General features: G+C 40.9%; 2 protein-coding genes across 15 annotated transcripts in view; one reads left to right on the top strand and one right to left on the bottom strand.

The window, feature by feature from the left end:
• klc1.S (kinesin light chain 1 S homeolog) overlaps positions 1-37261 on the top strand; it is a 54896-nt gene extending 17635 nt beyond the window's left edge. The window contains exons 6-17 of one of the 6 annotated variants that reach the window (XM_018231871.2): positions 1-16; positions 2879-2980; positions 3903-4076; positions 4189-4288; positions 5133-5182; positions 6787-6851; positions 9329-9437; positions 10590-10745; positions 28281-28411; positions 33299-33365; positions 36322-36371; positions 36846-37261. The exon at positions 1-16 is cut by the window's left edge and continues 72 nt beyond it. In XM_018231871.2, coding sequence (XP_018087360.1) covers positions 1-16; positions 2879-2980; positions 3903-4076; positions 4189-4288; positions 5133-5182; positions 6787-6851; positions 9329-9437; positions 10590-10745; positions 28281-28411; positions 33299-33365; positions 36322-36351 — 1000 coding nt within the window. In that variant the 3' untranslated portion in view covers positions 36352-36371; positions 36846-37261. Of the gene's footprint in view, positions 17-2878; positions 2981-3902; positions 4077-4188; positions 4289-5132; positions 5183-6786; positions 6852-9328; positions 9438-10589; positions 10746-18631; positions 19251-28280; positions 28412-33298; positions 33366-36321; positions 36372-36845 lie in introns of those variants that run through there. The other 5 variants (XM_018231870.2, XM_018231869.2, XR_005963745.1 and 2 more) reach the window with 5 other exon arrangements.
• A 9888-nt stretch (positions 37262-47149) lies between these two features.
• Positions 47150-129576, bottom strand: MGC83480 (protein). 9 transcript variants are annotated; one of them, XM_041574247.1, is made up of 18 exons: positions 128616-129576; positions 104639-104786; positions 91323-91442; positions 88222-88283; positions 75202-75303; positions 73005-73179; positions 70779-70975; positions 66741-66905; positions 65629-65809; positions 64645-64827; positions 61811-61971; positions 59237-59723; positions 56963-57711; positions 55355-55495; positions 55137-55270; positions 52560-52726; positions 52138-52337; positions 48812-49419 (listed from the first exon to the last, which is right to left on the bottom strand). In XM_041574247.1, the coding sequence occupies exons 1-18, from the start codon at positions 128622-128624 to the stop codon at positions 49378-49380; spliced, it is 3423 nt and encodes a 1140-aa protein (XP_041430181.1). In that variant the 5' UTR covers positions 128625-129576; the 3' UTR covers positions 48812-49377.
• Positions 129577-144179: the final 14603 nt, after the last annotated feature.

Here is a 144179-nt window from a genome sequence, read left to right as displayed (position 1 = left end):
CAAAGACCACCCAGCGGTAAATGGATATTATTTTTTTGTGTTTTCTTTCTGCAATTGTTGTGCTATTTCTTTAAATTATGTCAGCAAAGGTAGTAGATAAAAGTACAGAGGTGTTTGAAAGTTTAGGAACCATTTAAAATGTTCTATATTTTTATATGAATGTGACCTAAAACATGATCTGATTTTCAAACAAGTCCTAAAAGTAGATGAAGAAAACCTAGTTAAAAAAAAATTTAACAAAAATTGTTATATTTGGTCATATATTTATTGAAGAATTTTTATTAAAGATTTAATAACAAATCTATATGTGGCATAAGTAAGTGAATCTGTATTCACTTACTTTTGCTCAGTATTTTTTGTGACCCCCTTGTGCAGCAATAACTGCAACTAGACATTTGCAGTAAATGTTGATCAGTCCCTGCACATCGACTCAGAGGAATTTTAGCCCATTCCTCTATATGGAACAGCATCAAATCTTGGATGTTGGTGGGTTTCCTCACATGACCTGCTTGCTTTATTTCAATTGGATTAAGGTCAGGACATTCACTTTTATTTGGATTAATCTTAGAACATTCACTTTTATTCTTCTTTAACCATTCTTTGGTAGAATGACTTGTGTGTTTTGGATCCGTTGTATTGCTGGATGGCCCACTGTCTCTTAAGATTCCATTCACAAACATCTGTCTTGACATTTTCCTTTGGTATAGTTTAGAATTCATTGTTCCATCAATGATGACAAGCTGTTCAGGCACAGATGCAACAAAACAGGCCCAAACCAGAACACTCCCGCCACCACCATGTTTCACAGATGGTATATGGTTCTTATGCTGGAATGCAGTGTTTTTATTTTTCCAAAAAGTTGTATTTTGGCTTCATCCGTCCACAAAAAATTCTTCCAGTATCCTGGTTTGTCCATATGATCTTTAGCAAACTGTAGACTGTCAACAATATGTTTGGGGAGAACAGTGGCTTTCTCCTTGCTACCCTTCCATACACACCATTGCTGTTCAGTGTTCTCCTGATCGTGGACTCATGAACATAAACATTCGCCAATGTGAGACAGTCCTTAAGTTGCCTGGGTTCCTTTGTAACTTCTTGGACTATTGGATGACTTGCACTTGGAGTAATCTTGAAAGGTCGAACATTTCTAGGTAGGGTAACAACGGTCTTAAGTTTGTACACAATCTGTCTGACTGTTGATTGGTGGAGTCCAAACTTTTTATAGAGATTCTTGTGACCTTTACAGCTTTATGGGCATCAGCAACTTTTTTGTTTTTTGAGATCTTCAGACATCTCTGTTGTTCAAGCCATGATACATGTCCAGAAATGGGTTGTATGTGTGATCAGGCTTTGCTGGATCCCCATTCTTTAAATAAAACAGGGTCTCTCACTCACAACTGATTGTCATCCCATTGACTGAAAAACACCAGATTCCGATTTCACCTTCAAATTATATGATAATCCTAAGGATTCACTTACTTTTGCCACACACATTTGGATCATTTTTGTTTTTAATAAATACATGACTAACTATAATAATTATTGTTTCATTTGTTTAACTAGGTTTTCTTCATCAACTTTTTAGGACTTCACAAACTTTCAAGCACCACTGTATATATTAATGTTCACGCTGGTTACTGATCAACACTACTGAACAGCAGCAGCAGTCCTACTGAGATACCATTCTAAACTGATGGACACAATTTTTTATGTGTCTATTAGTCTTTACCATATGTGATAGGCTCTACTTGCACTTTCCCTCTAGCCATTCTTCTCTTACTACTGCCTGAAACTGTTTTACCATTTATCATCTCCTAACTCACATTTAGCTCATGTATCTTCATTTTCTTTTCTTTCAAAAGAAAAATTAAAAGTAATTTATATGGTGTTACTGAAGAAAAAAGTACTATTGCTCCTGTAGTGTCTTTTTTTTATTTTTTATTCATATAGAAGTAGCGACGCTGCAACTTGGCCTTTACTTATTAAGGGGGCAAGGTTGAAAACTACCAATTGCTGTCATATATATATTTTTTTAAATATATTTAAATTAGGTTTCCACATAAATGGGACAATTACAAATGTAATCTTTTTTTGTTGCTAAATTGACTTTACAGTTTAAAACCTCCTCCAGTTCAATAGCATGCTTGCCTAGGCAATCTGAAAAAATATTTGTAATAGGTATCTGATATAACTCAAACTGGTCAGTAATCTTATATTTGTTTTCGTTATAATACCTTGTTTGAATCTATTTCAAGGAAAACATACAGAATAATAAAAAAGTAGATAGAGGGCTGCTTCTTTAATGTAACTGCTAAAAATAATGCCTTGCATTTTATTTTAATTCATTTAATGAATACATCCTTAGAATGAAAATGGAAGATAAGTTGTGCTTTTGTGTTTTGCATAGCAAATTGCTAGAGAATCTTGACATTGGGAAATACCATGTGATGGGGATTTTTGTATCAGAATTTTTTTAAAATCTGTACATGAGCTTATTTTAGCCCTGACAGTATAAATTATTGACAGGAACAATTTTAGAATAGCTTGATCTTACCTGAAATGTTTTTTCCTCTTGTGTTATGATTTTCAGAATTCTACAAGACTGATCTTGTACAAAATTCGTATAATTGCTGTGAGCAATCATTCATACAGAAACAATTAACTACAGCTACACCCATTGAAGTCACAGTGAAAAACTAAATTCTTATAACAATGTTGTAATGAATAATATTACAGGCTAGTGTCCACATAAGCATTGCTTGATATTCGATATTTCGTTTATTTGGTTATATATAACAATACTATATATTATATTAAAATATATAACAAAAATATATTTTTTTAATGCCTTACATTGCAATATTTTTACACTTGACAGGTTGCAGCCACGCTCAACAACCTTGCAGTTCTTTATGGGAAACGAGGAAAATACCGGGAGGCGGAACCATTGTGCAAAAGGGCTCTTGAAATCCGGGAAAAGGTATGGGGATTAATGAGCACCCGAAGTTTGGCTGCTATATGTTTCCACAAAATACAAATACAATTTTGAACAAAATCAAATGCAAGAAAATCTATGTTATGACATCTGTTCAAAGGGCAATTTCAGCATATTCTGGCTTGCCAAGTTGTAGTTTGTCATAGCAGATGGGTTATAGATCTGACATATATTATAGAATTTTATTTTTGTAAAGAAAAGTTATTGATTTTGTATTTAGATATATGTGTTGGTGATGAAGTAACTGCATAAAACTATAAAACAGGACGAGACTGACAGCTTTCCTATTTACCAAAAACTCAGTCCATGTACCAACATTGTGGATACACCCATATAGCCATTTCTTAGTTGAAATGCTTAGTCATTAGTGTTAGAACATTTTGGGGCACATTTACTTAGGGTCGAATATCGAGGGTTAATTAACCCTCGATATTCGACTGCCGAATTAAAATCCTTCGACTTCGAATATCAAAGTCGAAGGATTTTACGCAATTCGTTCGATCGAACGATCAAAGGAATAATCGTTCGAATCAAAGGATTTTAATCCATCGATCGAAGGATTATCCTTCGATCAGAAAATTGTTAGCAAGCCTATGGGGACCTTCCCCATAGGCTAACATTGGCCTCAGTAGGTTTTAGGTGGCGAACTAGGGGGTCGAAGAAATTTTTAAAGAGACAGTACTTCGATTATCGAATGGTCGAATATTCGAACGATTTTTAGTTCGAATCGTTCGATTCGAAGGTCGTAGTAGCCAATTCGATGGTTGAAGTAGCCAAAAAAAACATTTGAAAATCTAATTTATTTTCCTCTATTCCTTCACTCGCCCCTTCATGTTATGGTGCTTATTTGTTATTGGGGAAATCTATAAAAATTCACAATTTTTTATTTTATATCTTATATGACCAGGTGCTCGGGAAGGACCACCCAGACGTAGCCAAGCAGTTAAACAATTTGGCCTTGTTGTGCCAAAACCAGGGCAAGTATGAAGAGGTGGAATATTACTATCAGAGAGCACTGGAGATTTATCAAACCAAACTAGGACCCGATGATCCAAATGTGGCTAAAACAAAGAACAACTTGGTAAGTAATATGTGTGTGTGTGAGGGCAGTTTTTTTGCCAGTGAGACAGCACTATTTGTATGTTGTAAATATATAACTGTCACTTATATGCAAATAAAATGTATACTTTCAGGCTTCTTGCTATCTAAAACAAGGCAAGTTTAAGCAAGCTGAGACCCTGTACAAGGAAATTCTTACACGGGCACACGAAAGGGAGTTTGGTTCCGTTGATGGTAAGAGTCGAAAATACATAGAATTGTAGTTGTTTAAAGCTCTATTGCATTTATTTTAGAAACTGACAACAAGAGAATTGGTGAGGTTGGGCGATCAGTTCTGGCTCACAGTGGGCACATGCACAAGTAGGGTTGAGGTCAGGGCTCTGTGCAGTTCATTGAAGTTTTGCCATTCAATTGTAGGGCCCTCTGAGCCTCTTTTTACTCTGTAACCTTTGTTTATGTTTTTTTAAGATCCTTGTTTGTTATAAATGAATGATCTGTGTAACTTGCTGGCATGATATAAATAAAGGATGACGATGATTTCCTAGTTATTTAGACACTTGGCATTGTACAGCTAAACATTAAAGGCTTCTCCCAAATTGTTGCCACGTTGTAGAAATAATGTTGTATTCTGTAGCATTTCACTGGAATAAGAACTACCGAGCTATGAAAAAAATTGCTCTAAACCATTCTTCTCTGCCAATCTTTACAGTCACTTTTATGCATTTAGGCATTTCTTGTCCATCTGACATTTGCCAAAGCCAGATAAGACTGATCAAGCGTGATTCATCAAGTACCATTGTTTCCAGTAGCTTTCGAAATTTATATTTTAACAAAATAACAATCATTTGCAACTGATTATCAAATTACTGCAGAGTTGGGAATTACAGGGGGTTATAGTTTTTTTAACAGTACTTGTCCCAAATAGGATTTATGAGAAACCTTACTAGAAATTTTAGTTGTAGCTGTCTTACATTGTAAATGTGATTAAACTAACCATTACAAGATGTTGTCCTAAGAAGAAATATAGCATCCACTGCCTCCCCCACCCTAATTTCTGTGCTTTTGTTTATTTCTGTAGATGAAAACAAGCCAATCTGGATGCATGCTGAAGAACGAGAAAAATTCAAAGTAAGCTATCGTAAGAAATAAAATGGCTCTTAATTTCAATCTTTCCTGGACCGGGATTGCCATTGTTTTGTTCTATTTTTGTTTTTTATTATCTAAATCTGTTGGGGTTTTTACCTTGCACTAATTGTGGTATAGTATCAAGATACTGTGGCTGGATGCAAATCAATTGTTTACTTTAGGGGTTTTTATGTGCAGGTTGACCACATTTTAGCTTTTAAAAAGCTTTTCAATTAAATGTCTTAAATTAATGTTCTCAGATTCTTATCACCTTAACAATAAATGTAAATTTGTAAAAATAAAATGAGCAAATCCGTGGTCCTTCCTATATCCATATATTCAGTACTTTGGCTGCATGCAATAGGCTGGTACTTTGTATCACACTAAAATCTTTAGGGGGAATTGTTAAGTAGAAGACTGCTTTAGGGCTTCATATAACTGTCCAGATTGTTTTTTTTTTTTTTGCGTTCAGACCCTACTGAGCCTTAACCATATGTATTAATTTTTTAAAATTTAGATTCAGAGAAGGTCTGTGAATGGTTCCAGACAAATTTGGTTTTTGGATGGAAAAATGCTGCTCCTAATTGGAGCCCCATTGATTTTCTTAAAGGGATACTGTCATGGGAAAACATGTTTTTTTCAAAACGCATCAGTTAATAGTGCTGCTCCTGCAGAATTTTGCACTGAAATCCATTTTTCAAAAGAGCAAACTGATTTTTTTTTATTCAATTTTGAAATCTGACATGGGGCTAGACATTTTGTCAGTTTCCCAGCTGCCCCAGTCATGTGACTGGGGCAGCCTTCCAATTCACCAGAGGAAGGACCGTTGTGGTCTGAAACATGTAGTGCTTCAATAAAGAAATTCGGATTACATTGGAAGGCTCTCCAGTCCCTACTTTTCGTCTATGATACTATGTGGAGGTGGCTACTCCAACAACTGTCAACGAGCCTTAAAGATTGAAAGAATTTAAACAAGTGGATAATTAAGGAATACGTTGCTTACATTATTGCCATACCTATTATCAACTCATGCATTGGTGGTGCAGATCTCCTGGACAACTGCCACTCTTTAAAAAAAATAATTGAAAGTTACAAAAGGAGCCTTAAGGGCAGAGACACATGGTCAGATTCTGGGAGATTAGTCGCCCGGCGTCAAATCTCCTCCTCTTCTGGGCAACTAATCTCCCCGAACTGCCTCCCCTGCCTTCCCGCTGGCTACAATGTAAATCGCCGGCAGGATGGCACTCAGATCGCTTCGTTTTCTGAAGTCGACCGAAGTTTTCTCGCGAGGCACCATAAATCCAACTAGTTGTAAGTGCATCTTACAGTGTGCAATATTAATCCCTAGTTTTACAAATTTTATATATATATATATATATATATATATATATATATATATATATATATATATATATATATATATATATACACACATGCAATACTTGCATGATCATAAGGTGTTTATTTGTAGAAACAATTAGTTTATCCTTTTAACTATTGATTTTAAGGACAAAGGGATTCAAAAAAAGTAAGAACTTAACTGAATGCAATGTGGTGTGCTGTACAATTAAGAAAATGTAATTGCTGATGTTTGTTCTTCTGTTTAGGGAAAGCAAAAGGATGGCACGTTTGGAGAGTATGGAAGCTGGTATAAAGCATGCAAAGTGGATAGGTAAGCACATTTTTATTGAATGGTGCTGATGAAAGTGGCAAAAAAGTTTTATTCTTTTGGGAAAGGAATGTTTCTTTGTCACCCTTATATACTGTTCCCTATTATGCATTCTACGTCTGGTTAGTGGGGATGACATGATCACATTGACAGTTATTTTAATTACAATTCTAGAACTTTCCTTTAGAACTATATGAGACTTGAAGTAAGTGCGGCAATAGTGATATTTTTTTGGCTGATGCAATGGCACCAAAGTCAGCCAGCCAAGAAGGAAATCTGGCCACTTTGGAATAACATGGGCATGAACACCAACTTCGCAAATCAATTGAATTGTCCATGTAAAAATAAAGGATTATTAGTGCAGCCCCATCTGTTTATTAGTATATATAGTTTATTCAGTGCCTTGCAAAGTTATTTAGACTAGAGATGCAGAAAGTTTCTGACCCAACCCTGCCATTGCCCATTTCCAACCTGGTCCCAACCTGGCTGACTGATCTAATAATTTTGTAAGAGGGAGTGCTTTCTGTATTATGTGGCTTCAACAGCTTCAGGAGCACTTTTTTTTCTCAGATGTATTCACATACTGTATATCCATCAGCATATGCAGCAATGCAGACATATTTTAAAACCTGCAACAGACCAGTTTTTTATCCTGAACCTGCCTGATTCACAGGTCCCATATGTTTTGGCCTGGCCTGCCCCTTTCTTATTCAGACCATTTAGTAGTTCTCTCTTTTTACTGCCTAAAATGCTACACCAAGATTTCAAAGCACTTAAACTCAAGGATATTGCTTTATGTTAGAGATCTAATTCAGCTTGTATTTTTGAAACATATAGTTAAGAAATCGGCCAAAAAGCTGTGTCTTAGTCTCACATCACAACTGGTTAACTTTCATCACAATTCACATCAAGTGGAGCCTGGTGCAAATCTGGGTATAATTTGTTTTTTGCTCTTATAGATACACCAAGACGTCCTGCTTGAGGAGGTCGGTTACAATGATATTTAGGGGTGAAACCTTGTTTACTGTCCCAGCTATTCTATATAAATATAGCTAAAATTTAAAGGGGAACTATCGCGAAAATGAAAATTTAATATAGGTTTCCTCATACTGAAGGAACTTTCTAAATACAATCAATTAAAAATGCTGCATTGTTTCTGAAATAATAAAGTTCATATTCACTATTCCTCTATCTGTTTCTCTCAATTCTGTCTTCATGCAGCAGTTGGGTATCAGATGAATGATCCAATATATCTTATATGGGGGCTCCCTTTCCTAGCAGATGTATTAGAGCTCTGATTCCACTACAAACAAAATATCTGCCTTTTGCACAAATCCTGCATGTAGAGACACAAGATTTCTGGTGATTTTAATAGTGAGCTCTTAATACATATCGTAGGCAAAGGAAGCCCCCCTATAAGATATATTGGATGTAACTGTTAATGAATATCTGACACCCAACTGCTGCATGAAATCAGAATGAGGAGAAACAGATGTTTAGAGAGGAATCGTGAAGATAAACTTGATTATTTCAGAAACGGTACAGAATTTTCAATTGATTGTATTTAGAAAGTTTCTTATTTCAGTATGCTGAAGCTAATATTACATGGCATGCAAGGAAAGCTTGAACTGAAAGATTTTAACTACTATTTTAGAGTAAAGCACTCTCCTATGTGAGTGATTTGCTGAGATCTTAATCTACTTGACCCATTCTTACAGAGTATGGTGATCGCAGCAGGGTATATTGTAGAAATAGAAGGAAGAATAACCTACAATAACCTACACAGTTTGGGCAAAAGGCTAATCTTTCAGACAACAATTCCAAACGCAACAAACAAAAGTTGATTGAGAATCTGAGACACTGATTAAAATGGTGACCCCACTAAGTGCTGGTATTGAATACTTGAACTCAGACACAGCCGCTTATTTTTGTTTTTATTTGTTTTAATATTTTTTCTAGCACTAAACCATAGATTACGAAATAGAAAACTAATTCTGTATCATTAAAAATGTTTGAGTGTTGTGCATTCAAATAAAAATATCACATAGAAGAGAATTTAAATATAGTTTTTGTAGTGTAGTTACAGAATTGGTCCATGGCTTAAATCATTTTGCAAACTCACTGTATATACAGATGGGGCCATACAGTGCTTAAATAGATAGAACTTAAATTATATAAAACATTTCAATAAATAAAAACTTTGTTCATTCCTACTGGATTTTTAGAACCATATTTATCAATTAATGAGTTCTAATGTTCACCCTTTGATAGATACAATTCTAAAAATCCCAAAGGAATGAATAGTTGGCGAGTTTTTTTTTTTTTATCAAGCTCTAAACATTTTGATAAATCTGCCCCTTTGTTTTAGGTCAAAAATCTCTCATGTAGTATCAGTAAGCGAACTGACTAATAAACTTGAATAATTTGGAGATATGTTACAGACAAGTGCAACTTAGTTGTAAATAAACTGATGTTTCCAGCCCAACAGTGACGACAACCCTGAAAAACCTTGGAGCACTTTATAGACGTCAAGGCAAGTTTGAAGCTGCAGACACCTTGGAAGAAGCAGCAATGAGGTCCCGAAAGCAGGTAAGTTTGATCTGAAATCTTCGTTATATATTTGTTGCTTGTCTAGAAATATGGTGAAACAGAATGCTTTTATGTTTTGAGGTAGACAAAGCCCATGCAACATCAATTGAATAAAGAACCGGGTTTTATACAGTGTCTTAGGGCAGGGGCACACAAAGCTACTGGGGGAGATTAGTCGCCCACGACAAATCACTTCTTCGGGCGAATAATTTCCCCCTGAACTGCCTCCCCGCCGGCTAGAATCTAAATCACCGGCAGGATGACATTTGGATCGCTTCGTTTCCAAAGTTGCCTCATGAGGAAACTTCGGGCGACTTCAGAAAACGAATCGATCCGATTGCCATCCCGCCAGCAATTTTAGATTTTAGCCGGCGGGAGGCAGTTTGGGGAGATTAGTCGCCCAAAGGAGAAGCGATTTGTCGATGTGCGACTAATCTCTCCCAGTAGCTTTGTGTGCCCCTGCCCTTAAAGGAATTGTTCACTGTAAGAATAAAAACTGGGTAAATAGCTAAAAAAAAAATTCCAATATAGTTAGTTAGGCAAAAATGTAATGTATAAAGGCTGGAGTGACTTGGATGTGTAACATAATAGCCAGAACACTACTTCCTGCTTTGCAGCTCTCTTGGTTTCCACTGATTGGTTACCAGTCGGTAACCAATCGGTGACTTAATGGGGGCCACATGGCTGATAACTGTTGCTTTTGAAATTTGAATCTGAGCTGAATGCTGAGGATCAATTGCAAACTCACTGAACAGTTGTGTCCCATGTGGTCCCCCTTATAGTCGCTAACTAACTCAGAGTTAGAGAGCTGAAAAGCAAGAAGTAGTGTTCTATTATGTTAGACATCCAGTCACTCCAGCCTTTATATATTACATTTTTGGCTAACTATATTAGAAACACATTTTATTTAGCACAGCCTATCTATTTACCCAGTTTTTATTTTTACACTGAACTGTTCCTTTAAGATATTTTTTAGTAATAGTTTTACTTTAGTTTGCGTTTGATTCCTATCAGTATGCAGTCTGTTATTACCTCGCTATTAAGTCCATAAAGATTTTTACAATTTTATTCTTTTCAACATTTACTCTTAGAAACGTATAGAATGCATTCATTCCTTTGTTTTATATGTAACTTAGAAGTCCTATCTCGCAGGCACTAGACAATGCCCACAAACAGAGGGTGGCAGAAGTATTAAATGACCCAGAGAGCATTGAAAAGAGGAGAAGCCGAGAAAGCCTGGATGTGGTAAAGTACGAGAGTGGTCCTGACGGAGGGGACGAAGTGAGTATGAGCGTAGAATGGAATGGGGTAAGTGCAGTACACAGTCTGGGTAACTGATATATTTGTTTTTGCAAAAATATCATAAGATGCAGTATTAACATGCTCTGCATGCTGGTTTAATCAGTATATTCCAACAATTCCTCTGAATCTCTGTTTTAATAAGCACGATCTGGTCTTTACGCCTGGTATTTAATGGTGCTGATTGATTGGACTGTGGGTTCCTCGTTTACACAATGTTTCCCAGAGCTCTTGTGTCTTTCTGGCATTAGAACTTACGTCTCATATAGTGTCTTATTATTTCCTGGAGTTGGGGTACATTTCTGCAAGGAACAGTCATTCCAAAATGCATTTATAAGCAGTGTTGGACTGGGACACCAGGGCCTACCCAAATAACTTAGAACAGGGGCCTTCTCTCAGTACAGGTATTGGATCTGTTATCCCGAAACCCGTTCATCCAGAAAGCTCCGAATTACGGAAAGGCCCATAGACTCCATATTATCCAAATAATCCAAATCTTTAAAAGTTATTTCCTTTTTCTCTGTAATAATAAAACAGTACCTTTTACTTGATCCAAACGATGATACAATTAGTCCTTATTGGAAGCAAAACCAGCCTATTGAGTTTATGTAATGTTTCCATGATTTTCTAGTAGACTTAATGTATGAAAATTCAGATTACAGAAAGATCCGTTACAAATTACAGAAATCCTCTGGTCCCGAGCATTCTTGATAACCAGTCCCATACCTGTACTATTATTCTTCCTCTCCTCACTCAACCTCTATTCTCCTAGTCCAGGGGTGCCCAAAAGGTAGATTGGGATCTACCAGTAGACCTTTAGCTGGTGATCAGTAGATCTCAAGGCACTGTCAACAACCAGCTTATCTAAATCACCCTCCTGTTTCATTCTTTTCATTCAGATATTTATTATGTTAAGGTTATGTTAGATACTGTATTTGTTTGTTAAATATTCATTTTCTCATAAATCAAAGGTATGAATCAATATTTAAGTAATATTTTCAATGGAGCAGAATGCTAACAAAGCTTGGATGGATGTAGATCATAATGGGAAATAGTGTCTAAAAGTAGACCTCACATTAGTATGGGCACTCCTGTCCTAGTCTCTTTTGTTTACATGTTCTAATCTATTATTCCATCTATTTAGCCTCATTGTTCACTGACACCTAGGCCCACCAGAGTTCTCCTGGTATCCCGGTGGGCCAGTCCGACACTGTTTACCAGTATTGTAGTGGAATGCTGGGAAATGTAACTTTTCAGTTGGAATTCTAAAGGAATTTTTGCTAGAACCATGACATAGACTATACTTGTTTATATAGTTACCCAAATTTACATTTTAGATTTAATTTGCTCAGTACACTCCAGAAGTTATACTTCTGAGCTTGCTTCACATTGGTATTTTATTGAACTAAATTAACTAAATGAGTTATCTAAATAATTGTCTTGAGTTTTAAAATGTTGTGTGCACGCTTGACTAACATTTCTGAAAAAGGTATAGGAAAACTGAGTTTGTGCAGAAATGACCCAACTTAAGGGATACTGACAATGTAACACTGTAGGATATCCAAGTTGGTTACAAGTACAGCATTTTGGGAAAATATTTTTTTAAATGTCCCTCTCACTAGCTATATTTCAGTAGCTATTTGACTCCATCGCAGATGATTGTGAGCTTTGCTTTGCATGCAGAATCTAACTTGTCCTTTAATAAAATGTGTTCTTTAACACTTTGCCAGACTTTTGCAAGTGCCGCTTAACTAATAACTTTTAAAGTAAGCTGTTTTGCTAACCAGTACTTAGAGAAATGTCATGTACATTTAACTTTTTAGTATGAAATACTGGGAGAGTCTATGGGAGATGGCCATTCCATAATTCAAAGTTTTCTGGATAATGGGTTTCTGGATAACGGATCCCATACGTGTGTGTGTGTGTGTGTGTGTATTTTTTTTTTTTATTAAAATGGTTCTATATTTTGCTTAATTTGTTTTTTGATTGACGTGACTGATATAGTACAATTCACCAGATTAAAGAATAGTAATTATTAGACCTAGCTTTCATTTGTTGTCCAAATAAGTTCCAAATTGATTAGTTCACAGCAAAATATAGAATTTTAAAGCAGTGTGATACCTTTTTAAATCTATAGTAGGTATCATACTTTTTTATTTTAATAGAAATGAACATTGCAATCGTTTTTACATTGTTGGTTTCCCTTTAAATACTTGGCTCAGAGTGGATGATGTGTTAACTTTTAGTATTATAGAAGCTTGATGTTTTGTTTGGACAGTCAATCAGCACCTGTTATTTCTTCATGCAGATTCTATATCATAATGAAAAGCATGGGAATCTAATATTCTTCTGATTTTTAAACTGTGTACTGTACTCTTCCCTTCATTTCTGCTGCACTCTGCATGCTTTGATAACTTAAATTGTTTTCTGTGCATATTAAAACTGTTCATCTCATTATTAATATGTATTAATATTATAATATAATCCCAAGGGTGTCACAGAGGTCCGTTGAGTCGATGTAATATCATAGAGACCTTTTTGCTACCCACGGAATACAAATACGTAAATAACAGGCTGTAATGACAGTATTTCTGGGTCCAAGAATGTTGTGTTTGATTTAGGGATTTTTTTTTATTACATTTCTTAGTTTCATGATTGTAGTGTTTAGACTGCCAACATACAAACTGAAAACGTAGTTGTCCCCAAACACCTTCCAAGTGACAGTTAGCTCATGATTTTCATTTTATTTTCACACTTTATTTGTAAATATGTTGTTAATTGTATTCAAAACATCACTCTTTGGTTCCCTCATCATACAACAGCATGTCATCTTGCATGGGTCTTGCTATTATTATTGCTTTTTACATTTGGATTGACTTTTTAGTAGTGACAATAATTAATAATAAGTATTCCAGATACAGACTTTCCTCAGTATAGTTGGAAAAGAGGAGGTGGGACAAGTAATAAAAATTGGGTGATTAATCATTAGTAAAGTGGAGTGGAGACATGTTATTATTGCCTAGTACATCCATCTAGGGGGCAATTGATCAAATGTCGAATTTTAGCTTATTTTACAATTCAAGGAAAAAATGCAGGGAAAGAACGTTAATGCAGCAGTTGGGTGTCGGATAAATGATCCAATATATGATATAGGGGGGCTCCCTTTCCTAGCATATGTAGTAGAGCTCACTCAAATAACTAATTCCAGTACAAACAAAATCTAAAGGTGGCCATACACCAGCCGATAAAAGCTGCCGACAGACCGAGTCGGCAACTTATTGGCCCGTTTATATGGGGCCCCCCGACGGGCGGGCCAGATCTCGATCGGATGGGACAAAAAATGCCGTCGGATCGCGGCCGCATCTGTTCATTGATGCGGTGGCGCGATCCGACCACCCGTTCCCTTTCGTTAGGATCCGATCGTTGGGCCCTAGGGCCCACGATCGGATCAGACCGATATTGCCCACCTCAAGGTGGGCATATCGGAGAGAGATCCGCTCGTTTGGTGACATCGCCAAACGAGCGGATCTCTCCGTGTATGGCCACCTTAACAAAATAACTGCCTTTTGCTCTAATTCTGCATGTAGAGAGACAGGATTTCTGGTGATTTTAATAGAGTGAGCTCTAATACATCTTCTAGGCAAATGGAGCCCCCCTATAAGATATATTGGATCCTTCATCTGACACAAAGAGGCAAGCTTCCAAAATATTGAGTTGCTTCAGTGAAATAATTAATACTCATGGGGGGATACGGTCGCACTAGCATCAATGTTCCCATTCCTCAGTGTACCATTTCTTTGGCACGATGGAGGTAAGGGGTGCAGCCAGGAAATACTGCCTGATGCATTGGATTGCCCTTCCCTAACTGGACCAGAGCCTCAAACTATTCTTTAAGCTATAATAATAATGTGAATCACTGGTGGTAAAACCCCTGAATCTCTTCAGCTTCCCAAAATTGCTTGAAGTTGCTTCAAGACTTGAACCATTTTTTTTAAAACGTTATGTAAAACATTTGGTTTTAAAGCCAGATAACTTAAATAGCTACAAACAATAGTCATTAATTCTAGCTCTTTAAAGGATAAGTAAACCTTTAAAATAAGGGAGTGTAAAATTTATCAGGGTGCTATTTTAGGAACTTTTGCAATGTTACGTTCATTATTTATTTTTCTTTAATTCCAAGATATTAAAGCATGTACTGTTAATATGAATGAATTTTGTGACAACAGCGCCACCTGCTGGTCCGTTTCCCACCAGTCTGACCACCAAGTAGACAAGGAAGTTGTCAGGAGAAAGAAAGAGGCTGCTCTGATGTTCTTCTGCTTAGGAAATAAATAGAAACCTTTCTCACATCTTTCCTAAGCAGAGGAACATCAGAGCAGCCTCTTTCTTTCTCCTGACAACTTTCTTGTCTACTTGGTGGTCAGACTGGTGGGAAACTAACCAGAATGAAACAAAATTCATTCATATTAACAGTACATGTATCCCTTAATATCTTGGAATTAAAGAAAAATAAATAATACATGTACATTGCAAAAGTTCTTAGAATAGCCCCTCATCAATTTTACATTCACTTATTTTAAAGCTTTACTTATCCTTTAAAATCTTAAAATCGTCACTTTTACACAAACAATAATGATTTAATGGACATTGCATATAGTATATTCTTGATAGTATCTTTATCCCTTCTGACAACCTCTCAGAATGGAGCTCAGAGTCATTAGGAAACTGGGCCTGCTGAGCCAGTAGTACAGGGACCATCCAAAAAATGGCGTTACCTTGTGCTATAGCATACCTCCCAACTGTCCCTTTTTCGGAGGGACAGTCCCTCTTTTGACAGCTCAACCCGCAGTCCCTCATATGTACTGGAAAGTCCCTATTTTCTCTGCACTGAACAGCCAGAAAAAGAATCAAAGTTTCTCACTTAATTGGCTTTTAGCAGACAGCCCAGAACAGCTAACAGGTGCAAATAAGATGCTTTGTAACAATTTTGAGACACAAAAACACAGTTTAGATAAGGAGAATTATTTTCAAACTTTCATAACCTGCCAGATTTTGTAAAACGAACATGGTAATTAGGGGGTGTGGCCAAAAATGTGCTGCGCTACGTGCGGAAAAAATTTTTTTGTCCCTCTTTTTACTTCCAAAATGTTGGGAGGTATGCTATAGTACTTCTATTACAAGCAATGGGAAGGGGAAACTCAGGACACTTATATTCACTATGATAGTATGCAAAAGGTTTGGGATACATTTTAATTTCTGCTTTTATTATTTATGTTTTATCTGTTAATAGAAAGGTGTTAGTCCGTTAAAAGGAATTGTTCAGTGTAAAAATAAAAACTGGGTAAATAGATAGGCTGTGCAAAATAAAAAATGTTTCTAATATAGTTAGTTATCCAAAAATGTAATGTATAAAGGCTGGAGTGACTGGATGTCTAACATAATAGCCAGAACACTACTTCCTGCTTTTCTGTTGTTTCCACTGACTGGTTACCTGGCAGTAACCAATCAGAGACTTGAGGGGGGCACATGGGTCATATCTGTTGCTTTTGAATCTGAGCTGAATGCTGAGGATCAATTGCAAACTCACCGAACAGTTATGTACCATGTGGCCCCCCTTTCAAGTCACTGACTAACTCAGAGTTAGAGAGCTGCAAAGCAGGAAGTAGTGTTCTGGCTATTATGTTACACATCCAGTAACTCCAGTCTTTATACATTACAGTTTTGCCTAACTAACAATATTAGAAACATTTTTTATTTTGCACAGCCTATCTATTTACCCAGTTTTTATTTTTACACTGAACTGTTCCTTTAATGAAAGCATGTTATCCTTTCTGTTATTCTTTTATTGCTGCATGTTTTTATCTCATTAAAAGGAAGTGCATGTCATCTTTGTTACACCATTGTAGTTGTCCTTTCATACTGCTTCCGTTTGTTGAACCTGTGCCACTTATAACAGCAGAAACAAAGTCATTTCCATGGCCCAACAAAATATTTGCTAGGAAAAGTGGAAAACTTTTATTTACTTTTATGTTTACACATAGCAACCAATGAAACGTTTGCTTTTGGGCAAGTGACTAGTAAATTCTACTTGCTGAATGGATGCTATGGGTCACTTCTTAGGATGGTGGCAGATGGGGAGAATAGTCGCCCAGCAACAAATCTTCTCTACTGCGGGTGACTAATCTCCCCAAATGCCTTCCCACCGGCAAGAATATGGCATTTCCCAAGTCGCTTTATGAGTTTTTTGACTCACGATAGACTCCTGCGCGGAACCAGTTTCTAAGACCCGCAGCCCCCTACCTGAAGTGCAACCCGCATATTTACCCACTTTGATCCGCTACCCGACCCGGGCCCGCAACTGCTTTATTCGCAACCAGACCCGCAACCCACCGACCACCATCAAACCGGAAATGCTGTTGCTGCAAACCGGAAGTGATGTCATCAAAAGTGGGCGGGACAAAAACAAGTTTTGTAAAACTTTAAAAGGAGTAAAATATAGACAATATTACATAAGATAAGAAATTTAGATCAGACCTGCGGGTATACCTGCACCTGAAAATTCTCTCCTCATTCCGCATGGTGCCCACTTTTTTTGTGGGTAACCTGCGGGTACTCAACCTGCTCCAGGACTCTACCTCACGAGGCAACTTCGGGCGACTTCGGAAATCCGAAGCGATTTGTATGGCATCCCGTCGGGGATTTATATTCTTGTTGGCAGGAAGGCATTTCGGGGAGATAAGGTGCCTGCAGTAAAGAAGATTTATTGCTGGCTGACTAATCTCCCCATCTGGGCAAACTTAGTGCTATTTATTACATTAATATTACATTAATAATTAACAGTTCTAATAGGGAGGTGGGTGAATAATACTACTGGGTTTTTTGCATTGGCCAGCTACTGCTTTTTTAATATTCCTCGTATCCACCAGTCTAATCTTTGTTTACTGCTATGATAAAGCTGTTTATAAGTGGCTTGCATGGTTTGTATCTGTTGTTTAATCTGCCCCATGTCTACAATTCACATTCAGTTTTTCCTGTTTTTTCTTTTCCAAATAACTTAGTGATTTTAAGTTAGATAGAGCCCCGTTTAAAGTAGTCTTGTCTGTGCCTTTTCTGATCAATGTCAGGACAGAAGTTAAAGCAATTCGAATCAATTTTAAAGGGATACCGTCATGGGAAAACATGTTTTTTTCAAAACACATCAGTTAAAAGTGCTGCTCCAGCAGACTTCTGAAATGAAATCCATTATTCAAAAAAGCAAACCGATTTTTTTTATATTCAATTTTAAAATCTGACATGGAGCTAGACATGTTGTCAGTTTTCCCAGCTGCCCCCAGTCATGTGACTTGTACTCTGATAAACTTCAGTCACTCTTTACTGCTGTACTGCAAGTTGGAGTGATATCACCCCCCTCCCTTTCCCCCCAGCAGCCTAACAAGAGAACAATGGGAAGGTAACCAGATAGCAGCTCCCTAACACAAGATAACAGCTGCCTGGTAGATCTAGGAACAACACTCAATAGTAAAAGCCAAGTCCCACTGAGACTGATTCAGTTACATTAAGTAGTAGAAATAACAGCCTGCCAGAAAGTAGTTCCATCCTAAAGCGCTGGCACAAGTCACAATATTGGGGGCCACTGGGAAACTCACAATATGTCTAGCCCCATGTCAGATTTCAAAATTGAATATACAAAAATCTGTTTGCTCTTTTGACAACTGGATTTCAGTGCAGAATTCTGCTGGAGCAGCACTATTAACTGATGCGTTTTGTCCTTCAACCGCTCCCAAACGAAGGACCTAGAAATACTGTAGATCAAAGCTACTTTGAGCTGAGAGCTGTTGATTATTGATCTAACAGTTTCATGGAGATTTCTCTCTCTCTCTATTTCTGTCTGACAGGCCTAGATGCCTTGTGTGATTCTAATTCTGTCTCCTGCATGACGGGTGTACATCATCTTCAAGCTTTAACCTCTTTCTCCAGTACTGACTGCTGTGCCCTAACTATAGTCTGTTTTAGGATTTTTGCTCAAGCTGCCATGCACTTCCTTGTAAATTGCTCATTTCTGCCGTAAAGGCAACTCTTACTTTTTTTCCTGAATCCTGTACATCTGTAGCTTTGCCAGACTGGAATCTAGCTGTAAGAAACTGTCATTTGGTTAAAAAGCAATGTGCTATTATAATGTAGTATGCCATAACATTGTAGGAAAGCCTATGTAAGCTGTTTGCTCTCTAAAGAAGGTAAATAAATACTATGAGGTCCAATTACGGCATGGTCAGGACCACTCTATAGAAGTCTGAGCTGTAGAATAAAGGCATGCGCTGCAGCGTGTGGAATCTCATGGAGACCCACGTTATGGTTACCAGCAGTTTGGCTTATGGGTCTTCACAATTTAATTTGTAATATATTCTGAGCTGTTTCAGTCTTAGTGTGACTTTTTCCAATTGTGCTTCTTCTACTAACCTTTGTGTGCAATTGTGTGTATATCTTTCTAACTTCTAATAAACTCTATGAAACCCATGACTCATAAGTGTGTCTTTTATCTGTTGAGTGATATTTTCACATTGTAAAATATAAGGATATTATAAGTTACCGAGGAGTTTCATGACAAAATAATAACACAAGGTAGAGTGTTTTTATACAGGTCATGGAACTACCAGATAACTTCTAATATCCTCATTTTGCAACTGGGGGTACTTTATTTATTATAATCCACAAGTTTCAGTGAGTCATGTGACAGAAATTACATCAGAACTCATCGTTTATAACTGATGTCACCATTTATAAGGATATAATTTACAAGATATATCATGGCTTTTGTGTGTGTGTGAGTATATATATATATATATATATATAGATATATAGATATATAGATATATAGATATATAGATATATAGATATATATATATAGATATATATATATAGATTCCAATGGTTCCAGCACGCCGACGCTGAGGTATAATATACCCAGGTGCTATTCCATGCCAAATATTCAGTAATCCACAGAATCAGGAATGCACACTGGGAATTTAAAATATCTTCATATCTATCTATCTATCTATATATATATATATAATTTTTATTTTTTTGTTAGGATACCTTTATTCTCTGACATTTTTTTCTTGATCACAAGACAAAAAAAATCTGAAATATAGCCAACTTCTTTTTACCGGTTATTAACATACACTTCATTTCACTTCTGTCATGAGAGTTAAAGGACAAGGCCAGTTAAACTAAGGAAGTAGCTAGAAACGTTGTACATGATGTTTTGAGCTTCTGTACCAGCCCAAGGCAACTACAGCCCTTTAGCAGTAAAGATCTGTGTCTCCGGGGGCGTGGCTATGTAGGGCGAGCGGGAAGACGTGTTCGGCTAGAGCTCTGTGTGGAACCCATCCTGATTGCATACCCTGCCACATCCTAGAGCTGCATCTCACCCTCCAGACCCTGGGGGATACTATCAGGACAGTCATATGAGTGCCCGCAGCCGCAACCGACGCTCAAGGTCCCTCCATACTGCCCCTAAACAACACCGCCGGGGCGAGGGCGACGCCATCTTATCGAGGCCTGCGGCCTGCACCAGCACAGACACGCGCACAGGTATGTCTGATCCCTCCGGCACTGACCCGGAACGGCCGGCCGATATCTCCCCTGAATCCAGCATGCTGCTGGGGGCCATTAAAGAGTCCCAGACAGCGATATCGGCCAAGATGGATGATCTGCGTGTTGAGATCCAAACGGAGATCGCTCTGTTCCGGGCCGACTTGGCGAAAATTCGCAGCCGGGTGACGGAGACGGAACATCGCATCAGCGAGGCGGAGGACACGCTGCGCCAACAACAGCCGGCTATAGCGGAGCTGCAGCGCCAAGTCAAGCTTTTATCGCAGAGAGCAGAGGACGCTGAAAACAGAACGCGTCGCAACAACGTGCGCATCATAGGCCTGCCAGAAGGCTCCGAAGGCCTAAGCCCGGCTGACTTTATTGAACAACTGATTAAAGACCTCCTGGCACCGCTTGCCCTGTCTACGGCCTACACGGTGGAACGGGCCCATAGGATCCCAACGAGGCAAGTTCCAGGGGCTCCACCTAGGCCTTTCATCCTCCGTCTACTGAATTACCGCGACAGAGACGCCATCCTGCTGGCAGCGCGGAAGAAAGGGGAAGTTAAATACCTCAACGCTACTCTACAATTTTATCCCGACTTCTCTGCAGAAGTCCAACGGCAACGCCGCACGTTCCAGGATGTCAAGAAGCGGCTCCGTGACAAAGGCATCAAATACGGTATGCTGTACCCTAGCAGGCTCCGGGTCGTTGATGGCCAGCAGGTCCGATTTTTCACAGACCCTGAAGAAGTGGGGCTGTGGCTTGACAAGCGCTGAGACAGTTATCATGGTGGGGCACGGCAAAGTCCCTGGATGCAGGCATCGGCCTGGGCGGCCCTCGCCAGGCAATCCAAGCGCCTACGACACTTCTTTCCAGAAGGGTAAAATTGCTTATTTGGCTCTAGCCGTTCACTGTTATTAAGTTACGAACTACCTTTCCAGATAGTTACGGGGTGCCTCCCGCTTAGGCAGTCAGTTTAGGGTATCGGGACTCTTCGTGTTCCAGAAGGGTCAGGGTGGGGGGATTCTTGGTAGCAGCCAAGAACATTGGGACTCACAGGACACGGGATAATCTCGACTGTTTCGATACGTGTACCTGTAATATTTTATGTGCTTTGAAATGTCTATCACTGTCACTACATGTTTCTTCTTCTACTCTTTTCCCTTTCTTTTTCAATTCTCTTCTTTCTATGCTCTCTTGAGGGGGGGACCGAACTCCAGGCAGGGGAGTGGCACTGTGCGGCTCCAACCATATATTCATCACACACATGGCGGACCTACGGATCATTAGCTGGAACGTTAGGGGGTTAGGTGACAAATTGAAACGTACCCTTGTTTTTGATTTTGTCAAGAGGTATAAACCTGACGTACTCCTCTTGCAGGAGACCCACTTAACTGGGCAGAAAATTTTGGCACTAAAACGGGCATGGGTAGGCAGAACCTTTCAGTCCACATACTCGTCCTACTCAAGGGGGGTGGCTATCCTAGTGCACAAAAAACTTAACTTCCAGGTAAGGCAAGTCAAACAGGACCCCAACGGACGCTATGTCATAGTGCAAGCACAGATTAATGGGCTCCTCCTTACGTTAGCCTCCATTTATCTTCCCCCTGCAGCTGATGACCAGCTACTGACACTAATCACTACTTCCTTAGCGAGTTTCACCCCTGCTCCAACTCTGCTCTTTGGGGACTTCAATGCGGTGCTGCAACCGGCAACCGATACACTGACGGGTACTCACTATAGCAAGCTTCCCTTGGGCACCTGGGCCTGCACTAACAGCCTCACGGAGCTTTGGAGGTGGAAACACCCCCTAAAAAGAGAGTTTTCATGTTACTCGGCCTCTCATAAAACCCACTCCCGCATTGATTTGGTCTTTGCCCTACCTGAGTCCTTGCCGCTCATACAAGAGATAGAATACCTGCCGAGAGGCATATCGGACCATGCCCCGCTTACGCTAACACTTAGATTGCACCCTGATCCGCCCGATAGGATATGGAGGCTTCCCCCTCACTGGGTGGGACACACAACAGTGGAAGCCATAGTACACCCCGCAGTCTCTCACTACTGGCAAATAAACCCCCACACAGCAGATCTTTTCACTGTATGGGATGCCTTCAAGGCCACAACACGGGGAGCCTATATTTCGGGGATCAGCAAGGCCAAACAATCTCTTGCTCAAAAGATTGATTCACTAGAGGCAGAGACCGCCGAAAAAGAACAGGCTTACCTAGGGGACCCCACGGACGAGATGAGGAATGAGTGGCTCCAGGCAGCCCGTCTCCTTTCATTAGCCTCCATAGAACGTGCACAGGCACACATACTCAGACAGCAATACACGATTTTTGAGTCTGGGGACAAGGCGGGGAAACTCCTAGCAATGTTAGCCAGGGAAGACAGACCCACGGCCACGATCCCCCTTATCAGAGATGCCACTGACACCCTGGTCACGCACCCCCGCCGTGTCTTAGATGCCTTCAAACAGTTTTACCAGGATTTATATTCTGCCAAATCAGTGCAAACTGATGAGGACATTCTCACATATTTGGGAGCCGCTCAGCTGCCATACCTCTCTGACAACAGCCAGATACTCTTGGAAGCGCCCATAACACTTGAGGAGGTGGAAGAGGCAGTGAAAGCTTCCCCCACAGGCAAGGCCCCGGGCCCAGACGGGCTCCCAGCCGAGTTCTACAAACACCACTTACAATTGCTGGGACCCCACCTAACTGGTCTAATGAACGAAATAGCCAGCAGGGGTACCACACCTCTGTCCATGTCGCAGGCCTTCATATCCTTAATACCCAAAAAAGGGAAGGACGCACTTCAGTGCTCCGCTTATCGCCCGATATCCCTTATAAATTTTGACGCCAAATTGCTAGCTAAGATCCTGGCGAACAGGCTCAAGCCTTTTATGAAAGATCTAGTACACTCTGATCAGACTGGGTTCATACCCACTAGAGCTACTGATGTGAACATCAGGAGGCTCTTTACTCACCTCCAACTGCAACATGATAACATGGGTACTCGGGCGATAGCGGCTCTGGACGCGGAGAAGGCCTTCGACTCGGTCGAATGGCCCTTCCTCTGGCAGACCCTAAAGCGCTTCGGCTTTGGTCCCCGGTACCTCTGCTGGCTTCAGGCACTGTATAATTCTCCCACGGCCCAAATTAGAGCGAATAATATGCTATCCCCCACCTTTGCACTACAGAGGGGCACCAGGCAAGGCTGCCCGCTTTCACCCTTCCTGTTTTGCCTAGCTATGGAACCCTTGGCCGAGATAATCAGAAATAAGCCGGACATTGGCGGTTTAATTAGGGGTAACCTAGTGGAAAAAATTGCCCTTTACGCAGACGATTTACTTCTATTCCTAGACAGCCCCAACCGCTCCTTGACCAATCTCCTTAGTGTTATTGATGAGAACGGTAAGTTCTCGGGCTTGAAAGTGAACTGGGGAAAATCCACCCTATTCGCGATAGATGTTGAGGCCAAAAACCACCTACCCCCCGACTCCCCACTCCAATGGGTGGACAAATTCACATATCTTGGGATTCAGGTTACACGAGATGTCACTCAGTATAGGAAACTCAATATTGACCCCATCCTCACTGACATGAAAACTAAATTTTCACTTTGGGCTTCGCTTCCTCTTTCGCTGTATGGCAGACTCAACCTGGTCAAAATGAAATTTCTCCCTAAATTTTTGTATGTTTTCAGAAATACACCGATCTGCTTGCCTAAATGTTTTTTTTCTCATGTGGACTCACAACTCCGCTCTTTCATTTGGGACAACAAAAACCCGAGGATAAGCTTCTCCACTTTACAACGCTCAACTCAGGCAGGTGGCCTGGCATTGCCCAACCTATACCACTATTACTTGGCGGCAATTCTGGTGACAAGTAGATGGTGGTTTGAGTCAGACTGCTCGAACTCGGCAGTGACCCTGGAAGCTGCCGTTTTGGGGTCAAGGGAGGCCCTGCGGCTCTTGGTATACAGGGGAAGGGAGGCACACCCAATGGTCACCAGGTCCATGATCACCACTATCACAGCCTGGAAAGTCACACAATCTATTTTCACCCCCAAGGGCCTGACTGTGTACTCCCCTCATGCTCCACTATGGCGCAATGTGAATCTCCCTCTTATGCTGGACATCCCCGACTATCATATTTGGGCAACAGCCGGCCTGAGATTTGTGAAAGATTTGTTCCCCCAGGACCAATTCCTCAGTAGAGACCAACTGCAAACCTCGTTTCCAGTTACCCAGGCGGCATATTTTAGGAGCTGCCTACTCCATCATGCAGCAAAAAAGCAACTCGTTGGTCCTCTGACACTTATCCAAGCTTCCGAATTGGAAACCAAACTACAACTGCAGGATGTACCCAAACCTCTCTCCACTATCTACCAAACTATTCAATCATGGCAAGACAGACAGCAGCTCCGCACTTATGACAAATGGCTTTTAGACATAGTGGACTTAGATCCCGATAAGTGGTCGGAAATTCTCCGGTTACTGACTCAACCCTTGATTGCCAGCAGAGACAAGCTGATTCAGGTGAAATTCCTACATCGCTCCTACTTAACTCCTGAGCGCCTCCACCACATCACTCCCACCAGAGACGCCAATTGTACTCGAGGGTGTGGCCACCCGGGGACTTGGCTACATATGATATGGGCCTGCCCCAAACTAGTGACCTACTGGACACAATTAACCGCCTTTATATCTAAAATAATGGTCCTCGAGTTACCTCTGGACCCAGCACTGGCGCTCTTGGGTTTGACGAAGGGATTTGTTGACAAGGGTTCCGACAGAATATTGCTTCAATTGTTAATGTACTATGCACGTAAACAGATAATTTTGAAATGGAACAGGCCTGATCCTCCAACACTTGCTACCTGGAAAGAATTAGTTAATAAGGCACTGCCATGCTACAAAGCTGCCTATTTTGCTAGAGGCTGTATGGACAAGTTCATAGACATTTGGATGATCTGGGTGCTTAACCCTGCAACTAACAGCCCACATGTTTTTTGAGGTCTAGAATGTTGGCATTGTGTTATTGTGTATGATTACTCTGTACGTTCGACTCCGCCCTCCTCTACTTTACTTTCCTTTTCCTCTACCTTTCCTTTCTCTTTTTCTTTTTTCCTTTTTTTTTTTTTTTTTTTTCTGTGATTTGTGTCTCTTCGTGTGGATGCATTGTTGTTAAAATCAATAAAAAGAAGTTTAAAAAAAAAAAAAAGATCTGTGTCTCCAAAGATGCCCCAGTAGCTCCCCATCTTCTTTTCTGCTGATTCACTGCACATGCTCTGTCACTTACTGAGTTTAGGGACCCACTCACAATATACAGTACACATAGAATAGAAATGTCACAATATAAGGCTGATTAGTAATTAATACAGATAATTACTACATGGCAGCACAGAAACCAGTGCAATTAGCATCAGAATTTAATAATCAGCAAACCTGTAGCATCAGCTGATATTACAGCCAGGGAAGCTCATTTTCTGCTGGATAATTAGTGACGAGCCCTAAGCTTAGCTTCTCAACAGCCAATCAGAGCCCACTGAGCATGTGAGTGTCACAGACACTTTCCAAGATGGTGACCCCCTGTGACAAGTTTGAAGTCCTGGATCATTGCTGCTATTGACAAGCTGAAACTTTAGCCTCGTGCAATAAGTTCACTACATAAAATATGCCATTTTTAGGGTTTAGTTCTCCTTTAAGGAAATTTCAACAATTAAGAATCGTTATTGCTGATATATCTCTCCACTGATCTTTGGCATCTTTCTTATCCAAATAATGACCGTTTTATTAAATACAACTTCTTAGAAAGTGTATTGTTATGTGCAGTGTTTATGTAGGTGATTGATTATTTATCTATAAATCTAAAATCTAAATCACAAATAGCTATGTACTAGTGAAATGTATCACGTGACATTACTAGAGCATTTCATTTGAATAAATGCACTTTATTGATTGAATGAATCCCTGTGCCTACATGCTGGGCCAAAAAAGGTTTAGTGGCAAATGTTTTCTTGCTCACGATGAAGCAAAATGATGAGCCAACTGAAGCCTGCACAGTTTAGTGGCTGGGGTTTGTAGTAGAGTTGGGTAAGCATTTGCACTGCTTTGATTAAAAACTTTCTTTTAAAGGAACAGTTCAGTGTGGAAAATAAAAACTGGGTAAATAAATAGGCTGTGCAAAATAAATAACGTTTCTAATATAGTTAGTTAGTCAAAAATGTAATGTATAAAGGCTGGAGTGACTGGATGTGTAACATAATAGCCAGAACACTACTTCCTGCTTTTCAGCTCTCTAACTCTGAGTTAGTCAGTGACTTGAAAGGGGGTGGGGCCACATGGAACACAACTGTTCAGTGAGTGAATACCTCGTTTTTATTTTTACACTGAACAATTCCTTTAAGGAAACTGCAGACTTGGGCCTTTAAATATGTGTAGGAAATCACCAATTCTATCTTTTTTTTTTTTTTTTTACTATGCAAGCCAATTTACAACTCTCGCCATAGTTGATTCTAGAGACTCACCCACCTGAACAATCTCTTCCAAAATAAGTGACATCTGCATATATTTGCAAAAATTATTCTTAAGGTAGCCGTGCACTGGCCCATCCTGTAAAGCATCCAACCAATTTGCCCATGGGTCAGTCTGATACCGTACAACTCGCTGCTTGCCCAGGACAACCCATGCAATCAGATATGAGGATTCTCTTAGGTAGAGACATATGGGGAGATTAATCGTCCAGTGACTAATCTCTTCTTCAGGCGACTAACCTCCCGGAACTGCCTCCCGTCAGCTAGAATGTAAATCGCCGGTGGGAAGGTAATCGGTGCACTTTGATAAGTTTTTCAGCTAAATTCTTGTGAACTACTTGTGGAAAATGTTGAATACATCTTTAATGCATATATCTTTTTACACTGCCTTCAACTTTTCAAGGGTACAAGAAAAACATACGCCTATATTATACATCATAGCTGCCTTCAAGTAGCATTCACTTTCAATTTATTCTGCATGCATTACTTTTTTTTTTTTTTTACTAACTCCCTTTTGTCAGCCCTTCTTGTACTGACAAAACATACGCTTGTCAGAAAATTAAAGGATAAGTAAACCTTAAAAATAAGTGAATGTAAAATTGATGAGGGAGCTATTCTAAGCACTTTTGCAATGTACATTCATTATTTATTTGTTTTTAATTCCAAGATATTAAAGGATATATGTACTGTTAACATGAATTAATTTTGTTACAACAGCTCCACCTGCTGGTCAGTATCCTAACAGTCTGACCACTTAGTAGTCAAGGAAGTTGTCAGGAGAAAGAAAGAGGCTGCTCTGATGTTCTTCTGATTAGGAAGAAAATTAGAAACCTTTCTCAAATCTTTCCTAAGCAGAAGAACATCAGAGCAGCCTCTTTCTTTCTCCTGACAACTTCCTTGACTACTTCGTGGTCAGACTGGTTGGAAAATGGCGCTGTTGTAACAAAATAAATTCATGTTAACAGTACATGTATCCTTAAATATCTAGGAATTAAAAATAAATAAATAATGAATGTACATTGCAAAAGTGCTTAGAATAGCCCCCTCGTCAATTTTACACATACTTATTTTTAAGGTTTACTTATCCTTTAATTCCTTACTTGGAATACGCACACTTTTAGTCCCCTTTAAACCAGACATTGTCATACTGGAGTGTACAGGCAATCTCTTAATACGCCATGTACCTATTGCCTTGATTTCAATGGCAAACGGCTGGCTAGTCACTTATAAAATCTTATATGTGACAGTCGGCACTCCCGACAGTTACCTGATCGCTGGTCAACTCTACACGTCAGTCATTCAGCTTATTACTTGCACGTAAAGTTTAAATTACCCCCCGTTTGGCCCCCATTTTGTCTGATGTTCTAAGCAATTTAATGGCATTTAAATGTCTCTTTTTATTTTCAGGATGGCACTGGATCTCTAAAGCGCAGTGGTTCCTTTAGTAAACTTCGAGCTTCTATTCGGCGAAGCAGTGAGAAACTGGTTAGAAAGCTAAAAGGAGGAAGTACACGCGAGGGTGAAGCAAAGAATCCTGGGTAATTATCAATGCTTAGCATGTGATAATGTGATTGGTGGAGTAGGCTCCTGAGCAAATTATGTACAAAGTTAAAGACCTAAAAGACTTGAATGTGCTGCGTGTGAAAGAAATATATGATAGAGTTTGGAGGGATTGCAGAGAACCCAAGCAAAAAACAGTTTTACTGGGTTTTTAAAAAAATAAATAAAAGCCATGAAATGTATTTATTGTAAAGTTGGAAAGTGATATTTTTAAAACCATTGTCTATGCAGATGCTGGAGCTTCAGTTATTTCTACTGTCCATAGCTGGCAGTGAGAGAAATACCCTTCAAGATAAAAAAATATCCATATCTGTGACCCCTGAAGCAAAAGTGATTTGTTCCATAAAAATTAAAAGCTGTGATTGGATTTTCCCTTCCTTTATAAATGGGATCACATTACCCCAGGGTCTGAGGAAGGTAGGGTTGCCTACCGGCCTTCAGATATTTTTATCTTTTTTCCTTATTAATAACATTGGGATCAGTCATCTTTTTTACCGGCCAATTTTAAAATGCAGTTGCAGTTGCCTCGGTAATGCCATAGGTAGAGGTGTGTGTTGAATGTTCCACCTGTGCAGCGGGACCTGGGCTTTTCTGGATAACGGATATTTCAGTATTTTGGATCTTCATACTTTAAGGGGTTATTTATCAAAGTCCGAATTTATCTCAATATTTTCTGCTACAAACTCCGATCAAATCCAATCAGGGTTTTTACGCTTATTTATTATTACATTTTCCCGAAAATGAGCTTTGTGGGATTTTTTTCATCTGATTTTCACGATTTTTTCAGAATTTTCACCCGAAAACCTTGGGGTATCGCACGAAACCCCAGCGCACATCAAAAAATCATTGGGACTTCTCCCACTGACTTATATGAAACCCGACAGGTCTGAGATGCCAGATTTTAAGATTCGGACTTTTCCATTCTCAGGGTTTAATAAATTCTGAAAGTCCGATCTTATGAAAAAAAAAAATCACAAATTTTTCGTGATTTTTGTATTCGGAGTTTATCTGCGAGTGCGGGTGCGTTCATTTCTGCCTAGCGAAACTTCGCTAGGGATCTTTTGCTCAGTTCAATTTGCATAGGGCGAGAAATTTTATAACTTTGTTAAATGTTGGTGCAAATACTTACAAATTACACATGTATGGGGACAACCGATTACCCAAAAAAGTTTCTTAGCTTTCTTAGGACTTTTGCAGGCAATCAGGCTGAAAAAAGGAAAAGACGCCGGCATTTTTGATGCATTTTCAGATATAATGTAAGTGACAGAAGATTGAGGAAGATTTCGCTGCTTTATAACACTTCGTCTGGTCTGAGGTGGCAAAGGCAACTCTGGCGAAAGAGGAAACGTTCAGTGAAATCCGCACTTTACTGAATTTGTGGAGTAACGTCCATTCGCTAAAGTGAAAAGTCGCCTGGCGATAGAGTGTGAATGATCACTAGCGTCTATCTTTTTCACTAGTGAATTGGCGCCTGCGCCCGTTAGTAAATCGGTGATGTCCTTGCGGTCTGTAGCGAATTGTCTGTAGCGTTAGCCACTTCACCCGTTAGTAAATCTGCCCCCATGGGTGAAGGGTTGTTGGCCAGTTGCAGACAGTTCTGTACTAGTTACCCATAACAACCACTTTAGCTGGGATGATTTTCTGGTCATCTGTTTCAAAACGGACACCTTGCTAAAGCATTCACATAGAATAAATATTTCTTAAAATGAACTCGTGAGAAGCACCGAATAGCTACGAGCTCTTGTTTTCTCTTCCTAGTTTTCCATTTGTTCCCCCAAATGTCATTGGCTGTGGCTGAGCAAAAAGACTGGTTACACTAAAAATGTATTTATTTACAGTCGCTTGTCTATAATTTTTGCAGAACTTGTTTGTAAATAAATCGACTAAGCGGTTTTAAACATGGTTCATCGTTTTTTTTTATTTTGCAATTAATTATCTACTAAACTTCATGTAATGTCTGTGACGTCAGCTTTAAGAATGTTGATGTTTATAGCCCTAGAAAGTGTTTTTATTAAGTTTAATAACCTAATGGACATGTTGTTAACCAATCTTTGTGTCCGTTCAATGCTCCGTTTCTTCCTGCATGGGCTTCCACTAATGCTAAGTGTTTTTATCTGCACTCTAATTCTGCCATATTGGTTTTCTATAAACCTAAACGGTATTGAAAATATCTAAGTATATCCTCTGCTCTCACAATGTAGATTTGGGAATGAATGTGCTTGAAATGTTTTACATAGAGTCCATAGCAGTTGCCAATACCTGACTGAGCTGCTGTTATAAAGCCAACAATATTTTTACATTTATAAAGGATGATCATGTCGTGTGTGTGACTCTGTCCAGTTAATTGTCAGTGGTAAAGTCACTGGAACAGAGGAAAAGGCTTCAGTAAACATGGTGATGAACTATGTCTGGGTTAAAGGAGAACTAAAGCTTAAAGTAGCTAGAAATGTTGTACATTATGTTTTGGGCTTCTGTACCAGCTCAAGGCAACCACAGCCCTTTAGCAGTAAAGATCTGTGTCTCCAAAGATGCCCCAGTAGCTCCCCATCTTTTCTGCTGATTCACTGCACATGCTCTGTGCTGCTGTCACTTGAGCTTAGGGACCCACTCACAATATACAGTACACATAGAATAGAAATGTCACAATATAAGGCTGATTAGTAATTAATACAGATAATTACTACATGGCAGCACAGAAACCAGTGCAATTAGCATCAGAATTTAATAATCAGCAAACCTGTAGCATCAGCTTATATTACAGCCAGGGAAGCTCATTTTCTGCTGGATAATTAGTGACGACCCCTAAGCTTAGCTTCTCAACAGCCAATCAGAGCCCACTGAGCATGTGAGTGTCACAGACACTTTCCAAGATGGTGACCCCCTGTGACAAGTTTGAAGTCCTGGATCATTGCTGCTATTGACAAGCTGAAACAATAAGTTCACTATATTAAATATGTTCAATAAGTTCACTATATTAAATATGGCATTTTTAGCCATATTCATTGTTAGGGTTTAGTTCTCCTTTAAAGGATAAGCAAAGCCTGTTTCACTGGTTGGCCAATTAATTAGGCACACCCTTTCCCTCATGGAAAGGAATTGCCAACTTTTTCCCCAGGGCTAGTGCTTCTCTTTGGTAAAAATTGCACTAGCCTGGAACTTTATCTAAGTACCATGCCATCTCAAACTCATTACCCCCCCCCCCCTTTTTTTTAACAGGGGTCCCTTGCATCTATGTTAGCTATGAGCACACACAGAACAATATGTTTTCTGCCTTTATAAAACTGCACATGCACAAATCTAGTCGTGAAAAAAAAAATGGTAAGATGGCAGCACACACTAAGTGGGTTATTTACTAAACTCAGAAAAATCATGAAATTTTTTTTTTTTTAAATAAAATCAGACTTTTAAAAAAATCACAATTTTTTTGGAATTTATTATACCCCAAAGATGGAAAAGTCCAAATCAGAAAATCAGGCGTCTCAGACCTGTCGAGGTTGCATATAAGTCAATGGGAGAAGTCCCAATGATTATTTGCTGTGCACTGGGTTTTGTGCAATACCCCAACGTTTTCAGGCAAAAGCAAAATTTCAGGGAAAATGTAATAATAAATAAGCGCAAAAAACCAGAGCAGATTTGATCGGAGTATGTCTCAGAAAATATTGAGATAAATTTGGACTTTGATAAATGACCCCCTTAGATAAATAGAGCATGGGCCCAGGTGAAAAAGTTATCAATTTGCTGACACATCTCCGTATAATAGGCTTTCCTTGTCATTACTTGTAACATATAAAAGATTAAATGATACTGTAACCTTCTCTAAACATTACAGAATAATACAGGTATGGGACCTGTTATTCAGAACACTTGGGACCTGGGGTCAGTGGCGTAACTATATGTCACTGGGCCCCACAGCAGATTCAATTTAGGGCCCCAAAATATTGATAAGGTGGCCTGTTCTACCCAGACATATTAAAATTGGCTATTAATTAGGGCCTACTGGGCCCCCTATTCTACTGGGCCCCCCTGCAAGCGCAGGGTCTGCTTCCTCTGTAGTTACGCCCCTGCCTGGGGTGTTCCGGATAACAGATCTTTCCATAATTTGGATCTTCATACCTTAAGTCTACTATAAAATCACATAAATATGAAATAAACCCAATAAGCTGGTTCTGCTTCCAATAAGGATTAATTATATCTCAGTTGGGATCAAGTACAAGCTACTGTTTTATTATTACAAATTTTTAAAAACTTGGATTATTTGATTATAATGGAGTCTATGGGGCAAATTCACTAACCTCTGAAAATTCGCCAGCGACGGATTCGCTCACAGTGCAACACTTCGCCAGGCGTAGATTCGCCAAGCCAATGCTAATTCACTAAAATCCGAAGTTGTGTCCAGGGCGCTGAACGCCGGTGAATTTGCGCAAGCATTGGCTAAGTTGCATGCGGCGGGAAGTTAAATTTCAATGGACGTATATGTTGCAGCAAATACATTACATTACACAAACCCAGGGAACCTAAATAAAATAAAATAAAGTTGTTATATTGCCCTACACATGAGCCCAGTGTATAGTTTATCTGCCATATGTTAGGAAATGTAGGGGGGAAGCTGCTTACCCCCAAAAAAAATTACGCTCTTTTGCAGCCTATCACCCTGAAAAAGGAAAAGACGCCAGCGTTCACTTTCATACATCCATTCTAGAAAGTATAAGAGTTACGAGATACAACATTAATTCAATAGTATTCGCTGGTGCAGATAAAAGCAACACATTTTAGTGTGTCCTTGATGAAGTCTTGTGTATGTGTGTGTTCATAAGGTTGTTGATTCTTATTGGTTTATCCTTGCATGGTCACTGTCCTGGTTGCAGCATGAAGCGTGCCAGTTCTCTGAATGTTCTTAACACGGGCGGCAATGCTGCTGAAGATCACATGCAAGTAAGAAGCCTGTAACCTGTTATGTCATCATGATGTAGACTTAGTACTTACCAGGCTGCTAGATATTCATTTAGGGTCAGGGCACACAGGCAGATTCAGGGAGATTAGTCTCCTCTTCTTTGGGGCGACTAATCTCCCCGAACTGCCTTCCGCTGGCTAGAATGGTAATCGCTGGCGGGATGGCAATCGGTGCGCATCGTTTCCCAAAGTTGCACGAAGTTGCCTCACAAGGAAACTTCGGGCGACTTTGGAAAAAAATCGATCTGAGTCCCATCCCGCTGTCGATTTACATTTTAGCCGGCGGGGAGGCAGTTTGGGGAGATTAGCCGCCCGAAGAAGAGGAGATTTGTCGCCGGGCGACTAATCTCCCTGAATCTGCCAGTGTGTCCTGACCCTTACCTAACAGTTAGTAGAAAATATGACACTTTGGTTATATATATATATATATATATATATATATATATATATATATATATATATATATATATATATATATATATATATATATGTATATATGTATATATATGTATATATGTATATGTATATATATGTATATATATATGTATATATATGTATATGGTATTGTACAGGGCAACTCACAAATCTAATGACATTATACACAGCAGTGTATTTCTTTACCAAAAACAAATACTGTGTATAATGTCATTAAAAGAAAACTATACCCCCCAAACAACGTAGGTCTCTATAAAAAGATATTGCATAAAACAGCTCATATGTAAAATCCTGCTTCATGTAAATAAACCATTTTAATAATAATATACTTTATTAGTAGTATGTGCCATTGGGTAATCATAAATAGAAAACTGCCATTAAAAAAAAAAAAAAAAAAAAAAGGGGCTGCCCCTTCAGATCGTATGATTCACGGTGCACACAAACAAACCAACAAACTACACTTGTTAGGTCACATGAGCCAATTAAAAGACAGAGTTGTGTCTTTTGCTTCCACACTTCTTCCTGTTACAGTTAGAGCTGCAGTATTTCTGGTCAGGTGATCTCTGAGGCAGCACACAGACCATCACAAAATGGTGGCTCAAGGCAAGAGATGTAAAAGGGCAATATTTACTTAAATATATAGACCAGTTTGATGAGATTTTTTTAAATGCCACTTAATATGATATAAACTATCTGTTGCTTAAGTATTCATTTTGGGGGTATAGTTTTCCTTTAAATCTTGTTGCTAAACAAGGCTGTAATGCAGGAATTTAAAGGGGTTGTTCACCTTTAAGTTAACTTTTAGTATGTTATAGAATGGTCAATTATAAGCAACTTTTCAATTGGTCTTCAATTATAGTTTAATTATTTGCCTTTTTCTTCTCAGTCATTCCAGCTTTCAAATGGGGGTCACTGACCCCACCTAAAAAACAAATACTCTGTAAGGCTACACGTTTGTTTTATTTTATAACTTTTTTTTCTCTTCAGGACTAATCAGTGCATGGTTGCTAGGGTAATTTGGACCCTAGCAACCAGATTGATGAAATTGCAAACTGGAGAGCTGCTGAATAAAAAGCTAAATAACTCAAAAACCACAAATGATAAAAAATGAAAACCTATTGCAAATTGTCTCAGAATATCCCTCTCTACGTCATACTTAAGTCAACTCAAAGGTGACCTTTAATTCAGTGGATACACAGATGCTAAGCTGTTACAACCTCTAAAGTCATTAAATGGTCACTAGAAGAAATGAGTCCTGCACATTAGTTCCCAGCTTTTCTACTGTATAATTAAGGGATGCACCGAATCCAGGATTCGGTTCAGGATTTGGCTTTTTCAGCAGGCTATAAGATACAGCATTTATAGCTCTATTCTTATAGACTGGAAAAAAGGCACTAAGTTTGCCCAAGAGCAGTAACCCATAACAACCAATGGGATGTTTGCTTTTAAACAGATGATCTGTTAATGCTACCTGCTGATTGGTTGCTATGGATTTCTGCTCCTGGGCAAACTTAGTGCTGTTTATTATAGGGATAACAAACAAGGGAAAGTTGTGCTCACCACTAATTTTTAAAACCATTAGGCGGGGGTGCAATGAGGCTGTGACCACAAAATACATATAGTCAAATACAAGAGTCCTCTGCACTCAACCCATTATCAATATATTTAAGACAGAGACATTTTGTGCTACTGCTACTGAAAAATGCCTTACCCTTTAAACAAAACAGGGATTGTTTGTCCATATATTGCAGCCAAGTTGCAGGTAAAACTTAGTCCCTTTGTAAAATGTATAATGAAGCAATAGAATTCTTAATGAATCAGATAAAATTGAGCATAGGACTGGCCAGATATGGGATGACTTTGACGTAGTTGTTCATCTTAAATATATTGCAATATATGGACAAATAATCCCTGTTTTGTTTAAAGGGTAAGGCATTTTTCAGTAGCAGTAGCACAAAATGTCTCTGTCTTAAATATATTGATAATGGGTTGAGTGCAGAGGACTCTTGTATTTGTCTATTATAGGGATGCACTGAATCCAGGATTCGGTTCGGGATTCGGCCTTTTTCAGCAGGATTCAGATTCGGAATAGAATCCTGATTTGCATATGCAAATTAAGGGCGGGGAGGGAAATAGCGTGAATTTTTATCACAAAACAAGTAAGTAAAACATTTTTCCCCTTCCCACCCTTAATTAGCATATGCAAATTAGGATTCGATTCGGTATTCGGCCGACTCTTTCACATAAGGATTCGGCCGGATCCAAAATAGTGAATTCTGCGCATCCCTAGTATAATAATGACTACTAGATGTTCTCTCACTGCTAGCTGCTTTGCTGCACCTTACTAACACATTAATTGCTCGTTCTATTGTTCTATTCTAACCACTAATATACCCGAGAGCTTTCATACCAAATAACTATTTACTGCTCTATCCAAGTGGCTTTGTGTTCTCATTAAATTCTAACTGAGCTGCATTTGAAATGTTTCTTTACTTATCTATAGGATACTGAAAAGTGTAGCAAACCAGTGTGAGCTTTCATTCTACCATAGAGGTATTTACATCATGGTTTATGGGTCTTTCTTTTCCAATTTTAGTTTTGCAGAGAGTCAGTCCGGTAGTGATGTGCGGGCCAACCTGATACCCACGGGTTTGGGTCGACCTCGCACTGCTCCTTGTGGCCGCATGCGGGTTGAGCTCTTCTCCTGCTCTCCCCGTCCGACTTCCGGTTTTATAGTCTCGCGTCTGCTCGCCCCTTTTGTGACATTGTGCCGTCATCGGCGGGGTGGCGCAGGTCTATAAAAGGACCCTGGAAGCACGGGTGCGAGCGGGCTGGAGCAGGGCGGGTTAGGGTTGGGTGCGGGTCCGGAAAAACCAGACCCGCACATCACTATAGTCCGGTACCTATGAGTTATCTTTATCTGTACCACCCATCATCCTCACACAGAGGCTTAGCATTCTCCGTACTTGCCGCTATAAAGACGTTTTGTGTTGATCTGTTTCCTTTCCTCCCCTCTCTTTTATGCAGGAACGAAATAATTGTCTGACCGAGTCGAGAGGGCTGAGTGCCAGTCACACTGACTTAGCTCATTAAGGTTCATGCGAATAAGCTAGCCAACATTCCCTCGATTAAAGCCGCACTGAGATACCCTAAGCTTTGCCTCATCCTCTTGTATAAGAAGCATCTATGGGATTCGCTGGTGGACTTTTTTACTTTTATAAGAAGAGGAATCCAATGAGAGCAATTTTTTTAAAGGAACGGTTTATTTATAGGTCTGTATGTATGTAAATTGCTTTTTGCTACATTTGTAGAGTTATATTGTGAATAACTGGGCTACTGTTACAGAAGCTGAAGTATTCTTTCCATTTACATGAAACCCTCCTCCAGCTACGTACCAGCAGAATGTATGAGGTCAATGTGTATAAAAACATCTATATACTGTATATGCTTTTATATTGTGATCCCCAACCAGTAGCTCGTGAGTAACATGTTGCTCTCCAACCCCTTGGATGTTGCTCCCAGTGGCCTCAAAGCAGGAGCTTATTTTTGAATTCCAGGCTCGGTGGTAAGTTTTGGTTGTATAAAAGCCAAGTGCACTGCCAAACAGAGTTTCAATATAGATTGACAATCCACATAGGGGCTACTAAAAGGCCAATCACAACCCTTATTTGGCACCCCAAGAACATTTTTCATGCTCGTGTTGCTCCCCAACTCCTTTTACTTCTGAATGTTGCTCACGGGTTCAAAAGGTTGGAGATCCCTGCTCTTATATAATTGGTAGAAAATGTAGCCGTGTAGTGTTCATTCGTGGGCCCAATGCAAGTCTATGGGGCATATTTATCAAAGAGTGAAGTTTGAGATCACCACAGTCCTCTAGAGTGAAATTCCGCTACATTCATTTCTTTAGGAGTTTTTATCAAAGGATGAATTTTCACTTTCACCCGTTAATAAATACTCTTTTAACAATCCCATAGAAATGAATGGAGAGTGCTGGAATTTCCCTCTAGAGCAGGGGTCCCAAACCTTTTTTACTCGTGAGCCACTTTTAAATGTAAAAAGAGTTGGGGAGCAACACAAGCGTGTGAAAGTCCATGGGGATATCCAATAAGGGCTGTGATTGGCTATTGGTAGCCCCTATGTGGACTGGCAGCCTACAGGAGACTCTGGCATTACATCTGTTTTTATGAAACCAACAGTTGCTTCCAAGCCTGGAATTCAAAAATAAGCTCCGGCTTTGAAGCCACTGGGAGCAACATCCAAGGGGTTGATGAGTAACATGTTGCTCCAGAGCCACTGGTTGGGGATTACTGCTCTAGAGGACTGTGGTGACCTCTAACCTCACTCTTTTATAAATATACCGCTAAGTGTCACAGAGTTCAATCATCCTTTGCACTAGAATTCGTAGGCATTGCCTGTGGTTGAGGCTATTTGGATCATCGCAGGTTTTCCTGAGAAGCCCGTATCAAGCAACATATTTAAATATTGCACATTGCTTAGATGCCAGCAATGGAAATGTTCTATATTGATTATAGTGTACCTTTAAATCATTTCCTGCTTTATGAATTCTTTACGAAAAGAGAGCAGCGTTCCCAATAATGCAATAGTAACCGTGGCCTTTAGGATGGACAACTGGTCTCAAAAGTACTGTATATTTTGCCATAGGGTCTGTGGGCATACATTAGTGATGTACAGTAGGTTTGTACAAAGTACAGGTATGGGATCCATTATCCAAAAACCTCTGAAATGCAGCTATGTCATCTCCCGTAGAGTTAAACAATCCTTCCTTTTTCACTTATTACCTTTCTCTCTGTAATATCAAGGCTATACCTTGTGCTTGATTGTAACAAAGCCAGCAGAAATCTCTGTCCACCAAAAAAAATCCTATTGGGATTTTCAAGTTTCCATTTTTTTTTTAAAGTAACCTAAATGTTGTTTCCAAACTGTGGGGTTGGCCTCCTTATGGGAGCTCAGAATGTGGGGTTCAGCCTAAAGGCCAATTAGAGTGAGTTTTGGGTAGGATGTCCATTTAAAGGATCAGTAACATCAACATTTTTTTAAAAAATTTTTTAGTATACTATGAAAAAAAACACACCAACACATGTTAAACTTTAAAAACGCAAAGTCTTTCTTTAGAAATAACTTACCGAAACTCCGCTTGCGCTCCTCTTTAGAAAAGGCGATCGGGTGATTCATCGTGCGGCGCTCGATTTCTCCTCCCTGACTTCCTTATAGGCGATAGCCAGGGAGGAGAAATCGAGCGCCGCACGATGGATCGTCGCCTTTTCTGAAGAGGAGCGCAATCGGAGTTTCGGTAAGTTATTTCTAAATAAAGGCACAAAAATGGATTGCTGGCTCTAATCTCTAAATGGACCAACTTATTGATGGCCTAAAGGCTTGCTTTTAAATTGTTGAATGTTTAAACACTTCAAATAAATCGAGCATAAAGCTCATAAACAAAAACACCAACAAAAACAGCAGGCAACCACTAGGTAATTCTCAACGAGTGGAACAGGATGGCCTGCGTGTCCAAACCCCAGGCCCTTAACTTGAAAAGGAACAATTCTATTTCGAATATGGTAAATTCAGCATTGCTTGTCACTCACCACGTTTGTCAAATGGCCCGGGTGCCGTGCCCCGAACCCGTAGCTTAGGCGAAACCAATCTTCAAAAAATAAATATACACGCACTCCTGCAGCCGTGACAATTGAGGTAAAGTTGTAGCTTTATTCCATCAGGGAAGACTTTGCCATTTTAAAGTTTAATAGGTGTTGGTGGGTTCTGTAGTTCCTAATGAATTTTTTTTTTTTTTTTTTAAATTGATGTTACTGGTCCTTTAAGCTCCTAAATACATGGATATTGATTTATAACACTATGGGAGTGGGATAAAATGGTTGCAACTGCAATTCACGTTTATTCTGAACGGAGCAGTGGCGGAACTAGCCGGGGGTGTAACTGCACCAGGGCCTGCACTCCCTCGGAGCCCACCGGCGGTTCGTGCACATGCGGGGGTGGGGGGCCCGGGTACATGCCCTGTGCCAGGTAGTTATGTTACTGGAACGGAAGGATATTTGTAGGCTTTTGTCCTTTGGAGAGTTACAGCATCTGGGAAACAGAACACAACCTATCTCCTGAAGTGCCAGTACCTTATTAGGTGACTTTATGGTGCAAACTTACCTCCTAGATGTTCTTGTATATGTTTTCCTATGTCTGTAATCATGTTACCAGCAAGAGGGGGGGACCCTCCGCAAATGTTAGACCTCTAAATGGGGCTTTAACTCGTCCAGAGACCACTACCTTACTCCATACTGCTCCATGTAACGGAAAGACCCTTTAATTAGGGATGCACTGAATCCAGGATTAGGTTCGCTATTCAGCCTTTTCCAGCAGGATTCAAATTTGGCTGACCCAAATCCGAATTTGCATATGCAAATTAGGGGCGGGGAGGGAAATCGAGTGACTGTCAAAAAACAAGGAAGTAAAAAATGTTTTCCCCTTCCCACCCCTAATTTGCATATGCGGACAAATCTTTCGCGAAATGGATTTCAGTGCAGAATTCTGCTGGAGCAGCACTATTAGCTGATGTATTTTGGAAAAAAACATGTTTTCCCATGACAGGATCCCTTTAAGCTAAAACTAGTAAAATAATGCAAGTGTGGGTTAAAAACATGTAACCTATCAAATTGTATAAAATACACTTTTTATTGCTTAATTAGTGTTTTAATTGTTTTGTTAATGAGACGTTTGCACCTATAGGGTTAGACAGAAACGTGTGTCCTGACTATAAAATGCTAATTAATCTGATAATAATTCCCCAACGGGGCACCTACAAGAGCTGTGAAATGAAGATTGGCTGAACCAAAGCAGATTATTTTAGAATTGATCTGACACACAGGGAAGAGTTATACTGAGCTTTACTCCATTTTTAAAATATCGGGAGAAAATGTAGTTTTTGTGCCATTTTTATTCATAAAAGTGTCCGTAAACTGTCATTCTTTCACCTAAATATGAAAAGTGGCAGTTGAGTCGGAATTTAGGCGGATTTCGGTTTGTGAATACGGAGAAAGTATTTTACTAGTTTACCACTTTTACTCCAAAAATGGGCTCTCTCCACTTTTGTGAATTCCCCCCTTTATGTTACAAAATATATCTCCTGTTTAGCGAGTATTCCGAGCTGCTAGCCATTCTCTAGAACAGTGATCCCCAACCAGTAGCTAGTGAGCAACATGTTGCTCTCCGACCCCTTGTATGTTGCTCTCAGGGTCCTCAAAGAAGGGGCTTATTTTTGAATTTCAAGCTTGAAATGAAGTTTTAATTGCATAAAAACTAATTACAGTCCCAAGTAGAGCTTCTTGTAGGCTGCCAGTCCACATAGGGGCTACCAAATAGCCAATCACAGCCCTTGTTTGGCACCCCAAGGGACTTTTTTCACGCTCTTGTTGCTCCCCAACTATTTTTACATTTGAATGAGGCTCACGGGTTAAAAAGGTTGGGGACCACTGCTCTAGAATATATCATTTGTGTCCTTTAACTCATCTTCTAGGCTTTCTGCCATCGACTAGCTGGAGCACTTCAAGGTTCACTTTACTTAGACTGTTACAGACCAGGGAAGGAGAAATGTTTTAAAGAGCTAAAGTAATGTTTGTAGGAGTAATTATGTTTTAGTACCTGGAGTAATTTATTTATGACTGTATATTTTGTATTTTAATGCATAGTATGTATCTTCATCTTAACAATGCCACTTTCCTTCCTGTAACAATATTTAATACAAACGTTGTGTCTCTGTGTGCAAGATATGTCTAGTACAGGTATAGGATCCCTTATCCAGAAACCCGATATCCAGAAAGCTCCGAATTACCTGTCTCCCACAGACTCCATTATATCCAAATAATCCAGATTTTTAAAAATGATTTCCTTTTTCTCTGTAATAATAAAACATTAGCTTGTACTTGATCCCAACTAAGATATAATTAATCCTTATTGGAGGCAAAACCAGCCTATTGGGTTTATTTCATGTTTACATGAATTTCTAGTAGACATAAGGCATGAAGACCCAAATTACGGAAAGATCCGTTATCCGGAAAACCCCAGGTCCGGAGCATTCTGGATAACAGGTCCTATACCGTACCATATAGCTCTAATACAGGCCGCGGCATCATGAAACATGCAATAAAGCAATGCAGCAATGTACAAAAAGGGCACATAAGAATCCATTTGTCTCTTTAGGGCAGACGTACAGAAGTCAGAATATGACAATATTTAAATAATTAGGGGGATATGTAATTAAAGGCACTACGTTTTCCCAGGAGCAAAAATCCATAGCAACCAATAAGCAGGAAGCATTTACTGATCATCCCATTGGTTGCTATGGGGTTACTGCTCTTGGGCAAACTTAGTGGCTTTTTTTTCAATATAGGGGCTAAAGTCTATAAGAATAGAGCTATACAGGCTGTATCTTATATACTGATGTTACTGTATCAGCTCTATAGCAATGATCCTTCAGTATTGCCCACAGGAGCTCCACATGTTTGGATGCTAGTAGTATGCTCTGGGCTGCTATTGAGAAGCTAAGTTTAAAGGAGAAACAAACCCTTATTAAAAAAAAAAACCCCTACCCTACATAGACCCCTCGGGCACATGCCCCTAACGCTTTACTTACCCCTCGATGCAGAATTCATGGGCGCCATCTTCAGCCGCTTCAGTAATATTCGGAATGAGACCGGCCGCGTGTAGTTGGAGCAACTTCCCGACAACTGCGCATGTGGTGAAACTCACGGAAATTGCAGAAGTGCAGATTCTGTGAAAACTCGATTTTAAGTTCCCTGAAGTTTTCCCACATTTTACATTTTTTATTGCTGGTCCCGCCAATTTATAATGCATTTCCCTGATTTTAAGTAATGTTTTCCCGGATTTTACATTAAAAATGTTGTCTTGATGTTCCCAAAAACTGCTTTTTTTCCTCTATGAATGTTATTATTTATGAAATAGAGGTTTAAAATAGTAACCAGATGTATATTTTGCCATGATTCCGTCTGCAAATGGCCAATTCCAATGAGTCTGTCCCTTATACAGTCCTGCACCAATCACGTATTGCTTTAGGTTGTGTATGTGACCGAGTCTTGCACATGCCCCCCATAATGTAACATTAACACTGCAATGCTTGACCCTTGTTATTAACACACTAAATATTGTCTCAAAGTAAAACGACCCTAGTTACCAGATTGCTTTAAATGCAAATTGAAGAGCTGCTGAATAAAAAGCTAAATAACTCAAAAACCTTTTATAATAAAAAATGAAAACCAATTGCAAATTGTCTCAGAATATCCCTCTCTACATCAAACTAAATGTTATCTCAAAGGAGAACAAACCCTTTAACACATTTCCCTGATTTGACATTTTCCCGGATTTGACATCATTTTTTCCAGGTCCCCTGAAAAACGTAGAATGGGGGTTCTACCGTATTCACATAATGCCCGTCACTGTTTTGTTAACGTCCTTCCTTTGTGCAAACCAGTGTTAGTAGTTTATGTATGTCTACTTAAAGGGAAAATGTAACCTGTTTAAGGATCAGGGCACACAGGCAGATTTGAGGAGATTAGTCGCCTGGCTAAAAATCTCCCCTTTTTCGGAGCGACTAATCTCCCTGAATCTGCCTCCTGTCGGCTAGAATAAAATTCGCCGGCGGGATGGCACTCGGAGCGATTTTTTTCCAAAGTTGCCTCACGAGGAATCTTCGGGCGACTGCAGAAAGCATAATGCTCAGAGTGCCATCCCGTCGACTATTTACATTCTAGCTGGGGGGAAGCAGTTCGGGCAGATTAGTCGTCCGAAGAAGAGATTTGTTGCGGGGCGACTAATCTCCCCGAGTCTGACCGTGTGTCTCTGCCCTAAATGCTAAAAGTGTCAATCCGTAAGGCAGAGACACACGGTCAGATTTGGTGAGATTAGTCGCCCGTCGACAAATCGCCTTTCCACCGGGTAGAATGTAAATCGCCAGCGGGATTGCACTCTGATCACTGTTTTCTGAAGTTGCCTCACGAGGAAACTTCGTAAAATTAAGCAATCTGAATGCCTCCTGCCGGCTAGAATGAAAATCGCGGGTGGGAGACAGTTCGGGGAGATTAGTCGCCCCAAAGAAGAGGAGATTTATCGCCGGGCGACTAATCTCCCCGAGTCTTACCGTGTGTCTCTGCCCTATAAGTTGTATTTAATGACTATTTTCTTTAAACCCAATTGCTGTGCATCCAATACTGAAGGGGATGCAAAGTATTTGCCAGAAATATGTGATCTAATCCCAAGGAAAGGATCAGACACATGAAGGCTCAGAACGTCCCTTCTCTGCATGTAAATGGCACATTACTTGCTGTAGCAAAGGTAACTTGAATGGGCTCCAAATAATAATGATTTGGAAATAATCACTATGTTCTAATTCTGCTGCCACTGGTTTTGCTCACTACAGATGAGCAATTGGGCAGCGTTTGCTTGGAAATAAAGACAAAATGATAGAGAGGCCAATGGACTACAATCTCTGCTTATGAAGAATTCCCCATTGATTTCTAATCCGAATTGTGTTTTACAGAAGAACAGGAGGCTTTTGTTTAGAGAAGTCTTTGTTGGCCTCATGTTACTTGTTACCTAAAGGTCCCCATACATGGATAGATCCGCTCGTTTGGCCCAACGATCGGATCCTAGCATTCGGCAAACGGGCGGTCGGATCGCGGGACCGCATCAACGAACAGATGCGGCCGCGATCCGACGGGATTTTTAAACCCATCCGATCGAGATCTGGCCGACTTTCGGCCAGATCTCGATCGGGGAAGCCCTTCGGGGGCCCCCATACACGGGCCAATAAGCTGCCGACGCAGTCTGTCGGCAGCTTTTATCAGCCCGTGTATGGCCACCTTTATTCTTGTAAATTAACTTTAACAAACAAATGTAAAATAAAGAACAAATCTAGTCATTAACTGAATGTGTGACATTGCATTGGTAATTAGGATATACAGCACACTTTAGGCAAACAGGCAGACTAGTCACCCGGCGACAAATCTCCTCTTCTTCGGGCGACTAATCTCCCCCAACTGCCTTCCCGTCGGCTAATATGTAAATCGCTGGTGGGATGGCATAAGCCTTTGACCAAGAGTCCTAGTGACATGAAACGTGTGAGGCATGAGTTGTTTATACAAATAAAATTTCTATTTTTACTTATTATTAGTCTGATCTATGCGTGACTTATTTGAGTGCCTTGCTCCAATATTTTGTTTTTCTATTATAATTATTAGAGAACATATGCCACATCACTCACATCATGTAAGAGACTGCAGATTTAAGGAGACAGAGTGTAGATCAGAAAGGAAACCAAAAATGGTGAAAGTAAAGGTACGTTTAAAACTTAAATAATTCAAGTTGCAAAAAATAAAAAATGGCTCACCAGATTTGTACAGGAAAAGAATTGCCAGCTGTTAGGGGCACATTTATCAAGGGTCGAAATTCGACCATCGAATTGGCCAAATTCGATAGTCGAACTTATCTTTTTGAATTTTTTTGGCCGTTTCCAGTCGAATTAAAATCGTTCGATCGATCGTAGAAATCGTTCGAATTGAACGATTTGATGAAACGATTTTCAAAAAAAAAAAAAAAAATACTTTGACTTTTTAAAACTTAGCCAAATTTTGGCTATAGGTTCTAGGAGGTCCCCATAGGCTAACATAGCAATTCGGCAGGTTTAAGGGAGGCGTTTAGATTGGGAGGTGTTTCATAATGAGCCAAAACATACAGCCAAAGCAACCCAGGAGTTTATTAAATAAAAGAAGTGGAATATTGTTGAATGGCCAAGTCAGTCACCTGATCTGAACCCAATTGAGCAGCATTTCACTTGTTGAAGGCTAAACTTGGGACAGAAAGGTCCACAAACAAACAGCAAGTGAAAGCGGCTGCAGTAAAGACCTGGCAGAGAATTAAAAAGGAGGAAACCCAGAATGTGGTGATGTCCATGAGTTCAAGACTTCAGGCTGTCATTGGCAGCAAAGGGTTTTCAACCAAGTATTAAAAACTGAAAATAAAATGTTCATTTCTAATTTGTCCAATTACTTTTGAGCCCCTGAAATGAAGTGATTGTATTAAAAAAAGGCTTTAGTTCCTCACATTTTTATGCAATCTTTTTGTTCAACCCACTGAATTAAAGCTGAAAGTCTGCAGTTCAACTGCATCTGAGTTGTTTCATTTAAAATTCATTGTGGTCATGTACAGAACCAACATTAGAAAAAAGTCGTCTCTGTCCAAAGATTTATGGGCCTCACTGTAACTGCTATTAGATCCAGGGATGCTATAAACAAAATAATGGAAAATATAATATAATAGCTCTGAAATTGCATCTGAAATGTGTTTAGCCCCTAACTGGTGACAAATTGTCATAGAATACAACTGTCTGCTTCATACAACCAATGAATTTGAAGATAAATGTTCAATTTATAGGAAAACTGTTCCCCCTTGACAATGTATCAAATAAAACAGCTCATATTTAAAACCCTACTTCATATAATAAACCATTTTCATAAAAATAAACTTTTTTAGTGCCATTTTGCCATTGGGTAATCCTGTACAGAAAATTGACGTTTTAAAGGAACAGTAGCACCAAAAAAGTAAAGTGTTTGCTACACTGCAGCTTATTTATATAACAAAAACAAAAAATAGTAGTTTTGTTGAAGCAAACACAGCAGTTTTACCAGCGCAGGGCAACACTGCATTATATTTTTATTACTTAAACACATTTTTGATGTTACTGTTCCTTTAAGGGCAGAGACACACACGAAGATTCAGGGAGATTTAGTCGCCCGGCAACAAATCACCTCTTCTTCGGGCGACTAATCTCCCCTAAAAGCCTTCCCGCCAGCTAGAATGTAAATCGCCGATGGGATGGCACTCTGAGCGTTTCATTTTCCGAAGTTGCCTGAAGTTACCTTGCGAGGCAACTTCACAAAACAAAGCGATTAAAGTGCCATCCCGGCGATTTAGATTGTAGCCGGCGGGAAGGCAGTTCGGGGATATTAGTCGCCTGAAGAAAGGTCGACGACGTCGCCGGGCGACTAAATCTCCTCGAATTTTTGCGTGTATCTCTGCCCAAGAACTAAGGGATCTTACAATTCACAGTGCAAACAAACATATTACAACATACATGTTGGGTCACATGAGCCAATGAATGGACAACGTTTTGTCTTTTACTCCCACACTTCTTCCTGTTACTTTTATTTCTCCTGGGAAGAGCTGGGGCCTCCCATACTCCACATATGGCACCTGTATTGGGTGACATTGAACAGACACAAGAGCTGACAATTGAACATGCTTTAGCACAATTTTATTGTCCATTTACAAGTGGTTTTGTTTCTGAATGCGATTTTTTTCAAGACCATTCGGAAATAACTTCAGTAGTAGCAAATCATTTTAAACGGTTTTATACTTTCCACCATCAGCACAATATCTACACTTAGATGCAAAAACACGGTGAGAGCGTATTTAGCTCAGTGGAAGCGAATGAATATAAATTACACTATTATGTGCGAGTTGGGGCCGGACACAGGCAGGAGAATGAAACTAGTTGGGGAAATTAAAAAAAACAAACAAATACTTCTGGTAATAAACAGTGAGTCACTACAGTGTATAACTTAGTGCAAACCTTCCGTTAGCTCCCAACATTCTCCTCTCACTCATTTACATGGAAATCACTTACACACCAGTCTCTCCTTATTGTATTCTACTTACTCCAGACTCTTCATAGTATCTCAGTGCCAATGGCTTGTCCCACCTTCAAAGCCTTTCCTAACGTATCTCTGCCATCCTGCAACACATTCATTCATTCTGGGAGTTGTAGTCCAGCAGCAACTGGGATTTTGGTTTGTAAAGACCGGTGCACAGAACAATAACTATTGGCTCAAACCCGATCTACATTATGGCTGGGCAGCTAGAAGACTAGTGATGGGCTTATTCATTCGCTAGGCGTGAATTTGCGGTAAGTTTCCACGTTTCACGCTGCTGAATAAATTTCTGAAATTGCATCAAAAATTTGCAGGCGGTCCAAAAAAATTGACGTCGTCGACAAAGTTGACACCGGTGATAATTTCATGCACGCCCATTGACTTGGACACAATAGAGGTCATATTGTCGCTGCCGTTAATCTTAATGGACGCCGGCGTCAAAATTCGCGAGTTTCCGCGTTTCTTGCTGGCGAATAAATTTGCAAAACTGGTGTGTAAAAATTGACGCCGGCGTCAAAATTTGTGAATTTCCACGTTTCGCATCAGAGAAACATGTTAACTTGTGTTAGGGAGCTGCTATCTGGTTACCTTCCCATTGTTCTGTTGTTAGGCTGCTGGGGGGGGAGGGAGGGGGTGATATCACTTCAACTTGCAGTACAGCAGTAAAGAGTTATTGAAGTTTATCAGAGCACAAGTCACATGAGCTGGGAAACTGACAATATGTCTAGCCCCATGTCATATTTCAAAATTGAATATAAAAAAATCTGTTTGCTCTTTTGAGAAACGGTGCAGAATTCTGCTGGAGCACCACTATTAACTGATGCGTTTTGGGAAAAAAACCTTTTTCCCATTACAGTATCCCTTTAAGAGCACAAGTATGAAACTCGTTTTTAGTCATTCTGCATTCAAATACTCCCCAATGTTAGAGGACAGAGTATTTTATCCCCTGCAAGTTCTTTCCACGTGCATTTCTAGCAGCCTTCACTAAAGCGAAGTGAAACCCACAGGGACTAGTACTTTAACACCTGCCCATAAGTGCTATTGCCACTTCCTCGTGTCACTCAGAATCTCACAGTTCAATCCCAATTCAAACCGACATTACTTTATACAACTTTCATACTAAAAGAAAAAAAAAAAAAAGATCAACACAAGTAGCATTGGCCCATCGCTCTTGCCCATAAGTGCTATTGCCACATCCTCATGTCACTCATTCACATCCCTCCTAATTCAAACCGACATTACTTTATACTTTCATACAAAAAAAAAAAAAAAAGAAGTATCATTGGCCCATCGCTCGGCCAGTCACACACATACAAACCTCATGGCTGTGAACTCTTTATAGAAGCCTTCCGGTTGGCAAATTAGGCCTGCCCTCCTCAGAACATGTGATCAGAATGAGCCAATGAAAAAACACGCTGACGTTTAGTGCCGAATGTGGGTGTAATAGAAGTAGAATTGAGGAGCGGCTCCTACTGGAATCACAGGCACTAAAACATTACTTGGCATAAGCAGCAGGGGAAATAGAAACAGTATGAGGCAGCTTGCGATTGGTCTTATTTACAGCGGCTGTAGTAGAAGAGGACAGAGTTATCTAACCTTTTATTTAAATCCCAGTCAACTGGACGACTATTAATTGTTATTGGCAACTGGTTTGCACCATGGCCGACGCCGAGAGAAATGGGATATTTTTATATTGAAGGAGTCGACACAACTTTCGCATTCAAACTAAACTACAGCTGCAGCCCCTTATGAAATGTGTTAACCAGCGGGGTCAGGAGTCCTTCCAGTGTCAGCAGAGAACATGGCCGTGCGCTTCAAGCCAGAGTTCGCTGTCTGGGTTTGATCCGTGGGTAGAGCTGCAAAAGGAAGAAAGCTTGATGAGAACAGATTGACTATACAGTGACCCGAGGCTGACTTGATATAATTAGTTCTCCTACTGGAAAACAGAAACAAGTGATCGTAGAGCAGCACAGGCTACTGACCTCTGAGGTGACTTCTAATAGCCTTGTACTACATGGAAATGTTCAGTATAAAAATAAAAACTGGGTAAATAGATAGGCTGTGCAAAATAGAAAATGTTTCTAATATAGTTAGTTAGCCAAAAATGTAATGTATAAAGGCTGGAGTGATTTGATATATAACTTGTCAGTCAGAACCCAACTTCCTGCTTTTCAGCTCTCTTGGTTTACACTGACTGGTTACCAGGCAGTAACCAATCAGTGACTTAAGGAGAACTAAAGCTTAACTAAAGAAGTAGCTAGAAATGTTGTACATTATGTTTTGAGCTTCTGTACCAGCCCAAGGCAACCACAGCCCTTTAGCAGTAAAGATCTGTGTCTCCAAAGATGCCCCAGTAGCTCCCCATCTTCTTTTCTGCTGATTCACTGATTCACATGCTCTGTGCTGCTGTCACTTACTGAGCTTAGGGACACACTCAGAATATACAGTACACATAGAATAGAAATGTCACAATATAAGGCTGATTAGTAATTAATACAGATAATTACTACATGGCAGCACAGAAACCAGTGCAATTAGCATCAGAATTTAATAATCAGCAAACCTGTAGCATCAGCTTATATTACAGCCAGGGAAGCTCATTTTCTGCTGGATAATTAGTGACGAGCCCTAAGCTTAGCTTCTCAACAGCCAATCAGAGCCCACTGAGCATGTGAGTGTCACAGACACTTTCCAAGATGGTGACCCCCTGTGACAAGTTTGAAGTCCTGGATCATTGCTGCTATTGACAAGCTGAAACTTTAGCCTCGTGCAATAAGTTCACTATATAAAAATTACATTTATAGCCCTATTCATTTTTAGGGGTTTCCTCCTTTAAGGGAGGGCACATGGGTCATATCTGTTGCTTTTGAATCTGAGCTGAATGCTGAGGATCAATTGCAAACTCACTGAACAGTTATGTCCCATGTGGCCCCCCCTTTAAGTCGCTGACTAACTCAGAGTTAGAGAGCTGAAAAGCAGGAAGTAGTGTTCTGGCTATTATTTTAGACATCCAGTCACTCCAGCCTTTATATATTACATTTTTGGCTAACTAACTGTATTAGAAACATTTCTTATTTTGCACAGTCTATCTATTTACACAGTTTTTATGTTTACACTGAACTGTTCCTTTAAAGGGGCGTTCTATCAGTCATTTATACAAGAAAATCCCATGGGTCCAAAACGAAACATTGCTGCACTGCAAACAATGCTATCCTTGTGCCCATGTTACAATACAGATACTTCTCAACTCACTAGTTATTAAGGGATTGGAACATCCATACAGATGGTGATATCACGGGCAACATGGAGTGTTAGAGACTCAGGAACAACAGAAAACACAACTGGTCTGAAACATCGACACAAACGCTATCACAATCTGCACAACATGTGAGAGCGGTTAGCGTTGCAGGTAAAGCGAATGGCACACATCAATGTTTATTATATTTAAAAAGCGATTTATTCCAAAGCAGAATAGTAAAAGAATGCAGCAGTAATGGGATAGGATCCACCTGTCAGCACACACTTGGTGGGTTTACTTTTATTTATTTTTTTTAACGAAATTGCACAACTGAGTGAACGGACAGAAGAACAAATGCAAAGAAAAACAGGACATTTGCAATAATTTGTCTGTAATCTTAAAAGCAATACGTTATTTTAGTTGTCTTTATTAGCTGGTCCTGTGCAATCCCAATTTATTATCAGGGATGCTCCAATATGGCATCCTCCTATAAGTGTTGGCCTTAAGGCCCCCATACATGGGCCGATAAAAGCTGCCGTCAGACCGAGTAGGCAGCTTATTGACCCGTGTGTGGGGCCATCCGACGGGCTTCCGAGATCGATATCCCTTGTTCGGGCAGGTTAAAAAATCCCGTTGGATTGCGGCTGCATCTGTGCGTTTATGTGGTCCCGTGATCTGACCGCCTGTATTGCATCCATTCTGATCCAATCGTTGGACCCTAGGGACTCCCGACGGGATCTCTACATCTATGGCCACCTTTAGAACCCCAGAGCAGGAACTATGAATACTACAACCTAAAGCTGGCCATACACGGGCCGATAAAAGCTGCAGACAGATCGAGTCGGCAGTTTATCGATCGGGCAAAGTTTAACAATCCCGCCGGATTGCGGCCACATCTGTTTGTAGATGCGATCCGACCACCCAAATTGGCAGCATTATGATCCGATCGTTGGGCCTATCAGCAAGATATCGCCCACCTTGATGTGGGCATATCGGGGAGAGATCCGCTCGTTTGGCAACATCGCCAGACGAGCGGATCTCTGTGTATGGCCAGTTTAAAATTTGGAAGAAGAGAACTGGCAACATGAAAGGGCTGGCAACATAAAAAGAACTGGCAATCTGAAAGGCGAGACGGTTCCAGACCATGGAAAGCAGCACATTCCCCTATGCTCTAATACTCACCTCGGTTTACCCACCCTTTACATGGAATATGTTGGCAACCCAGAGTAACTAAAGAAGTCAACATCGGACAGTTTAGTCAGACTTGCCAGTCAGTGCTCACACAGTAATTTACACAATTCAAGTGCTTATATAAAGTTAAAGAAGAAATACCTACCCCAAGTAGATTTTTAGGCACGTAACCTTCCTTATCATTGAGACGGGCCCACCACCATTCAGTTTCCACATCATCCTTGCGCTTGACAATCGAAATGGCATCTCCTTCTCGGAATGAGAGTTCGTCAGCATTCTGGGCCTCGTAATCCCACAGCGCATATACCAACCCTTTATTCATCACTCCAAGCTTCTCCTGAACACCTGAGGTACAATGAGACAGAGGAGATCAGAAGGATTTATTATAAAACCAACCTTAATGTGAATGCTGGCAATGGAGATTGTAAGTTTTGCTGGGAATGATGTACAATCTCCATAATGTTCATGAATGTTATCCGTTCATATAAGTAAGAGCAGTCATTGCTAAATAAAATACATGAATAACATTAATGATACAGGTTATCAGAAAAAACCCACGGAACGTACCATATAGGAACTGGGAACACTGGATATAGCCTTCCTCCATCTCCTCACACTTGTCTGCAGCAGTCTCAACGTCACTAATTGTCGAGGCAAAGATGGCTGCTCCGCACTCCACCAGCATTTTGCAGAGGTGAACACTATTACATGAAGCTGCACAGTGCAGAGGGGTCCTGAAGAAAAAGAGAGACTCCAATAAAGGATACAGATTGCCAAGTCCTCATGCACAGTTGCTAATGTACCGTTCAGGTTTCATGTTAAAGGGGAACGATCGCGAAAAGGAAAATTTAATATAAGCTTCAGCATACTGAAATAAGAAATGTTCTAAATACAATCAATAAAAAATTTACCATTTCTAAAATAAATAAAGTTTATATTTACTATCTCAGCATCTGTTTCTCTTCATTCTCTCTTCATGCAGCAGTTGGGTGTCAGATATTCATTGACAGTTAGATCCAATATATCTTATAGGGAGGCTCTCTTTCCTAGCAGATGTATTAGAGCTCACTCAAATAACTGATTCCAGTACAAACAAAATCTAACAAAATAACTGCCTTTTGCACAAATTCTGCATTTACTCAAAACATCTACTCCAGTGTTGCTGTGTGTGATGAGGCCTTATAGTGTCACACTTAGCACTTCCCTTCAGAGCAAACCCAAGTGTGAGTGTCATCGATACTGGGCAATCGTTTATTCAAGGGACAATTTGTTAGCTCTGCAAGGAAGTCGTTGACATGAGCAAAAGGGTGTGACCAGCTGCACATTAATGCTACTATTCCAGCATAATATCTGTGGGACCAGATGGGGCATGACCTGGAGGAATTAGGCAGGATTTGAGTTATTTTCTGCTCAGAGATTGTCCTCGACTTCAAGACTACAAGGTGGAAGAAGCTGAGCCGCAGACTAAGGGAATACAGACATTAAGCACAATCATATTTGCAGAAAGCAGCTAATTGCTTTGGCCAAGACGTGCACATGTCACTGGCTGCAGGGATTTTTAGCTTCTATGATTTTTGCTTCTATGTGTCAAGGATTAGGTAGGGGGCGCTGTGGAGGCTGATGAGGGAAGGGTGAGCCCTTGAGGCAGGAGCTGTATGTGCCTGGGGAACACGTAAAGGGAAGACAGGAACAGGCTGAAGAGGGCGATGAGTCAGACTGGAACAGGGGCAGAGCGGAACAGGACGGAGAGGGCGAAGATCAGGACTGGACTAGACAGGATGAAGAGGGGGATGATGAAGGACAGGAACAGACTGGATGGAGCAGGAGTGGAACAGGAACAGACTGGATGGGACGGTGCGGGTGTAGATCAGATCAAACTGGGGATAGAGTGCAGAAGGAAACTGGAACCGAAAGAGACTGAAGCAGAAGGAGAGGATGGGAACAGAAGGGCTGGAAAGCAGGAGGACAGGAAAGCAGGAGAGTAAGGGAGCAGAAGGACTGGATAGCGAGAGGACTGGATAGCAAGAGGAAAGAAAAGGCAGGGCAAGATGCAGAGCGAGACGAGGGAAGATATAGACAGGGTACAGGTCAGAACAGGACGCTGGAACCAGAAAGGCAAAGTCAGGTCAAGGTCAAGGCAAGGAAAGATCAAGGTTTAAAGCAGGACTGGAGCAGAATTGTAAGGGGAAGGTAAGGCAGATCAAGACATGGTTCAGAGCCAGGCAGGACAAGACAGGGAAGGATTCAGACAAAGCAAAGCAAGACAAGATAAGGCAGAATAGGAAGGAGGCCAGAACAGCAACCCGTAGCTAGGGACCTTGCCGCACTGCTAAGAAGGGAACCAATTCTCAGCTAAGGAGTGTTTGGAGGGTTGCTCTTAAACATAGGGCAGAGTCAGCCCTGATTGGCTTACTGCAACCAATTAGGCTGCTGCTGGGGCTGCAGAAGACAAGTAACATATAGTGAGCAACCCTACAGGCTGCTCACCTGGTCCTATGGTTAAGGCATCGAGCCAGAAACCCAAAGGTCCCTGGCTCGAATCCCAGCAGAGCCTTACAATACGCTACAGACACACAGAGAGTCAGATATTTTTCTATATAAATGAGACGCATTGAAGAGTGGGAAATTTTATATGCAATTTACATCCATCACGAAGTTAAAAACATAAACGTAGGGACCAGTAAAAAACATGAAATCAAGCCAAAGCCAAATAAATACGCAGCCACGGTTCCAGGGGCAGTGATGGTTTCCTTAGTTTAGAATTTTACTTCCCTTCTTGACATGTAATTTTTTTACTTTTGTTTTCCATAGTATTGTATGTATTGAGTTACTGATAATAATGAATGCATGGTAATTTAAAACATTCATGGTTCCCCCCCCCCCCCGGAAAACAATTCAAGAGCAATAACAATGCAGGTGCAAGAAAAGCTGGAAACATCAGCAAGATGCATCATGGGCTGAGCATTTAACATTTAGGGGACGGATGGAATCCAAAGGAAATATGTAATTGTGCAGCTGAGTTTTGTTTTTGGATTATTACTGCTGGAGGGAGAGGTGATCCTTGTCTGATTTGTACCTGGTAAAGCCTGGGAGAATGGAGTGCAGGCTAACATAGCACGATTCTACAGGAAATATCTAACTTACCATCCATCACTATCTGCTGCATTCACATTGACTCCAAAATCAATCAAGAATTTGACAATATGGTGGTGTCCTGCACACACAGCATTGTGTAGGGGCGTTATTCCTTCATCATTAGGTTTGCTGGGATCTTCAACCTGAGGCAGATAAGGGCGGTTAGTATTCATCCAAGTGAATCAGGGCTCCCGAATTCTGCAAGTAACTCGACAATGCAGTATTACCTCATAAATAATCCTCTGTACCAGGTCAAACTCTCCTTCTAATGAAGCATCGAGCAGTAAAGCCAAAGGAATAAATTTCACTCTGAGCCCGTGGCCTGTCCTTTCTGAATTTGGTTTCTTTAGGTTCGTGCGTTTAACCTGCTGGGAAAGAAAATAAACTCAATTAGGCATGATGAATTAATGAATGTACATTTTATATATCAATCCAGTTTCATAGTGAGATAACCCATCTGAAATCCCACAATGCCTAATCTATGGCATCAGCTGGGCCTCTTGCAAAACTCATTGTAGCTTTAAGAAGGGGTTGGATGGTGTTTAGCAAGTGAGGGAATACAGGGTTATGGAAGATAGCTCATAGTACAAGTTGATCCAGGGACTGGTCCCATTTTGGAGACAGGAAGGAATTTTTCCCCCTTTGAGGCAAATTGGAGAGGCTTCAAATGGGTTTTTTGTCTTCCTCTGGATTAACTGGCAGTTAGGCAGGTTATATAGAGACTTAAAGAGGATGTAAAGGCAAAAATATCCCATTTTTTACTTTCTTTAATGAAAATGAAATCACCAATATACTTTAATTTAAAAATGTGTACCATTTTTTATAAGAAACCTGACTGTATGCAGTGAAATTCCCCCTTTGTTTTACTTGCTCTGACTGATGTGGATAGTAAACTTCAGACGGTGACTAACTGCTCTGCAGGGAAACAATCATACCTTCAAACGGCAGGGGGAGCCCCCACCTTACTTCCCAGAACTCGAGCAGCTTTGTTTGTTTCCCTGTAGAGCAACCAGCGACCGTGTAGAGATTTGTATCTGCAGAGTCTTTGCAAGTGTGTAGTTTTATTATCGCACTACATGTTTCGGACCCATCTGGTCCTTCCTCTGGTGCATGTTATAAGGACCAGATGGGTCCGAAATATGTAGTGCGATAATAAAACTACACACTTGCAAAGACTCTCCAGACTTTCTTGTTATTTTATGTTACTGAGGTGGAGATGGCTACTCCATTGGTCTGTGGAAGAGTCTGACTGACTAAAGCTACTGGTGGATCACTGAGGAATAATTTCCAGTTTTCATTTGTATCTGCAGACCTAGTGCAGTCTGTATATTCTGATCATTAATCAGCCTTGCTGTATCGGCTTCTATGGCAGATATTATTTGATTGTGCTGTTTTTATCATTTATGATGATCCCCAAGAGGCTCAGACCACACTGAGCATGTGCACAGTCTTGGTCTTGCAAAGATGTATAACAAAGTTACAAGATGATCACCCCCTGCGGCCAACTTTGAAAACATAAATCATTTGTTTAATTAGGCTTCTGGTGCAGTAAGTTCATGTTTATGTTTAGTATACAAAGAACAGCATTTCTAGCATTATTCTAGTTTAAACTTTAGTTCCCCTTTAAGGCTGAACTTGATGGACTTCTGTCTTTTTTCAACCTAACTTACTATGTTATCTCTTATATTTTATTGGCTTATCAACACCAATAATAACTGCAGAATTACAGTCAAATAGAAATGTACATTTACTTCCTGGCCATTAAAGCATTTTTAGGCAATGCAGATAATGCATTAGTGGTCTCCTAATAAAGCACTGCTTCTTGACTTCCTTACCTGTTGCATTGGCACTGGAATGCTGGGGGACGGCAGTAGGTCCTCTTTGACTGGAGAAGCAACTTCGAGAATTGGGCTTGGTGTTTTGTCATTGGAAGGGGCTATGGCAGGATTATTATTATTGTTGTCTTCTGATGATTCAGGGATAATTTCCTCACTTAAAGGTTCCTCAGTAATAGGAGAACACAACTTGTTGTCGTTATTATCAGCCGGTATCGGAGGTTCAGGAAGAGGAGGAGAAACTACTGCAGGTTGCATGGAAATAGCTTCAGCTAAATTTCCGTTGGTGTTGGTGTTACCATTATCAACATCTGCTAAGGTTCCTACAAAGTCTTGAGAGTTGCTTTGAGGGTAAAAAGGTGCCGTCTCAATTCCCCCAGCAAGAGTATTGAAGCGCTGATACAGCAATTTCTGTATATTGGGTCCACTTGGACCCTCTGGCTCGGTTATGGAGCTCCTTTTTTTTAGGGGTCTAGGTGCATTGGCTAGTTTTCTTCTCAAAGCTTCAAGGTCTGCATCACTTTGAAATCTCATAGGTGAGTGAACAATAGGTGTTAGTTTGGTGGGACTAAGTGGCCGTGGAATGTTTTCCACACCACTGTTTTCCCCTGAAGGGGGAACCACCTCAACGCCTGGTTCTCTGTCCATACCGTCCACCTGAACGTGTGATGTTCCAGATGATGCCCCATACATGAAAGGTAACGGTGAAGAGTTATTTGATCCGGACTGTACAACGGGTTTTCCATAGACTGAAATAATTGGAAACAAAAGGATTATTTTAAACAAACACGTGATTTAATTGGGAAACAATTAAATCTAGAATCCCAATTGGGAATTTAAGCTCCTAATAGTTAAAAGACTCAAAACAAAAACGGAGGAGACTGGATATATAAAATAACAGTTGTAGACAAGATCACACACTGGTCAATCTATAAGACAAGTCCTTCAGATTTAATAAGGACACTGCAGGGTTTCAAATAGCGCCAGCCTACTCATAATGGGACCCTGCATGTTACACCAGTAATGGTTCTTAACACTGGTAAAATGGGTTCACCAAAGAGCGAGTCACTTAGCAAATGTGAATTATATTTATTGAACTGCTGATTAAACCAATTGTTGCTTGAGTTAATGAACAAGTAGGGAATGAAAAACACCAGTCCTGCTGTAAAATCATATGCACTGGGCCGCTAATATAATCTTACATATCGGATAAATTTAAAGCAAAGAACTTACAAACGATTCCTATACATTTCCTGTTAACATATTAAAACTGGAAAGTTTGAAACTATCAGCTGGCAACCTTGTACTGTTGGCTCCGTTTTCCCTACCTGTTCCCCAAAATGAAAGCAGCGGGGTTGGCAGGTGCCATCTTTCATCCTGCATAACTTGACTTCTAAGTAGGGATGCACCGAATCCAGGATTCGGGTCGGGATTCGGCCTTTTTCAGCAGGATTTGGATTCAGCCGAATCCCCCTGCCAGGTCGAACCAAATCCAAATTTGCATATGCAAATTAGGGGCAAGGAGGGAAATCGCATGACTTTGTCACAAAACAAGGAAGTAAAAAATGTTTTCCCCTACCCACACCTAATTTGCATATGCAAATTAGGATTCAGATTTGGTTCAGTATTTGGCTGTTTCTTTTGCGAAGGATTCTGGGGGTTCGGCCGAATCCAAAATAGTGGATTCGGTGCATCCCTACTTCTAAGTGATCAACAACACTGTGGGTGATCTCGTTTGAAGAGCAGAACTTTGGAACTTCCTACCAAACTGACAATTATTGTATTCGTTGTAAATTTCAATAATTATCTAACTGGTCAGGATTGAGGAATAATCCACTAGAAATCAGGGATGAACTGAATCCACTATTTTGGATTCGGCCGAGCCACCGAATCCTTTGTGAAAGATTCGAATAATGAACCAAATCCGAATTTCCATATGCAAATTAGGGGTGGGAAGGGAAAACATTTACTACTTTTACTACTTGTTTTGTGACAAAAAGTTGTACTATTTCCCTCCCCGCCCCTAATTTGCATATGCAAATTAGGATTTGGTTCAGAGAGGCAGAAGGATTCGGCCGAAACCAAATCCTGCTGAAAAAGGCCGAATCCTGGCCAAATCCTGAACCATGTTTTCCTACTAGAAATATAGCAATTATACCTATTTACAGAAACAGAATTAACATTATTATACTAAAGCTATAAAACTCTTTATTACATAATTAAAAACATTAAAAAATTAATACGATTCACTAAAACGCAACCTCGTATTATTACCTGCTTTAACGGATTTATTTAAGGTGTTATATACAGCTTGCTGGTAGTGCTTTGGTGGAGCAGATTGTTGGAGGTACATAGAGTAGATTGAACTGGAATTTACAGTCTGGGGACCTTTCCTAGGAGACTGTGGCCTTGATCCTTTATCTGCCAGAAAAGGCCTAATGGCCACAGTTAAAGGTGGATCGGGCCTTCCATCAGTTCCAGGGAATATAGGGGAGGAAGAGGGCTGGTATGTTGGGCTTGGTGGCACAGATATCCTCTGTTGTATTTGTTGTGAAGAGCCTGGAGGATGGACATTGCTTGTTGAAGCTAAAGGAAGAGGCCGAGGACGGGTTGTAGGCCCAGATCTTGACAGACTTCCATCTCTTCTTTCTAATGAATTTGTTGCACTGAGAGGAAGAGAATTCTGGTACATGCCATAGTTATGTGGCAATGTTTTGCTCAAGCCTGGCATCTGCGTGGGAAGCTTTCCTGCGTCGGCAGCCTGTGAACCATAACAAAAAGTAAACATTTCCTTCTGTTTGTGAAGGACTCCTCACCGTGAGATCTGCTGCTATTATACATTACTTACATCTTTACAAGAAGCTTTCACTAAATATAAACTATATGGAGGAAGAAACTTGCCTGTGTTTGAAATCAACTACACTACAATGTACTGTTTCCTATACGATCATCAGCAAAAAGCAATTGATTCACACAATAAGAAAGGGAAAGTAATATTATAACGCTTTGCTTTTCATTACTTTCTTATCCACTTTATCCTAAATGTGTGAACAGACCATCAGGCTGCAGGATCTGATTAAGAAAATACGGACTTTTTTTTTTGTTACAGACGGAGCTAGAATAACATGAATGGTAAACAGTCCACTAGCCGTTGTGCACTAAAAAAACATGCAAAGTGTCTGTAATAAACATTATTCAGCGTTACTCTTTCATTAAACCAGTGATCCCCAACCAGTAGCTCGTGAGTAACATGTTGCTCCCCAACCCCTTGGATGTTGCTCCCAGTGGCCTCAAAGCAGGTGATTATTTTTGAATTCCTGGCTTGGAGGCAAGTTTTAGTTGTATAAATGTATAAAAACCAGATGTACTGCCAAACAGAGTCTCAATGTAGGTTGACAATCCATATAGGGGCTATCAAATGGCCAATCACAGCACTTATTTGGCAGCCCAAGAACATTTTTTATGCTTGTGTTGCTCCCCGAAGCCTTATACTTCTGAGTGTTGCTCATGGGTTCAAAAGGTTGGGGATCCCTGCATTAAACTATGCCATAGGCAAAAGCAAACATTTTATCTTGATTATACAGTAGCATCACTTTAATAGAGTAGCACTCAGACTAGACTTTACAACAGGGTTTGTTTGTTTTTCTGTTCTTGGCCTTCTAAGCTACTTCTAGGATTGAAGACTATTCTTAAAGGGATTCTGTCATGATTTTTATGGTGTATTTTTTATTTCTAAATGACACTGTTTAAACTGCAAATAATTCACTCTACAATATAGAATTTCATTCCTAAACCAGCAAGTGTAATTTTTTAGTTGTAATATTGGTGTGTAGGTGCATCTCAGGTCATTTTGCCTGGTCATGTGCTTTCAGAAAGAGCCGGCACTTTAGGATGGAACTGCTTTGTGGCAGGCTGTTGTTTCTCCTACTCAATGTAACTGAATGTGTCGCAGTGGGACCTGGATTTTACTATTGAGTATTGTTCTTAGATCTACCAGGCAGCTGTTATCTTGTGTTAGGGAGCTGCTATCTGGTTACCTTCCCATTGTTCTGTTGTTAGGCTGCTGGGGGGGAGGGGTGATATCACTCCAACTTGCAGTACAGCAGTAAAGAGTGACTGAAGTTTATCAGAGCACAAGTCATGTGACTTGGGGCAGCTGGGAAACTAACAATATGTCTAGCCCCATGTCAGATTTCAAAATTAAATATAAAAAAATCTGTTTGCTCTTTTGAGAAACGTATTTCAGTGCAGAATTCTCCTGGAGAAGCACTATTAACGTACCCTCCCCCCCTCCCGTGTGTTGCCCGCCCACCCTCCCTCCTCCCCCCTGGCCTACCCGTCCTGCTGGGCAAATGCCCCTAACTTGTTACTTACCCTTCTGCGCAGGTCCAGTCCAGGGAGTTCACAGACGACATCTTCTTCCACGCGATCTTCTTCCTGCTGTGAACGGTTTTTTGGCGCATGAGCAGTAGCAGCATTTCACCGGTACGGAGCTACTGCGCATGCGCCAAAAGTCACAAAGTTTTCCGATTTCGTGACTTTTGGCGCATGCGCAGTAGATCGTACCGGCAAAATGCTCCTACTGCGCATGCGCCGGTCAAAGCAGGAAGATCGCGTGGAAGAAGATAGTGCCTGTGAACTCCCTGGACTGGACCTGCGCAGAAGGGTAAGTAACAAGTTAGGGGCATTTGCCCAGCGGGACGGTAGGCCAGGGGGGAGGGGGGGCAACACACTGGAGGGGGGGAGGGTTTTTGCGCCAACTAGGTTTTCTTCCCCTAGCCAACAGAAAAGATAAAACAGCCCTGATTTGTAAAAAAAACCCAAAAACACTCATAATAAATAAAGTACCAGTTTGTCGTTGGGCACAGCAGCTGTGGAAGGCATTGGCTGACTTGATATAGCGGCAGATTTGAATGGTGCATCAGTATTGGAATCCTTCCAGTCCGTGCTGAGTTGGGCTGGTTTGGGCACAGAATTTTGTTTCAGAGAAGGCCAGGTGCTATCGTTTGCTTAAAAATGCACAAACACACAAAGAGATTAGACCACTGACCAGAAAGCAAACAAGTACAATTGTATAAAGTGGAATCTTTGCAAAGCAAAAACTTTCAGTCCAATAATATTATGTTTGGTGGTTCCAGTTCCAAACTGTCAATTTTAATGCCTGTGAAAGATTCCACTTCAGTGCGACAAAATGACATTTTGCAGGAATTAGAATTAAAAACACGGTGTTGGTATAATTAAATGCATGCGTATAAACACAACTTGTAAAGTAAGCTTTGGTGATTTGATACACACAAAAATTATATATTTTTTACTGTATATCATTAGAACTGAATTAAAACCTGTGCCATTAGCAGTAAAGCAGATTTAACACCAGTAGTTTACCCTTAATAATGAAGCTTCTTTAAGGCTCTTGCACACGGCCATTTTTGCCTGCATTCCCCTGCGTTGCGCTTTCTTCCGTTCAGCCGCAGGGGAGCGCAGGAGTAGACGCACTCAATTATTCTGAAGGGGGCTGTACTCACACAGACGCATGTAAGCGCCAACGCAGGTGGGACGCAGCATGTTGCATTTCACCTGCATTCGGTGCATACATGCGTCTGTGTGAGTACAGCCCCCTTCACAATAATTGAGTGCGTCTACTCCTGCGCTCCCTTCAACGGAAGAAAGCGCAGAAAGGATGTCCAAAAGTAAAGTTTATTTCTACACTTTCCATACCACTGGACTTTTAAGAAACAAGTGGCAGTTACAATGTTAAAGTGGCTGTAAAACCAAAAATAAAATCAACGTAACTTCTTCACAGTGGTCTTCTGAGCACTTATGCAATATCATTTTCTATTTTTAATGGTTTAAAATATTGCAACGGCTTTAGCCTACTCAAAGGGGCTTTGAGCTCGGAAGCCAGAGGGTTAATTAAATATGCAGCTGCTAAGGCAGCAATTAGGGTCGGACTACATGGACGTTTTCGGCGCGGTCCGTCTCGCTGCAACAAAATGCCTATAACAAGTTGAATAGGTAAGAGATAGAAATGTTGGATGAAGTCGCAGTATTGATCTGACGCAACATGGCTGTCGGATGCAGACGCTGCCGATATATTCCCCCGTTTCCAAGCTACATGTGTATAAGGTGCCAGATACCCACTAGGGGTTAGTTAGACTTTTTTTCTTATGAGATTGGAGCATATTTACCCAACAGGTATAGTTTTGGGGGGTATTTGTGGGTCAATACTAGTATGGGGGGGGGGTCAGGCTGGACATCCCTTCTGTACATATAATATACTAAGTTGTCCTTTGTAGTCACTCCAGCCTTTATACATTACATTTTTGGCTAACTAACTATAATAGAAACATTTTTTTATTTTGCACAGCCTATTTATTTACCCAGTTTTTATTTTTATACTGAACAATTCTGTAGGGACCCTGAGGATTAAGTTCCCCTTTTCATTCAGAGCCTCATGGTGGATACAGGGTTTCCTAAGGGGCAGAGCCCTTGTGATTGGTGCAGCATGGCTGATCCCAAAAGCAGCCACAAGGTGTCGCTGCTGTGCTCTATATAAGGAGATTGCCATGTGCTCAGTCAGCTATTACTGCTGGAGGTTTTTCTGCTGATTGTACTTCACTAAGGAGAAGTGAGTTCAGATGCCACTATGTAGAGGCAGGAAGGCCTCTGAGCCTGGAGTGGCAACCCCATGCCTGGGAGCTCGATCAAGAGGGTCGATTTTCCCAACTGAATGTGAAATGCTCACACTATATACAGTGCTGGGAGCTACAGTTCAACGACAGTGTGCTCGCACTATAGACAGTGCTGGGAGATATGTCTGAAGGATAATACAATCTGCATATGTTCATGGAATGGATTAATTGCTGTGGATGCCTGCTCCAGCTCTAGGTGAGCCTGCCCAGGGTGATTGATGCCAGGGGAGGGTGGAACAAGAGAGGATCCAGCAATATTCCACTAGTCACCCAGGCTTTGTTTTTGCCTGCCACAAGGGAGCCAGTACCTTACCGGAGGGAAAGGTATTTTGGGCTGCTAGTGCTACTTGGGACCTATTATGCTCATCTGGGATAAGGGACTGAGACTTTAATTTGCAAATGAGTTGTGCGGGACTTTGCCTGGCATGGAGGGCCAGGAAATGGACTGCCACAGGTTCACATGGGAGTGGGATTTATAGTATGATGTAAAGGTTTTTTTTAACTTACCCTTTAAATTACACTTTATTTATATAAAGTTGTTATTTTTATAAAAGCAAAGTGTGTGTTGCATGTTATTCCTAATGGGGCCACCCGCAGGTGTATTCCTGGATCCCATTAGGTGGAAGCACTGCCGGAGAAGAAGTCCCAGTACCCTTTCGACTTGCAAAGGGGACTCAGGACCTGTAAGTCGGAAATATTGTGATGTACCACCTTGGCACCAGGGGGGTGGCCAAAATGGGTTACAATTCCTTTAATGAACATAACATAATACTAACTACAGGCATGTGCTTCAGCAACAAGCATTTATAGAAGAATTAACAAGTGGCTGCTCCAGGTAATAATAGGAGAATCTGAACAGATTGGAAGATGCTGTGATTAACCATTCAGCCCATGTATTCCACGGATTTGTTTGCAAAGCCTTGAAGGGTCAGTTATATTAGTAGAAAACAAAATCAGCCAGGCAAAACATGTCCTGGGGAGCAGACTCACGATGCAGGGAGTCAGACAGAGCAGGTGCCTGATGAATGACATTGTGGTCTGAAGGCTGAAGATGAGAGGTGGAATCTGACTGCACAGGATCCACAATGATGTCTAAATCTGAAACCTTCCAGAGGCCTGGAGATTTTCTCACACACCCACTGTCTGCGGTTACAGGAGCAGAACAAGGCAGAACTGGCCGGCAGAGACAGAGAGATATCACAGAGTTCACATACACACACACACAGAAACACATTATAGGACAATATGATAAATAAAGAAAAATAATAATGAAAAACACAGGGGAGCGTTTATGCACAGAGTTCACACTGTTTATGAAGTAGAACAAATGCACAACTAAAACTGCTGCCCTTGAGCACAGAGGGCTCAAGGGCAGCACTTGTTAAAGGAACAGTAAAACCCCAAAATGTAAGCGTTTTAAAGGAATGGAAATATCATGTAGTGTTGCCCTGCACTGGTAAAACTGATGTGTTTGCTTCAGAAACACTACTATAGTTCATATAAACAAGCTGCTGTGGAGCAATGGCAGAAATTGAAAAAAGGCTATATGGCTCAGGTTAAATATTGGATAACAGATAACACCATTATGTTCTACAGAGCTTATCTGCTGTGTAACCTGAGCCTTTTCTCCTTTGAATTGCTGCCCCCATTGCTACACAGCAGCTTATTTATATAAACTATAGTAGTGTTTCTGAAGCAAACACACCAGTTTTACCAGTGCAGGGCAACACTGCATTATATTTGTACTTTAAAACACTTTAATTTTTTGATGCTACTGTTACTTTAAGTCAAGAATAGGCAGGCAGCTCACACATTTACGTTATTGTGAAAATCAAGAAAATCAAGTAAATGTGATTTCATAAAATCCAGATGCAATAAAATCAGTCTGAAAGGTGTCAGGCCCAAACCATACAAGCTATGCTCAAACGAATTTAAAATGAATGCTACACAAGTCTGATCAGAACATCAACCTACCAGATTTGGGGCGCGTGTGTGTTGCATTAGCAGCAATGGACAGGGACTGAGGCTTCACTGGGTCAGCAGGTATGTTATAATTAGCAGCAGAGGGTACCTGTATGTAGGGCCCCACTGCTGCTACTCGGCCACATACAGATAATGTCGATTGAGGGGATGGTGTTCCATTGATGCGATTCAGCTGTAAATTAAAAGACAAATATGTGTCAGCTCACAACTTCCTGCTGCAACTATTAATATGGACCCTAAAAAACTTGCAGGCCTATTTATCAAAGTCCGAATTTATCTCAATATTATCTGAAAAAAACTCTGACCAAATCCAAAAACTCTTTTGTTTGCGGGGAAAAATAAGATTTTTTTTTGAATTTTTCACAATTTCCACCCAAAATTGTGGAAATTGCCTGAAAACTTCTGATTATTGCACGAAACCCAGCGCAGATCAAAAAGTCTTTGGAACTTATTGACTTATATGCAACCAAGGCAGGTCTGAGATGCCGGATTTTTGGATACTGACTTTTTCTACTCTCGGGGTATAATATTAATTCCAAAAAATTTGTGTTTTTTTAAAATTCTAATTAAATACTAAAAAAACACAAATTTTTCAGATTTTCTGCATTCCGAGTTTGGTAAATAACCCCCTTGGTGGCACTGCAAACAGCAATAGATATCGCTAGGGATGCACCGAATCCACTATTTTGGATTCGGCCGAACCCCCTAATCCTTTGTGAAAGATTCGGCCAAATACCGAACGGAATTCGAACCCTAATTTGCATATGCAAATTAGGGGTGGGAAGGGGGAAACATTTTTACTTCCTTGTTTTGTGACCAAAAGACACGAGATTTCCCTCCCCACCCCTAATTTGCATATGCAAATTAGGATTCAGTTCGGCCAGGCAGGATTAGGCCGAATCCTGCTGAAAAAGGCCGAATCCCGAACCGAATCCTGGATTCGGTGCATCCCTAGATATCGCTTCAGTGTTTTTTTCATACCTCTAGGAGAAAGCCAGAATCAAATTATATTATCCACAGAACAAGTACATGCACTTTGGTATATCTATCTATAATATATATATATATATATATAGGAAGGTCCCTTCGACGGTTTATCTTACGGGAATGTTTTCTTTTTGACGTGCCTCAACTTTTTTCTTGTAGAGACGCTCACGCAGCTCGTTTATCCGTTTGTCCATTATTGTGACTTCAGTGTTGCGCTTGTTAAGCAGTTCCTTCTGCTGCTGCAGTTTACTGCTTTGCTCCTGGTTCAGCCGGTTCCGTATCTAATTATAAAAACATAAAATGCAGATATTTATTGCACAGACAATAGAGGAAAATACAGCGAAGAAAAAATAAATAAACTGACCATCACCCTGATGCATTTTCATGCACTTGACACAAAATCAGAAGACAATACAATAGAGGATTGCATTAAAAAACAAAACATTTTGGTGAGTTTAAATGATACATTTCTAAATACATTTAAAAAACGTCCTTGTAGAGTAGTTCTAAAAAAGGGATGTACACATTAATATAGTAGGGATGCAACAAATCCACTATTTTGGATTTGGCCGAACCCCTGAATCCTTCACTAAAGATTCAGCCGAATACTGAACCGAATCCTAATTTGCATATTCACATTAGGGATGGGAAAAACATTTTTTACTTCCTTGTTTTGTGACAAAAAGTCACTTGATTTTCCTCCCCTCATTTGCATATTAGTAATATGCATATGCAAATTAGGATTCGGTTCTGCTGGGCAGAAGGATTAGGCCAAATCTGAATCCTGCTTAAAAAGACCTAATCAGTGGCGTAACTAGATATTAATGGGCCCCACAGCAAATTATTTTTCAGGCCCCCAAAATGTTTAGAGGTTGACTTGTTTCTCCAATATTTATTGAAATTGTATATGAATTAGGGCCTCATGGGGCCCCTATACCTCCTGGGCCCCCCTGCAGCCGCAGGGTCTGCTTCCTCTATAGTTACACCCCTGGACCTAATCCTTGTCGAATCCTGAACCCTGGATTCGGTGCATCCCTATAATATAGCCAGTTGCTATTAGGGATGGGCGAATTTGATCCGTTTCAGCAAAAATTCGCCGTCGGCGAATTGTCGCAGATGCCCATTAACGTCTATGGGCGTCCAAAAAAATTTGTCGCGCGGCAAATTTTTTTTTGACGATCGTCTTTTTTTTTGACGCACGCCGCCATATATGTCTATGGGCGTAATTCTTTCGGCGAAACGAGGCGAAAAAATTCGCCCATCCCTAGTTGCTATGGACCCCCTTGGCCTAGAAAGTGGTCTGCGAGACTGAATGGACCTTTAGATTGCAAGCTCTTGTGAGTAGGGCCCACTAATCTTAATTCTTAATCGGTAAACCCTTGTTTGTTACATTTTTTAATATACTCGTTTGTTACAAATTAATATAAAGCTCTGTGTATTTTGCTGACATAATATAAATAAATGATGATGATAATGATGGTGAACAGAAGAGAGACTCAATCGAACGATATGTAATAAAATAATAATAATATTTCGACCACAAAGTGCATCAGCAACCAGGATCTGCATTCTAAAATAAAGATAATGATCTACATATTACTATTTATACAAGAAATTGGGCTTAAATATCCTCTTTAATATAAAGACTGCTTTTTCAGTTCTATGAAATCAATAGTTCAATAGCAGATTTATAGTTTATAGCCCCCTGGGCTTTTGCTAGAAAAACCAGACCCTTATTTGGATGTTGGGCCTTAGGCTAGAATTGACAGTGGTGAATCTGTAGTAAAGGAATGTTGAACTTTTCATAGACTGAGCACATGACTAAAAACCACTGGGCTGCACGGATTAATCCTAAAGAAAGGGCTGATGATATGACTCTTAGCCAGGAAGCTGATCAGGATATGAGTGATTCCTGGCAGAGGATTTGGAGCCCAACCCTAAACCTCAGCAATGTCTCGTGGCAAGGAAGGTGATCAGTAGGTGTAACATTTTAAAGGAATTGTTCGGTATAAAAATAAAAACTGGGTACATAAATAGGCTGTGCGAAATAAAAAATGTTTCTAATATACGTAGTTAATTAGGCAAAAATGTAATGTATTAAGGCTGGAATGACTGGATGTCATAACATAACAGCCAGAACACTACTTCCTGCTTTTCATCTCTCTTGGTTTACATCGATTGGTTACCAGGCAGTAACCAATCAGTGACTTGAGGGGGGGGGCACATGGGTCATATCTGTTGCTTTTGAATCTGTGCTGAATGCTGAGGATCAATTGAAAACTCACTGAACAGTTATGTCCCACGTGGCCCCCCTTCAAGTCGCTGACTAAAGGTGGCCATACACGGGCCGATAAAAGCTGCATACAGACTGTGTCGGCAGCTTATTGGCCCGTGTATGGGGCCCCCCGACGGGCTTCACCGATCGAGATCTGGCCGAAAGTCGGCCAGATCTCGATCGGATGGGACAGAAAATCCCGTCGGATCGCGGCCGCATCTATTCGTTGATGCGGTCCCGCGATCCGACCGCCCGTTTGGGCATCGATAGGATCCGATCGTTGGGCCCTAGGGCCCACGATCGGATCAGCCCGATATTGCCCACCTCAAGGTGGGCATATCGGAGGGAGATCCGCTCGTTTGGCAACATCACCAAACGAGCGGATCTCTCCATGTATGGCCACCTTAACTCAGAGTTATGGAGCTGAAAAGCATGAAGTAATGTTCGGTTATGTTACACATCCAGTCACTCCAGCCTTTATACATTACATTTTTGGCTAACTAACTATATAGAAACATTTTTTATTTTGCACAGCCTATCTATTTACCCAGTTTTTATTTTTACACTGAACAATTCCTTTAAGTGTCCAATACTTTCAGAAGACAGGTTTAGAGCTCAGCCCTTAAAGGGGAACTATGGCCTGGAAATGAAAAATTAATATAAGCTTCATCTCACTGAAATAAGATACTTTCTCAATACAATCAATTAAGAATTCTGTTCTGTTCAAGGAATAATCGAGTTACGCTTCAGAATCTCACCCTCCACAACTTGTCACTCTTCATGCTCTCTTCATGTTGAGGTCTGGGTCAGATTTTGATTGACAGGAAGGTCTAATACATCTTTTCGGGGGGGGGGGGGGCTCCCTTTCTTCGCAGAATAAACTCAAATAACCAACTCCAGCACAAACAAAAGGTAACAAAATAACAGACTCTGGCAAACACCCTGCACACAGAGAAACATGATTTCCATCAGAGCCGGTTATTTTTAAAGTATGAGCACCTAGGTTAAGGGTGCAACCCCCCAAAAGATGTTTTAGACCTGTCAATCAAAAACTGACTCCACCTACTGCATGAAGACAGAATGAAGAGAGACACGTTGCTCAGAGGGGGAGAGTGAATAGTAACTTGATTTTTTCATAAATGGAACAGAATTTCGAAATTGCTTCTATTTAGAAAGTTTCTTATTTCAGCGAGATGAAGCTCATTTTTAATGCGATAGATCCCCTTTAAACAACCTGATCGTGCATGGCGGGGAAGTTGATCAGCCCATGTAACTTTACCTGCCAGAACTTGGCAAAAAAAAACAGGTTTGCAGCCTAAAGGTGGCCAAAAAACGGAGACATCCGCTCGTTTGGTCGCAAAACGAGCGGATCTCTCCCTGATATGCCCACCTTGAGACGGGCAATATCAGACTGATCCAATCGTGGACCCAACGATCTGATCCTAACGAATAGTAATGGGCGGTCGGATCGCGGGACCGCATCAATGAACAGATGCGGCCGCGATCCGACGGATTTTTAGTCCCATCCGATCGAGATCTGGCCGAAAGTCGGCCAGATCTCGATTGGATGGGACTAAAAATCTTGATTGGGGAAGCCCGTCGGGGGGCCCGATACACAGGCCAATCAGCTGCCGACTCTGTCTGTCAGCAGCTTTTATCGGCCCGTGTATGGCCACCTTAACACAGATTTGGATTTGGAGCATGACCTCATTCACAACGATGAAAAGGAACGATAATAAAAAGAAACTACTTTAAAAACTGTATATCAAGTGGGTATTATAATGATAAAACATGAGCTGTACATATGCAGAAATTTGGCAGAAAAGCAGCATAGGTTGTAAGCAATTTTCCCATGTTCCCTTGGAATGAGGTGCAGCACCTGTAATTCTTGATAGAGCTTCTTCAATTCTAGAGCAGCTGGCCCAGTCAACTGCCCATTATAACCGTGGAACCCATTCAGCTTCCCTTTCCTCAGGTCCTCCAGCTGCTGGGTCAACTGTTCTACTTTCAGAACTGCCGCCTGCAGCTCTTGCTGCTTTTCTTGAAACATGTCGGTGATGTGTTCTATTTCAGCAGCTGTCAGGTAAAAGAGACACAAGCTGAATACGTCTTCCCCAGTTTATTGATGGCTTTGTATGGAATCCTGTATGATCACTGTGTAAACTCAACTATTGTACAGCGCTTTGAATATGTTAGTACTTTATATGTTATAATTATTAATGATAAAAATATATTCACTTATTGGGGCTGGCAATAATAATAATAAAAAAAAATCATTGTATTCACTGTACCATAGCAATACTTCCAAAACCTTGGGCCTGTTGGTACTAGGGATGCACCACATCCACTATTTTGGATTTGGCCAAACCCTTAATCCTTTGCGAAAGATTCCGCCAAATACCAAACTGAATCCTAATTTGCATATGCAAATTAGAGGTGGGAAGGGGAACACATTTTGTATTTCTTTGTTTTGTGACAAAAAAAAAAAATCACACGATTTCCCTCCCTGTCCCTAATTTGTATAAATAAGGATTCGGTTCGGCCGGGCAGAAGTTTACTACTTTGCTCCTGGTTGAGCCGATTCCTTATCTAATTATAAAAACATAAAGGAAAATATAGCTAAGAAAAAATAAATAAACTGACCCTCATCCTGCTGCATTTTCTTGCACTTGACACAAAATCAGAAGAGAATGCACCAAATCCTTCCGAAAGATTCGGCAGAATACCGAACAGAAATTAAATCCTAATTTGCATATGCCGCAGTGAGCCATTGCAAATTAGGGGTGGCATGGGGAAAACATTTTTTACTTCCTTGTTTTGTGACTAAAAGTCACACAATTTCCCTCCCACTCCTAATTTGCATATGCAAATTAAGATTCGGTTCTGCCGGGCAGAGGGATTCCGATCGGCCGGGCAGATGGATTCGGCTGAATTTGAATCCTGCTGATAAAGGCCGAATCCTGGTCGAATCCCGGTCCGAATCCTGGATTCGGTGCATCGCTAGTTGGTACAGATTCAGGTATTATATTCAAATACGGTGTAAATGTAGAGAAGTTTTCGTAATGCACGATAGTGATTGCAAAATAGAGATTATATGTAGGAAGTTTGTATACATTATAACCTCTCACTTACAATAAATAAGGAGCTAAAGAACAGGCATGTGCCCTCCCCCTCCAGCAAACCAGTTGAGACGGTAATTATCAATTAATGATTTCACACCGACTAATAGAACTTAACTTTTAATTTAAAAATGTAAAATTCATAATGCGCACCCAGTGACCAATACGAAAAGTACCAACAGACTCACTGCACGACAACCTTCCATGCAGTGCAGGACATTAGCCTTAAAAAACCACCATTCAAAAACCGCATCCGGTGGATTGTGAGATTTTTTACGTTTATGCTTACGCTGATTAGCCATTTCAAAAGGTCTATGAGTCAGACCACATACAAGTATGTGTCAAATATGTCCCCACCCTTCCTTTTCCCAAGTTCCTGTAGTATTAAATTCTACCTGTCTATGTTGGGATCGTGTAGGAGTTAGTCGCCTCACCATCCACCTATGCTGCCCAACGCGTTTCGCCGTGTCTACGGCTTCCTCAGGGGCATTGGTGCGCATTGTGAATTTTACCTTTTTAAATTAAAAGTTTTATCAGTCAGTGTGAAATCACTAATTGATAATTACCCTCTGAACTAATGCATGATAGGACAAGATCTGGATGCTAGGTTTATACAGGAGCTGCTTTAGGGTCAGTCCACATGAGAAGATTCGTAGAGATGTTGCCCCCGCGGGCGACAATCTCCCCAAACTGCCTTCTCCCTGCCCTCCGCCGGCTAAAATGAAAATCACCTGCGGCAATGCACACGCTGCGCTTCGTTTTCCGAAGTCGCCCGAAGTTTCCTCGTGAGGCAACTTCAGAAAACAAAGCACCGCATGTGCATTGCTGTAGGCAATTTTCATTTTAGCCGGCGGAGGGCAGGGGGAAGGCAGTTCGGGGAGATTGTCGCTCCGAAGAAGAGACGATTTGTCGCTGGGGCGACTAATCTCCCTGAATCTGCTCGTGTGGACTGACCCTAAGGTGTGAAGGCTTGTTGCCAAACCTACATAGATTTCCATTTATGACTTTGCTGTGGTCCACTTGGCCTCTCACTGTGCGGATCTTCTTCAGTTTGTTCTCTTGCAGCTCAACTCTCTCTCTGAGTTTTTCAAGTTTTTCGCCCTCCGACACTGACTGAAGCTGCCGTCGTTCCTGTTGCTTTAAATACCTCAGACGCTGCTCCTGCCAACAGAACAAGAAGTTGTGTTTTAAATGGGGGAAAAAAAAAAAGAATTACGGCGTGCATACATGGAAAAACACAATAGCAGTAGAAACACGTGTGCAGCTTCCTCTGTTGCTCTTTTCCTAAGATCAAAACTCACTTCCTGAAGCGGCAAAATGGCTCCCTGCTGTCTAATTTCCAACTTCCAAAAGTAAAGTATGAGAAGCAGACGAGCCATTAGAGATAATGGGCACATGTTTAATGTGATGAGCAGACAAAGTCCTATCACTACCAGACACAGCCCGTGCAACAACACAGCAATATGTTATTTAGAGCCAAAAGAAAACAAATTCATGGAAACTAATGATCAGTTCTGCTGCTCACACTCAACAGACAATTACACGTCCTCACTCTAAGAGGCACATTTATCAAGGGTCGAATTTCGAATTCATTTTTAAAACTCCCATGAACTCAAAATTCGACCAATCGAAAATGATAAAAATCAAATTTTTTAATCTCGGGTGAAAAGGATCGACTCAAAAACTCGAATCAAATTCAAACGGATTTTAAAAACTCTCCGAAAAAAATAGAATTTTAAGAAGGCTGCAAACAACTCCGAATTGATCCCTGAACGTCTCCCATTGACTTAAAATGCAATTCGGCAGGTTTTGGGTGGCGAATAGTCGAATTTGAGTTCTTAAAGGGCCAGAGTATGATAAATATCGACAATCGAATTAAAATATTTTGAAAAACTCCCTAATCGATTTTGACAGTTTTGACCATAAAAACCACAATTTTTACACATGCGACAATTTTTATAATACACGACTGCATTAAAGTCAATGGGCGTCCAAATAATTTTTTTCAGGTGAATTTTTGCCGCAGTTTCGTCAAAAACATTTGCAGGCAGCAAAATGAGAAAATTCACCGCAAATCCATGTCTGGCGAATAAATTCGCCCATCGCTAGTAGAGAGTGATATTCTGAGACAATTTGCAAACGGTTTTCATTTTTTATTTGTGTTTTTGAAGCACGAAGCATATAGAAATTGTGGGCATTTTTTCAGTCTGCTTTGTTGCCATTTGCTTTCCAATCACATGAGTGGTACAATTCATAGGCATTAAATGTGTCAATAATATTTGAACATTTAGTTGCAGATCAATAAATATGTGAGATTAGCGATCACCACAAAAAAACAAACAAACAAAAAAACTCACCCAATTTCTATTCATACCTATGGGATTTTTAGTAGGGATGCACCGAATCCAGGATTCGGCCTTTTTCAGCAGGATTCGGATTCGGCCGAATCCTTCTGTGTAGCTGAATCCTAATTTGCATATGCAAATTAGGGGCAGAGAGGGAAATCACGTGATGCACCAAATCCACTATTCTGGATTTGCCCGAACCCCCGAATCCTTCACGAATACAAATTTGCATATGCAAATTAGGGGTGGGAAGGGGAAAACATTTTTTACTTCCTTGTTTTGTGACAAAAAGTCACGCGATTTCCCTCTCTGCCCCTAATTTTCATATGCAAATTATGATTCGGATTAGGTTCTGCCGGACAGAAGGATTCGGCCAAATCCGAATCCTGCTGAAAAAGGCCGAATCCTGACCGAATCCTGGATTCGGTGCATCCCTACTAATTGGAATTGACTACTTACAGGCAGAACCATGGCAAAATATACATCTGGTTAGTATTTTAAACCTCTTTATTTCACAAAATAATAACATTCATAGAGGGGGAAAAAAGCAGATTTTGGGAAGATCAGGACAATATTTTGATGTAAAATCGTGGAAAACATTACTTAAAATCAGGGAAATGCACCCATTGAAATGCATTATAAATCGGTGGGACCACAAATAAAAAATGTAAAATGCGGGAAAACTTAAAATCAGGGGACTTAAAAACAAGGTTTCACTGTATATATATATATATATATATATAATTTGAAACATTTAACCAGTACTAATCGGTCACTTTAGGAAATAAGCAGGGTCTCGCTCTGGGCTTAAAGTATAAATCCATTCCTCATACTGTACCTTTGCCACCAGCATCTGTTGCTGATTCTCAATCTGCTGTTGTTGGCGGGTCGCCATGTCTTGGAGTTCAGAAAGCGTCAGCTCCACACGTGGATTGCCAACCTGCACAGACACAAAGAGCATGAAACTGAGCTTTCACACACACATTTCTACTAAATGGGGATATCACATTCACACTAACATTAGGCCACCGATCCGCTCTAACCATTCATAAACCCAGAGGAAAGTAACATTTTAAAATGTATTTCATTGGGCAGATCATGTTACAGGGAAACCCTTTTGAAATAAAAAATAACAAAGGTGACACCTTTACTAACCAACTAAGATAATCATAGCTTTAAGGATAGATATACAGTATATATATATATATATATACACAATGTCACAGACACGGTCACGTGATGTGGGGGAGACTGTTTGATCTACATGTATTTGTACCTTGAAAAAAGACCCAAATGGGACAGAAAAGTCGGTTATACATATCATGTAATTAATACATATATTTTTTTCACATTAAGACCCTTGGTGCTGGCTTATTTTTTAATATATATATATATATATATATATATATATATATATATATATATATATATATATATATATATATATATTCCTCATCAGGCTGGAGCACTGATACAATAAAGGCCGACTGCCTGGGTGCAGGTTAAAAATAGTGTGTACAAAAGAGTGTTGGAAAAACCGCACGCACAGGACTTGTATAGATGAAAAAAAAAAAAAAACAATTAATACGACGTTTCGGCTCTGATACTAGAGCCTTCCTCAGGTCCTGAGGAAGGCTCTAGTATCAGAGCCGAAACGTCATAATAAACTTTTCTTTTTTTCATCTATACGAGTCCTGTGTGTGCGGTTTCTCCAGCACTCTATATATATATATATATATATGCGCTTGGGTGTCCACAATCTGTCTTTGTCGCAGGCGAGGTGCACGATCAATTGGAATGATACAATCGATGCAGGGATCAGCACACTCTAGTAAAGGTGAATTAAAGTGTTTTTATTTGTAACATTTGTAACGTTTGGTCCCACCTGGGGACCTTTATCAACGTTGGACAATTCTGTGTTACAGATAAAAACACCTTAATTCACCTTTACTAGAGTTTGCTGATCCCTGCATCGAATAAATAAATATATATATATATATATACACACACACATACATATATACATACATATACACACACACACATACACACACACAGGTATGGGATCCATTATCCCGAAACCCGTTATCCAGAAAGCTCTGAATTACGGAAAGGCCACTTCCCATAAACTCCATTTTATTCAAATAATCAAAATTTTAAACAATTCTTTTTTCTCTGTAATAATAGTGCCTTGTACTTGATCCAAACTAAGATATAATTAATCCTTATTGGACGCAAAACCAGTCTATTGGGTTTATGATTTTCTAGTAGACCTAATGTATGAAAGATCCGTTATCAGGAAAACCCCAGGTCCCTAGCATTCTGGATAACAGGTCCCATATCTGTACAACATTCAGCTCAAAGGTCAAATGACCAACAAAAAGGAATATCAATTTGTGTCTAAGGTGTTAAAAGTCATTTACAAGGGGATCTGCAAGAGACAAGCAGATAATTCAAAAGCTCTCCCGCTTGCAGTTTCAGCTATTTGGTTGTTGGGTCCAGAAATCCTAGCAAACATTCATTGATTTAAATGAGACTGGAATATGAATAGGAGAGGGTCTGAATAGAAAAACGAGTAATAGAAAGTAGCAGTAACAATATATGTGTAGCCTTTCAGAGCATTTGTTGTTTAGATGGGGTCAGTGACCCCCCCATTTAAAAGCCGGAGAGAGTCAGAAGGAGAAGGCAATTCGTTTAAAAACTCTAAAAAATAAATAATGATGAAGTCCAATTGAAAAATTACTTACTGGTCATTCTATAACATAGTAAAAATTAACTTGAAGGTGAACCACCTCTTTAGTACAACACTAGTATAACACTGCGCTGACAGTCAGTATTGTTCAGCATATGACGGAGGGCCATGATTGGCCATGACGGAGGGCCATGATTGGCCATGACGATGCTAAAGAACGAATACACTGCTAGAAACGACTGTCTATCCGTCCGACTGGAAAGCAAGAGGATTAACAGGATGCAGTTTCTGAATCAGATTCACTTAGGATTATTAAAGTCAGCAGCAAATCCTTTCTGCAGAGAAGCCGGTATATAACAGACGCAACACAATGCTCCGTACTAGGGTAATAAAAAGCAATGCTCAATATACACATCTTATCATAAAACAGAGTATTGATATAAAGTCCACCTGCAGCTTCACTTGGAGACTTCTCCATTTCATCCACATTGCAAATGAGACGGCAAAATGAATGTAGGTAAAACGGCACCAGGATCAATCCAGAAATGCGATGTGAGGCAGGATCTAAAGGAGGCGATTAATCTCTCTCTCTCACATAATCCCACACATTCCAACAGTTTAATAGTCCGCGCGTTTAGGAACCTCCCCCTTTTACAATCCACAAAAACAACAACAGTAATAATAAATCGCAGCAGCAGCTATTCCTACTGCATGTATTTAGTAATATAAGACAACTACTAAATAATCCTCATATCACTATGGAAGCCAGGTATGAAGAAAGATATATCTGTGTATACATTCATTTTTCAAACGTTTTGGGACCTGTTATAAAGAAGGCTCGGGACCTGGGGTTTTCCGGATAACAGATATTTCCATAATAAATCTTCATACCTTAAGGGGCTGATTCACTATGGGTCGAATATCGAGGGTTAATTAACCCTCGATATTCGACTAGGAATTGAAATCCTTCAACTTCGAATATCGAAGTCGAAGGATTTAGCGCAAATTCTGCGATCGTACGATCGAAGGATTATTCCTTCGATTGAACGATTAAATCCTTCGAATCGAGCGATTCGAAGGATTTAAATCCAACGATCGAAGGAATATCCTTCGATCAAAAAAACTTAGCCAAGCCTATGGGGACCTTCCCCATAGGCTAACATTGACTTCGGTAGCTTTTATCTGCCGAACTAGGGGGTCGAAGTTTTTTTTAAAGAGACAGTACTTCGACTATCAAATGGTCGAATAGTTGAACGATTTTTACTTCGAATCCTTCGATTCGAAGTCGTAGTCGAAGTAGCCCAAAAAATACTTCGAAATTCGAAGTTTTTTTACTTCGAATCCTTCACTCGAATTTAGTGAATCGGCCCCTAAGTCTACTAGAAAATCATGTAAATATTAAATAAGCCCAATAGGCTGGTTTTGCTTCCTATAAGGATTAATTATATCGTAGTTTTGATCAAGTACAACGGACTGTTTTAATATTACAGAGTAAAGGGAAATTAGTTTGAAATATTTGGATTTTTTGGATAAAAATGGAGTCTATGGGAGATAGCGTTTCCGTAATTTGGAGCTTTCTGGATAACGGATACAATTATTTGATGAATTATCACTCTGGAGGAAAGTAGGGGCAACTTTCCAGCTAAACTCATTAACTCAAACTATACAAGCTTCAGTTATCATAGTACCGACTATGTCTTCCAATGGGTTAAAGGACAAGGGAAGTTAAGAAATTAGCTAGAAATGTTGTACATTATGTTTTGTGCTTCTGTACCAGCCCAAGGCAACCACAGCCCTTTAGCAGTAAAGATCTGTGTCTCCAAAGATGCCCCAGTAGCTCCCCATCTTCTTTTCTGCTGATTCACTGCACATGCTCTGTGCTGCTGTCACTTACTGAGCTTAGGGACCCACTCACAATATACAGTACACATAGAATAGAAATGTCACAATATAATGCTGATTAGTAATTAATACAGATAATTACTACATGGCAGCACAGAAACCAGTGCAATTAGCATCAGAATTTAATAATCAGCAAACCTGTAGCATCATCTTATATTACAGGGGAAGCTCATTTTCTGCTGGATAATTAGTGACGAGCCCTAAGCTTAGCTTCTCAACAGCCAATCAGAGCCCAGTGAGCATGTGAGTGTCACAGACACTTTCCAAGATGGTGACCCCCTGTGACAAGTTTGAAGTCCTGGATCATTGCTGCTATTGAGAAACTGAAACTTTAGGCTGGTGCAATAAGTTCAGTATATAAAAAATGGCATTTTTAGCCCTATTCATTTTTAGGGTTTAGTTCTCCTTTCAGATGAACTTGTTGTTACACATGTATAATACACATGCCACTGATATTAAAAGGGCCTCATATATCTCCGTTACTCATTACAGCCAAAACAAGCAAAAGCTTCAAGGTCAATCATGCTGAGTAGCAACATTTTTCCGGTGCTGATTAAGAATTCTACAAGGATATTAAATTCTCAGCTGCCACTCTCTCTCTCTCAGATAAAAGGATGAACAGTGGCAAGTGTTGATATATGAATACAATCATAAGGATCAGAAATTTGTAGCATAATGGATTTTAACTACACTATAGAAGAAACTTTTAATTAATTTTCTGTTCTCCAAGCTGATGGCTGAAGCAGAAGGGGACACCATGGGGCAGATTCCCTAAAGGGCGAAGTGACTAACGCTAGCGAAAATTCGCCAGTGTGACGTAATTTCGGTACTTCACCAATTCCCTAACGGACGCAGGCGTAACTTCGCTAGCAAAAGAGACAGACACTAGCGATCATTCGCACTCTATCGCCAGACGGATTTTCGCTCTGGCGAAAGGACGTAGTTCTGCAAATTCAGTAAGATGCGGATTTTACTGAACGTGACCTCTTGCGCCAGACTTGCCTTCGCCACCTCAGACCAGGCGAAGTGCATTGGAATGCATAGGACTGCCTCAATTTTTTTTTGAAAATTGTAAGTAACTTTATATTATAAATCATGGTAATGCTAGCATACTGTAAACATGTCATTACTCCTTTAAAGGAGTTGAATCATTACACAAAACCAGGGCATTATAAAGACATAAGGATAAATGGATAAACCACCCAGAAAAATGCATGGCGTGAGAAGTGTTGATAAGAAAGTTAAAGTACACTAGGACCCAGGCACCACGCATAAATATGAAAATAAAAATATTGCTAACTTTCTTTTGCTCAGCTCAACCAACCTCTACATTTCTTCCGCTTAAAAGTCTAGTACATTAAATATATAAGGCTCTTTTTCCATATTTAAATTATATACACTTTATTTTCCCAAAGCTTTCAGAGGTCACTTTTTTATTTAAAAAAAAAACAAACCTTCACTTTGCTAATGTCAAGGCATAATTATAAAGGGATATTATCCAATGTAAGTTTCTTCCTTAATTTTAAGGGGATCTAAGGTCAAAAAATAAAGTGCACTTAGATCCTAATGAGCCACTGTGCAATATACTACAGCCCATTCTTTGCCATTGGTTTAAAGGAACAACAACACCAAAAAATGAAAGTGTTTTAAAGGAAAGCCAATATAATGTACTGGTGCTCTGCACTGGTAAAACTGGTGTGTTTGCTTCAGAAACACTACTATAGTTTATATAAATGAGCTGCTGTGTAGCCATGGGGGCAGCCATTCAAGCACAGGATACACAGTAGATGACAGATAAGTACTACTATAGTTTATATAAACAAGCTGCTGTGTAGCCATGGGGGCAGCCATTCAAGCAGAGGATACACAGTAGATAACAAATACTACTATAGTTTATATAAACAAGCTGCTGTGTAGCCATGGGGGCAGCCATTCAAGCACAGAATACACAGCAGATAACAGATAAGTACTACTATAGTTTCTATAAACAAGCTGCTGTGTAACCATGGGGGCAGACATACTGGTGCTCTGCACTGGTAAAACTGGTGTGTTTGCTTCAGAAACACTACTATAGTTTATATAAACAAGCTGCTGTGTAACCACGGGGGCAGCCATTCAAGCAGAGGATACACAGTAGATAACAAATACTACTATAGTTTCTATAAACAAGCTGCTGTGTAGCCATGGGGGCAGACATTCAAGCACAGGATACACAGTAGATAACAGATAAGTACTACTATAGTTTCTATAAACAAGCTGCTGTGTAACCATGGGGCAGCCATTCAAGCACAGGATACACAGTAGATAACAGAGAGGTTTAGAAGAATCCCATTGTATTCTACAGAGCGTATCTGTTTTCTGCTGTGTATCCTGTGCCTTTTCTCCTTTTTCAGCTTTGAATGGCTGCCCCCATGGCTACACAGCAGTTTAATTATATAAACTATTATAGAGTTTCTGAATCCAACACACCATTTTAATCAGTGCAGCACAACAGTACGTTATATTTTTAGGACACTTATTTTCTGGTGTTACTGTTCCTTTAACAAAAGACAGCAGCTCTAATCCACTTGCTTTAGGGCCGATGGTACCGGTGACTTCTGTGCAGAACAACAGTCACTGGGAAATGGCACAATGATTGAAAGATGGCATATTCCGTTTGTTTTGTTTTTAACGAATCAAACACCCCTAGTGAACAAGGATTTGCTACAAAACAAATTACTATCATTACACTAAAACATTGCCAACAGCTCTGAAAGTAGACAATGTATAATTTGACAGAGAGAAAACTCTGGTATATCCATATAAAGCTAAATCTGCTTATCTGGCAGACAGGAGATTGCAGGTTACAGAACCTCCCAAATACAACTGTGCATGCCATGTACTCTGGAGAAACAACGTCAATGTTTTCGGGTGGTGGATAAAACACTCTCCGTACACTGTATCAGCTTTGTTTTTTGTAGCTTATAGTTCACATATATGGTACATATGAGTAGGTTACGGTTCTATGAAGTGTCCTGTGCATATACATGAATTACCAGTGGCGTAACTACCAGGGGAGCAGGGGGTGCAATTGGACCAGGGCCCGCAAATCGCACCCCACTGTAGCCGCAAAGAAAATCAACGTGAAGGGAGGTAGGGGGGGCCCGGCTGCATGGCCCGCACCAGGGCCCTCCCCCACCTAGTTACTTTACTGTTAATTAACGATATGCCAGGATCCCAAGGAGAGCAGATTGTGGCTATCCACTAAAACTTGCTAAATTTGCATTGAGAAAATCTGTATTCAAGGTTATGACAGTAAAATCAAATAACTGACAGAGGCTGGCTAAAGCCGATATAGATTGTGTCACAAAAAATTGGCCGAAAAGTCCAATTCTACAAGCACAATAAAAAACCACAAGAACTGTAACATGTAATCATTAGTGATTTACATTTAGGGGCAGATGTATTAAGGGTCGAATATCGAGGGTTAATTAACCCTCGATATTCGACTGGCGAATTAAAATCCTTCGACTTCGAATATCGAAGTCAAAGGATTTTGTGCAATTCGTTCGATCGAACGATTAAATCCTTCAAATCGAACGAACTTCCCCATAGGCTAACATTGACTTCGGTAGCTTTTAGGTGGTGAACTAGGGGGTCAAAGTTTTTTCTTAAAGAGACAGTACTTCGACTATTGAATGGTCGAATAGTCGAATGATTTTTTAGTTTGATTCGAAGTCGAAGGTCGAAGTCAAAGTAGCCAAAAAAACACTTTGAAATTATTATTTTTTCTTCTATTCCTTCACTCGAACTTAGTGAATGGGCCCCTTACAATTTCCTCAACACCCAGTTAAGACGCCAATAGAAGCTTGAATGCCTATTAGTTAAATAAAGATAATCATATCATGTCAGTATCATACGAAATGAACTAAAACGACTGACTTTGGGGACAGTCTAGGAAACCACATCCATATAATGTTGTAGAATGTCCCTAGGGGTAAGGGCACACGCTAAAATTCAGGGAGATTTAGTTGCCCGGCGACAAATCTCCTCTCCTCTTCTTTGGGCAACTAATCTCAACAAAAAGCCTTCCCGTCGTCTAGTATGTAAATCGCCAGCGGGATGGCACTTAGAGCACTTCGTTTTCTGAAATCGGCCAAAGTTTCCTTGTGAGGCAACTTCCGGCGACTTCGAAAAATGAATCACTGAGAGTGCCTTCCCGCTGGCGATTTACATACTAGCCGACGGGAAGGCTTTTTGTTGAGATTAGTCGCCCGAAGAAGAGGCGATTTTTCACCGGGCGTCAATCTCCCTGAATCTTAGCGTGTGCCCTTACCCTTGAAAAAGATCTGTCGGTGCAGGTACAATGGGCAGCATTCCCCTTAAAAGGATTTAAGTTTATTCAATTCAGAATATAAGATGCCTATCAACCAACTGGCTCAAAGTAAGGGGCAGATTTATCAAAGGTCGAAGTGAAAATTCGAATTGAAAAAATTAAAAATGTTAAGCTAATTTTTGTGTACTAGGGAATAGTTCAAATTCGATTTTAATTTGAAATTTATTTTATCATGTACTGTCTCTTAAAAAATTCGACTTCAACCATTCGCCATCTAAAACGTGCCAAATTGCTGTTTTAGCCTATGAGGGACCTCCTAGAACCCATTTGGAGTCAATTGGTGGACTTTTTTTGGGAAAAACTCTGAACCGAATTCAATTGAAAGCGCTATTACTTTGATTCGTACTATTTCAATTCAATAGAAAACGGACCTATTCGCCCAAAATAAACAAAATAGAAAAAACTTGGATTTTTTGATCTTTTTTAATTCGAATTTCGTGCAAAGTTATTACATTTTTCTAAAACAAGAAAGAAAAGCGAAACACATTTCCTGTAATTTTCTGAATTAAAAAAAAAAAGGGTTCAGAGACTTGATTATATACAAAATATGCACTTACGGCTCTCTTGGAGGATACTCTGGATATTCACTCAAAAATTTGGGCCCCTTGGGTCTCCTATAAGTTTGACACGGAAGCCCCAATAGACTAATGTTCTACTGTGATACTTTGTTATTGCACTATTTGGTCTTGTATTAAGAAATACTCTGCAATGTCTGTGATTTATTATCCTCTATGAGAAAAAAAACGTCCATATACTAACCACTATCCAAGCCATAGCTATAATTTCTGTACTTTTTGTTTTTTTCTTTTGATTTACTTTACTTTTGATTTTTTTGCTTTAATTGTTTTTTATTTTTTATTGATAAACAATAAAAAAAAAAGGGGGTTTAGATATGCCAGAGAGCAGTCCACTCCAAACAGAACGGCATTCAAACAAAGAAATACAGACAAGCTCAACACAAAGGAATCAGAAAAGCTATCACAACAAATTCTTAATGTGAGGTCACAAAAACAAACAATGACTAATATCAGGCTCTCAAGAGTAAATATATCTGTCTGTACATGTCTGTGCCACAAGGTAACACACACAATCAGCAGCTCTGAATATTATCCGTCTGGAAATTCCTCAACTGCCTGTTACGAAAAAAACAAACAAAAAAGAAAAGAAACATCTGCCTTTCATCCATACGGAGCTGAAAGTGGTTCTATAAAAATGTATTATCGCATGGTTTAATAAAGGGTCCAGTCTGGACTGCACTCGAACTCTGGAAAACGTCCTCTGTTTTTAAACTGCCACATTATTCTGATGCTGCTCTTATTACAAGGACTAATAGAAAATACAGAAATAAATATTCTATTCAGTGGATAAGTAAATATAGCACAGGTATTTTACCTTCTTTGCGGTCTTCCATTTAAGGGTGAAAGAGGTAACTTTTATCTTTCTACATTCACCGCTGGACAAGAACTCCTGAATGGCTTCCAGATGAGTCAGTTCCATTTTCCTCTAGGATGAACCACTCTTCCCTACTGAATGCACCGAATGAATAAATGCACCGAATGAATAAATGCACCGAATGAATGAATGCACCGAATGAAAAGATAAAGCTCTAGTGCATCTCCTGGCTGGCTTCTACTTTGTTACAAGGGCATGTAGCTCATTGTCATATAGGGAGCACTGGTTTAAATGTCACTGCATATGACCAGCTCTCATTCATTGGTTATCAATAGCAAAATCTGTAGCTGGGTGCAGATTAACAGCAATTGAATTGAAAAAGATAGTGGATTTTGCCAGCAGTCAGAGACCTAATCAAGGCAAGCTCATGCTGTCAGTTCCAATAAGCGTAATGCTAAATAACACACACACACACTGGTCAAGAATACAACAAAATCTGTACAAAGAATTCAAAGGGAGGAAAACTAAAGCTGTATACACTGTTGGAAATTTCTATTAGGGTCTGGCCACACGGGCAGATTCGGGGAGATTAGTCACCAGCCGACAAATCTCTTCTTCTTCACGGTGACTAATCTCTCCGATCTGCCTTCCCCTGGCTAAAAAGTAAATCGCCTGGCGGCAGGCACAAGGAACGCTTCATTTTCCAAAGTCGCCCGAAGTTTCCTCGTGAGGCAATTACAGACGACTTCGGAAAAATAAGCGCTCTGTGTGCCTGCCCCCAGGCGATTTACATTTTAGCTGGCGGAAGGCAGATTGGAGATTAGTCGCCATGAAGAAGAGGAGATTTGTCGAATGGCGACTAATTTCCCCGAATCTGCCCGTGTGGCCAGACCCTAATTACCAAACGAGGAAAACTTTGGGCGACTTGTGCGAGTGCCTCCCCCCAGCCGCTTTAAATTTTAGCTGGCAGAAGGCAGATCAGGGAGATTAGTCGCCGCGAAGAAGAGGAGATTTGTCGTCTGGCGACTAATCTCCCCGAATCTGCCCGTGTGGCCAGACCCTTAGGGAGATTAGCCGGCTAAAACGTAAATCGCCTGGGGGCAGGCACACGGAGCGCTTCATTTGCCGAAGTCGCCCGTAATTGCCTCACGAGGAAATTTCGGGCGACTTCGCAAGATGAAGTGTTCCATGTGCCTGCCCACAGTCGATTTTAATTTTAGCCGGCGGAAAGCAGATCAGGGAGATTAGTCGCCGTAAAGAAGAGGAGACTAATCTCCCCGAATCTGCCCGTGTGGCCAGACCCTTAAATTTACCTGCCACATTTAACTTAATTAAAAATATATACCGGTATGGGATCCATTATTCTGAAACCCATTATGCAGAAAGCTCGGAATAACAGCAAAGCCGTCTCCCATAGACTCCATTATAATCAAATAATAATTTTAAAAATTGATTTACTTTTTCTCTGTAATAATAAAACAGTAGCTTGTACTTTATCTAAACGAAGATATAATTAATCCTTATTGGAAGCAAAACCAGCCTATTGGGTTTATTTAATGTTTACATTATTTTCTAGTAGACTTAAGGTATGAAGATCCAAATTACAGAAAGATCCGTTATCTGGACAACCCCAGGTCCCGAGCATTCTGGATAACAGGTCCCATACATGTATATATAAATCTGGGAAATAACAAGATTAAAAACAAGATTTGGTTAACTACAAATTCATCTGACATATTGGTTCACCGATTTTCTCTTTGCCAGTTGGGTGAATATAGGTTTTCTTTAATAAATAAATGAACTATGTCATATATATTTTCCAACAGTAAATTAAAAAAACAAAAACAAAAACACAGCAAATGTTTTGATGGTAAGACGGAACAGCAGCAAATTCAAAATATAGTATTGTTTTTGTAAAAGTCCAACATGACGCAATGTTTTGCAGGTAAAAAACAGGTTCATCATTATAAATATTATATTTCAAAAACATAATACGGCTCATTCACACTGAATTGTGCACTGTGTGTATCAGGCTGCTCTCAAAACAAAAGGGGTGTGAGAGAGGAGGCACCTAATTATCCTCCCATCCTACCCCTACCTCATGGGGCAGATTTATTAAGGGTCAAATTTCAACGTGATGGGAGTTTTTTAAACTCCCATCAACTCGAAATTCGAATAAAAAAAAATACCAACCGAAATGTATTAAAAAAAAAAAAAAATCAAATTTTTTAACTTCGAGTGAATAGGCTGTATTCGAACAGAAATTCGTCAGGTTATAGATGGTGAATAGTCGAATTTTTAAAGAGACAGTACATGATAAATGAGAATTTTCACATTTTTTTCAAATTCAAAACGAATTTGCTCCAGCAGAATTCTGCACTGAAATCCATTTCTCAAACAGATTTTTTTATATTCAATTTTGAAATCCGACATGGGGCTAGACATATTGTCAATTTCCCAGTCATGTGACTTATTCTCTGATAAACTTCAATCACGCTTTACTGCTGTACTGCAAATTTCACCCCCCCTCCCTTTTCCCCCCCAGCAGCCAAACAAAAGAACAATGGGAAGGTAACCAGATAGCCGCTCCCTAACACAAGATAACAGCTGCCTGGTAGATCTAAGAACAACACTCAATAGTAAAAACTCATGTCTCACTGAGACACATTCAGTTACATTGAGAAGGAAAAACAGCAGCCTGCCAGAAAGCATTTCTCTCCTAAAGTGCAGGCACAAGTCACATGACTGGGGCAGCTGGGAAATAGACAATATGTCTAGCCCCATGTCAGATTTCAAAAAATATAAAAAAAATCTGTTTGCTCTTTTGAGAAATGGATTTCAGCGCAGAATTCTGCTGGAGCAGCACTATTAACTGATGCGTTTTGAAAAAAACATTTTTTCCGACGACAGGATCCCTTTAAGAGAATATTTGCAATATGCAGCTGGGCAACAAGTTAAATAAAACCATAATGGAAATAGTAGTCCTAAATGCAAGTTTATGCACATTACTCAAATGTTGTGTTTATATTAAGATACTTCTGTACCACCCATAAAATAAAAATAAAGGTATAAAAATATATGAGAATATGAGAAAATGAGAAGAATGGTTCTTATTAAGCCAATACACGTGTTCACAATAGATTTATATAATGCTTACTGCTGTCATACAGCCTTTTTTATCAGCTGTAATAACGATCCTATATGTTCTACTTCTGGTATATTGAATAAATGGTGACCTAGAACAATTCAAAAGGGCATTTAGGGCATGAAGAGGGTGGAGGCTTTTAACATGATTGCTCTTGGTGTTGCTCTTACAGAATCAAATATCACAAGTGACTGATACATGCCTAGGTACATATGTATTAAATATAAAGAGAAAAAAATGTATATTATATAAAAAGAGAGAGATGTTAAATACAGATTATTGTGAACAAAAACACGTGTCTCTGTATAGAGGCATTGGTGTGAGCATTGTTATATTGAGGTGATTTACATACCCCATTTTCAAGTCGCTTCTCTCCTGTGAGGCCATTTCTTTGATTTGGGCTTTGACGAGATGCTAAAATAATAATAAAAAAAAAAAAACATTTTAAAGTTAACCACATATATTTATTGTAGGAAAGGGCTGCATACTGTGTATTGACTGGGAAGTCTGATGAGCCAAGTTAAATGCTTCATTTTGTAAACTGCAATGCTTTAATAAATAACCCCCTTATTGTAAAGTCCGAATGGTAAAAACTCAAAAAATTCTAATTTTTTTTTTTTTTTACTATAAAATCCAAATTTTTTGTGAAAAAAAACAAACAAACAATTTTTTTACTCCAAGGATGCAAAAATTCAGAATCCATAAACACTCCCATCTTCAACCTGTCGAGGTCCTGAAGATATTATTGTCTGTGCTGGGTTTTGTAAAATAATCCGAACATTTTGGAAGAATTTGACTTTTTGAGCCACAAAACGTTTCGTGCGACAATATGAAAAAATTCACATTTTTCGTGCGACAATCTGAAAACATTCATATTTTTCGTGTGATAATCCAAAAAATTTATATTTTCGTGCACCAATCCAAATAAATTCATCAAATTAATGGATATTTAGCAATCATAATGTCTAAAGCATTAAAAAGGAGTAAAAGTATAAAACATAATTATATGTCCAATAGCCTGTTTCTATTTTTCCCGTGTCTACACCAGTTTATGCTTTAGTATCATGGTTATGGGTCACCTTCACCATATAGCCTGCAGCCTTTCATACACATAGTACAGTGTGACATGTTTGTGATGCTGCTTTTATGTCCTATATTTATAAGATCACATAAAGATAGACCGTTGAGCCTGCGGCTGCTGAGGACCACTAGTACAGAGAGCTAGGTTAGGGCCACGGCTAATTCATGTGTGCAGAGCAGCTCTGTTCCTAATGAATTTGAGGTGGGAGACCTAAAATGTTTTAGTAGTTTGGTCCACTCATGCCCTTACTGTAAGTTCTGCCCATAACAATGCATATTCTTTAGGGATGCACCAAATCCAGGATTCGGTTCGGGATTCGGGCCAGGATTCGGCCTTTTTCAGCAGGATTTGGCCGAATCCTTCTGCCCGGAAGAACCAAATCCTAATTTTCAGATGCAAATTAGGGGTGGGGAGGGAAATCGCGTGACTTTTTGTCCCAAAAACAAGGAAGTAAAAAAAAAAAAAATCCCCTTTCCCACCCCTAATTTACATATGCAAATTAGGGTTCAGATTCGGTTCGGTATTTGGCCGAATCTTTCACAAAGGATTCAGGGGTTCGGCCGAATCCAAAATAGTGGATTCGGTGCATCCCTAATATTCATGGACAATCATACAGGTGGAGGATGTGTAAATAGAGGGGAGCAATAGTTAAAGGGGAACTCCGGCTTCCAAACCAAAATTTGATAGGGGCCCACATAACACACAAACCCCTAATATACCCATCAAAGTTACCCGTTTCTTTAAAAAGTACGAATAAATGCCATTTTCTATGCTGAAATCCAGCTGTTTAACAGTTCTTCTCTTTCTGCATCATTTGAAATCCTGGCAGGGAAGGATGAACTAAACACGGATGTTACAAATTGTAACAACTTCTCCACAGCTTACAGACAGCATGCAGGAACTACATAACCCACAATGCATTGCACTGTGATGTTCCGTTCCTTATTGAAATCACGTGTGCAGAGAATTGTTGGGTTTGGAGGATACAGGCTGTTGATAGAACAGTAGTCAGCCAGCTCAGCAAAGTAGTCAGACAGATCAGCAGGAGAGCGGCTAGAAACTATTAAAAATCATAAAAAGTCTGCATATTTTTTAATTGATGTATATACATCTTCGGAAGCACCAGCTTCAGTCCCCACTGAGAATGTTCCCCAAGATTCCAGACATCTTACAATTTGATACATTTATTGCCATTTCTCCGATTCTACTCAGAAAGGTTTCAGCTAGCGCTTAGGGAGGAACTCCACGGTGCGGCTCGAGCCGACACTCCTGAAGATACAGGAATTGAAGGCGAAATCACATGTAAGAACTACATTTATCCAACTGTCGGATGAAAACGCTGCGCCATGCGCTTCGTTGCATGGCGACATGTCGGCTCGAGCCGCACTGTGGAGTTCCTCCCTTATGATTTTCAGATTAGCTACATTACCAGGCTTCATTTAATTTTTGACATTTAAATTGCATAAAAAAAAAGTTTAAAAGAGAAATCATATATAAAAAAAGAAAAAGGTATTCTTTTTGGATACTATCTGAAAATAAATACTGAAATAGCCCTTTATTTGGTTACATGGGTTTTAAACACATAACCAGGGAAACTCAACAGTACAGATATGATCATGTCCCATGAAGTCTGATTTTTATTTATTTATTTATTTTTTATTGATTTGATTTGCCATTTCTCTCACACTTTCAGACTATATCTGAATAAATATTATCCAAGTTGGCACAAATCCATATTAATGGGTTACTATAATCCGTGAAATAGAAGCTCTTTCCATGTGTATCAACTAAAGTTAAAGGGGACCCGTCACCCAAAAAAATTAATCAAAATCCTATTTTATCACATTAGTCAAGGAAAATGAATGTAATTACACTATATAAATGATTTGAATCTTGTTTCCTTCAGTCTGGGAACTCATAATTATAACAAGCAGGCAGGAGCCATTTTGTGGACACTGTTATTAAGACAAGTCTTGTATCATCTCAGAATCTTGTTTGTGCACCAGAATGGGGGACCTGATGTCCATCCCCATGTCCTGGCTACACAATTAAATGGTAAAGAGAACAGGGGAATGTGTAGAGAGCAGTGACATGTAGGAAGTGCTGAATGGAAAGTGAAAGTAATTGCCCAGGGCATAGAGAAGGGACAGACAATATTTGATTGACAGCTGAGATTTTTAAATGAGCTTACAACAGCTATGAATGCTTTAATAAAAAATAAAAACTGGATTTCATGTTTAATTTGAAAAGGACTTTTATTATACAGATTTGTGTGTCTGGGTGACAAGTCCACTTTAAAAGAAACGTTTTCACAAGCACAGAATTTCCAAAGTTAACTCCCAAAAAAAAACAAAGGTTAAATTGGCACTTACACTGTTCATTGGTCTCAGCTGGAAAATCCTCATGTCGGAGAAAGAATTTCACTTCTTCTCTGCGAGGGCCCCACTTCTGCAAGTGCTCAAACACGAGATGATCATATGGTAAAGCGCGCTCTAGATAAATGAGAAAGATGATATAGATATTACTACCCACACTGAGCAGTGCACCACATACACAATTGTGAACAAAACAATCCATAAATAGCGGCTTGAGACCTAGCTGCTACCAAGAAAACAATTATACAAATGAAATAGAAAAAATATGATTGTATGCCTTATTTAATTCAATCTTATCTACATATATAAATGTATCTGATATTCTACAATTTAGCCACACGTGGATATACAAACTGCACTGTTCCATTAATTTGAAGGATGGACTGAACAAGTAAATCTTAAAAAAGAAGTAAAGGTGTGGTCCCTGTGTCCTAAGGGCAGGGCAGCCATCGGGGGGGACAGGGGGGAGAGTTGTAGGGGGCCCGAGGGTAAGGGGGGCCCCAGCCACGCCACACTTACTTGATTAGCCGGCCCCCCATCTTACGGAGAGCTGCTGACTTCAGGAAGGCATGGACGTTTAAGGGGCCTGGCCACCAATTTTTTTTTCTCATTTTTTTTAATGAAGGGGCCCTGGCCACAAATGTTTTTTTATGGGGGGCCCTGACCACCAATATCTTTTTATTTTTTATTAACATGTGGGAACCCTAGCCACCAATATTTTTTTTGTTTTTTTACTATGTAGTGGGGAGGGCGGACCTGTAGGTGGGGTTTGTGGTGGGCGCAGCCCAGGGGGCCCAGGAAATTTTTTCGTATGGGGCCCTGCGATTTCTGATGGCGGTCCTGCTAACAGGAGTCTGTCAAATCCTAGTCATGGGGTATTACAGGACAATGTGTAGTAAATCATATGAGCCCAATGCCAAGTGATTGCCAGGAAGTTCAATTAACATCAGCCATATTGCCAGCAACATCTTTCCATGAATGTTCAGTCTGAAATTATCTGTAGCATTATTTTCCGTTATACCTAAAGATTCATTTGTTCAGGGCCTCGGAAAAAAAAAAAATCATCGTTATCTCTCCCGGATTGTGTTTGTTGCTTAAGTTGGAAAGTGCTGAGACTTTCCATACACATTACCAGCTTGGTTGCCCTTCCAACTCCAAAAATCCCATCTGAGCACTGGAGAACAAGACTGCGCATAATGTTCCAGATGAAACCTTACCAGCACTTTGGCCCACTCCTCCAACAAATCTAAACACCTTTCAGTACAACACAAAACTTTGTTTGCCCTTCCAGCCTTTGACGACATTTCTTGCTACAGCCAAGTGTATTATCTACAAGTGCCCCTTCATAGTGGATTGATACATAGTCCCATTAAGAGTATACGTGGCTTGCATATTTTTAAATCCCAAGTACAAAACCTTTTATTTATCAACAGGGAATTGGATCTGTCACTTAGCCACCCGGGTCAAGATCCTCCTACAAGAATGTCGCATACATTACTTACAATACCCTTCGCCAAGCCATTAATAAACAAATTAAAGACCCAACACAAAACCCTGTGGGACCCCACTAGGACCTTTGTTTTAGTTTTATTGGAATAAAGTAATTTTTATCGGCATCGTCTGGCTCCTGGAGTGCGTGTTCCTTTTCATTCTTCGTGGCCCAACTAAGAACCCTAATCCAAGTACAGAATGTACCACTGACAACCACTCACTGTACACAATGCTTCAGCCAGTTTCACATCCATGTGCAAATAAATTACCAAGAGCAACATACCATAGTTTTGAAAGCAGCCATTTATGTGGCACTGTATGAAATTCTTTGGCACAATCCAAATAAATCACATCTATTGCAACCCTACTGTCTAACCTCATCATAACAAATTATACTTCATAAAGCCACGCTGATCACCACTCAGATCAATATTCTTGAATATGATCTCTTAACAAACCTTCAAATAACTTGCCCACCACAGATGTCAAATTAAAATGATATTAACTACCAGGCAGAGATTGTGATCTCTTTTTAAAAATAGGAATTACTTCAGCTTTCCTCCAATCCACTGGTACTATACAAGATGAAAGGGAGTCTGAGAAAATCAGAAAAAAAAAAAAGAGGCCTGAACAATACTTCTGAGGGTGTATTACATTAGGGTCTGATGCCTTGTTCACATTATGTTTAAATATAATTGTATTTACAGGTGTCAGCCACTGACTTAATTGAGCAGTCATCTGAGCTCCTATCGGGTAGGACCTGAAACTCTGACTCCTCTGAAGAACTGATTAAGCCCATTTGCTTTTTCTGTAACTTTTTTAACCAAAATATTTGCACACTCTCAAACTGCATCTTTTCACTACTAAAGTAATGTACTTAGAAATGTGGAACTGATTGCAGCACAGGCTGAGACGAACACCAAATAACATTTAAAGGAGAAGGAAAGCTACGGAGGTATTTTATTGCCAATAGATTAGCTGCATTAGTGCAAGCTAGAATGCTATATTTGTTCTACCATACCTGAGTAAAAAGCGCTAGAAACTCTCTGTTTGTTTAGGACTTCCTGACTGAGTCTCTCCCTGCTCTGGGCTCAGATTACAGCAGAGAAGGGGGGGGGGGAAGAGGAGCAAACTGAGCATGCTCACGCCCAGGGCAATGAGGTTTAAGCTGAAGGCAGGAAGTCTGATACATAAGCCCATGAGTACACAATAGAAGGAAAGAAATGCAGTGTTTCTTTTGACAGGGGACTCAGAGCAACATTACTTTGGGGGTTTACTGGTATATTTAGATGGACCTTTCTGATAAGGCTTACTTAGTTTTAACCTTTCCTTCTCCTTTAATCTTGTTGGTTGTTTAATAACACGGTTTATTTTATTTATATTCTCCAAAAGCAGCTTCTCTCCCCTCCAATTTGTAGCTTTTAAATGCTTTCCTTTTTATTCCTATTTCCTTTCTTACTTCTGTGTTAAGCCACATAGGGTAGTCCCTAACAATTTTACATTGCATAAATACATAAGTATACATAAGTGCATACATTAAGAAGACCCCAATTTATGCACCGAGTACTGATCTTAAGGAATTAAAAATTACTTTCCTAGAGTCTTTGTTGTCCCAGTATATATTTGCTTTCGGCAACAAACATTAAATGAGATAATGTTATGGTCACTATTAACCAGGGGTTTTAGTACTTGCACATTTGCCATGTTCTGGGTTCAGTATACCATGATTTCCAGGTGGGTCCTCAACAACCTGTGGTATAAAATTGTCCTGTAACAAATGTATAAACTGGTTTCCATTCACTATCCTGGCAGTACTTATTGCTTCAGTCAAAATCTGGGTAATTAAAATCCCCCATTATGAAGACCTGCCTCAAACTAGCGGCCTTTTCTGTTTGCAACAGGAGTTTAGCCTTTTCCTCTTCGCTAACTTGAGGAGGTCTATAGTATATATCTACTATCAATTTTCCCAACAGAATTTTAAAAACCTTTCAATAGATATTTATCTTTTAGTAAAGTCAGTAAATGATTATGTGCCCATACATAGGCCAATGAGCTGCTGACCTGGTCTGAGTTGGCACATTTATCGGCCTACGTATGGTCACCTTAATACTTACGGATACATTGAAAGAAGATCACGTCAGACAAGTATAATAACGTGTTTAGCCTGTGTGTCAAGAGTGGCAGATAATGGTGATAATACTAATGCTACTTGGTTTAACATAGGGATGCACCAAATCCAGGATTTGGCCTTTTTCATCAGGATTCGGATTCGGCCAAATCCTTGTGCCTGGTCGAACCAAATCTTAATTTGCATATGTAAATTAGGGGTGGGTGGGAAAATCACGTGACTTTTCATCACAAAAGAAGAATTTTTTCCACTTTTTCTTTTCCTGACATTAATTTACATATGCAAATTAGGATTTGGATTAGGTTCAGTATTCGGCGGAATTTTTCACCAAGGATTCTGGGATGCGCCCGAATCCCAAATAGTGGATTCGGTGCATCCCTTGTTTAACATCAGCAAAGCTTTCATCTGAAAGGCTTTATAGCACTGAGTAAAACTGCATTATAATTAAGTGCAATAAATATTTAATTCTAAAGCAAGCCACAGGAAACGGAAAACTATGAAAAGAAATTTAATAAAGGAAACTAAATCCTCAACTTGTTTTTCTTAATGTTGATACGTTTCTTTGATATGTTTCTGATATGCAGCTGTATCAGCGCCATTCTCTTTGCTAGAGCTTCACCTGGTCAAAGAGCAAAGATTTCTAGTTTATATTTTCTTCTCATAGTATGAAAGAGTCCTCCTGAACTGCCCAGGGGCCCATTTTCTAATGCCAATAAAGAAACATAGTATTAGTGAAATACCACTAAAGCAACAAGCCAATTCTTCAAACATTTTCCTTATTGTTAATCTGGCCATAGACGCAAAGATCCGATCGTACGAATCAACGTACGATCGGACTTTCCCATCTCCCGACCCTCCACTAACCATTCAGATCAAAGTCTTTACCATTCCAATCAAATAAGAACAGATCACCCAATGTTCTGCCCCTGAAAGCAATCGTACGATACTTATGTCTGACAACACTAGTGACAGTCTCCCTCTGAAAATCGTACGATCGGCAATACACGCAGAGATATTATCGGCAGGCGACAGAAATTTTCTAACCTGTCCGATCGGCCAAACGACCGATCTCCGACGGACAAAAATGTCGGGACTCTCCACACATGGTCCGAAAATCGTACGAATCCACGATTCGTACGATCGGATCTTTGCGTCTATGGCCAGCTTTAGACAATTACAGGTACACAAGCGACCTGCTCTTATTTTTCCGAGAGAAAGTTTTTATCATAAATAGCAGCAACATAATAATGTGAACGTGAAAAAGGAACACAGAGTCTATACTGAAACCTCGCATAGCATTTGTACTACTTATGATAAGCATTAGACAGAAGTCCAGCAAAAATAAAAGTAAATAAATGGCAAGATTTGTGTAGATAGTGAGGGATTGATCCTGGCGTTTGGTGACCTTGCTGGGAGCTACCATTGAAGGCACTAACAGCTGTCCAAGTGACATCAGCAACTGAAACTCAAACAAAAACATCAGGGGGATGAATCATCTCCCAGAAACAGAAGGGGAGCCCTCACTCTCAATTAAACCTAAAAAAACAGATTACTGTCAGGAAGGCAGGCAAGAGCTCCCATTACTCATGTGTGTGCTAATGCGTCTCAGCATCAAACATATGGAAGCTGCAGCCTCCAGCCTGGACAAACTTTAAAAAGCATTAAATGTCCCCAGAGAGCCGATGGATGGTGCATATTTTCAAACCATTCTCATACAAGTTAACTGAAGTGCCCTTTCATCCCGGTCCAACAGAGCAAACACAATTATTTCCTATTCATTTACAATTCATCAGAAATTATGATTAAAACAGGAAATTCAACAAATGATGACAAGCGTTTCAGATGCAGAATTTTTAATTTATTTTTTTATTAAAGGGATACTGTCATGGGAAAAAATTTTTTTTCCAAAATGAATCAGTTAATAGTGCTGCTCCAGGAGAATTCTGCACTGAAATCCATTTCTCAAAAGAGCAAACAGATTTTTTTATATTCAATTTTGAAATCTGACATGGGGCTAGACATATTGTCAATTTCCCAGCTGCCCCTGGTCATGTGACTTGTGCTCTGATAAACTTCAATCACTCTTTACTGCTGTACTGCAAGTTGGAGTGATATCACCCCCTCCCTTTTTCCCCCCAGCAGCCAAACAAAAGAACAATGGGAAGGTAACCAGATAGCAGCTCCCTAACACACGATAACAGCTGCCTGGTAGATCTAAGAACAACACTCAATAGTAAAAACCCATGTCTCACTGAGACACATTCAGTTACATTGAAAAGGAAAAACAGCAGCCTGCCAGAAAGCATTTCTCTCCTAAAATGCAGGCACAAGTCACATGACCAGGGGCAGCTGGGAAATTGACAAAATGTCTAGCCTCATGTCAGATTTCAAAATTGAATATAAAAAAAATCTGTTTGCTCTTTTGAGAAATGGATTTTAGTGCAGAATTCTGCTGGAGCAGCACTATTAACTGATTCATTTTGAAAAAAAATTTTTTCCCATGACAGTATCCCTTTAAGTAAATGAAAAACTAGTGAAAGGAATGCCAGTGCCATATAAATATGCGGGGAAGATAAATAGAAAGAAGAATCTCAGTTTAATTTTGTACCATATACGACAGGGGTGCCCAAAAAGTAGATTAGGATCGAGCAGTAGACCTTTAGCTTGTGATCAGTAGATCTCAAGACACTGTCAGCAAACAGCTTATTTAAATCACGCTCCAATTTCATGCTTTTCATTCAGATATTTATTCTGTTAAATTTACATAAGAAATAGTTGTTTTTTAAATATACCAATATACATTTTCTCATCAATTACAAATTAAATAATATGTTCCATGGAACAGAATGCTAGCAATGATTTTATGGATGTAGATTCTAATAGGACGACCTCATTAAGGGGCAGATTTACTAAGCTGCAACAATTCGCTAGTGTTGCCATCTGCACTAACAGGCGCCAATTCATTAGCGAAAGACACCATCGATAGCGGTCATTCGCAGTCTATCGGCAGTCGACTTTTCGCTCTGGCGAATGGACGTTACTCCGCAAATTCACTAGATTTTACAGAACGTTACCTCTTTCGCTAGAGTGGCCTTCACCAGCTCAGACCAGATAAAGTGCTATAAAGCAGCTAGATCTTCCTCAATCTTCTGTCACTTACATCATATCCGGTGTGCCGAAAATGCATCTAAGTTAAAAAAAAACGCTGGCGACTTTTCCTTTTTTGAAGCAGGATTGCCTGCAAAGTCCTAACTTTTGGGTAACCAGTTTTCCCCATACATTTTCAAACATATGGAACATTCATTTTACAGTGGGCACATGTGTAGGGCATTATAACTCCATTGACTTTATTAAGGTTCCCTGGACATGTGTTTTTAAAAGTGGAATTTGTAAGTATTTGCACCCACATTTAACATGAAGACGTCCATACAACTTTAAATTTCTTGCCGTATGCAAATTGACCCAAGCGCAAGATCACTAGCGATGAACGCTAGCGCAGCTTAGCTATGAAATGCTCGCACTGCCGAAAGTACTGCTAATGAAAAGGAAGAAACTCAGCATATTAGTGAATTGGCGTGGTCTGAGCGCATTTGTGCCTTGCGAAGTTTTGGGATGGGTGCGAAACGGACGCTCATGAAAATTCACTGCTTAGTAAATCTGCCCCTAAAAGTAGACCTTGTATTAGCAAAGTATGGGCACTCTTGATATAGGGCATCTGTATTTTTCCCATGATTGATATGGACATACAGAGGAAGTGGGATACTGGATTTTCAGTCCAAAAAGATGGGGCAGACGGGAGCAGAATGGCCTTAAATATACCAACGGATAAAAAAACGGCCCTTAGCTTTCATGTATTGCCAGCTTTATAGAGAAACTTGAGCAACAAAGTGTAATGCCCGAAGGCGCAGTTGAAGTAAGGACCAAAGAGAAGGCAACAATCCAAGTTCGCGGTACAGAAAAGGGTTTATCAAAGAATGGTCGTAAAACAGGCAGAATGGTCAAGACAGGCAGTACAGATTCAAAGTCGATAACAGGCAAGGTTCAAACACGGATAAGCAAAACAGAATATATCGCACCCAGGAACTATATGAAATAGACCTATAATTGGGCAAGGTCAGGATGGAAATGAGGGTCTTTATAGTCCAGTCTATTGGCGCCAAAATTGACGCGCTGGCGTCAGACGCAGACGCCAGCGTCCCCACGCTGACGCCTTGACGCCGGCGCCCGATTCTGACGCCGGCGTCCGTTCCGTCGTCGGCGACCAATCACAGGGCAAGAAGGAGATGATGCAGGATGATTGCGACCACCCGGAGCCATGTGCAGGGAAGAGGAATCGCCATTTTGGACGCCATCTTGGAGCAGGTCAGTAGACTCCATTACAGTACCCCCTTCCTTAGGGGGGGCCTCAGGACCACCGGGACCAGGACGGGAAGGAAACTGCCTATGAAACCTGCGAACAAGGATGGGGGCATGGACATCCGACTTTTTCACCCAAGAGCATTCCTCGGGACCGAAACCCTTCCATTCGACAAGGTACTGGAGAGCGCCCCTGGAAAAACGAGAGTCCAGAATCCTGCTGACTTCAAATTCTAAATGGTCATCGATAACAACAGGAGCTGTGGAAGAAGAAGAGGGGGAAGACACTGCAGGTTTAAGGAGAGACACATGAAAGGCATTAGGGATCCGCATCTCGGGAGGAAGAAGAAGACGAACTGCCACAGGGTTGATGACCTCGATGATGGGAAAGGGACCGATGAATTTGGGGCCAAGCTTAGGAGTGGGAATCTTGAGGCGAATATTCCGTGTAGACAACCAGACCTTGTCACCAGGAGCATAGGGTGGGGCGGCAATTCTCTTCCTGTCGGCAAACTTCTTTTGAGAGGATGAACTCTTTTCCAGATTAGCAGTGGTGGCCTGCCAGATGGCCAGCATATGAGCGGCTTGATCATTAGCAGCAGGAACATTTGTGAGTAAGAGATCCTGAGGGAATGCCAATGGGTTCCGGCCATACACACAGAAGAAAGGAGATTTCTGGGAAGAAGAATGTAAAGAATTGTTATGGGCAAACTCCGCCCAGGGAAGAAGGTCCGACCAGTCGTCTTGACACAAAGACACATGGCAACGAAGAAATTGCTCCAAGGCCTGGTTAACACGTTCAGCGGCACCATTGGACTGGGGATGATAAGAAGAAGAAAATTGAAGAGAGATATTTAAAGCATTACACAGTGACCTCCAAAATTTAGACACAAATTGGGGACCACGGTCGGACACAATTTCTGCTGGGAAGCCATGGAGGCGAAAAATATGTTTAATAAACAGTTCTGAAAGTTCAGGAGCAGAAGGCAGTTTGCGGAGAGGAGTGAAATGAGCCATCTTACTGAATCTGTCGATAACAACCCAAATGACAGTGTGGCCGGAGGAAATGGGCAAATCGACAATAAAGTCCATGGCGAGGTGAGTCCAGGGTCGAGATGGGATGGGCAGTGGAAGAAGAAAACCCTTGGGAGGAGAATGTCCGGATTTGGATACAGCACACGTGGAACATGAGGAGACAAAATCTTTAACGTCCTTTCTTAAGGTTGGCCACCATACTAGACGAGATAAGAGCTCGGTCGTCTTCTGAATTCCAGGATGTCCGGCCTGTTTGGAACTATGAGACTGAGACAAAATAGCAAGACGAAATTCTGGAGGGACAAAAGCAACACCAAGAGGAGTTTCCGCAGGAGCAGAATCTTGAGCGGACAACAATTGGGAGGCACAGGAAGGGAACAAGGCAGCAATAATCTTGATGGAGGGTACCACAGGTTCAGGTTCCTCGGACACAGAATCTTCGGGAATAAAGCTTCTGGATAAGGCATCGGCCTTCCTGTTTCTGGAGCCAGGACGAAAGGTAATGACAAAATTAAAACGGGAAAAGAAAAGTGCCCACCTGGCTTGCCGGGGATTCAGGCGTTTGAGGGTTTGGATGAACTCAAGATTCTTATGGTCGGTAAAAATCGTCACAGGAACCGAAGAACCCTCCAGTAAGTGTCTCCATTCCTCCAAGGCTAATTTGATGGCAAGTAGTTCACGATTCCCCACATCATAGTTCTGTTCTGGGGCAGAAAATTTTTTAGAAAAGAACGCACAAGGATGGAGTTTACCGTCAGAAATGGATCTCTGTGATAAAACTGCTCCAGCTCCGACATCAGAGGCGTCGACTTCCATGAAGAAGGGATGTAGAGGTTCTGGGTGCCGAAGAATTGGAGCGGAAGAAAAGGCCTCTTTGAGGGACTTGAAGGATTCCAGGGCTTCAGAAGACCAGTGTTGAGGTTTGCCCCCCTTACGAATCAGGGCCAGAATTGGAGAAAGTCTGGAAGAAAAATTTTTTATAAACTGTCTGTAATAATTGGCAAAGCCGACAAACCTCTGAATGGCTTTGACACTAGTAGGAAGAGGCCAGTCCAGGATTGCAGACACCTTGGCAGGATCCATCTTGAAACCTAGAGGAGAAATGATATAGCCAAGGAAAGGAATAGACGAGACTTCAAAAGTGCATTTCTCCAATTTAGCAAAGAGATTGTTCTTCCTTAGTCTGGAGAGGACTTCACGTACTTGGGCACGATGTTCCAGAAGATCTTTAGAAAAAACAAGAATGTCATCCAGATAAACGACCACACATAGACCCAATAAATCTCGAAAAATATCATTAACAAACTCCTGGAAGACCGCAGGAGCATTACAGAGACCAAAGGGCATGACCAAATACTCATAATGTCCATCACGGGTATTAAAGGCGGTCTTCCACTCGTCCCCTTCACGGATCCGGATAAGATTGTATGCCCCCCGAAGATCCAGCTTTGTAAAGATATTGGCACCCCTAAGTTGATCAAACAGTTCAGAAATAAGAGGAAGAGGGTACCTGTTTTTAACTGTGATCTTGTTGAGTCCTCTGTAGTCGATGCAGGGCCGCAAACTACCATCCTTTTTCTCAACAAAGAAGAAACCTGCACCGGCAGGGGAGGTGGAAGGACGGATGAATCCTCTCTGAAGATTCTCCTGGATGTATAACTTCATAGCAGAAGTTTCCGAAGGAGAGAGTGGGTAGGTGCGGCCCCTGGGGGGCATAGAGCCGGATAGAAGTTCCACTGGGCAATCGTAAGGCCGATGGGGAGGAAGAATCTCAGCAGAAGACTTGTTAAACACATCGGCAAATGCTTGGTATACAGAGGGAAGAGAAGAATTAGAGGACACAGAGGAAATTTTGACAACCGGAACAGTGGGTAGGCAGTTCTGTAAACAAAAAGGACTCCATCTGGAAACTTGCAATGTGGACCAGTCAATGACTGGATTATGTGCACATAACCATGGCAGTCCCAGGACAACCGGAGTGGAAGGGCAATCAATGAGGAGGAAGGATAATCTCTCCAAATGCAAGGTGCCCACCTTAAAAGAAAGTTCCTGAGTAGAATGCGAGACGAAGGCAGACGACAGCGGACGATCATCAATCGCCAGGACACGAAGAGGAACTGCCAAGGGTTGGAGAGGGATGGAATGACGTCTTGCAAAGGATCGATCCATGAAGTTTCCTGCAGCACCGGAATCTAGAAAGGCTTGTGAGGAAAACTTTAAAGAGCCAAACTGGATCTGCACCGGAAGAAGGAAACGTAGAGTAGAAGAATGGGGAGAATGACAAATCCCACCCAGGTAAGTCTCCCCGAGCTTACCTAGGCTTTGGCGTTTCCCGGCTTCACTGGACACTCCTGGGCAAAGTGGGCTTTACCCCCACAGTAAAGGCACAGGCCGGCAGCCCTTCTCCGGAGTTTCTCCTGTTCGGACAGGCGGGCCCGCCCAATCTGCATGGGTTCTTCAGCCGGCAAGGAGGAAGAAGCAGAATCCATAGGAGCAGGAGGAAGCTCTGGGGGAACAGGATTGAAAAGCAGGGGTCTCTGGAAGCGGGGGGCCAAAGAAGGTTGGAACCGGGGGTACCTCTTTGTACGCTCTCGGTCGAGTTCAAGCTGGAACTCCCTCTGCCGGGTATCCACCTTCACCGCCAAGGCCACCAGATCCTCCCACCGAGAAGGAATTTCCCGGGAAACGAGGTCATTCTTAATGCGTATAGCCAAGCCGTTGTAAAAGGCCGCGTGGTAACCATCGTTATTCCAGGAGGTCTCTGCCACCAGGGTACGAAATTCAATGGCATACTCGGGAACTGAGCGAGTGCCTTGTTGAAGCTGGAACAGTCGAGCCGAGGCTGCAGTAGTACGACCAGGAGCGTCAAACACCGTCCGGAGTTCTTGGAGAAAGGCCCCGGCGTTGTCGATCAGCGGGTCTCTCTTCTCCCAAAGGGGAGACGCCCATTCCAGAGCCTTCCCCTGCAGACGGGAGATGACAAAACCAACCTTGGCTTGCTCGGAGACGAACTGGCCTGGCTGCAGAGTGAATTGAATTTCACATTGGTTAATAAAACCACGACAAGCTTTTGGGTCTCCGCTGAAAAGAGGTGGAGCGGGAACACGAGGTTCAGACACCTGGAGAGGAGCAGGAATGGCAGGAACAGGCACAGCCGCAGGAGCCGCTGGAGACATGGCAGTCAATTTCTCCAGGATAACATCAATTGCCTGGCCAATTTGAGACTGCTGGGCTTCATAGGATTTCATGCGAGAAGCCAATCCCCGAATGGCCCCTCCGACATCGAGGGGTACTTGGGCCTCCTCCGAGGGGTCCATGGCCCAATTATACTGTAATGCCCGAAGGCGCAGTTGAAGTAAGGACCAAAGAGAAGGCAACAATCCAAGTTCGCGGTACAGAAAAGGGTTTATCAAAGAATGGTCGTAAAACAGGCAGAATGGTCAAGACAGGCAGTACAGATTCAAAGTCGATAACAGGCAAGGTTCAAACACGGATAAGCAAAACAGAATATATCGCACCCAGGAACTATATGAAATAGACCTATAATTGGGCAAGGTCAGGATGGAAATGAGGGTCTTTATAGTCCAGTCTATTGGCGCCAAAATTGACGCGCTGGCGTCAGACGCAGACGCCAGCGTCCCCACGCTGACGCCTTGACGCCGGCGCCCGATTCTGACGCCGGCGTCCGTTCCGTCGTCGGCGACCAATCACAGGGCAAGAAGGAGATGATGCAGGATGATTGCGACCACCCGGAGCCATGTGCAGGGAAGAGGAATCGCCATTTTGGACGCCATCTTGGAGCAGGTCAGTAGACTCCATTACACAAAGGAAGTATAACCCATACATTTAAATATAGCGTTAACCTAAAAGTGGTCCTGATAAAAACCTACAAGTCTGCAGTCCTGTAGTACAATACATCTACAATTGCTGATATTTATTGTAGGCATAGGTCATTGTCCACAACACCTAAAATGTATTCAGAATTTTTTTTCAATGTAATGAATTGTCATTTTCCCATATTATTGGTTTAATAAAAATATTAATAGCTGTATTTATAAATATCTCAATATTACTAGATCAGTTTCTGCCTTGCAAAAGCTGCCATTGTTTCTCAGGCTGGCTGCCCACTGAGTTTCTCTTCACTTCCATCAAACTGTGTTTTCAAAGAGATAAGAAGGAGCAATTCATCTCAACGATAAGCAGAAGAAATGTTGAAAAAAGTATATACATTTTGAACAAATTCACTTCTAGGGCAAGAAAAATGCATCATTGTTGTAAAGCAAAAAGAGATACTTGTTCTTACCATTCCCACGCCACACTTCAGCCAGGTGACACGCCCCCTCACCTGGCTCCTTGCAGAACTCTACCACATCTCGGTATGTTGTTTCAGGTGTGACTGGCACCTCTGTAAGTATTTGCTCGTTGTTGCTAAGAAACACTGTTAAAATAGTCTGTAAAAAGAGAAAAAACAGTAAAATGGTTATCAGTTATACAGTACAGGGGAGATATTAAGGATACGGAAGTATTAAAGCAACTTGCACAGTAATATGAACGGAAATTAAAAATGGAGTCGTCGCATGTTTGAACCATAGATGGCAGCTGTGCCTTATATCTTATCTGACTACACAAAGTAAATATACGCAGTTTACATAAAATGACATATCTTAAAAATACAGCTGACTGCCTTGGCACACCCATATTATCTTTAAAACCAGCAGTTATGTCAACAATAGGTTTTAGACAGAATCCCAGACCACTTTATGCTTTGTTATACATTGATCAGCTTCAACTCCGCTGTGTGTGACCCCACACCGGCTGCTCGGATTCAAATCAATGGAGCAGGGGCACCAAAGATCTGCTTCTCTCAGCCTGCAAAAATATGCAAACTGACAACAGCCGGAGCCTTCAGCTTGTGTGCAAATTACCTTAGAAAGGTTGGTTTACTTTTACTTTTATAGATTCACTTTTTTGGCAAGCTCACCAAAAGGATACATGTTTGCCTGCTTTGGCCCCTGATGTGGGAGGCCAAATGAGGTCAAAACAATTGTGTGCCCCCCCAACTAATCAGAGGACCACATTAAATGGGTTATGCACCTTTCAAACACTTTTTTTAAGTTGAGTTGTTTTCAGCTTTTTCACCATATACAAAGACTTTTTTCTATTGCTTTCCATTCCAAGAGCATCTGAACTGTTACAATTTACTACATTTAGTTTATACAATTAGTTGATATATTTCTCAGCAGACTCTGTGGAATATTAGCAACTAATTTATCAATTCTCACAGCTGTCTCTAATGAAACTGAGGATCCTGCTGAGCAGGGACAAAGATAATAATTGTATCAATTAAATGTATCAATTTAAACAGTTAAAGAGTCGGCGACCCCCCTCCCAGAGCTGCTTTAGAAGGTATATATTACAAAAACGATAAAAAAAATAGAAAATAGAAAGTAATTGAAAAAAATAAGTCTATTTCTGGTGAACAATCTGCAACCAACTGAAAAAAGTGTTTGAAGGTGAACAATACCTTTAAAGGGCATGTAAAGGCAAAAAAATAAAATCCCATTTTTACTTTCTACAATGAAAAAGAAACCTATCTCCAATATACTTTAAATAAAAAATGTATACCCTTTTTATAAGAAACCTGACTGTATGCAGTGAAATTCTCCCTTCATTTACTGCTGAGGATAGGAATTGTCAGACGGTCCCTAACTGCTCTGCAGGGAAACAATCATACTTATGAACAGCAGGGGGAGCCCCCGCCTTACTTCCCAGCCATGCAGAACTCAAGCAGCTTTGTTTATTTCCCTGTAGGCAACTGTGTAGAGATTTGTATTTGATTTTATTTTTGCCTTTACATCCCCTTTACTGTTTCCAACTCCAGCTGCAGGGACAAAGATGATGGAGCCAGATTTAAACAGATAAACTGGGAGTCTATTTGGAGGATTATTTTTCTGCAGCCACTGGTTCTGCAAAAAGTCAGAGAAAGGATATAAAAACTATGAAATCCACATTACATGACAACACAGTGTGTGCAGTCTGCATATTCTGATTATTAATCAGTCTTGCTCTATCGGCTTCTGGCAGATTTTATTTGACTTTTGCTGTTTTAATAATTTATGATGATCCCTAAGCAGCCAGACCACACTGAGCATGTGCACAGTCTTGGTCTTGCAAAGATGTTTAGCAAAGTTACAAGATGGTGACCTCCTGTGGCCAACTTTGAAAGCATAAATCATTTGTTTGGTTAGGCTTGTGGTGCAGTATATTTAATGTTTATGTTTAGTAAACAAAATACAGCATTTATAGCCTTATTCTATTTAGACTTTACGTCCCCTTTAATAGTTCTCACCTGCCAAAGTGCACGAGGAAAAGTAAACTGCTGGTCCATATTAATGGGATAAAATATGCAGTATACGGTGTCTTTCCACACAGTATAAAAAGTAAAATGTGCCTTGCAAAATGATTTCCAGCATTTTTTTTTTTTAATCAAACAAAACATTGCGTTTGTTTTGACACAGTTGAATGTAAATATATACTTAGAAAATCTGGTTCTGTCATGTTATTTGTTTTACTTGTCAACATGTCAGTCTGAATTTATGCTTTTAACAAATGACTGCTATAGGGCATTTCCGTCTGTCAATAAATGGAAGTTCCTATATGAGACAATAATCTATGGATGGCTCGTTGATAATGTAGTCCACCCTTGGGGCCAAGGTGATGTTACACTCGTCCTAAATTCTCACAAAACATATTTTATAAACTTCATCTTCCACTTCTGCTGAAATATATAGACACACACACACACACACAGCATCAGAACTACCATCCAGCAACTACTCTAAAAACGACAAGCACTTTCTATATAAATGTTACCAGTCTTGGGAACAGCAAGCATTTCTGTAGGCATTTCTCTCTCCGTGCCTACCTTTTTCACAACCACTTTCTCATTTTTCCTGTTGCAAGAATTAGATGGAATCCTCTCATATAGCTGGGATTTGCCTTTGGGTTTGTTTATAAGGCTTTGCAGGATAATTGTGAAAAAATTCCTCATGTGTAGGTCACAGGGAAAACCTCATGAAGAATATAATGTACAATCCAAATGAAATAAGAGGAAAGATCTTCAGAAGGAACCTGCTCTAAAGATTTAGTTTCCAGGATGGTGGTGTTTGGAGATCTGTGTGGCCATGAAGACTGATAAGGAGTACAGGGGACATAAACCAGGCCATGAATGTGACAGCTAGATGATATGGTGGATTACGTCTCCCCTAATTAGGAAAACAAGTGCAAGTAGAGAGGGACCGGTTGTGCAATATACAGCCTTGTGGCCACGCTGAGTGCTGCAAATCATCAGAAATGCTCAATGTCTGTTGGCTTCTACAGAATATTGTTTCCACTGTGATGGAACAGAGACTTTGATTTTCTTTATGCACATTTCTTTTTAAAGATTTTGACAACCAGGATAAATGTAAAAATGTTGGTAGTAGCCCTACATGATGAAGTCAACTGGGATAGAACAGATAAAATTCTCCATGGAGAGAACTTTATATTTGCACACTTGTGGCAACTTTCAATTGACCAAGTATGTATATAGAAGTATGTATGTACGTATGGAAGTGCATACACTTTTATCTATATAGCTTTACTTATACATGCAGCATTGTATTAAATACATAAAAAGATCATATGGTGACGAAATTCAACAGTGCAAAGTGTCTACAGACAAAAGAGAAACGAGGTCTCTGCCCTGTAAAGCTTACAATCTAAGTGGGTAGGAAAATAACAGAAACAAATAGAAGGGTAAAAAGTGCTGCAATAGAAGGGGCACTGCCTTTAGTTTTGTTTAGAGAACAGACTTTCTACATAGAAATATCAAAAAATATATATAATATAAATATATGAAAGTCACCAGAAAAGGAACTACAAGAAATGTATTAAGGGCAAGAAGCAGTAGTGGACTGTGTGTTGTTCATAGGGAGTTGTCCCTGGACTGAAATTCTGAATAGGCCTTAACATTTCAGCACACAAAGTCCCAAAAACCTCTACACGGGCCCAATATGTGCCAGTTTTTCAGGTTACAGCATCGTCTCTGGAATTTCTAGATTACCAGTCCAAGCCTTAATAGAGAAGATACATATTAAAAACACAAATGAAGTGATGTGGTGAGGCTGAACTGAACGAAGGGCTTTGAAAAGCATTAAAAAAAGGATTTTGTAATTGCTCTCTGCTTAATGGGTAGCCAAGATAACAATTTCAAGAGGTCTACCTTAGGAGAGAGGAGAAGGAAGATGCTAGCTGCAGAGTTTAAGAAAGACTTTAGAGGGGGAGTGGTTGCAATAGAGTAGAATATATTATTAGTCTATTTTTCAAAAGCCTACTGCCTAAAATTGTGCTTTTCTACCATGCCCTCCTCAATTTGCAAAATTCTTTGGAACCTTGAATGTACCAGGTTCTGCCATCCATCAAGACAGATAAAATTTCCTTTTGTGTGTAATTATTATAATATTGTATTTACATTTGTATATCTACAAACAAACCAACAAATTATTTATTTTATATGTATACGTTTTCCAAATGTAGTCCTGTAGTCAGCCATGAATTGTTGACATCTGTTTATTTTCATGTGTAAAGCTCCCCATAGACGCAACTATTCTTTTTGCCAAACGACCGATTTTAGGGAAGCCCGACCAATCCTTCGAAAATTATCGTGCAGTTAGTGGGATTCGAACGTTCGTACATCTTACGATTTTTCGGCCGACATTTTGGCAGGAAATTGATCGGCCAGGTGAAAAAATCTTTGTCGGTCCCAGTGCAATCTATCTATGTTTGCAGGGCCAAGCAGGCAGCTACCCTTTGTTTTCCTGCCAAATTGGTCTTTTTAGTTGATGGTCGTTCTGAGAAGATCGTGGTCTCACGATCAGGATCTGATCTTTTAAAAATCTCAACATCTATGGCCAGCTTAAGACCAATAACCATTGTATTCTATATAGTTTATCTGTTATCTGCTATGTAAACATTGGCTTTTTTGCTTGAATGGCTGCCCCTATGGCTACACAGCAATGTACAAGTGTAGGGCAACAGTACATTATATTTAAGTACATAGAAAACACTGTCCCTTATACAATTAACTCCTACAACCTGCAAAACTTTAAAATGGTTGTGTTACCTTCCCAGGGAGTCATGTAGGCAACCATATAAAATAAAAAGGCATACAATAACCACACATAATTCGAAAAAGAATATATTTTATTTTTTTTATACTTACAGGTATTTAAAAAACAACTTTCCTTCAGTCCAACCTGGCCTACCACATGGGTTTGCGACAAAGATTCCTTTATCCCCAGCCTCTCCAATTTCTCCGCCCGGTGTTTGGAAGAGAGGTCGGCACCTCTCCAATAGTCATGAAGCCAATAAATCACCAAACACACGATAGCAGGTGAAGCAGGGCAAAACCCCGACGTGTTTAATTCAAGTCTTGTGATAGACTTGAATTAAACACGCAGGGGTTCGCCCCGCTTCATACAAAAATAAGTGATCATGTGAGATTCAAGTGTCTAAACCTAAAATGAACTCACGACCAAGAGCAATTGACACAGCAAAGCACACGTGTACTGCATCTCTAGATTGTCAACTTTCCCTTGGAAATAGAGAGAAAATACAGAAACTGTAAGAAAAAAGCTTACACCACAAAATATTTTGTCCTAAAGTATGTAACAAATTATTTCATGGGTGGGTAGAAGTTTGTATTTCAGGTATATGCAATCTGTGGCACAACAGATGCTGAGCTACAAATATAAGTTCATCCACAAATTCTCTAGCCATGGAGGACTGCTGGAAGTTCAACAACATCTTGAGGATTGCTGGTTTCCATAACCCTGGCCTAGTTTGGTAAGCTCTGCTGTAAATTTTATGTACTGGTGATGTCTCATGTGCCTTTATACAATGTACAACAGTTAAATGCCTAACAATTGAAATAAGTTAGCATTTTACAGAACCAAAAATGAATTTTAAAATGGTCTTCTCTCTACTTCTGCAAATCCCTGCTATTAGCTATGCACTTCGCTTTTGTATCCAATACTAATACCGCAGTAGACAATAATGCGACGAGACAACTTAAGGAAGGAAAAAGGGAGGAGGGGAGGGCAAACATACCAAATGTGCTGCCTTTGTAACCGGGATCCTGAAAACCACAGACACGAGATAATATTCTACGTACAGTGTATTATTCCATGTATTGGAATTAGTAACACATTAAGCACTTTGACAGATACATACCAATGAAGATAATAAAGCCAATGATTACGAAATCTTAGCCACTCTTTAATTTCCATGCACACAGTCGATATCTAGAGTAAGCAGACTGCTGGTTTCATCAATTAGCTAATTCTTATTATGTCACTTCCTTTGTTTCAAGCAGACAGAATATTAAGAATCACTATATTAGTGATAGGGTCAGAACATACTAGATACATTTCCTGACAACACACTGAATACCCTGTGGTTGATCTCTTTGACTTACTTGCAAAAAAAATCCAAATTCCTCCATGAAAGCACCAAGTTAATGAAAATGTCACATGTGCCATAACTATGGCACACCGGGATAATTCAGCCTAGTAAAAGCCTCAAGGCAGAGCCCAAACCCCAATGTCTATCCTCTGAAATAAATTTTTACTGTATTATGTAACTCCATGTAATGCCTTACTCAGTGAGAAAGGAGGCAATGCATTAACAAACTGGGTAGTAATGGTCCAGGGTGTTCCTTGTAGGGATGCACCGAATCCACTATTTGGGACTCGGACGAATCCCCGAATCCTTGTTCAAAGATTCGGTCGAATACTGAACCGAATCCTAATTTGCATATGCAAATTAGTGGCAGGAAAGGAAAAAGGGGAACAAATTCTTCTGTGATGAAAAGTCACGTGATTTTCCTACCCGCCCCTAATTTACATATGCAAATTAGGATTCTGTTCGGCCAGGCACAAGGATTCGTCCGAATCCGAATCCTGCTGAAAAAGGCCGAATCCTGGCTGAATCCCGAACTGAATCTTGGATTCGGGGCATCCCTAGTTCCTTGAGATCAATGTTAATTGGAAGTTGTGAAGAAATTGTGGCGAACAAAGACAATTTTGTATGTATATACAGATAGCTCATCAGTACCCAACAGACATCCTACACACACAAATTAAACATTAGAGGGAACATTGCCTGGCATGCAGTAAATGCAAAGTAAAATATATATTTACTACCTTTTCACAGGGTTATTTGGAAATAAACTCCACACCCCCCATCCCCATTAGCCTCTTCTCCTTCCGCACTCCAGTGGGTTGCGTAGGGCAAGGCAAGATTCTTTTTCCTTTCTGTATGACATAATACGTGCAAAACCAAAGTATTGCACATATTATTCACATCAGTCCCGTCCCCAGTGTCGCTACCTAGGACACAGACACTTACTCTATGGGGCTGATTCACTTAGGGTCGAATATCGAGGGTTAATTAACCCTCGATATTCGACTAGGAACTAAAATCCTTCGACTTCGAATATCGAAGTCGAAGGATTTAGCGCAGATAGTTCGATCGAACGACCGTAGGATAATTCCTTCGATCGAACGATTAAATCCTTCGAATCGAACGATTCGAAGGATTTAAATCCAACGATCGAAGGAATATCCTTCGATCAAAAAAAGTTAGCCAAGCCTATGGGGACCTTCCCCATAGGCTAACATTGACTTCGGTAGCTTTTAGATGCCGAACTAGGGGGTCGAAGTTTTTTTTAAAGAGACAGTACTTCGACTATCGAATGGTCGAACGATTTTTACTTCGAATCCTTCGATTCGAAGTCGTAGTCGAAGTAGCCCATTCGATGGTCGAAGTAGCCCAAAAAAACTTTGAAATTCGAAGTTTTTTTACTTCGAATCCTTCACTCGAAGTTAGTGAATCGGCCCCTAAATGTCATACTGTTGATTACAAAACAACCCTACTGCAACAAAGACCTTGTATATGAAAAACCCAGGCCCCAAGCATTCTGATCAAATGCATGTAAGCATGCACAAAGCAGGTGATTCCTCTGAACAGAACAAATTACAATCAGATGCACTTTAGTTCAGGGATTGGCATTTCAAGGTCACTCTGTACTACTTATAGTCACATTCCTGTAGTACCAGTGTTTGGCTTTATTATGTAACAGGACAACCTCCTCCTCCTTGCTGCACCCACTCCCTCTCAGCTGAGGCCAACAGAAATATCTTATTGGGGAACGGATGTCCCTGGAGAAAAAGAAGGAAGTGCAAAGTGAATGAGTAATAGAATTCCCTATTGTGTCAATACTGTTGGCAAAATGAGTATTATAAAGCAAGCCTACAAACCAATACCTAAAAGTAATAAATGAACAGAGGAAAGGGATAGAAGTCTCAGAAGACTGATCTACACAAAAAGGTAGAAGCCACAAGCATCTGGATTTCTAGTACATAGAAGATTATATAGAGGAGTAAAGCTGGCCATACACTTTCACCAGATCTCCGACAGGGCAGTCATTCAAAGTGAGCATCAGAACGAACAGAAAGTCAAAATACAGGTATGGGACTGGTTATCCAGAATGCTCGGGACCTGGGGTTTTCCGGATAATGGAACTTTCCGTAATTTCATCATCATCTTAATTTATTTTTGGATCTTCATACCTTAAGTATTAGTATAAATAAACCCAATAGGCTGGGTTTGCTTCAAACAAGGATTCATTATATCTTAGTTTGGATGTACAAGCTACTGTTTTATTATTACAGAGAAAAAGGAAATGATTTTTAAAAATTTGGATAATTTGGATAAAATTATGGGAGATGGCCTTGCCGTAATTCAGAACTTTCTGGATAACAGGTTTCCAGAGAACAGATCCCATACCTGTACTAGAAATACGAGGTCAAGAATCTTAAAAGGTTTTTGAAAAGGCATTCCATGTGTTTTGCTGCTTCTGTGTTGCCTTCTAGTCATTTGATGACAATATATTTTGCACCAATTTGCTTGAAATTAATTTGAGATTCCTTTTTGACTTAGTGAAATCTGGGATGTGTGACTACGCTCATGCAATAAACAGCAGGTCATTTATCTAGCAGCAACAATCGTCTAATTTATTAGCTTTTTATTTGCGTATTATTTAATGTTACACAAACAAGTAGGGTTACTTTAAAATCCTAAGGACATGTAATGAAATATATAATGTGAAAAAAACGAAAAAATAAAATTGGGGCAAAATCTGTTACGGTGACAAAGGAAAGGGTATACACTCAACAAGTACCTTCCTATTCTGATATTATTTAAGGCCCAGTATAACAACACACATATATATATATATATATATATATACACATATACATACACACATACACAGAGCCAGGAATTATGCAGAGTTTTATAAGCAGGAGTCAATAATAAGATTATAACAAACAAGGGCCCTACTCACAAGTGCCAACAATCCAAAACATTTGAATTCAATCTCCTCCTAGAACGATTTGATTGAAAAACACAATGAACTCGATTTTAAGGCAAGTGTTTATGGCACCATGTGATCAAATATGATTTTTCAAGCAATGGTACAATAGCAGAATAAAACAGGGCGAAATAACGTTTCTTAGGGCTCTTACACACACGGGCGTTTTTGCCTGCGCTCCCCTGCGTTGCGCTTTCTTCTGTTCAGCCGCAGGTGAGCGCAGGAGTAGACGCAGTCAATTATTTTGAAGGGGGCTGTACTCACACAGACGCATGTATGCTCTGAACGCAGGTGAAATGCAACATGCTGGGCACCAACCTGCGTTTGGCGCTTACATGCGTCTGTACAGGCCAGCTTAAAGGAAAACTATACCCCCCCAAACAATGTAGGTCTCTATAAAAAGATATTGCATAAAACAACTCAAATGTAAAACCCTGCTTCATGTAAATAAACCATTTTCATAATAATACACTTTTCTAGTAGTATGTGCCATTGGGTAATCATAAATAGAAAATTGCCATTTTAAAAAATAAGGGCCGCCCCCTGGGATCATAGGATTCACTGTACTCACAAACATACCAAGAAACCATACATGTTAGGTCACATGAGACAATTAACAGACAGAGTTGTGTCTTTTTCTTCCACACTTCTTCCTGTTACAGTTAGAGTTGAAGTATTTCTGGTCAGGTGATCTCTGAGACAGCACAGAGACCATCATGAAATGGTGGCTCAAGGCAAGAGATGTAAAAGGACAATATTTACTTTAATATATATTCCAGTTTGGTAAGATTCTTTAATATGCCACTTAATATGATATGAACTATCTGTTGCTTAAGTGTTCATTTTGGGGGTATAGTTTTCCTTTAAGCCGCCCCGAGGTGGCTCCTGTTATTTTGCATTACTAGTGCACTAGAAGAGCCGCAATTCCAGTTCAAACCCCAGGAATTTGGCTCTTAAAAAGATTAAAAGTTACTAGGAGTGGCTTTTTGCCTCATGGCTGGTGCAACCTTAACTAAACACTGTAAAAATCATTTACAAACGCTGTTAAATTATGTCCATTTGTCTAAATCATATGATGGTCAGTGCTTATACTTCCTTAGAGTCATAAACATCACCGATATATATATATATATATATTTTTTTTCCAGTATAATATGCCAGTCAAAAAATTATACCTATGTGATGAAGAAAATAAAGGACCTGCAGCTTGCACAGAAAAGAAACAGTTCTAAGGAGATATTATACTAATAACAATACATTTGTAGCCTTACAGAGCATTTGTTTTTTTAAAAGGGAGACAGCGACGTTCATTTGAGATCTGCAAAGTCAGAAGAAAAAGGCGAATAACCATAAAACTTTTGCATAGTTACCATAGAAATGTTAAAATCCAGAACATATGCAAATCAGTTAGTTACACGGTCTTGCTCCCTAGATCCGAAAACACAAGAAAAACTTGCAGAGCAGCAAATAGCAGAATAAACCATCAAAACTGACAGGAGTTGTTACAAACACAAAGCAACTGGATTAGCTGTCAAGTGACTGCACATTCCCAGCCCTCCAACTATTGTTACCTGGTTGTATTACACAGAGGCTTCGGGCTATATTAAAAAAAAAGCCAGTTTGGGCCTAAAATAAAGCTTTTATGTAAGCTCTTAAATATATATTTATAAGCTATTTGTTTGGGGCAATGGAAAACAGGAAATTGTTTATACATACCGTAATTTCTGTTTCCTGGTCACTTCCATGGCAGCATTCACCCATGGGTTAATTCCCCCCTGCAGGCCAGCGGACAGGACCTCCCCCTACAATTTAAAAGTTCCACCTGTTCCTCCCTTCCCTCGTCTTCGTAATAAAGCTGTCCCCTATACCGGGTGGGAACTCCCCGGTGAATGCTGCCATGGAAGTGACCAGGAAACAGAAATTACGGTATGTATAAACAATTTCCTGTTTTCCCATAGTCACCCATGGTCAGCATTCACCCATGGGAAATCCCCAAGCTTAAACAGAGGGCGGGACACATATATATATTTAACAGAACTTTTAATTAGTAGAATGCACTACAGACTGTAAAACTTTCCTCCCAAATTTAGCTTCTTGGGAGGACAAAACATCCAGTTTGTAATGTCTAACAAATGTATTTAAAGATGACCATCTTGCCGACTTGCAGATGCTTTCTGGCGACTCTCTGGCTTGTGCCGCCCAGGAACTCGCCAACGCCCTGGTAGAGTGAGCCTTCAACCCTTTTGGGACACTCCTTCCTGCCACATTATATGCCTTAGCAATGGCCGCTACAATCCAGGAGCTAATTGTTCTCTTTGTAGGAGCTTGACCCTTCCTGTAACCATTCGGAATTATGAACAAATGTTCTGATTTTCTCCATTCCTTTGTTCTCTCCAGGTATATTTTTATGGCTCTTACTAAATCCAACGTATGCCAATTTCTTTCCTCTGTAGATGTAGGAACAGGAAAAAATGCAGGCAAGATGACCTCCAGATCCATATGGAATCTAGATATTACCTTCGGCAGGAATCCAAATGCAGGCCTCAACACAACTCTGTCTTCAAATATAATTGTGTTTGGCTCAGAAGCCGCCAGAGCTGCTATTTCTCCAACTCTGCAGGCTGATGTTACGGCCACCAGGAGAATCACTTTCAATGTCATATTCCACGCTGATGTTTCTTCCAAAGGCTCAAACGGAGCCTCAGTCAAGACCTTCAGGACTAAAGGCAGATCCCACGGTGGAAGACAATTTCTTTTCATAGGTCTAACTCTCACAAGGGCGTTAAAGAATCTTCTTACCAGCGATTCTTCTGCCCAATTCTTACCAGTCATTGCTGAAATTGCCGACACTTGTCCTCTCAATGTACTGCACTGCAATTTCATTTCATATCCTGAAAACAAAAATTCTACCACCACTGCCGGTGATGGTGACAACGGATTCTCCTCTTTCTTTGAAACAAAATCCGCAAACCTTTCCCACACTCTGTAGTATTGCTGGGAAGTGCTTTTCTTTCTTGACTTCAATAATAGGTTTATAACTTCATCTTTCAGAAGCAACTCTTTCAATGTTTCCCTCTCAATCGCCAAGCCATCAGACAGAGATGACTGCTTCCCTGAAACTGAATGGAGTTCTGTGACAGCCAGCCTGGGAAGCTCTGAATCCGCATCGGCTCTTCTATGGCCAGTCTCTGAAGCAGGGGAAACCATGGCCTCCTGGGCCAGAAAGGGATGATTGCAATGGCTTCTGCCTTGTCTTTCTTTATCTTCTTCAACACTCTCCATACCAAAGGACATGGAGGAAACACATAAATTAGGCCCTCCGACCAACTCTGTCTTAAGCCGTCCACTGCCTCTGCCTCCTTGCAGGGGAACCTTGAAAAAAATCGCTGACACTTCGTGTTCTGTCGGGACGCCATTACATCTATGGATGGATGACCCCATCTCTTCACCAACTTCTCGAAGATGTTCTGGTGTAGACTCCACTCTCCTTGGTCTAACACTGCTCGACTGAGGAAATCTGCTTTCCAATTCTCTTTGCCTGGAAGATGTATTGCAGTTAATCCTCCTAGCCAATTTTCTGCCCACTGGAACAGTGGTTCTACTTCTTTCAGCAGAGCCCCGCTTCTGGTGCCCCCTTGCTTCACTATATAGGCAACCGCCGTTGTATTGTCCGTCATTATTTTTACCTGCTTGTCCTTCAACAAGTGAGAAAAATGCATGAGAGCTTCTCGGATTGCTCTGAGCTCCAAAATATTTGATGGCACATTTTCTCCTATCCATGTGCCCTGTACCACTCTCTCTTCCATGTGGGCTCCCCATCCCACACTTGAGGCATCGGTGGTTAATACCACCCAGTCTGGTTCTTCTAGAGGAACTCCTCTCGCCAGATTCTCGTACTTGCACCACCATATTAGGGTCTTCTTGACCTCCTGTGGTACCGCCAGTCTCCTTTGTAAATGCAGATGGGGCTGGTTTACCTTCCTTAGAAGAAAGAACTGCAAGGGCCTTAAATGCCACTTCGCCCATTTCACAATCTGTATAGTTGCTGACATAACTCCCAACACCTTCAGGCAATCGTGCACAGTCACTGTTTTCCTTTTCCTGAAGTCTTTTATCAGATCGATTACTTTCCTTTGTCTGTCTAGTGGCAGACTGACCAGATCTCGATCTGTTTGAAATAAAGCCCCTAGATACTGTAGGGTCTGAGTGGGAACAAAGTTGCTTTTTTCCTGGTTTATTACCCAACCATGGATCTGCAAAAATTCCTTTACTCTGGAAGTTTGCACTTCGGCCTCTGCCCTCGAGTTTGCCACTACCAGAATGTCGTCGAGATAATGGTACACCGCCACACCTTCCTTCCTTAACTCGGCGATGAGTGTGACCACTACTTTTGTGAATACTCTTGGTGACTGGGCTAGGCCAAATGGCAGACATCTGAACTGCACATGTGTGTCTTCTATTGCAAATCTCAGATATTTTCTGTGCACCTGAGCTATGGGCACGTGAAAATAAGCATCTTTTAGATCTATGCTCGTCAGCCAGTCCCCAATTGAGACTACTTGCATTATGGATGTTAAGGATTCCATCTTGAACTTCCTTGTTTGCAGGAACTTGTTTAGATTCCTCATATCCAGCACCGGCCTCATTGCACCTGATGCCTTCTTTATTAGAAATAGTTTTGAATAAAACCCCGTGTGTCTTTCTTGAGGCATCACTGTTTCTATTGCTCCTGACATGAATAACTGACTCAAATAATCTTGAGCTACTTTTCTGTTTGAATCTGTTCCTTTGATCTTCGACTCTATGAAGAAGTCTTTTTTTGGGTACTGTCTTGAATTCCAGGAGGAATCCTGATTCGATTACCCCTTGTACCCAAACATCTTGAATCGTTGTGGCCCAGACCTGCGAGAAATTGGCCAACCTGCCACCCACCATGGCCTGGACCTTGCCACCTTCATTGTTGGTTGGAAGTTGATGGGGTAGAAGAGAAAAACCCCGATCTCTTAGCTGCCCCTCTGTAACTTGGACGTCCTGATCGCCAAGACGTCTGCCTGGAATACTCTCTGCCCGGCTTATACTGTCTGGAAGTCTTGAAGGACTTGTCTTTAGCTTTGCCATAATTTGAGTCAAAACGTGCCTTCTTGGGCTGATTTTCCTGCGGAAGGAACACACTCTTGCCTCCCGACACCTTCTTTATAATCGCATCAAGTTTCTCCCCAAACAGCATTTCTCCCTCAAAAGGCAACTGGCATAAATTAGCTTTTGAAGCTGTATCCGCTGCCCAGGATTTTAGCCACAGAGCTCTTCTGGCTGCTACTGATAATGCCATAGATCTTGCCGAGAAATGCACCATGTCCAGTGATGCTTCCGATATAAATTCTGTTGCCATTCTGCAATCGGACAACATCTCCAACAACTTTGGCCTCTTGACATTAGCTGATATTGCTTCTCCAAGATCCGCCAACCATACCTTTAATGCCCTTGACACCGATGTCAGCGCCACCGCCGGTTTACAGGCTGCTCCGGCAGCCCCAAAGGCTTTTCTTAGATTAAACTCCATCTTCTTCTCCATCGGCTCTCTAAAGACCGCTGCATCATCAACTGGAAGTGTAGTCTTCTTTGCAAGCCTCACCACAGCTGCATCCACCTTAGGCGGAGACTCCCAAGTCTTAGAATCTTGTTCATCAAAGGGGTACTTCTTATTGAATTTCCCTGCGGTTTGAGCCCTTTTTTCCGTCTTTTTCCATTCTGTTGCAATTATCTCTTTAATCGATGAATGCACTGGAAAATGTACTGATCTTTTCTTTGAAGATGGAAAAAGTCTGTCTGCAGTCGACAATTTTGTAGCTTCCGTAGGAAATGTCAAAGTCTGCCTCACTGCCTTAATCAATGGGTCAATAATCGCTAAATCAAATGTCGATTCTTCCTCCGATTCTATTTCCCCTTCTTCTGACCCTGCCTGCGACAGGATGTCTGAATCAGCCGACAGTTCCTCTTCCGAAATATCCGACAAAAATTCTCCTTGTCTATGATGATGTCTTTGTCTCTTTCTGGAGCTTGACACTTCTTGGAATCCCTGTATCACCGCCTGTTTTATTACAGACGCTAGGGAATCTGCAAACAACTGGTTTTCTTGTGACAACGAAGTTCCAGGTTCTTGTTGCTTTTCTGCTGAAGCTGTCTTCTCCGGAGACTTGTCTTTTTTTGCATCTGTGGCAGGAAGGCTGCATATAAATAACAAATTGTTAGAATCTGAGCCTTACCCCTGCTGAATCTCTCTGATTTATACATCACCTTTTCCCTTTAGGATGAGAGGTTTTCCCCGTACCAGGTTCCATAGGTAACTAGTCAAGAGAGAGTAAACAAACAATCAGCGCTTTCACTTAATCATGCAGAAAAAAGGAGCTTAGCTGATCTGCCACACATACCTGTTCTGCGTGCCTAATGCTCAGTCAAAATGATGGCAATCTGGCACAAACAGGAAATGCATACCTCTTTAAATAACTGAGGCTGCCCTCTGCATAATCCATTTCATCATAGGTAATAGCCATACCTGTATAACCCATGCTCAATACAGGTAAAAACGCTAACTTTCTTGGCGCCCATTCAGCGTCCTCACCATCCCTTGCAGACGCGCATTTCTGCCCTCTACCAAGATGGCCGCTCGAGCACTTCCGCCATGACGTCACTTCCGCCGCACTCAGCCGCACCGCGATCCGACGGCTGTGTACGCATCCTTGGCGTCTTTTCTCCTGAGGGCTGCGGACTTCTCCTAACCCGCGCTGCGGGAGGATCAGCCACCTAAGCTGCCAAATAGCAACGCTCCCTCCACATCCCCCTGACCCGCAGAACGGGAGGAGAGACATGGGCACGTAAGTAAGCCTCTGCTAACCCCCAAGGGGGGAGCTTTCAAGGCCCTCACCTTCCATCCTGAGATTCCACGTTCTCCCAGAACTAAACTCCTATCCCTGGCCCGGACAGGACAAAATAGACGAGGGAAGGGAGGAACAGGTGGAACTTTTAAATTGTAGGGGGAGGTCCTGTCCGCTGGCCTGCAGGGGGGAATTAACCCATGGGTGAATGCTGACCATGGGTGACTATGGGAAATAAAACAATTGGACAGTGGTGTGTACACTAATCGTTACTCTACTGTTACACTGTGACTGGCACAATTCAGTTCCAAAAGTAGTAAAGAGTAACGAAAAGTCACAGATTCAGCAGTAGCTTTTTCCAATGCAGGAGGGGGCCAGCAGCAATGCAAAAGTCAATTTCTGATTGCTTTATGCACAGGTTATTCAGTACGGGAGGGGGTTTGGGGAACAATAAGGGTAGGACTACACGGACGTTTTTCAACGCGACACAACTATCGGATGCATCTGACAGTCGTGTCACGTCGCATCAATGCTGTGACTTCATCCGACATTTTCTATCTCTTCCCTTATTTCCGTTGCATGCGACATGTTGCAGACGTTTTGTCGCAGCGCGTCGAAAACGTCAGTGTAGTCCTACCCTCAGTTTGAACAGGGTATAAAAAGGGCTACAGAATGAGATATCAGGATATCGTTCATAAGCAGTACATCGATACAAAACAATGGCTACCTTCAGGCCCGGACTGGCAATCTGTGGTTTCTGGCAAATGTCAGAGGGGCTGCTGGAAGATGCCACAGACAGTCACTATTTATTGGGCTGTTGGGCAGTTGTGTGGGACTCTGTATGTCTGAAATGCCAGGGCCTCTTTTAAATCCCAGTCCGGACCCGATTACCTTGTTACTTTTTTACAAAGGTCTATAAAAAATATGCATCGACTGAGGCAAACTGGAATAATTGCTTATTAGAAAAACATATGACAACTGCAATGCTTAACGAAACAACAGTAATTGCAATTCACTTTTCTCTAAGGGCTCTTACACATGAGCGTTCTGACCTGCGCTCCCCTGCGTTCCGTTTTTTGGCGTTCTGCCGCAGGGGAGCGCAGGAATAGACGCAAGTCATTATTTGAAATGGGGCTGTACTCACTCAGGCGCGTGTAGGCGCCGAACGCAGGAAAAATGCAGCATGTTGCGTCTGAACCTGCGTTCGGCGCCTACACGCGCCTGAGTGAGTACAGCCCCATTTCAAATAATGACTTGCGTCTATTCCTGCGCTCCCCTGCGGCTGAACGGCAAAAAACGGAACGCAGGGGAGCGCAGGTCAGAACGCTCATGTGTAAGAGCCCTAAGACATTTCATGGCATTTTTCCAAGACCTTTCACGAAAAATGATGCACACACAACTCCAGAAAATGCAACAGTCCACCCCTCCATTTCTCCTGTTACCCAGCAAGACCTCTTCTCACAACACTGTATTATTATTAACATGTATTTATATAGAGCCAACATATTGCGTAGCACTGTAACAAAAGTGGCGTCAATCAATTTACATTCAGGATGTTTTGTCAGCCAACTACAAAGTAATAAGGACATACGCTTCCATTAACATTTATTTGTATCCAGTACCTAAATATATGACTGTTGCAAATGATATACTCTTTATATTCGGTTTATTAATGTTATTAATAGCAGCCATCTTTTCATTGTCAGGGTTAAAGTGCTGAAATTAGAATCTTCCAGAGGCAGCCCAAGCCGACTGGGCACCCTAGGCAAACCGCCCAACACCCCCAACTTTGCACCCTAGGCTAGAGTCCTGTGCGGAACTAGGGTTGGCACCTCTTCAAGTTCTGAGCGAATTGGGGGTGGGCCAAGGGCTTTTTTTAAGTGTATTACAAATTTATAATACCGGCCCTGGCAGGTGTTTTACCGGCTAGGCCGGTAAAGTACCAGCCAGATGGCAACCGTATGTGGAACCAATTTATGAGACCTGGAACTGACCCGAATCCGCATATTTACCCACTTTGACCCAACCCCGACCCACAACTGCCTTATCCGCAACTTTTTCAGTATGGAATGCACCCAACACACATACCAGGCCTAGTTTAAAACCGCAAGTAGTTTCACTCCAGAAATTTTCCCCCGCAGCGAGTTGAACATTGCATCCCATGCATCAAAATAAATATTTGCACTTCCATATCATTGTGCTTGGCCCCACAACCTCCTGACCAGGCTCCAGTCTGCAGCTTATTGGCCCGTGTATGGGGCCCTTCGTCGGACTTCCCCAATCGATATCTGGCTGAAAATTGGCCAGATGTTGATCGGGCAGGGCTAAAAATCTAGTCGGATCGCATCGGTTTGTTGATATGGTCCCGTGATCCGACTGCCCGTACTGCTAATCCGACCATTAGCCCTAGTGCCCATGATTGGATCAGTCCGCTATCTCCCAGCTCAAGGTGGGCATATTGGGGATATCCTCTTTTTTGGCAATATCGCCAAACAAGCAGATCTCTCTGTGTATGGCCACCTTTACACTTTGCCCTGTTACATTTCTGCTGTAAGCTGCATGCAAAGGGGCAATGACACACATGAAAAAGACAAAATCCCCAGAGCACCTTGTGACTGAGGGGGAAGGGAGGTCAGTCATTCAATATAACAGGAATATTACCTGCGATTACCTGCTGTACTAAATTGCTCTGCATTATAATACATAAACATTATACACTTCTTATAGAACATATATTAATATTAGTGTAAAATGTTAGAGAGTTACGTATACTTATGTATACAGGCAAGTTGACAAAGAAGTTATAAAGATTGGCCTACCACAGATATTTAGGATTGATTGAAAGGAGATGGACCAATGATGGAAGGCCAAATTAATAAAGTAATCAATAGAGTTACACATTAGGGACACATTCACATGGGTATTCTTGCATCAGGTTTTTCACTTAGTTCACTTTTTCACCAATTCTCCCACTACCAACGGGATAAACAGAATCCCTTCCAAATACAGTAAGAATATTATATAATGTACTACCGAGCCTTTTCTTCTTCCACTGATTTTGTACATTCCACTGAAAGGTAATGCAGATGGATTTTTCTTTTTTTTGCAATTCAAATATGCACAGTAGACATATTAAACATATTCTCCCGCAATTGCAACAGGCAGATGGTTTAAGGACTAGGATATATGATGGTGTGTATTAATAGCAATATAATTTCAGGTGGAGTAACATACTTGCTTAATGAGCTGAATCATAATATCTTCAGATATGAGAGGAATGTTGTTAAAAATAAATCACCGAATAATGTGATGGCAAAGGGATATGCCTCAGTCCAATTATAGGAATTATACAGTGTCCAAAGTAAAAGGCATAGAGTATATAATAAACAAGGTTTAGTGGTCCAGAAACCTCTGTTCTCCCAAATCTGCTTAAATATAACTAAAAAAGAATAAATAACTGTTTAACTAAAATGAATAATAAATATTGGCATATTCAGTTACATCCCTCCCTGCTACCACCTTTTGCAATAACCTGTTCTCCTTATTAGCACCACTGAAGTACCAACTTACATATTATTTGTGGCTCAACTTAAGCTACAACGTATAAATCCTTTCCGGGTCTACTCATACGGAGAGCACACTATCACCCAATTGTATTAAAAGGATTATTTTAGTCAACGGTGTGTATAGTCATAAAAAAATCTTGGGAGGTCTGTATTCTCCCCCCTTGGCCTCCATTGTGATAGCAGGGAATTAGAAAAGATTGCAATCCTAAAAGGAGAACAGTGGGGTCAAACATGTAAGATCTAAAAAGGAGTAGTTGCTGGTATCCACGTAGTTAAGCGAGAGTTCAACTTAATATAATCCATACTGATTGCAAAACAATTCTATTTCATGAATGAGAGACTGGAAGTTAAAAAGGATAGGGTCTAAATAGAGGACTATAGCAATCAAATACCCCATCTATCTTGGATGTCTATTTCATGGCTTTGCTTGGAGACAAAATGAGAAATTTGTCCCATTTAGTACTAGTCATAAGTCTCCCTTGGTGACTTACAGTAGATCTTAAAGGGATCCTGTCATCAGAAAACATGTTTTTTTCAAAACACATCAGTTAATAGTGCTACTCCAGCAGAATTCTGCACTGAAATCCATTTCTCAAAAGAGCAAACAGATTTTTTTATATTCAATTTTGAAATCTGACACGGGGCTAGACATTTTGTCAATTTGCCAGCTGCCCCCAGTCATGTGACTTGTGCCTGCACTTTAGGAGAGAAATGCTTTCTGGCAGGCTGCTGTTTTTCCTTCTCAATGTAACTGAATGTGTCTCAGTGAGACATGGGTTTTTACTATTGAGTGTTGTTCTTAGATCTACCAGGCAGCTGTTATCTTGTGTTAGGGAGCTGTTATCTGGTTACCTTCCCATTGTTCTTTTGTTTGGCTGCTGGGGGGAAAAGGGAGGGGGTGATATCACTCAAACTTGCAGTACAGCAGTAAAGAGTGATTGAAGTTTATCAGAGCACAAGTCACATGACTTGGGGCAACTGGGAAATTGACAATATGTCTAGCCCCATGTCAGATTTCAAAATTGAATATAAAAAAATCTGTTTGCTCTTTTGAGAAATGGATTTCAGTGCAGAATTCTGCTGGAGCAGCTCTATTAACTGATTCATTTTGAAAAAAAAATGTTTTTCCCATGACACTATCCCTTTGATAACAAAATAAAAACATGTGATTACAGTGACTAAAAATATAATCAGTCTGGGTCAAGAATAGTGTGTGCCCAATTATTTCTGTTTAGTCTAATGCATGTTATCTGTAGTACAAATGACACATTCCTTCCAGGCATGAACAAACCATACTCTCAAACTAATCTGCATTGGACCATATCAGACTTCTATTTTTAATACAGACTTAACAGCAACACCTTGACGGAAATGCCAAGAGAGAGCCAAGCGCAAATTAAAATCATACATTAGATGAATGTGTTTAATAATGCCCATTTTACATTTTAATGGAGTCACATCAGTTGAATATGGTATAAACATACAACCAGAGACACACAAGTACTGGAAAAGATCACAATCATAATTATCTGACGAGTGATATACATGTTGCTCTAGGCCATGGCCACACAGCAGTTTTTAGTGTTTGCCCAAAGCCACTTCCATTGAAACTGAATAAAAAAAAAAATCAGATGCCACGTGTAATTTTTAATAAGATCCAGCTTCCTCCTACTTCCATGACTGCATGAGTATCCACATAGCAAACGCATTAAATGAGACTTACAGTCAGATTACAAAGTGTTAACGATCATAGAACTACCTGGGTGGTGCTCTAATCAAGCAAGTCAGATCAATTGACTATGAACAGATCAGACCAAAGCCTGTGTAATGAGTGAAGTCTATGGCGGGTGGTTACATTCAATGAGGGATGATCAGAAAAAGAGAAATAAAATAAAGCATAATGTATATATTTCTGCCTGTCCGTCATAATATAAGACTTAAACCACTGCTCTTTCATTCATTGGCCGTCATCTTACCCAACCATTGTACCCTACAGGACAGACCAGCTAAGAACATTGCGGATAGCCCTTCCCACATTCAAGACTTAAGACAAACATCCTAACTGGTTCCCTTAAATGTTAATCCTGTGTTACAATACAAGGTTAAAGGGGACCCGTCACCCAAAAAAATTATTCAAAATCCTATTTTATCAGATTAGTCAAGGAAAATAAACTTTAATAACGCTATATAAATTATTTGAATCTTGTTTCCTTCAGTCTGGGATTTCAAAATTATAACAAGCAGGCAGCAGCCATTTTGTGGACACTGTTATTAAGACAAGCCTTGTATCATCTCAGAATTTTGTTTGTGCACCAGAATGGGGGACCCGATGTCCATCCCCATGCCCTGGCTACACAGTTATATGGTAAAGAGAACAGGGGGAATGTGGGGAGAGCAGTGACATCTAGGAAGTGCTGAATGGAAAGTGAAAGTAATTGTCTGCCCCGCCTCTATGCCACGGGCATAGAGGAGGGGCAGACAATATTTGAGATTTTTAAATGAGCTTACAACAGCTATGAATGCTTAAATAAAAAATAGAAATTGGATTTCATGTTTAATTTGAAAAGGACTTTTATTATACAGATTTTTGTGTCTGGATGACAGGTCCACTTTAAAGGGATACGGTCATTTTTTTTTTTTTTCAAAACACATCAGTTAATAGTGCTGCTCCAGCAGAATTCTGCACTGAAATCCAATTCTCAAAAGAGCAAACAGATTTTTTTATATTTAATTTTGAAATCTGACATGGGGCTAGACATATTGTCAGTTTCCCAGCTGCCCCAGTCATGTGACTTGTGCCTGCATTTTAGGATGGAACTACTTTCTGGCAGGCTGTTATTTCTCCTACTTAATGTAACTGAATCAGTCTCAGTGGGACTTGGCTTTTACTATTGAGTGTTGTTTTTAGATCTACCAGATAGCCATTATCTTGTGCTAGGGAGCTGCTATCTGGTTAACTTCCATTGTTCTGTTGTTAAGACGGCCACAGACGCAAAAATCCGATCGTACAAATCAATGTACGATCGGACTTTCCCATCTTCCGACCCGCCACTAACCATTCAGATCAAAGTCTTACCATTCCGACCAAATAAAGTAGTTAAAGAACAGATCAGCCGATGTTCTGCCCCTGACAGCAATCGTACTATAGACAAAACTAGTGACAGTCTCCCACAGAAAATCGTTCGATCGGCAATACACGCAGAGATATTACTCGCAGCCGACAGAAATTTTCTAACCTGTCCATTTGACCAAACGAACGGACGAAAAACGTCGGGACTTTCCACACACGTTCTGAAAATCATACAATGAGATCTTTGCATCTATGGCCAGCTTTAGGCTGCTGGGGGGGGGGAGAGGGAGGGGGTAATATCACTCCAACTTGCAGTACAGCAGTAAAGAGTGACTAAAGTTTATCAGAGAACAAGTCACATGACTTGGGGCACCTGGGAAATTTACAATATGTCTGGCCCCATGTCAGATTTCAAAATTAAATATAAAAAAATCTGTTTGCTCTTTTGAAAGATGGATTTCAGTGCAGAATTCTGCTGGATCAGCACTATTAACTGATGTGTTTTGGAAAAAAAACATGTTTTCCCATGACAGTATCCCTTTAAGGAAGGAAAAGAATGACAGGAAAAGGTTGCCAACACCATCTGTTTGACACTGCAGTGCCCTTAGCAGGAACAGGACTGGGCTGCAACCACTGCAGATCTCATAGGGGAAAGTGTCCCTCTAACTACAGCCACAATCACCCACACAGCACCCATGATACAGCCACAATCACCCACACAGCACCCATGATACAGCCACAATCACCCACACAGCACCCATGATACAGCCACAATCACCCACACAGCACCCATGATACAGCCACAATCACCCACACAGCACCCATGATACAGCCACAATCACCCACACAGCACCCATGATACAGCCACAATCACCCACACAGCACCCATGATACAGCCACAATCACCCACACAGCACCCATGATACAGCCACAATCACCCATGATACAGCCACAATCACCCACACAGCACCCATGATACAGCCACAATCACCCATACAGCACCCATGATACAGCAGTGTGACAGAGAGGCACCTACAATACATGACAGAGACAGGTGCCATTCAAATGAATGTGAAATGATGGAGAGACGCCATTGGTGGGTATGACAGGAATATATATATATATAAATACACCAGACACAACCAGCCTGTCACAACTCCCGATACCCTGTGGCAGAGATGGGCGCTGGGGGTTGGACAGTTCTACTATCAGATATGCAGCTTCCCTATAATGTCTCTCTCTCTCATGGACACACTCTCCCCCCCCAAACAAGCAGAGCGCGGAGCTCCATGTCTTACCGGCATCATCTCCGCAGCAGCTACGGGGGCCCTATGAGTGGGCTGATCCCTCCCTCACAGACCCGCTCTCCGCTCCAGGAGGATGTGTTCGGCCGTGAAATGGCTGCGGATCCTCGGGCCAGGCCTCTCCTCCTCCTCCTGCTGCTGTTGCTGTTGCTGCTCCCTCCCTGCCTTGTGATTGTCAGATAGGTAGAAGCGCCGCCACAGGTTACGAGATTGATTGAGGAGATGTGCGATACGCCCACAAAAGAGGCGTGTCAATGGGCGGGGCTCAGGTATAAATTAACACTGCAGTCACTTGCGTGAATGGTTAGTTGCCCGGCCTCACTCTGCACCTCACTCACCTCCACGGCTCTGGTAAGAAAGCCTGTCAATCACACGTGACGTCAGGTCGATACAATGCGAGGAATGCGGAAAGGGGGTGTGGTCCAAAGAAGGTCCCTGCCCTCCCGCCAAGAACCCTGTCAGGTGAATGTTGGGAGCTGCTGAGGTGGGTAACAAAGGGTGCCCGGGACTGTGGGGAGGTGCTGGGAGCAGAGGGAACCCTGGGACTAATTACATGGGGTGGAAGGATTGGAGGATGGCGCTAAGGGAGGGCTGATCTAATAACTGGAAGCTGCTTGTCCTCCTCCTCTTGTGACATCACAGGCACCTGGAGTCCTTTATAGGCTGCAGTCTTTCTGGTCTCCCCTAATGGCGGCTGATTCCCTGGTTGTAAAGGTCCTGCCTGGAGCCGGGCCAGAGAGAAGGTACAGGCTGTACAGACCGGCTGCTGAGAGAAATTATTCACCCTCCCCATGAGGCTGTGGCAGGCGGGGGAGGTCACAAATCATCAAAGCAGAATCTGTCCCGCCCTTCCAGACACTCCTGCCCCATTCCTCCCAACTGTCCCGTTTTTAGAGGGACGATCCCTCTTCTAACAGCGCAACCCGCAGTCCTTCATTTGTACTGGCAAGCCCCGATTTTCTCTGCACTAAACAGCCAGAAACAAAGTTTCTAACTTAATTGACTTTTGGCAGAGAGCCCAGAACAGCCACAACAGAAGATAAGATACATTTGTAACAATTCAACTGTATATGGATAAGCAAATAATTAATTGTAACACAGGGTCGCCATTAGGGGTTCACTACTGTACTGGGCCTGAAGGGGGGCCCGGCTGTGCTGCACTTTTTGATATAGCCGTGCCGCCTCTCCTGAAATCCCGAACAGCCAAAGTCCCGAAATGGTGAAAAGTCACAAAAACGGTCAAGTTTGAAGTCCTGAAGCCACAAATTCAATTCTGCTGAACACCAATGTTTTTTAATCCCCTGGCCACCAATGTATTATTTTAACACTCTTTAGGCCCCTGCCACCAATGTTTTTTTAAAAATATTCTCTGGGGCCCCCGATTTTTTTTTAACTTGTAAGGGGGGCCCTGGCAGCAATGTTTTTTTTAAAAAAAAAAAAAAAAAACGTATGCGGGGTCCTGGCACAAATGTTTTTTTTAAAGAAACTTTTATGGGGGCCCCGGTGCAGATGGTTTTTTTTTTTACTTATAGGGGGGTCCTGGTCATCAATTATTAATTTTTATATCTTTTAGGGGGCCCTAACCAGCAATATTTTTTTTTTCTTTTAAAAAAAAATAAAAATTTTATGGGGGGCCCTGGCGACACATTTTTTTTTTAATTTATAAGGGGGCCCTGACCATCAATAGCTTTTTATAACTTGTTTGTGTGTGTGTGGGGGGGGGTTACCATGCTTGATAAAGGGGGTAACCCCGAAACGTTGCATTACCTGTGTGCCAGTGAACTTCTTGTCGCCATTGGATCGTGAGGTTGCCGTTTCCTCCATTTTGCTGTGCACCAGGGATCTCTACCTTTTGGGAGGGCCAGGGTGTGCGAGTACTTTTTGGATTGTTCTACGATTGGGGGTTACCATCTTTAGCACTGATGTCTGTAGCCTTTTAACTGTGGTGTGGAGTGGGCGGGATCTGGGGCGGGGCTGTTGTTGTACGGGGACCTGTGATTTCTAATGGCAGCCCTGTTGTAACAATATAAGATGACAGGTCCCTTGGGAGAAGTTAGACTCACAGCTTAAAGGGCAATTCACCTTCATTAGCAAGACTGTAATAAGTGAAAAAAAAACTTTTATAACCTGCCAAATTTAGTAAAATGAACATGGTAATTAGGGGGTGTGGCCACAAAAATGGGCATGGTCAAAAAAATGTCACCATGCTATGCACAGCAACTTTTTTGTCCCTCCTTTTATTTCCAAAATGTTGGGAGGTATGCTGCCCTCCCTCAGTCCTGTTCCCCCAGGAGCTAGAGAGAGAGAGAGCCATGCCTGCAGCTCCAGCAGCACAGAGTAGGACTAGGGCAGCAGCTGATGATGTCAGGGAGGAGGAGGCGGCTCAAGTTCTAGCTCTTTCAGTCTCCTCCCCTGCTACAGCTCTCAGGAGATCCCAGGTTAAACAGAAACCTACAGCAGCTGATTTGACTGCACGATCATTAACCCCTGCTCCCTCACAGACTGCAGACGGGGTTACTGCTACAGCCCCTGCCATACCTCTCAACATTTTGGAAATAAAAAAAGGCACCAAAAAGTTGCAGTGCGGCTATTTTGACCACACCCATTTTACCTTAATTACCATGTTCATTTTACACATTTTGTCAGGTTATGAGAGTTTGAACATATTTCTCTTTTTTTTTTTTTTTATTACAGTTTTGCTCATGAAGGTGAATTGCCCTTTAAGCTGTGAGTCTAACTTCTACCAAGAGACCTGTCATCTTATATTGTTACAATTACTCATTTGCTTGTCTCAAAGTTGTTATAAAAGTATCTTATCGGCTGCTGTGGCTATTCTGGACTCTCTGCCAAAAGCCAATTGAGATAGAAATAGTTTTTTCTGCCTGTTCAGTGCAGAGAAAATCGTGACTTTCCAGTACAAACAAGGGACTGCAGGTTGAGCTGTCAAAAGAGGGACTTTCCGTCTAAGGACTCTTACAAACGAGCGTTTTTAGCTGCGCTCCGGTTTCATGGATTCAGCCCCAGGGGAAAGCAGGAGAAAACGCACTGAATTCTTTTCAATGTGGCTGTACTCACGCAGATGCGTGTAAGTGCCGGACGCAGGTTGGGACGCAGTATGTTGCATTTTTCCTGCGTTTGGCGCTTACATGCGTACAGCCCCATTGAAAAAAATCCAATGTGTCTACTCCTGCGCTCCCCTGCTGCTGAATGCATGAAACCGGAACACAGGTAAAAACACTCGTCTGTAAGAATCCTAAAACCGGGACAGTTGGGAGATATGGCCCCTGCAGCTGAAACCAATGAGGGTTCCGCTAATATTGACCCCACCTTCTTTGATCGCCCAGATTACAGTCCTGGCTGGAGCCCTCAATGTGCTCAGAGCCCCCACCACTTTCCTCATGATTCAGTGCAGACAGGCTACATTCCATCAGGCAGGAGGGCACACACTAGAGGTAGCAGGTCGCCACCCTGGAGCACGTACAGGCGTACTCACCACTGTATATTCAATGTATACACCAGTATATTCATGTACTGAAGCCAGTGAGTGAGGTCGCAAATCGACAAGATCGCAGCTGAGCTCAGGACTTTTTTTAAGTTATTAAGTTGCTGGCAACCTCCCCGATCACCTCCAATGGGTACCCACGGGTCCTGCATGGAACTGAAATTAGAAACCCACATTTTTACCTACTTGGACCTGATACCAAGCCCGCAACTGCCTTATCTGCAACCAAATCTATGACCCGCTGACCACCATGAAAAAAATGTTGCTGTAAACCAGAAGTGGCATCATTGCAAATGTGGAAGTTTAACATACAGCCAGACATTTTGAATGTATGAGTGAATTAGATGGTTGCTAATAACATAGTTAATGTGGATTTAAAGATAAGTTCGATCTTTCTGTGTGATTCCCCAAGCACCACAAGCCCACATAATGTGTGTAGAAAAACTTGCACACTAAGGCTGGAACTACACGGTGCACGTCCTTCCGATCCGATGCAATGAGAGGAAGCGCAGACATCAGGTCGGATGCGCCAAATCTAATGTAAGGAATACAAATGTCGCATCTACAAACTGATTGCATCTCACTCAACTGTCGGATGAAGACGCAACGTGCATCGTTCGCATCTGACGTGACACCTGCGCTTCCTTTCATCACGTCGGATCGGAAGGACGTGCACCGTGTAGTTCCAGCCTTACATACGCAAGATAACTATTGCTCTGGAGATTACAGTAACCTTGGATGTTTTGCCTGTCCAAGAAGATATTTAAGTCAAACTTAAATATCCTTTGGCAGTGCACTCCATCTCCCACATAGTGAAGCTCCACTTGTGCTGCTTCAGGTGAAAACTAAAGATCTTCTACTATCTGTCTATAGTCTCCTCTACAGTATTTATAAAGAGTTGTGATGTCCCTTTGCAAGGACCTCTTATCTAGTATAAACAAATCCAGATTGAAACGTATTTCCATGTATTTTGATTGTTCCATTCCCTTTACTATTTATGGTGGCCATACACGGGCCGAGAAAAGCTGCTGACAGACCGAGCCGGCAGCATATTGGCCCGTGTGTGGGGTCCTCCGACCGGCTTCCCCGATCGATATTTGGTCGAAAGTCAGGCAGATGTCGATCGGGCAGGGGTAAAAATTCTGTTGGATCGCGGCTGCATCTGTTTGTTGATGTGGTCCCGCAATCCGACCGCCTGTTTTTTCTGGCATTATGATCCGATCGTTGGGCCCTAGGGGGGGTCTGGCTATTCCCAGTGTGTGAGAGGAGACCTGAGAAAGAACCAAGGGTTCTTTTGGAACCAGGACAAAGAGACTAACAGCCTGAGCTTCAGAGAGAAAATGAGTGCCATGGGACCTGTGACTTGAGAAAGACAGTCTTTTGGAGAAAGTGCAGCTAACTTGGATGTAGGCTGTGTGATAGGGAGAAGTTATCTCTGAACTGTGAGTTGCGCTGAGGTAGTCCGAAAGACTACAATCTCATGTGTTATATTTTTGATGCCATATAAAGACAACCTGGAAATAATTTTCCATACCCACATGAAAAAACAAAAAACAAACTTTTATTAAATATTATATTTGTGTGTCACATTGCATTTTAATCTTCAATTTGCTGACAGACGTTGCACACACCACCGATATGGGATGCAGATTTGAGTGGTCCATTCCCAGATTATTAGTGATGTCCTGTGGAACCTGAAGAAAGAGAACATTAAAATGAAGATCTTTTGACCAGCACCACAAAATGAGAAGCGATAACTATAGTAGAAATTAGAATTACTAAGGCTAATGGAAATTGCTCTCAAGTCTGTTTGAGCTCTAATTTTCTTTGGGTAAAACAAAGATAAATGACGGCAGCAGGGGGAGGCAGTAGGTGGAACTATGGGTAGGAAGCAGAGGCCATTGGCTAGAGTCACAATAGAGTGTCCAGTATGGGAAGGGGGGGGGGGTAGCAAGTTATTAAAGGACCAGTAAAACTTTTGTTTTTTAAAAATAAATTAGTTTCTACATAACAAATAAAAAACAAACACCAAGACACATTTAACTTTAAATTCGCAGTCTTTATTAATTATTTATTAAGAAATAACTTACCAATTCTCCGCTTGCGCGCCTTCAGAAACTGCGATGATCCATCGCATGGCGCTCGATTTTTCTTCCCTGCCTTCTATAGGAGACAGCCAGGGAGGAGAAATCGAGCGCCGCACAATGGATCGTAGCCCTTTCTGAAGAAGAGCGCAAGCGGAGAATCGGTAAGTTATTTCCGAATAAAGACTTTGCGAATTTAAAGCTAAATGTGTCTTAGTTTTCGTTAAAGGGATACTGTTATGGGAAAACGTGTTTTTTTCAAAACGCATCAGTTAATAGTGCTGCTCCAGCAAAATTCTGCACTGAAATACATTTTTCAAGAGAGCAAACAGATTCCCAGTTTGTAGAAAAATGGATTTCAGTGCAGAATTCTGCTGGAGCAGCACTATTAACTGATGCGTTTTTGAAAAAAACATGTTTTCCCATGACAGTATCCCTTTAAGTATAGACAATTTTTTTTTTACATTTTTTTATGTTACTGGTCCTTTAAGTGAGTACCCAACAGGGAGGTTGTGAATTAGCTGCAGGTGGAGGGGGTAAACTAGCGAACTCGGGGGTGTCACATCAAGTAGAATTGTCTTGTCACAAATACTCAGCCAACCTCTGCCTGTCTTGATTACTACTAATGGGGGGGGGGGGGGTTTATTTAATTCCCTCCACTTACTGAAACACTTTGCCAAATAGAAAAATCTCTACAGTGACATATAGGGACACATTGTTGTAAAAAAAAAAAAAAAAAAGCAGTTATATCAGTATGACCTGAAGCACATTGCAATGTGTTTTTTCTGTACAATTGCACTACAGTTGCAGACAACATTTCATCCTATCCACACTAAACATGGCTGCCCGCATTTAATAATAACCTGAACCTTTCTGGGTCAAGGTGAGGTAAAGGGAGACTTTTTTTTCTTGGTGGCAGTTTGATGATACCAAGACAGACTATGGTTCTCACTGTCAAAGGCAGGCTATAAACATGTTACATGTACAGGAGAAAACAGGAATCCCATGACTTGCACTTGGCAGCAACACATAGGTATATTAAAAAAAAATCATCCAAAAAAATATTTATTACCACTGAACCATGCATAACCATTTCTCTGTTTGCATCGACTCACCTTTCTATTCTCATGGTCTCTTCCTGGTCTTTATCTTTCTAATGTAATTCGTGTCCCTTTATTTCCTTACCTCTTCTGCTCTGCCTCTCTCTCCCTCATTAGCTGACTTCTGTTTTCCACAAGCTTCTCACCTTCAACTCCCTAATATGCTCTCCTTTTCTCTCCTTCTGGTCTACTATTTTCAGATACACACACTATTGAAAAAACATTTAGGGTACTTACTGCTTTTAACAGCCTTTTTACCTGTGAAATAGAAAAAAAAAGATGTAATTTTAATTATGGATTTGTTAAGTAGTGGGTAAAAAACAAGTCACCAAAACACAAGTAAAATTAAATTATTTCTACTGAAATATAAACTTTATGCCCTTTCTTATTAGTTATGACCCGTCACTTGGATGGTAAGAAAATGGATACCAAATTCACACCCTACAGTTTCAGGACTTGTATTATGCTTGTACTCTATTTATCAATACAACAAGAATGAGATCCCGCTGTTTACTCTGAACAAAAATGCTATTTAAAGGAGAAGGAAAGCTATGGTGGCATTTTATTGATAATAGATCAGCTGCCATAGTGCAAACTAGAATGCGTTACCATACTTGAGTAAAAAGCTCTAGATGCTATCTGTTTGTTTAGGATAGCAGCTGCAGTATTAGCTTGGTGTGACATCACTTCCTGCCTGAGCCTCTCCCTGCTCGCTCATAGCTTTGGGCTCAGATTACAGCAGAGAATGGAGGGGGGAGAAGAGGAGCAAACTGAGCATGCTCACGCCCGGGGCAAGGAGGTTTAAGCTGAAAACAGGAAGTCTGATACAGAAGCCCATGAGTACACAATAGAAGGAAAGAAATGTTGTGTTTCTTTTGACAGAGGAGTCAGAGCAGCATTACTTTGAGGGTTTACTGGTATATTTAGGTGGACCTTTCTGATGAGGCTTACTTAGTTTTAACCTTTCCTTCTCCTTTAAATATACGATGGGTCCCCAGCTGGTGTTGCCACTCTATGCCATCTTCATTACGAGGGCAATGCCTAAACAACTTTGGTAAAATATTCCCCAATGAAATCATGTTGTCAAAATACTCAGAATATGGCATATGTGCTTCATTTTTCCAGTAAGTGGAAGGAGCAACATCCTCCAATGGGACGTTTTCTTTTGTCATGATACTATCAACTACTTTAATCTACCTTGCTGTTTTGATTACGGAGAATTGAGATATTGCCTACACTCTACAAGTATTTTGTACAGCTATGAGATCCGTTATCCAGAAAGCTCTGAACTACAGGAAGGTCATCTGCCTAAGACTTTATTACAATCAATAACCCAAAGTTTTTAAAAATTATTTCCTTCTATTTTGTAATATTAAAAAAGTACCGTGTGCTTGATCCAAATTAAGACTCAATTCATCCTTATTGGAGGCAAAACAATCCTGTTGAGTTTTAATAATGTCTAAATTATTGGAGATAATTTATGGAGATCCAAATTACGGAAAGATCGCTTATCCTGAAAACCACAAGTCCCTAGCATTCTGGATAACAAGACCCATAGCTGTAGAGTTCAAGGTGAAAGATAAAACTTAACAAAAACAGGCTAAAAGCTGGTTATCTGCATTTGCAAAGCATATAAAATAGTATATTAATCCATTAATATACACAAAGCAGAAAACAAGTATTACCTCCATATGATAATTTGTAATAGAGATAGCTCATGATGCCAATGCCAACCCACATCTCTTGGTAAGCTTTAGAGTAGTAAGGTCTGACCACCGTCCACCAAGCTGAAAAAGCCTTGCCAGCCATCTAATCAAAACACATAAAAGGTTATATTTATTGCTATTCAAGGTATGAATGACGAGAATTAAGTCTACTGAAATATTTCAGCATCATTGAACAGTTATATACACCATTATAGTTACACATGACAGTCACACTGGTAAGTTTACAGACCTGAAGCAATTTTTGTTAAGAAATTAAAGAATATCACAAGTCAATCCTTAAAGCAATTGTTCAGTGTAAAAATCAAAACGGTGTGAATAGATAGGCTGTGCAAAATAAGAAATGTTTCTTATATAGTTAGTTAGGCAAAAATGTCATGTATAAAGGCTGGAGTGATTGGATGTGTAACATAATAGCCAGAACACTACTTCCTGCTTTGCAGCTCTCTAACTCTGAGTTAGTCAGTGACTTTAAGAGGGGGGCACATGGGACATAACTGTTCAGTGAGTTTGCAATTGATCCCCAGCATTCAGCTCAGATTCAAAAGCAACAGATATGACCCATGTGCCCCCCCTCAAGTCACTGATTGGTTACTGCCTGGTAACCAGTCAGGGTAAACCAAGAGAGCTGCAAAGCAGGAAGTAGTGTTCTGGCTATTATGTTACACATCCAATCACTCCCGCCTTTATACATTACATTTTTGCCTAACTAACTATATTAGAAACAAGTTTTATTTTGCACAGCCTATTTTACCCAGTTTTTATTTTTACACTGCATTTTCCAGCGATTTTCCTCAATTTCAGACAAAAATCTGCTGGCCAACCAAAAGATCTAGAGGTTGACCAAGTTATACCAATATTTATTGAAATTGTATATGTATAAGGGCCTTATGAGGCCCCTATAACTGCTGGGCCCCTCTCTGTAGTTACGCCCCTGGTGACGGGGGAATCTGTCCCATTTTACTTCATGGGGAAATTTGTGAAACAGTGAAAATTTTACAAAGGTGTATTTTAACAAATTAATTTATTTTTTTTCGGACTCTGTTCGGCTGGGAAGAAGGATTCGGCCGAATCCTGAACTGAATCCTGGATTCGTTGCATCCCCATCTACAACTTTAATAAATATTGCTAAAACAGGTCAACCTCTAGACATTTTGGTGGCCAGCAGATTTTTTCCCCAAAATTGTCTGAAATTGAGAAAAGTCACCAGAAAGAAAGCGATAATGCTTGAAGGGATACTGTCATGGAAAAACATTTTTTTTTTCAAAATGAATCAGTTAATAGTGCTACTCCAGCAGAATTCTGCACTGAAATCCATTTCTCAAAAGAGCAAACAGATTTTTCTAAATTCAATTTTGAAATCTGACATGGGACTAGACATATTGTCAGTTTCCCAGCTGCCCCAGTCATGTGACTTGTGCCTGCATTTTAGGATGGAACTACTTTCTGGCAGGCTGTTATTTCTCCTATTTAATGTAACTGAATCAGTCTCAGTGGGACTTGGCTTTTACTATTGAGTGTTGTTCTTAGATCTACCAGGCAGCTGTTATCTTGTGTTAGGGAGCTGCTATCTCGTTACCTTCCCATTGTTCTGTTGTTAGTAGGGATGCACCGAATCCACTATTTTGGATTCGGCCGAATCCTTTGCGAAACATTCGGCAGAATACTGAACCGAATCCTAATTTGCATATGCAAATTAAGGGTGGGAAGGGGAAAACATTTTATACTTCATTGTTTTGTCACAAAAAGTCAGAAGATTTCCCTCCCCACCCCTAATTTGCATATTCATTTTAGGATTTGGATTCAGATAGGCCGGGCAGAAGGATTCGGCCGAATCCTGTTTAAAAGGGCCGAATCAAGGCCGAATCCCGAACCAAATCCTGGATTCGGTGCATCCCTAGTTGTTTGGCTGCTGGGGGGAGAAAAGGGACGGGGGTGATATCACTCCAACTTGCAGTACAGCAGTAAAGAGTGATTGAAGTTTATCAGAGAACAAGTCACATGACTTGGGGCACCTGGGAAATTGACAATATGTCTAGCCCCATGTCAGATTTCAAAATTGAATATGAAAAAATCTGTTTGCTCTTTTGAGAAATGGATTTCAGTGCAGAATTCTGCTGGAGCAGCACTATTAACTGGTGTGTTTTGGAAACAAAAAAACAAAACTTGTTTTCCCATGACAGTATCCCTTTAAGAGCGACTGGGATACAGAGGCCAAACTCTGCTAACTCCCGACTTCTACACAACTGCATGCTGGGTATTGTCATCTTACATTAAACTTGGCAGTCTGCAACTTATTAAACAAAAACTACATTACCCAACATGCATTGGGAGAGACAGGCTTGCCAGCAAAAAACTTTGACTGCTTTCCAAAGTAAAAATGCCCAAAAAGTAGCCCGAATCTGTACCTTGGCTAGTTTGTACTTTCAAAACCCGCCTGGGCTTTAAATGAGTTGCCCAATTTGGCTGGAAACCCACCAACCTCGCAACCCTGGTCTAAATGAACTCGACACAGTGCAAATAGGATCCCTGCGACTAGTAATGTCTGAAATGACTTGAGGTAAAATCCTTAGTGACCTTTACAAGTACAGCCTGTGAATATAGTTTAATAATGGGAACGTACGACCACTGCACAAATGTTACACTCGACTCCTTACATATAATTGCCTCACACATTGTCATTAGAGCGATAATATTGCTGCTACTCGCATATACTGTGTGACGCCTGTAAAAGAGCAAGGCCGCAGCGCTACACATACCTCTAGTTCAGACACTCGTCTCTAACGCTGCAACCGCTCAGGAAGGTCACTGATTCCGTGTCTTGTACCGACAGACAGAAAAGCAAAAGAGAATTGCGCGTCCAGGAAGAGCACAGGCAATAAACTGGCACCCGCTCCCCACAGCGCCCTCTACAGTTGGAGGACTGTGTTTACGTGTTGGGAATAGCGCGCCATCTTGTGGCAACAACAAGTGCAAAGGGTTGGATTCATTTTTACAGCGTATCATTGTGATCCTGTAATGATTCGGATAGCAAGGATAAAGTACAAAATATAAAAAGCACACTGACAAAGGAATTCACTGTCATGGTAAAAGTCACTGCATAATTAATATGTGCGAACAGCGAATGTAATTAAATGTTCTTAGTTTAAAATGCTTAAAGGGATACTGTCATGGGAAAAATAGTTTTTTTTCTTTTTCAAAACACGTCAGTTAATAGCGCTGCTCCAGCAGAATTCTGCACTGAAATCCATTTCTCAAAAGAGCAAACAGATTTTTTCATATTTAATTTTGAAATCTGACATGAGGCTAGACATATTGTCAGTTTCCCAGCTGCCCCCAGTCATGTGACTTGTGCTCTGATAAACTTCAGTCACTCTTTACTGCTGTACTGCAAGTTGGAGTGATATCACCCCCTCCCTTCACCCCCAGCAGCCTAACAACAGAACAATGGGAAGGTAACCAGATAGCAGCTCCCTAACACTAGGGATGCACCAAATCCGGGATTCAGTTCGGCCAGGATTCGGCCTTTTTCAGCAGGATTCGGCCGAATCCTTCTGCCTGGCTGAGCTGAATCCTAATTTGCATACGCAAATTAGGGGCAGGTAGGGAAATCGTTTGACTTTTTTTTCACAAAACAAGGAAGTAAAAAATGTTTTCCCCTTCCCACCATTAATTTGCATAGGTTCGGCCGAATCTTTCGCGCAGGATTTGGGGGTTCAGCCTAACATCCCTACCTAACACAAAACAACAGCTGCCTGGTCAGGGTTGCCAGGTCTAATTTTTAAAACTAGCCAAAGTCGGCTAGAAAACTAGCCAAGAGTCACTTCAACAGTAGCCCAAAAATAGCACAATTTGTGCAGTGAAAAAAAATCTAAAAAATAAATTAATTTATGTTAAAATACACCTTTGTAAAAATGTCACTGTTTCACATATTTTCCCATGAAGTAAAATGGCACAGATAAGCCTGTCATCAGGGGCGTAACTACAGATAGGGTTGCCACCAAGCCGGTATTTTACCGGCCTAGCCGGTAAAACACCTGCCAGGGCCGGGGCCGGTATTACAAATTTAGCTGCCGGTAATTTGTAATACCCTATACAAAAGCCCTTGCCCTCTGGTGAAAACTTACAACCCTTTTTGCGTCACGATCCGCCTCTTTAGTTCCCGCCCCCACCACTGGCCGGTAATTTTCTGGAAAAAAATACCGACCTTCCTATATATTTATCTTTTATCCCTATTAATAGCATTGGGAGCAACCATTATTTTTACCGGCCAGGCCAGTAAAATACCAGCCAGATGGCAACCCTAGGAGGTATAGGGGCCCCATAAGGCCCTAATACATATACAATTTCAATAAATATTGGTAAACCAGGTCAACCTCTAGATATTTTGGTGGCCAGCAGATTTTTGTCCCAAAATTTACTGAAATTGAGGAAAGTCACTGGAAAATGCAAGAATGCTTAAAAGGGACAGGGGTACAGAGCCCACAATCTGGTAACTCCCGACTTCTACACAAGTCAGTCCCATTGCATGCTGGGTATTGTAGTCTTACATTCAACTTGACATTTGGCATATTGTTAAACAAAAACTACATTACCCAACATGCATTGGGAGACACAGGCTTGGCACATTAGGGCAAGAAAAAACTTTGGCTGGTTTCAAAAGTACAAACCAGCCAAAGGCTCAAAAAGTAGCCCAAATCCATACCTCGGCTAGTTTGTACTTTCAAAACCTTTAAATTAGTAGCCCAATTTGGCTGGAAAACAGCCAACCTGGCAATCCTGTCCCTGATAGATCTAAGAACAGCACTCAATAGTAAAATCCAGGTCCCACTGTGACGCATTCATTTACATTGAGTAGGAGAAACAACAGCCTGCCAGAAAGCAGTTGCATCCTTAAGTGCTGGCTCTTTCTGAAAGCACATGACCAGGCAAAATGACCTGAGATGCACCTACACACTAATATTACAACTATATATACACTTGCTGGTTCAGGAATGAAATTTTATATTGTAGAATGAATTATTTGCAGTGGAAACAGTGTAATTTAGAAATAAAAACAACATCATAAAAATCATGACAGAATCCCTTTAAATGCAAGGACACTTTTCTACATGACATTTAGGTCATACCGATTACAGTCTAATTTGTCAACACTGTGCAAAGTTACACCTGGGCAAAAATCCATAGCTACCAATCAGTGATGAGCAGTGCTCAGCCAGCTTCAGGTAGAAAAATTAAAGCAAAAAGTTGATTGGTTGCCATGGACAGGTGAATACTTGCCCAGAGTTGTAAATGAACCAAAATGAGCCAAAATGTACTTACCTCCTGATACCTGGGTCAATGCGTCTATATAGCAGAGAACTGCCATGGCCTGGGATTTTTACAGCGAGCGAACCTCTTCCAGCACCTTCTTTCCTGAGGGTGCCTAACTTTTGGCAACCCCAAGTGATTGTGATTTTCCTTCTCCTTAAGGGCTCTTACAGACGAGCGTTTGAAGCTGCGCTCCTCTGTGTTCCGTTTTTCTGCGTTCAGCCGCAGGGGAGCGCAGCAATCGACGCATTTAGCTTTTTTCAATGGGGCTGTACTCACACAGGCGCGTGTAGGCGCCGAACGCAGGTTGAGACGCAACATGCTGCATTTTTCCTGCGTTCTCCGCCTATACGCGCCTGTGTGAGTACAGCCCCACTGAAAAAAGCTAAATGCGTCTATTGCTGCGCTCCCCTGCGGCTGAACGCAGAAAAACGGAACACAGAGGAGCGCAGCTTCAAACGCTCGTCTGTAAGAGCCCTTAAGTAGCTTCTGTGCATCACCAGCCTTGCATGAGAGAGCAGCTAAAAAGTTTGACTGATTAGTGGGTAGTGAAATAAATATTAGCTATTACCCCACGTCACTCTTTGCATGGTAATTAGGGCTCTTACACACAGCTTTTTTTTCCTGCGCTCCCCTGCGTTGCACTTTCTTCTGTTCAGCTCCAGGGGAGAGCAGGAGTAGACTCACTTAATTATTGTGAAGGGTGCTGTACTCACACAGACGCATGTAAGTTTCAAATTCAGCATGTTGCATTTCACCTGCGTTTGGCGCATACATGCGTCTGTGTGAGTACAGCCCCCTTCACAATAATTAAGTGCATCTACTCCTGCGCTCCCCTGCGGCTGAACGGAAGAAAGTGCAACGCAGGGGAGCGCAGGAGAAAACGGCCGCGTGTAAGAGCACAGGATTTTGTGCAGTTGACATGCATTCAAGATGCAGGTTTGAGCACAACTAAATGTAGTAGCTAATTGATTACATTATACTCTGCCTGTTTATATTCATGTCCTCAGAACTGCATTTTATTGCAGCCCAGTCTCATTATAGGACAGACGCTTGCTTTGCAACTCACAAAAACATGTAGTTGCATTAAAATTCATATAAAAGCAATAAATGCATTTTTTACACATTCAGCATGTATTTTTAAATGCACCCCCTCCCATGTGTAAGAGCCCTAAAGTAGTAGTGGGAACCCACCAACAAGGAAATAATAAACAAAATCAGCAGGTATACAGGTGCAGTTTTTGAGTGCTGTGGTCCATCCATGCAGAAGACTTATGACTTTAGCACGGCGGTCCCTATAAAATCTTACATTCAGTCATCACTGAGTAAACCAACAGGGATACTATCAAACTTTGGTCACACCCATTGTGTTTGTAAGACGGAATCTCTAGTAAAGATTTTCTCTCAAATGTTTTGAAAAACTCTATGACTAAAATTCCTGGCACCTGTTTCTTTACAGGGGCCTAAAGCAGTGGACTGGAGGGAAGCTGCAGCTTGGACAGCAATTAGGATATTTATTACCGTTACAAGGTAGGGGGTAGGCTGACAAGTTTTTGAGACTGCAAAATTCCATGCACTCTTTTTATCCCTTCATTCATCATTTATTTTTGTTCATTTTGGATTGTACATTGGCCTGTTAAGATGGCTGGGTTTATTCATATTTTTGTAATTAGGCACATGTTGCCTTTAAACTCTGTGTGAATCTGTATGTGATGTCATTTTTCCCTTTTCTCCTCCCCCTCGTTTTTGATTGGTGGTTCAGCCTTTAAATACTGACCCATGTTTGTTAATACTCAAGCCTATGATTAACTGTCCTAGTGACTCGAAACGCGTCAGGC

This window comes from Xenopus laevis, chromosome 8S (genome assembly GCF_017654675.1).
Source record: "Xenopus laevis strain J_2021 chromosome 8S, Xenopus_laevis_v10.1, whole genome shotgun sequence".
Taxonomy (NCBI): Eukaryota; Metazoa; Chordata; class Amphibia; order Anura; family Pipidae; genus Xenopus; species Xenopus laevis.
This window is presented reverse-complemented; position numbering and strand designations above follow the sequence as displayed.

Coding starts and splice junctions, on each gene's coding strand:
- MGC83480 (XM_041574243.1), bottom strand. CDS start 107,386: ATGAGGAATTTTTTCACAATTATCCTGCAAAGCCTTATAAACAAACCC. Junction 70,976..73,004: donor AGTCATAAATGGAAATCTAT/GTAGGTTTGGCA, acceptor TTTACCTGACAG/CTGCTGAAATAGAACACATC. Junction 64,828..65,628: donor ACACACGCGCCCCAAATCTG/GTAGGTTGATGT, acceptor TCTGCCGGCCAG/TTCTGCCTTGTTCTGCTCCT.